At 38.4% G+C, this 144,179-nt stretch overlaps 2 protein-coding genes across 2 annotated transcripts in view; both read left to right on the top strand.

The window, feature by feature from the left end:
• The window catches only part of FJX1 (four-jointed box kinase 1), a 17,989-nt gene extending 9,258 nt beyond the window's left edge, over positions 1-8,731 (top strand). Inside the window, exon 1 of the mRNA XM_088145775.1 lies at positions 1-8,731. This exon is cut by the window's left edge and continues 9,258 nt beyond it. The gene's annotated coding sequence lies outside the window, so the exon portion shown is untranslated.
• Positions 8,732-38,657: 29,926 nt separating this feature from the next.
• On the top strand, positions 38,658-113,604 carry TRIM44 (TRIM family member 44). Its single transcript, XM_088145069.1, is given in 8 exon segments — positions 38,658-41,624; positions 41,627-41,729; positions 50,911-51,008; positions 61,889-61,974; positions 65,373-65,612; positions 82,865-82,975; positions 112,468-112,635; positions 113,104-113,604. Coding segments are annotated over 8 exon segments (1,089 nt in total). The 5' UTR covers positions 38,658-41,362; the 3' UTR covers positions 113,125-113,604.
• Positions 113,605-144,179: the final 30,575 nt, after the last annotated feature.

The following is a 144,179-nucleotide window of genomic DNA, read 5'->3' as shown; positions in this document are numbered from 1 at the left end:
AGTAGTTTTGCCTCTAGTGTGTGGTTGGACAAAATTTATGGCTTAGCATAATGGGGCAGGATATACACATTGTTTAAGACATCATTTGCTTAACTACAGCTTGTTAAATAAACCAGTTTGCTGTATTCACACCTTTGCTTGTGTGAAGATAAAATGTTTAAATAAAAATACTCTCTGATCATTGAAATAATTATATAAAAATGAAGTGTTGTGAAATCATCCACCTACAACTTTTTATTGAAATCATTTTGTAACAATGGCTGAATACATGCACTTGTGCTAAGCTGCAAGTTCTTTAATTCTGGTTTATTAAATTATAGTAGCTTGATTCACATACCACACCAAATCATAACTCATGGTTCACAAACCATAACTCATGGTTTACAAACCACAATAGCCTGGACATACACAAAATGCTACAACAAAACCATGCAAAGCACATTATGGGTTAAGGTGATGTAGAAACCCAGCCAGTGCATCCAGTTATTAACATCCAGGTTATTTTTAACCTGAATTTAAAGATCTTTTTTTCTGTTGGTGCCTAGAAAATTACATGGACCTTTCCATGAAGTAAGCAAAAGTCATTTTTGAATTGGTGACTTTTACTTCTTTTTTTTTAACACACCTTAGAGTGAGAGAGATTTTCTCATTCTCTCCTTGCTGTCATCTAGTGGTTATCTGATTTTTAGCACCCCAATCCAATAATCTTAGTTATGCTTATAGCTTACTTGACTTTTCAGTTGGACAAAAAAAAAGGTTTTTTTAGAATGTAGTCCCTTCCACTGTTATTTTCCAGTTGCATGTTTGGTGGTCCAAGCCCTGCTTGACTTTGAGATCACATTCAGACTTAATTTTTTCCTGTTATATCTGTCTTGTCTTAGAATCATATTATTAAAAATTAACTTCACTTTAGAAGCTATATGTTCTGTAAATATTTCCAGCTACAACAGAGTATAGCATGTTAATCAGCATCTGACATCTCTCTCTTTCTGACTCCCAAAAAGCTATCTTAAATTTGCTAGCATTCATGGCTAAAGATGTATCTGCATTAATAACATGATCTAGTGTATGGTCATTAGAAGCTAGTGGTTACAGGCAGCCAGCTACCATCCTAGACCCCAGATAGACAGCCATAATTGCTATAGGCAGTGCTCCATTCTTTCTTGATTTCAGTTTTCCAAGTCTTCAAAGTAAATCTTTGGATTCTGACTTGGCAGGTCTAGTTGAGGTGCCTAGGGCATAGCTTTGAGCGGTTATCTGTACTGAGTTTGGGCCTGTGACTCCTGATGAAGGGTCTTTCAAACTGAATTTGGCTATCTGTTTTTAGTTCCATGATTCTTCTGGATTGTTACAGCTGAGCAGGCGGTGACATGTAGTTGGGTCCACACAATAGTGTCAGTCTCTCTGAGCGAGAGGGTGGTTTCCCTGCTTTTGAGTAGGTCCTCCTGATCCAGAAACAGGCCCAATTGATGCACAAGTTGACTCTGTGCAAAGGCCCTCCTAACTCTGGCTACCACCTGCTGTTTGAGCAGGAGCCTCAAAGTCTAGGAGGTTTCCATGTGCAGTTGAAGATTCTGGTTGCCACCAACAAAGCCATTCATGGCATAGGACCTGGATATTTGCTGGACTACCTATCTCTGATAATTTCTGCTGGTCCTGTAATATCAGATAGAGAGGGCATGATCCTTTCAATTAAACAATGTTATCTAATGGGACCTAGGAAATGTGCTTTCTCAGTTGTACCCCCTGCCCTCAGCAACAGCATCTCCCCAGATATCTGTATGGCTCCCACCCTGATGATGTTTAGGAAACCTGAAAATCTGGTACCCAAGCCTTGGGGCAGCGATTCCCAAGCCTTGGGGTAGGGTTGGTATCAAATCCTTGTGGGATTTTTTAATCAGATTGTTTTTTTCTGAATATCTATGGTCTTATGTTCTTTTATTATTGTTTCTTGCTTTTAAAGTTTTAAGCCACCCAGAGTCCTATAGAGTTTTCAATTCTAAAAGTTAAATTAAATTAAAATTTTAATTTAACCAAATCAGATTAAATTAAATGATTAAACAATGTACTCATAGAGGTCTGTCCCAGTAAGGAAAAGAAAAGAGATGCAGAAGAGGTGGAAAGAAGTTAATCTTCCTACATTCCTTTTCTTTTGCCATACAAGGAATTGTTTATCTTTTAAAAACCCAATGGAAGGAGGTTCTCTTTCAACATGGAGCACCTGAATAGTCTCTTTCAACTTAAGAGAATCTAGGGGGAGAAGACTGATTAGTTGCATGAAACTAGAGTCTCTCACTCTTCAGTAGCACTACACAAGTTGCTAGAAGTGACAGCTTATAAAAGGAATGTAATGAGCCTCAGCAGATAATTAATTTAGTAATAGAGTGCAAGAGGGAACAGATAATTGAGATTAGTAGTAGATTTACATCTCCTGCACTGATAATGACATCCAAGAGATGCTAAAATTGGGGGAGTGAAATAATATAAAAAGGGCCAGTGCCCCCCAAATCTTGTGAGTCTCTGACATAGATGAGTTAATCCACACCCTTGCTTTGATTCCAACTGAAACATCTATCCCTGACATGAAAAACAAGCATGTTTGTTCTGTTGTTGCTTTTCTGAGGAATAAAATGTTATTCTCTGTGTCCCTAACCAGTGCCTAAAATAGGTGATAAAAGGAACTGGGATGGCTTAATAATGGGAAAAATAAGTGGGTTAAGCCAAGCTTAATGCTCCTGAAACAAAGTTGAATAAGTGCCCCACTGCAATTCCAGTACTACTCTTGCCATGCCTATACAAAAATGGCTGCTTGTCAGTAGCTTTATATAACTTTGTTCTTCAGCCTTGAGACAATGGTGATAGCCTTGTTCCTCAAATCCAAGTGGCTAAGTTTGCATCTTATTAATAAACATAATTTACAGGTTGGGGTTGGCTAATTAGCAGGAAGGCAGCAGGTCAAGGTAATAAAGAACAACTGGTACCCATGCTCAAGGATTTTTTTAGGGTTTTAGTCCAAGAGTCTCAATTACACATATTTTCACCTATATCAATATCATCCCTCCCTTCCTTCCTTCCTTCCTTCCTTCCTTCCTTCCTTCCTTCCTTCCTTCCTTCCTTCCTTCCTTCCTTCCTTCCTTCCTTCCTTCCTTCCTTCCTTCCTTCTCTCAAGTGTGCCCCCATTTGCATTCTCCATCTACCATGTTTTTCCAAAATTAGGAACAGAGCTATCTCTTCCCATAGGATGGATTGTCAGAGTCTTTTATCCTGACTCTGGAGCAAGCAGGAGGTCCATTGTACAATATGCTGTCTTGCTGTAGAGAAAGAACCCTCATACTAAATCCAGTGTACTAACTTGAGGCAGGGCATTCTACAGGGAGATATACAACAGTATTCTGGGAAGTGTGATCTTACATTCAGAGGGTTTCTAATCTTTGCTAGTAACTATTTTCTGCAGCACCATCTTGCCAAAGGAGCCTTCATCTTAGAAGTACATGCATGACCATGTGTCAGGCTTACAGATATCTTCCAAAGTTGTGTTAGAGTTGGAGGAGTTGAGGCGGCTGCACTTCTAATGGAATGGGTCACAATTCCCTATGGGAAGACTTCTTCTCAGTTTCATAAGTTAGTTTGATGCAGACTTTAGTCCACCTGGAGATCATTGTTAGTGAAGCTTTGCAACCCAGGTAGAACAGTCAGATGAAAACATAAGATGCTATCTGAGGCTCTGAATTCCTTTGTTTTATTCAGGGTGGCTCTCTCGGTTCCAGGATTCAGGGTCTTGTGATTGGGCAGAAGGAGAGGAAAATCACTTCCTGGCCTTAGGGGAAGACCACATTCATCTTAATCATGAAGACTGAGTCTAAACCAATCTGCATGTGGCCTTTTGGTTGTTTTCTGCAGCCTGTAATGGTTTTTGAGAAATAGTGACCCAGTGAAGGAAGCCATGCTCATATATGCAACGGAAGGACAACTGACAGTGGAGAGACAGTGCCTTGGGCAAGGCACAGAAGTCTTTCCTTGGGCTGAGAGGATCACTTGATTCTGTACCCAGGTGGGGTAGACCAAGGGTGGCTGTGTTCTTGGCTCTGCATTAGCACGCTGGTATGGCTGGATTTGGAACCTGCTCGTCCTTGCTGCAGCTTTTGGGTAGGAGGTGGCTCAGGTAGTTGTGTTTCAGTGAGACTGGGGCTAAGGACCTGGAGAGGGCCTGGCAGCAAGCTCTGCCTACTCCTACTTCCAGTGCTACAGGAGGAGAGCCTGCACTCTGAAGTCAGAGGGTGGAGATGGTCAGAGGGCGGAGATGGTCAGAGGGCAAACTTTAAAAAATCTAAACTGTCCATCATAAATAAACCAATATAATAGAAAGGTAATAGAAAGGTTTTAGGGAAGCAGGCTGTGTTGATTTATTAATTATAAGATTCGTACACTACTAATTTTCTATGGACTCCTGGCTGCTTACATACAATCCAATGATAAAAACACAACATTCTACAGCATACATTAAAAGTGCAAACACATACGCTTAGGCTTTCACAATGCTAGTGGCTATGCTAAGGGACTGGAAGAAAAAAACTTAGGAAGATGCCTGATGAGTCTTTCATTTTCCAACCAGAAAGCCTTTTCATGCTCAACAAAGTTTTTCCAGTCCTAGGACAGCAGCTGATACCCAGGCACTCACAAAATGCAGAATGAAGAGGCTAATAGCATCAATGCTGCATGTAGTAAAAGAGCTTTGAATTAGTTGCCTTGGTATTTCAGTGTAACAAAAAAGACAGGTAGCTTATTTCTGTGCTTACACAATTCAGTAATAGGAGTCACACTTTTCCCCCCTTTTAATATGTCTGTCATGCTATCTTTCTCTTTATGTTTTGCTGCAGAGAAAAAAATGCATTAATAAACCATATTTTAAAGATGCTGGTGCAACATTTCTTTTTCCTATATGTATGATTCTGTGAAACATCAGCTAGGAACTTTTCAGTGTGCTATTTAAAATGGCTGGATCTTGTTGGGTTTGTTTCGTTTGTAGGCATGTCATCTTTGGAACCTTCAGACTTCTGATTTATTTATTTTTTCTCCTTTGAGCCACTAATGTAGTATTTTTAAAAGTTGCTAGTCTGGCAATATTTTTCTGTTCCTAAATAATCTCTCTCCTGGCATAAATCATCTAAATTATATGTTAGAGATGTATTCAACACCAAGGATACTGACATCATCATCCTACAAATTTGACTTTCATTTCACAACAATGCAGCAATAGGGAGGTTGCTCTGAACTTCTAGCGTTTAAATGATAGGGATGTATATAATTAGAATCCCTACACAGACATTCTGCTCAGAACCTTCAGAAAATGCTGCAAAAGTCTTGCAGATGTGAGATTAAAGTCTCCCTTGAATTGTTCTCTTGGAAAAAAATATGGAAGTGATTTGTCATTGACTTCTTTGAGGATTTTGTTTTATTTCCCAATCTAGACTTTAGGCTGGCATTTCCACTGGAGATTTCCACTAATACTTGCACCGAATCAAGGGTATTATAAGAGCAAAGATCCTCATTCTCCTTACAGCCTCTTAATTATACCTCCAGGCTTGTGAACTGCTGCATCTCATTTTTGTCAGCAGCAATGACATTTTAAAGAAAGAGAAAACCGCTGGGCAACTTTTTTTCTTTCTTTTTAAAAGCTGCAGCATGCACACATACCATCTGGTTTGACCAAGGTAAGCAGGTAGAGTTTTGAAGTATAGTTCATTTGTTATAAACCTTCCTCCCTTTGTCTGACATGCAAGATTATGAGAAGGTGCTCAAGATTGTCCTGCTAGGTGGTTCACTGTGCTAAGCTGCCTCTCTTATTTGAATCCCAATGTCCTGTCCTGATAGTAATATTGAGTATATGGGGATCTACAGAATGGAGTGGGAAATGCAGTTCTATGGCAGTAAAAAGAAAGTGTATAAAAGAACTAGAATATCTGCGAAAAAGCGAAATTACTACATCGAATAAAAGAAGCTTTTAGAAATCTTTAGGTTTCTAAGAAAACACTTCTGTGACCTACTTTTTAAAATATACATAAAGAGCCAATTTATAATATCAATTATAGTGTACCTTTAATCTAAACTTGCCTCCCTTTATTATATTTAGAATATTATTATAAGTCATATGATTTTTCAGTACAAGCAATGATAATGTCAAAATGACTCTCTCTCTCTCTCCCCCTCCCTCCCTCCCTCCCTCTCTCTCTCTCTCTCTCTCTCTATATATATATATATATATATGTTGCAAAATAATCCAGGTACATAAGGATGCTGTGACAACATACACAATATCTTTTGCCCCTTTGCCTCCCTTCATACGGCTACTATAATTCACATCAATTTGTCTTGGGTCTGCAAAGATAATTCTCCTCTGGATCCATGCTGAAAGTGTAATACATAGCCCCTTTCTCTCTTTCTCTCTGTCTCTGCCTGTGTATATATTAATCACATAAATAAAGATAGATGTAGGTGGGTGTGGGTAATAGTTGTCTTATCACACAAGGTATATCAGCAGTTCATTAGTGAGACAGCATTTACGTTGAATATTTCAGAATATATGTCTTATATTCTATCAGAATGTGAGATAACATGGTAGATATGTACAAACCATATTTTAATGTAGACCTCCTTCCTTATCATGCTAATGATGAAAACTCAGATTACAATATGCTGTGTTCTATGAGTGTTATTGAGATTGTATATATAACTTCCAGATATTGGCTCAATTGGATTATTTCAGTCCTCATCTACAACCTTTCCTGGCTGAGAGACCGATTAGTAGTAAATACCTCTACATTGAGAAGAATGTTAGACTCCCTGACTTTAAATTGTATTTTTGCAGCCTGCTGTTTGGTTTGGATGAAAGAATTGCTGTTGCTAAGAAATAAGAGAATGTTAGAATTAGAAGAGAACAACCTGAGGTTTGGGTGGCATGGTTTTCTATGGTATGATAAAATGAATGTAGACTTCAGAAATCATTATGTTAGAAAGACCATATTAAGAATATGGAACAGATATAAACCCAGGCTGTGCCTGTAAATACCTTTGTCGGCCTCAGCATAGGAAGCATTTTATAGAAAAGAAACAGCGGGCAAAGAAAAATGGTTAATATATCAAGATTTGCTAGTACAGGAAAATGGAGAATTTAAGATGAAACCAAGAATACAACTGACTGCAGAGGGATTTATTTTTCAATGGTTTTCATACACACAATTAAGGGAGAGGTTTAATATGGATAAAAAGCTACCAAGTATAGAACAACATGTAATAGAAATTGAAATGGAATTATGTACAAATGATGAATGTGTAATTGTGAAAATGTACAAACTTCTTTTGAGATTCGAAATGGGAAAAGAACAAGTCAAAGAGTGCATGGTAAAATGGGCTAAGAATTTTCGTTATAATATACAGATGGATCAGTGGGAAAAAATTTGGTTAAAAGATCATGGTTATAGGACATTGTCTTATAACTTAATTTATAAAACTATGTACCGTTGGTATATGTCACCAAAGAAATTATCAAATATGTATAAAGGTACTTCTAATTGTTATTGGAAATGTGAAAAGCACAAAGGGATGTTTTATCAATTCATGGTGGATTTGTGCAAAAGCAAAAAAGAAATTGAATTCAAATACACATGATGATGCAGAGAATATTAAAAAATGACATTCAGATGAAACCAGAATTTTTCTTATTAGGACTTATGCATAGTCAATTAAAAAAGACTCATGGGTGATTGGTTTTATATATGGCAACTGCAGTGAGGTTATTATGTGCACAAAGATGGAAAAATACAGAAATACTGTACCTACAACTGAGGAGTGGACCATGAAGATGGTAGAACTTGCAGAAATGGCTAAATTGACTTGTTTGATTAGGGAAGGAACAACAACTACTTTTATAAAAGACTGGAAATCCTTTATGGACTTTTTGCTGAAAATGGATAAAAATAAACTGGTGATTTCTGGATTTACTGATTAAAAAGGGCTGTATTTGGGGAAAAGGGAACTATGTTCTGAAGGGGGAAAATGGTATCAAGTATGTCTATAACTGCTGTAAAGAAGATCGGAAGCTGCTTCTTTAAGTATCTTTTTTTCCCTTTGCTTTCTATTGTTTTCAACACTTTTTTCTTTATCTTTCTTTCCTACTTTCCTCTTATTTATTTATATATATTCATATATATATATGAATGAAGGATGTTGGACTCAAAGTTCTACTAACATCTATGATTCTATGAAATCATGGAATTTGCATTGGAAATGCCCATAATTCATCTACAGAAGTAAATAGTTAATATGGCTGGTACTGATTCTAGTTACCATACAGTGATTAGATTTGAAAAAGCAACAGAAATATTCTTTTGCCGGTGTACATCAGGTAATGCTTTATAAAATAAATCTTCCCATTCACTGTCAAATACAAGAGTTTTGTACAATATAGGATTTGATTCTGTTCTTCACTTGCAATAGTGACTAAGAAATGAAGGAGCAGTCCCAGCCACCAAGCATCAGGGGCATGACAAATATGTTTGTCATTCAGGGACCTAGGACATAGTTGTATATGTGTTTTTATGAACTGCTGTATCATTGGCTTTTATTTTCAGAACGTACAAAAGGGGGTAGTAATCATCCGCAGGCTCATAAAAAACAATTACTTTTCCTGAAATCAATCAAAACTACTAGCAGGAAAAGAAAGTTCAGCCTGGGAAAAAATGCAGCATGTTACTTTCTGGTTTCCAGTATGAGTTACTAAAGATTTTATATAAAACTTTATGTTTGTGATAAAATAAAATAAGTGACCAAATCACATCTTGTTTAGTGGAGTTTCCTCTGAAGGCAGGCTATCCATAAGACAAGCAACTTAACTAGAATTTAGGTATCATTGAAATCCTGAACAGGAAAAGTGTATATTTTTCCATTTTGTTTCTATCATAATATTTCCATTCTAGAACACTGGGTTTGTATACCATGTTGTTTCTGTGGAGAACTACTACATAGCTAAAAAGGTAGTAAGATGTAGCCATCAAGCACTTCTTTCTTTATTGGAAGCAGTTTTAGCCTACTTTTCTATCAAGCCCTGCAAAAATAAGTAATTAGAGTTAAGGCAGACCAAGTGGTGTCTTTGTAGCTCCAGTCATCTGCCATGATACTTTTTGAGTTCTCTGTCCCATTCAACTTTTCAAAAAAGGATTATATTAATTAAGAAAATAAATAAATGGGAAACTGGCATGCTGTAAAGCAAAGCATTAGCCTCTAGCATCGTATTTATTTGCAGCAATGCTTTTGGGTCCCACAATGGCCCCTCTGGATGCTGAGAAGACTAGACTGCTTTCTGGAAAATGTGTTTTTTGTTTTTTTGAATAGCCATACCCACCATAGAGCCATTTTGTGAATCCACCCACTTTATCCTCACAGAATTCCACATGTGCCTGTGCTTCTCCTGCCCACCAAATTGTCTGTTCCTTAATTAGAAAATGCCCCTTCTCTGGTTTACCATCCAAAAGACTCAAGAGATATGATAAGAGATTGGCAGGATGGAAGACAGAATTGTGAGTATTGGTCCTGTTGCCAGATGGATGGAAATATCCTACTGAGGTTTTCATTGCAGTTATTCTCTGCCTATATTGACCTGCTCCTTCTGTCCTCAGCTCCTACCATTTTTCCATTCTTGTTTTGCTTTATATTCATGAATTCAAGCTTCATCTGCTTCTTTGTATCCCAGCAAAATGGTTGTTTGGAGGCACTTCTGATGGTTGAGAAAGAGAAATGTGTAGTCCCAAGTGGCCTCTTCGTGGCAGCTTTCTGGGGTCTCTTCTCTTGCCAGCATTATCATTTTGAGGCAGGAAATGCTTGAAAATGCTACGTAACTCCCAAAATAATGTTGACATAGTCAAAAATGAAAATAAAGACAGTCCCTAAATCTAGAGAAAAATATGAAGCCAAGCCTTCACATTGGAGACCTTACTAGTGCAAAAATATTAGGAACTGTTCCTAGACCTTAAAGGTTTCCCACCTTTGTTGTGTTTCCCCCATTCCTTTCTCCAGGCCAAAGTGGTTCCTCAGAAGGCCTTCTTGGATGCAGGCAGAGGGGAGCCCCAATGATAGTTGGAAATAGGCAGCTGTATCTAACTTGAGAACATTTACCGGATTACAGGTAATCCCTGGGTTAAGAATGCCTGGGTTATAGATGACCCATTGTTAAGAACAGAGCCTATTGTAGCAAAATTTGAGTTAAATATACAATGATTCAAGTTAAACACATAGTTTCAGTTCATTACACAATACTACTTATACAGTATTATTGTATAATAATAATAACAGTATAATTGTATAATACTGTTCTGGCTTACATACAAATTCGACTTAAGGACAGACCTTGGGAATGGAACTCGTTCTTAAACTGGGAACTACCTGTAGTTAAATATAACTAATGTGCATATTATATAAATACCTGCTACGAAATTAGTTTTTACACTTGAAAAAAATCTATTTTATAAATGGCATCACGTCCCCCTTCAGAAATTCCTTTTCTATGGTAAACAGAAAGTTCTAAAATAGAAGTGAGATTCTGTATAGCAGATGGCACAAATTATTGATGTCCTTCCCCAACCGCCCCCACCCCATCATCTGCAGGGAGCCAGAATTGTGTGATTTACTAATCAATGCATAGTTAGTATTACCTCTGGCCTGACTAATTATGCACAAGTGGAGATGAAAGTTCTCATTCAAGGCATGTAAAGAGGTAGTAACATCTCACAATTTACCCCAAAGCAGCCTAGTAACATATGTTCACTGGGAAAAGAGGATTGTTCAATTCTTTTGTGAGAAATTAGGTATCTAAGAAACTAATCTCACAGTCTTAAAATAATCTGAGGATAGGCAGAGTATTATATCCAAGATTTCTGAAATTTACATTTTAATTTTATTTTGGATGAAAAGTACAATCCATCAACAGCAGTTTTAGGGGACACATGAGGTATTACCAGAATACACTTTTCTTTCTAGAATCCTCTCAGGATGAGTTCAAGACAAGATGAATCCTCATTTTTGGCCTGTTTTGTTTCCCTATACTACTGTAATATTTATTGGCTTTTCATAGTTATAATTTTACTATTATTTATTGAGACCAAAAGATTGCCTGTTTCTTAACATCTGGAAAATAATTTTCTTGATCTTATTTTTCTCAGGGCAATTCTTGAGCTGGCAAATTTTTATTCTTTCTTTTCTTTTTTTACATATCACATAGAGTTTCAGGCAAGTTAACTAGAGCTACTCATTGATTTAATGCATGGTTTGTTTTTAAGCAATGATTATTGAATAGTTCCCAGTCAGTGTTAAGCTTTACAGACCTCAGTGCATGGGTTCACACATCATACTAATTTAAAACCACATTTCAATAAAACCTTGATTTAACCATTTTGGGGAGCCACTTGTGGAGACAGGTGTCTCTTATTTTCGTGCATTGGTTAAATTATGGCTTTTACATAATTTACATTATTTGTGTCATGTTTTTGAGATAGATGACATATATTATGTCAATTGTCCAGACAGACTTTGAAAATTATAGACTTGCCTGTAATTTCAGGGGTGAAGTCCAAAAGCAAATTTGGTTTGTTGCATCCAAAGTTCATTAAATGGAGATCTGTTAAATCAAGATTTCATTGTATGATCTACTAGAATGTGTGAACCCAGTTGATAGATCTTTGCTATTGGTGAGCTTTAAGTTTCAGCTAATTCACTGTGTACAGAAAGTCCCCTAGATACGAACTTTCAAGTTGCGAACTTCTGTCTATACAAACAAGATGGACCGGAAGTTGGAAGTTGTGCTGGAAGTTGGGAGAAAGCACACCACAAACTAACCCTTTCCTGCCAACTCCTGATTTCTGGTTCTGACTTCTGGTCCTGACTTCTCACATGGTTGGTTGTGTTTGGGATGTGGTGACTGCAAATTGCAGACTGCACATGTTTGCAATTAAGTGCAAGAGTCCTAAAGGGGAGGGGGGTAGCACAAAGAAGTGGCAACCCATTGTAATGCTCATGAAGATGGAGATATTGAAGAAAATGGAGGGAGAAGATGGTGAATGTGGGACATTCCTACGGCATGAATCATTCCACTATTGGGACGATCATTAAGAACAAAGACAAGGTCACAGAACATGTGAAAAGTTCAGTGCCTATGCAAACCACAATAATAAGCAAGAGGAGAGGAAAAGTAATGGAAGAGATGGAGGTGCTGCTCGGCATGTGGATTGAAGACCAGCATCAGTGACCTGTGCCGCTTAGCCTAATGCTGGTCCAGGAGAAAGCTAACAGCTTATTCCATGACTTACAACAGAAGGCCAATGAAGGTGCTGCTGAAGAGGCATTTGCTGCAAGCCATGGGTGGTTCCACTGCTTTAAGACTCGTATGAATCTTCATAAGGTGAAAGTCAGTGGTGAGGCAGCAAGTGCAGATGAGGCTGCAGCCAAGGAGTTCCTGGAAACCCTCAAGTAGATCATCAAGGAAAATGGTTATTTGCCCCAGCAAATATTCAATGTGGATGAAATGGGGCTTTATTGGAAGAAAATGCCAGACAGAATGTACATCAGCAAGGAGGAGAAGACCATGCCAGGCTTCAAAGCTGCGAAAGATCGACTAACTATGCTGCTAGGTGGCAGTGCTTCTGGTGACCTGAGCCTCAAACCGCTCCTAGTCTACCACTCTGAGAACGCACGAACTCTCAAGAACATCTCAAAAAGCTCACTTCCTGTTGTGTGGAAGGTTGACAAGAAAGCTTGGGCCGTCCTTATCATCTTTGAGGACTGGTTTTTCCACCATTTCATCCTGGAAGTGGAGAGGTAATGTCACGTGAAAAACATCGAGTTCAAGATTCTGCTGATATTGGATAATGCCCTGGGTCATCCACCTTACTTGGACAATTTCCATCTGAACGTGAAGGTTGTGTATCTGCCTCCCAACACCACCTTCCTCCTGCAGCCAGTGGACCAGGGAGTCCCAGGGAGAACTGGGTGTGGAAACGTCTGTGCCCTCAGTTCATTCAAGACTCTCACGGGCTTGAGGTGGCAGAAAGGGAGTTGCAGGCTGTTATCAGCAACTTGGTTGCCCTCAGCAAGGAGCTTCAGCTCAATCTGGTAGGGAGGGGGACTTTCATGAGCTGCTAGCTGCACAGATGGAGGACCTCTCCTATGAAGACCTCATGGAATTGGAGGAGCAGTAAAAACAAGACAGAGGAAGAAATCGAACCACTGAAGTGGTTCCAGACCAAGCTGATGGCAGAGGGGTTCAGCTTAACTGAGAAAGCCCTATCACTGTTTGAGATGCAGGACCCTGATGTGGAGCATTTTACCAAGGTGTCTGCAGCTGTCCATGATGCAATCCAGTACTACAGCATCATTTATGAGGAGAAGAGGAAGACCACCACCCAAAGTTCACTGGACTGGTTCTTTAGGAAGTGGGAAAAAGTGCTATTTCAATTGTAGAGGATGATCATACGTCATTTCTGCAACCGCCTATGCCATCTCCGCAAGTGTCTACGTCAATGCTGCCACTTATGTAAGGTGTGAACTGCACATTTTTTTTTGGCTTGTTGGACTTACAAACAAAACAGACTTACGAACAGCCGTTCTTAATATAGAAGGCCAAGCAGAAACTGCTGTTTTTACCCATAATATAATTGCAAACAACCAAATTCTAGTGAACAAACCAGTTTCATACTTGTACCACATTACAGTTCCAAAATTCAGGAGAGCCTTATCCTTAGCCCGATTTAACGCGCTCCCTACAGCCATTCTAGAAGGAAGATATAGGAAAATCCCTTATGATATTCGATACTGCCCCTGTGGTACGGGTGCCATTGAAACCACAGTCCACGTTCTCTTGTATTGTCAGTTTTATAGGGACATCCGCTTTCAGCTGATTACCCCTCTTTTATTTAAATTCCCCGGGCATTCCGATAATTTTTATTTGCACTATTTGCTAAATAATCAAGATAAATCTATTTCCTTAAAAGTTGCAAAATTTTGCTACATAATGTGTAAGCTTCACCTGCAAATGATTGCTAATAGTTATTGATGAAAGGGGTAATACTGTTGTCTGTTTTATTGTATGTATTTTATTGGTCAATGACTGAAATAAATATGATGACGAAAAGCCATTTGGAACGTAACCCATAGGGGACTGCTGTAGTATAATACTACAAATCCCAGGAAGCATTGCAGCTAGAGAGGCAAGAGGAAGGAGTGGAGTGGGAAAGAAACAAAATTGAGAATTGTGAGTTGTCTGAAACTCACACTTCCTGTGGAATCTGTGTTAGGTACCCCCTAAGAAAGAATAGAACAATTGATGATGAAGATGGGGTCCAGGAACATCATATCAGTATGGCTCACTTTGGTCCTGCTGCTTCCCAGCCTCTGAATATGACTATGACCTGTACACAGCTTAGAGGCTAGGGATGGACACCTTTACATTCTATGAAATTGCTATCAAGCAGGATGAGAAATAAGATGCTACCTGGAGGACTACAGTTTTGCATTGCTTGGTAAGGTAGGTACCAGCCAGGATTTGAACTCCGGTCTCCTGCATCAAAGATGGTGCTCTAACCACTACGCTATCCAGCCACTATTCAAATTTATCAGGAGAAAATGGTACAGTACCTCTTCACGAACTGAATCTGCTTTGGATAAACATTTCACTCCATGCAGAAATGTTGTGATGGAACAGTTTAAATTTATACTTTATATTAGCAGCTAATACATTTATGGAATCAGCTAAATCATGTGGATATGGAGACTCAGAAGCAGGTATTGCTCAAGATTAAATGATTGGAAAATGTATTCCCAAAACATCGTGTGGAAAATATCTGCAGCAGGAAGTTCTGACATTGGACAATGCAGTTACCGTGGCTAAATAATATGGAAGTGCTCAAGAAGAAAGTCACAAATGAGAGGAACGAGTAGCTTTTCTGCAGATTGTGGTCATGAGTGAAAAAGTTCCTGAAGACATAGTGTTCCAGGATTCAGGTTATTCACAGGCAGAAATTCCTTGTAATCATTAGAGAACAATGTAGTGCATTCAACACTACCAGTTCTTACTCCCCAAAAAGTTGGGCATTTATAATCATCATTATATTTATATCCTGACTTTCCTCCAAGGAGCTTGGAGGTTCAATATGTGGATCTCTCTCTTTCCCACAACAATCTTACAGGGTAGGTTAAGCAGAGAAATGGTGACTGGCTCAAAGGAATTTAATGAGCTGCTTGACTGATGGTGAATTTAAACCTGGTTCCAAAACAGATAAATTGTGGAACATGCAAATGTGGAAATCTTGACAGCTACACATACTTACATTTAATCTATCTCTTGACCTTGCATTGCATTATAAGAATTCTTAAATGGCCTTGGCTGTACTAAAAACTACTTTATATGCTCTGTTCTTTCTTGAGGAAGAACAAATCAGAGAGTTGTGCTATGGATGAAGGCCTTCCTTTAATAATGTTAATGTGGCTTTTCAAGTGCCTGTCAGCTACTGAACAAAAGATCTTACCTAGTGATTGACAGCTTTCATGCTAGTTTGTGATGTAAGTGGATCTGCAGAATGTCAAACTTCCTGGGAGAATACAAACGGGTTAAACAGAATGCTGACAGAATGCATTTCCAGTTATTGTAAAAGTGTAACTTTTTTGGTATTGTTTGAAGCATAAGATTGAAAGCTGAAATCCACAACACAATGTGCAGTGTTACCTTTCTTTTTGCACTAAATTCCTCATGTACAAGAAACAAAACTTTCTGCCATCCCTTAGCAGCAGATACAGAGGCAAAGCTATGGGTTTTGTTTCCTTTAGATTCAAATTGAATAAACATCATGATTATTCACAATTTCCAATTATACCAAGGTCTTTCATAATTTACAATACTTGGTTTTATTTGAAGTTCAATATATAAGATATAAATAATTGCAGTGGCCTTCTCTAACCGGCTTTGCTTCAGATGTACTGAATTACAATTCCTATAGTTCATAGGCAGCACAGGCTATGTCACACTGACCGTGACGGCTGTGAGTTATTGGACTTGGAGTGGAACATATCTAGGTTGGGAAGTTGACTCATAAGAAAAACAATGTATATGTTAGTTATCATGCAAGAAGATGGGAGAGAAATTGGTGGTGGTGGCAGAATTTTACTATTCTTTTTTCCAGATGCAGGACTGGGCAATGAAAGTCTGTAAACACTGAGATAGTTCAAAGGAGGTTGGGGCAAACAATTAGCAGAACTGTAAAATGAGCTCAAAATGAAAGGAGACGCACCACACAGACTAGCGGGTGAAAATTCCTCAATTGGTAGCAGCCATCATTCGTTTCAGTCCAGTGAAAGCAGAGCTGAAGTGGAAGCTCCAGGAGCCTTTTGGAAAGGGCACAAACCCCTTCTTTTTGCACACGCACCCCTCCGACTTCCTTCCACCACAGTTGCTGAACATCAACAATTACAATTTCTCATCATTTTGAGGTGGGCAACGAACAAAAACTGTTCGATTTTAAGAAACAGAAGAAATAAAGAAAACAAAGAGCCACAAACTCTCTCCACGAAACCCAGAAAATCTTGGCTTTTCCATGTGTGTCACATCTTCCCATCCATTTTACATCACTGCTATAGCCACTGTGGGTCTTATGCTAAGTGAGGTTCTAAAAGGCTGTTTATTGTTGGGATAAAGATATATTTCAGGGAAGGGGAGAAGACTAACCTGTGTATCCTTACCTGCAATCAGGTCCTGCTGACTTAAGCATCACTCTGGGTAAATATTTATAATTATGTGGCATGCATAACTGAGACCAATGGAGAAAGGCAGTTGTGACTACATTGTATTATTGTTTGAATGGAATTAATCACACTTAATTTTTAAATGTCTTTCCCTACTGTAAACTGGGTCTGCAGACACATGTAACTAAATGCCTGCCTTCGTTGTCTTTGTTCCTTTTTTCTTCCTCTAGCTCCCCCATGCTGAATTTTAGATTGCAAGTTCCTTAGAGCAGGTCCCTGTCATTTTGCTACTGTGTAAAGCTCCATGTAAAATATTAATTAATATAATGTAATACTACAGTAATAATAATACACTATTTTAATATTATTGTTGTTGCCAGATCAAGGTCATAGTATTTTATTTATTTCTTGAGAGCAGCACATACCTTTTTAATATAAAAGTACTATTTTAGAGATGATAGTTTGCAACACAGCTTTACAGTAAAAACCTATGGTTGACAAGGATAAATGAAGACATTAGAACCAAGATTTTCAAGGACACAGTTTTTCTTAGGTACACACAGAATGTATTTCTCCTGATATATCCTTCAAGAATAATTTATACCAATGCAATAAAGGTATAAAATTGTCACATTTGGATACCTGCACTTTGCAAAAATACAAAGGACTTATTAAAATGATACAGCAGGAAAAATAGATATTTCATTATTACTCATTCATTATTATATTCATTATTCATTATTATCTAGGATATTCTCTAATTTAACAGTGGTAATATATATAAAATCTTAAATTGGCTGTTTAAAAATAAAATCTCTTATTGGACATAGATTTAAGGAAATTAAGAAATCATAGGAAAGGAAGGCCTCATTGTTTGAGTTGCAATGATTCTGCTGCTATGGGAGCAGTAAGACTTCTCAGCTGATCTCACCTCTCTGTAGGAGCTCAACACATTATCTAGGCCAGTGTTTCTCAACCTTGGCCACTTGAAGATGCGTGGACTGGGGAATTCTGGGAGGTGAAGTCCATGCATCTTCAAGTGGCCAAGGTTGAGAAACACTGATCTAGGCTATCGTGAAACTGCCATACATGTCAGAGTGGCTTCCATATAGGTTATGTACAAACCCAAGTAAGTCATCATTTGCAAGTTGCTGAGCAGTGAACAGAATTTGGAAGATTGCAAGGCAAGGTATCTCAGATAAATCTGAGACCTTTGAAGTCCTTTGAACTGGGGAACTAGGAAACATTGAACATGGTTGTAGTCAATATGGAGAAATTAGACATAATGGTAGTTGCTGTATTTTATTATATCTTCTTTCAGTAATTTTTACACTATTCATATTGTATGAATGTTTGGGAGATCCTGGTACAGGACTTATTTCAGCCTAACCAGCCACAAAGGATTGTTGGATTATGAATTGTAATTATGAAAGATGTCAATGTTATCCTGATCATAGCTTTGACTGTAGCAGACAGGACTCTGTAGATCTGAAATACGCTGGACAGATTTGAAAAAATGTCAGTGAAGGAGATCCCATAGTTTCATTGAACATTTAAAAAGAATGTTAACATTTCTTACATGAATAAATCTATTTACTATTGAAGCCAGTGGGATTTATTTCTCACCATAACATGCTCATGTGGCCTCAGAAGGCTGCCAAATATTAGTCTATTAATCTAGTCAGTTTAGTATTATCTATATTAGATTTATTTAATCTAAATTCCAAGATGGCTAGAAATGTTGGGAGTTATAGCTGGAGAATATAAGTTTGGTTTCTATTAGGAATGCTGAATCTGGGCCCTCCAACGTTACAGTGTGAACTTTCAGGCATGCAACTGAGTTTTGATCAAGTTCTGATCTACACGTGCTGAAGGAGTCCCTCAATTTTGCTGAGTGTATCCTGGCAGATTTACCTAATATTCATATATACAGCAGCTACTTTTACAGTAAATTGGGTTTTTTTGGGGGGGGGGGACGTTTATCAGTGTCAAACTATATGATCAATGAATGTGGAGAATCTTAGCAAATTCTAACATAAACTTCATAGCAAATGTTTAAATGTGTATGTAATAAAGTGGCTGAGAGCTAATCTAAGGTTACCTTGCTTGAGGTATTTTGAAAATCAAAGTACTAGATTGAAGTCCACACATCTTCAAGTGGCCAAGGCTGAGAAACACTGATCTAGGCTATCGTGAAACTGCCATGCATGTCAATGTGGCTTCCATATAGGTTATGTACAAACCCAAGTAAGTCATCATTTGCAAGTTGCTAAGCAGTGGACAAATTCGGAAGATTGGAAGGCAAGCTTAACTACCTCTTAGTTTAGGCAAACTAGACGGAGTTAAACAGAAGGTTTAAAAATATCATCTTATGTTCTACAGTAATGAACAAGAAGGGAGGTAGCTCCACAAATGAACCAATTTTCAGCCTTTGACTGAGCTTTTGATAAAAGCCAATCAAAGCATTGGTTCCTCTGAACTTGACCACGTAGCATAATTTAGCATGTGTTGGTGCACAGAGGAATAACATTTCAGATTTAAGCCCTATTATATCTCATATGGGAGGGCTGTGGGGAGAAGTGTGAGAAAAAAAGAGACACTGCTCTGTCTTTGGAACATGATCTTAGAATATTTTCCTTGCATTGTCTCATTAAAAATATTACATATTGAAAGGATTTTAAAGCAGAATTGAATTTACTATTGAATATTTGCCCAGTTTTCAGTTGTAACATAAAAAATAGTCTTATGAACTTCATTTTGATTCCTAAAACACATGCTCTTCTTGATTCTTTAGAGCCAAGCTTGAGCTTAGCAGTGAAAAGAATTCACTGGGGACATCTGACCACATTCAGAGTACCTTTTCTAGTACCACCACAACTGAAACACCGGTAATGCTAAACTACAACTCTCAGCAGTTCCAAGTAGCATGGCTTAATGGAGGACTTTGAAGGATCACATCTATTCTATGTAGTTGGCCAGAGGGAGAAGAGGATTGGAAGAAAGAAGACCAGTGTTCTGCCAGCCCAACTAGACTGCCAGCTAACTGTAATTAATGCCTTTGGTCAATTCTAAGGAGTGGGGATCTCAGGAATAGCTACATACATAGCTACAAGTTTAAATTAGGCACACTACAATAGCAGAAGCCTTTCACTTGCATACAAAGAACTGGTTAATCACTGAATGATAGGAGTAATTAATATTGCTCCTATCATTCCAAACTTGACTTTGATGTCAAAAACAAATGGGAGTGAGTGTATTGTGTCTGCTTAACTACATGCTGCTTGCATGGTTGAAAGAGAACCATGCAATCTATGTTATGAATAACCAAAAAAAACAAAAAACTCCACAAGAAGGTTTTTTATGTTGGGAAAACCCAATGGTTCCCTGCCCCAAACACACAGGGTATGATACAAGCCATGTATCAATGTTCAACAGTCTTTCCCACCTGCCATAAGGCAATGAAAATTATTTTTGAGAATAATTACTAAGGATTTGGCTGCTCTCCTTATCCGGTGGTGCAGACTTGTAATTTTGTACTATTAGTTTTTGTTCTTGATCAAAATCCCCAATGTAAGATATTTTGCCAGTCAGATGCCCAGAAGATACAACATATCATATGAATTCTCCAGTCTCAAATTTTGTTCCACTTACTGCCAGTCCTCCCTCCTTATTTAAAGGAGCTTATTTGCCTGTTTTGTAATGCAGAGAGCACTATTGCTAGTGTTAAGCTAATCTTAATGAAAGCCTAAACAGCTGCCAGTATTTTCATGCTTCAGTAGAGCAGTGAATGTGCTCTATATTGATATTGTTTAGGGTTTCATATTAAGAATTCTGTATGCCACCTTTCCACCTCAAAGAAAGTTCTTTTCTTCTTCCTTCCACTTCTCAAATCTGAAGTCATGTCACATCAGGTATTTACTTCTCCTTTCTTCTGAGTAAAATGGCATATAAAATATGTGTATGGATGCACTCTCCCTCCTATGAACTTATTGATCCCCATGCACAGGTAAATTTCAACCAAGTTATCTCAAGCAAACAGAGGACAAGCCAAGTGATGAACAGCACTGTTGTCAGTGCCTGCAGATACGAATGCTTTCATTAATGTAGAATACATTTAACATCGTTTTCTTTTATTTCTCTTTACTAATAAAGTAAGATAAAATAGGACTACAAAGGATTGAAATATAGGATACTTTATTTAATATAATGAACTATTAGTTTAATCTTATTAGTTTTTTTTTTTACAATAAATATGCAGAGGAACCCATATTGGAATATACAAAAATGTTGTGAAGTCAACAGTCAGCTCTGGTTTTTAGCTAAAGTAGTAATGGCAATGATAGACCCAGCCTAATTTCAAATACCCTGTGCAAAAAGTCAGTTCAGATTTCAAGTAAGAGATATCTGTCTCTTCTTTGCAGCCCACTGTTAGGAGTGAAAGAAAGTATCAAAAACTAAGAAGGGGAAAAAGGGTATCAGGAAAAAAAAAATGGAAGTTTCAGTCCACTTCTGGCCATGGTCCTGCCCTGTATGTGCATGCTTCAACTCTGCCCATCATGCAATCATTACCTCTGAGGTAATGTGACCTTCAAGAGAAAAGGATTGCCAATCCCTGAGGCTAAAGGAAAGTAGATTTTCCAGACATGACAACTGAGGAACTAGTGACAAAATAGAAGGTGGATACAAATGCAGCTGCAGAAACAGAGATCCTCCTGAGGTCTAACTATGAGCTAGTAGATAATATCTCCACAGAGCAGGTACAACACATCTAAAATGATCTGTTGGTGAGACAAAGCAATTTTAGGTTTTAGGCTACAAGTCTTATCTTTGAAGGAGCAGATAGACTTTTGGAAGAGACTCTGAAGATGAAGCCATAAAATTCGTCTATCTGTTCCAATGTTGGTGGAAAAAATATTCAGTAAGAATTCTCTTTCACCATTTTGTCCTACAAACTATTTTTGAAGGTCCGGACTAAGTTTGAATTGCTCTGGATGTCTGACACAATTAGACAATTTGATCCAGGTTGATCTGATTTTTTAGAATAAAATCAATTTGAAGAATGGAATTGGAGTCATTTTTAATCCTTGAGGGAGATCTTTTACAACATGTTCGCTTTTGCCATTTAATCTAGTTAAGAACTCCTCAGGCATGTAAATAGGCATAATTCAACACACCAATTCCACAAAAAGATTCAAGCCTTTCCTGCAAGTCTAAATAATGAGGAAAATCTTATACTTTCTCATTTGCAAAATGCTGGCAAAGCAGTGGAGTGAACCCTAAAAGGGCAAACGGTTAACTCTTATTACTGTTCCAGCTGTTTTGCTGTTCTTACAAAGGAATGTCCTAAAAATGGTCATCTGAGCTCTTCCAGAGATACTGATAGACCATATACCATATACATTATGCGTTGGGTGCTGAGCTATTTTAAGCATATACTGCTGTCTCAATAAATAAAGGATTAGTATCACCTTTACAGGCATTTTATCATTAGCTTGATCCTCTAAAGTTCAGCTTGATTGAAAAGTTTTCCTCTGCTCTTTGAATGTATCACAAATGAGTGCTTGAAGGCTTTGAAGGCAGCAAGGACAAGTAATTATTTAAACAAGAATGACAAAAATCTGCACATATTGCAAATGAACAGCAATGATCACTGAGGCAAAATAAAATAAATAAAAACAGTGGCAAAATTAGAATTTATTATAATTATTATTTTGACAAATATTTGGAAAACCTAATGAGCGATTTGCTGAAGTTTTATGGAATCCCTAGATCTGTTGGTGGAGGCTGGCTTCATTCAACCAAATAATAATTACAGAGCTAAAATGGAACATTTAAGTTTACATAGAAACTACTGAAGTACACTTTTTAAAGTCTCATATGTAGAAGTACTACACTAGCAGATTACATTCCACTTGTACTGAACTGATAGACATATGGCTCAGGTACAGAGTAAATAGTTATCCATTGCTATTAATGATGTTTAATAACTTTGCTGGGGGATCAGCTTACTGAGGAATTGATATAAAGATGCTATTCATTTGACATATAGTAAGCAATACACATATAACATACAGTATAGCTGCCATTAACTGATTTCATAAATGTAAGTAGGGACAGACCTGGATAATATTTGGATGGGAGATACCCCCCTCCCAAAAATGTCAGTAAGCTAACTTAGGGAATAAAAAAAGCAAGGTCAAGCAACTTACATATTGTTGCCAAGAAAACTGCATGGCTGTATTAGAAAGGAACTAAACACACTTGGAAATAGTCTATCTACATACCCAGACATACGTATACTGTAGAACTTGTGACCTTCTGCATGTAACACTGGGGCCATTCAGGAAGAGGGTAATCTAATCTCAAAATATAAGGATCCCCACCTATAGATGTATAAAAAGAAAACAGTAAAAATGTCCGTCTCAAGAATCAGAGATTAAATTATTGTTGTTAGCCAAATTGTACCTTGCTGAAGATCAGGTGATGAGGAGTCAGAACAATGGTTATCTTTTCTTGTTGCAGCCTACTGGAGTTTAGCCCAGTTCTTTAATGCATAATTTTGTTTCTTCTTCTTTAGAAGCTTCTTGTAACTCCTATTTAGAGTACAAAAGGTTTCCCAGGAAGAAGGATCATTATATATTTGGGCATTCCTGTAAGTACATATTACCAGTGACTTCATGGCAGCACATTCTCTGCTAAACCAGGATTTTGACTGTTGGTTTGAATGAAGAGGAAAAGGGGGTTGACCAAGTTTTAGCTGTTCTTGAGCAGAAGTGATAATTTAAAGGAATATGGTAATTATTTCACAAGTGTTACTACCCACGCTAATGGACTATTTCAAATGATTGACCACTGGAGCTTCAAAGAATTGTGCCACAGCTGCAGACATCTTTTTGTATCATACTGGTTGGAAATAATTGTTGGTGGCAAAAAAGTCAGGGAGTTGTAAAGGTTGTTCTACTCTGCTAATTTAATAGTGCAGGATCGTACTTGGGGTAAGTGGTCACTCGATGGAAAGCCACGTAGAAATACTTATAATGAAGGGCAAAGTCATTAGATATTAACATATAATCTAAAATGGAGGGCCATGTAGGAGCCCAAAAGGTTAGTTCATCCTCTGGGTCACTGGGCACAGATCCATTAAGGATCTTCAAGTCAAATGTTAATGTCAATTGCCACAACCTTAACCCCCCTATATTAAACCTGGCATCTTTAGATTTTTGTGAAGACAAGCTGGTTAGTGAGGAGTATGGGAATTATAATTCTGAAAAAGAACCTTGACGTTTGGTCATCCTAGCATTAAAATCACTGGCAAGAGTTTGGCAGTAGAGTTTGAAAATTTAGATGTTAAATCTAAGGAGCAGAATTCTAAATGATCCCAACTGTTAATTTAGGAAATATTATTATGAAATGGAAAGTCAACATTTATAAGAAGGAGACTGATTAGGCCAATTTTTAGAGGGAGGGTGACAGCTAGTTGGTCACTGAAAAAGACAGATAAAGTACATGCAAACAGTGTAGTAGAGATTAAGGTACTCCCCCAAGTACCTTTCTGGCTAGGCCTAGCCATGAGAGAGTAAGATGTAAAACCATTATGAATTATGGGCTCTAGATCTCAGGTCTCTTGAAGCAGTAGAAGTTCATGTTGTTGTACATAATCTATATATGTAGATGGATTCTTTATTGTAGCATCCTGCAATGCTCCAGGACATGATTTGTAAATCTGGGGAAAAGTTGGGAGTACGTCTGGTGGGAGTGGGAGTGTTGGCAGGTGTGAGGTTCAAAGGATATGATGAGATGTATGATTGATGGGAAGAAGGGAGCAAAGAGACTTTTTTTATCTGAGATTTTATGCAATGACTTGGGCTGAGCTCCCAGTTTGAAGTAAATGTTACCTTGCTGAGGTGAAGACGGTTGTGCAAATTGGGGTGTGAAATTAAAATCTGAAGGTTTTTGCTGCAGCTGATCAGAAGAGGAGGATCTGCAGGGATCTTTCCTTTGAGAAAAACAAAATAGAGGACTTGTTGCCTGTGGGGTGGATGGGATATATTCAGAAGAGCACCAGAGGCAGCAGCTGTATTGTTCTCATAGTTGCTACAGTAGCTAGATTTTTCTTCGTGCTTTTCAAAAACAAATTTCTCAACTGAAAAATAGCAAAGCTCTTGGCAAAGACATAATTTTATCGGTATTCCTAAAATCCAGTCCCACCTGATGTGCATCTGTGCTAGCCTCTCTCTTCACTGCCATAAATAAATCTTTCCAGATTCTGAAAGAGTGGCATAATTCCATAGTCATCCCATATACAAGAAAGGGGACAAGTTTCCTGCAAACTATCACTCTGTTGGTCTTTTATCTATAATCAGCAAATTATACATCAGATTTTTATATTATAAATTTCTTGACTGGATGCTTTCCAAAAACATCTTGGCCCCAGAGCAGGCAAGGTTCAGACCTGGTCATTCGGCTATGCACCAATGCACAATATTATATCACCTAGCCAAAAAATGCTATAGCTTTCCCAAAGGCAACTTCTATGTTGCTTTCATAGATCTAAAGGTGGCCTTTATCTAAAGATGATTCTATGCTTTGTGAGAGACTCTGGAGAAAGCTAGCCACAAAACTGATTGATCAGTGCCTTCTTAAGTTGGTAATATCACCGTATTCTGATACCACCATGCAAGTTAAGATAAATTGTAAAGGAAATCTAGCTGCACCTATCGTTATCCTAAAAGATGTAAAATAGGCTGCATTCTAGCCTCATTATTGTTTAATTTATATATTAATGATATGATTGGAGTATGTGCTAAACCAGAATTTCACTCCCCATCTCTTGCCTGTCGCCTTGTTCCCATTCTTCTTTACACCAATGATGAGACCATTCTTTCCATAACCCAGGTAGGCCTGCATAGATGCCTTAAAGCATTATCTTTCTATTGCCATAGGGAACACATTGAGATCAATTACTCTAAAACAGAAGTCTTAATATTCTCCAGAAAGTATTTCAAATCCCCAATTAGCTGGAAGATCAACAGTAGACCCATAGAAAAGTCATGACCATTAAATACCTAGAGATTCACTTTCAATCATCTACTCACTTAAATCAGTCAAGCTTCTTCAAAACGCCCAAAAAGAACTCTTTACAATTATTAAATATGCACCTCAACATGGTAACATCTGTGTACCACCTGCTATCAAATTATTCAAGGCTAAAGTACTGGGATCAATGCTAAAAAGTGCCAAGTTATGTATTTATATGGATGCCTCTAGGTTAGAAGCTATCCAATCCAATTTTTAAAAAACTATAATCCAGGATCCTTATTCCACCTTTAACTCCCTTATCCAGCTGGAATTAGGTTGCATCTCCTTAGGGCCTATTTGAGGCTGTGTCTCCAAAACAAATTTGGAGAATATCTTTGGTCTATCTCACCTTACTAGATAGATTTGAATCTTGCCTAAAAAGACAAATCAATCTTGATCTAGCTTACTGCAGCTTTTCTTTTCCAGCATTACCTAGTCTCACCCCTGATAAAGCCATAGTTACCCTTCAGTGGAGGATCTAGGACCTAGATCTCCAAGCTGATAGAGTTTCCCACCTCCATTACACTCAGTGACCACCCTGCCCTGCTCCATTCCCACATACTTTTATAATATTTTCCATACTTCACATACAAGACTCTTCACCTTTACCCAAAACGGTGAATTACCTATAAGGGTGACAATTGGTAGATATATCAGTATCCCCTATGAAAATCACACTTGTATATGTTCCAATATACAAGTTGAATCTGTTTCACATGTACTGTTAGAGTGTCCTCTATACAATAAATGGAGGACAGAACTCCTACACCAATTGTTAGAAAACTTAATTATTCCTCTGAGCAGGACATTATCATTTTTCTTCTAGGCAATAAAATTTCAGCTATTACCAACAAGGTGGCTAAATTTTTAATAATAGCCATGGCTTACAGACATCATCTGGTCCCTCTCTTATAGTATTAATTGCTTCAGGCTTTTCAGGATAAGTTTTATTTTAATACTGCTATTTTATATTTGATGTGTTGTAATACTGTCTTCTTTTAAATATTGGTCTTGGACCATACATAAAATAAGTAAATACTGTACAGTGTGCACATTTTTTCCCAAAGAAATTCTTCTTTTGTGACATGTTTTTCCCCAAATTATAACCTACAATATATTTTGATTGTAGAAATCACACTTATGTTATTTCTGTGTTAACAAGTTTCCTCTATGTAAAAAGCATATTAAAGAGTGTTATAAATAAACCATATTATTCACAGCTCCCCTACCCTCCAAAGCTCCATAAATAGAAATTAACTCTTGTTAATTCATTAGAAGGATGGGAAAAAGGTAGAGAGATGGAAAGATCATAACATCCAGATGCATCTCCATAAAGACATGACTTTCCAAACTTTATGGAAATATTGATTCAGAACTATGATGACAACATTAAGAGTGCAGTCCATGTTGCATGGACAGCATCTTATATCTTCTTGAAGTCCACTGCTCAAAAGAGAACAATGCACAGGCAGCATCTGAGTACCAAAATGCACTGAATATTAATATACTGAGTGCCTTCCCATGAAACTAAAGCTAATATCCCTTTAATAGTCTTCCTATTTAGAGACTCTACTACTTTCTGCTACAGGCCAGCATTTTCTAACTTAACCTTTCAGCGTATTCGGCACAGAAAAACATGGCTTCTCTAAGTACCTTCCAAACTCAACCAAAAAGCCTTGAAGAGCTTAATTCTGCAAGCAAGAGTCTCATCTTGGGATCAATGCTTCTATAATGTTTTCCAGACTTGAGGACAACCTCTTCCCCTGCATATTCCTTTCCCTGCAATTCTCCCAGATGACAAGAAACTATGATATTTTAAATAAGCATTTGGCTGTCAAGCTACCCTTGACTGGGTGCTATCTCCCTCAAAGTGCTAAATACTGTATCATATAGACCCCAAGAATCTGGAACAGCTACAGATTTCTCACAAACTTACATAAAGTCAAGTCAAATAGGCAGAATTTTTCTTCTCGTTTTAATTTGTGATCCTTTTACATTTTTCACTCACAGAATAAGCAGGTGCCTCAAGTGAGGCATGATATTTGGGAATATTGGAAGTAACTAATATTTCTTTACCTAGAGGGAGAGGGGAAGGAGAAAATAAGGAAGGGAATGGTTTAATGGTGGTACACAGCAAGCAATAATTCCTGCGCTAGAGATGACTATTATGTAAACTTATCTCAAAATATCAAGTGATCCACCATTATCCATTTTATTTATTTATATATCGAATTTATATAGCCACCTATCTCACAAGAAGTGACTCTGGGCAGCATACAAAAAAAGATATAAAACAATAAAACATGTAAAAACCCCCCCCAATCATTATTAAAAAGTTTAAAAAGCTTACAGCACACAAGATATTAAATTAGCAAGGGAACCACCTCAAGATCTCACCTGAGGCCCCAAAGCCAAGTCTTGAAAGCAAGTAGGGATGGAGCTGGCTTCACTTTGGGGGGGGAGAATGTTCCATACGGCGGGTAGCACGGCAGAGAAGGCCCGACTCCTCGGGCCTGCCAAGTCTAATTCCCTAACAGGCAGGACTTGCAACGTGCCTTTTCTGCCGGATCTGATGGGATGGGCAGATGTAATCAGGGAGAGGCAGTCTCTCAGATAACCCAGCCCCATACCATGAAGGGCTTTAAAGATCAAAATCAGTACCTGGAATTGGACTGGGAAGCAGACTGACAACCAATGCAGCTTGCAGAGGAGAGGTGTAACATGTGCTGTTCTAGAAGCACCATTGCATTTTGCACCAGCTGAAGCTTCTGGATACTCTTCAAGGGCATCCCCATGTAGAATACATTACAGTAATCCAATTGGGAGATGACTAGGGCATGAGTGACTGTGAGCAGAGTCCTCCAATCCAGGAATGGACACAACTGGCGTGCAACATGAGGCTGTACAAAGGTTCTCCTAGCCATGATTGCCACCTATTCTTCAAGCAAGAGTCATGAGTCCAGGAGGACCCTCAGATTGTGCACCAGGTCTGTCTGGGGCAGTGCATCCCCCAAAAGATGGCATAGTCCAAGAACCAATAGGCCCCAAACCCCAAAGCCACTGAGTCTTGCCAGGGTTCAGCTTAAGCCTGTGTTCCCCATCCAGATACTCACAGCCTCCAGGCACCGGGATAAGACATTCATGGCATTGCTTAATTCACCGGGGCAGAGATATATAGTTGGGTATCATCAGCATACCGATGATACCTCAACCCATGATGACAGATGAGCTCGCCCAGTGGCCTCATGTAGATGTTGAATAGGAGCGGAGAGAGCACTGAACCCTGCGGCACCCCACAGAGGAGGGGCTGAAGGCAGGATCTCTCCTCCCCAATCACCACTGAGTGGAATTGACCCTGGAGAAAGGAGGTGAACCAGCACAACACAGTGTCACCCACCCCCAATCTAGTTGATTCAGAAGGATATCACATTTGATGGTATGAAAAGCCTCAGAGAGGTCAAGTAGGGCAAGGATGGATGCACAACCCCATTCTGCCCTCACCAGAGATCAACCAAAAGCACGACCAATGCTGTTTCTGACCCATACCCAGGTCTGAATCTTGACTGAAAGGGATTGAGATAATCCACTTCATCCAAGGCCCTTTGAAGCTGCTGCGCAACCACCTCCTCAACTACCTTCCCTAGAACAGGGAGGTTAGATACCAGATGAAAAGTGTCCAGTAATAGTGGGGTCCAGCAATGGCTTCTTGAGGAGGGGGTGAACCAAGGCCTCTTGAGGAGGTAAAGGAACAACCTCGTCACTCAAGGACTCAGTGGATACTCCCCAGACCACTTTAACAAGCCAGGAGGGACATGGATCTAAGGAGCAGGTGGCTGAGCTCATAGTCCCAAGGACCCTGTCCACTTCCTCAGGCCCAACAGGTTCAAACCATTTCCAGATATTCTCAGGTCCAGGCAAGACTCCTTCCCAAGCATCTCCTCTGCACCTACAACAAGGCCGGCCTCCAACTCTGAGTGAATTTGAGCAATTTTGTCCAACAGTTGCTGGCCAAATTCTTCTGCATGCCCCTGCAGGAGGTTCTCCAAGCCCCCTCTATTCAAGAAGGCCCCTGAAACAGGGCCCTGGGACAGCTGTCCATGGATGCAGTAAGGGTGGAGAAGCACTAACGCTTCACCACCTTTGCTGCCACAAGATAGGCCTTAATAGCAGCTCTGACCCATGTTCGGTCAGGTTTTTCCTTTGTTGAGTGCCAGTGATGCTCTAGATGTCTCCATTAATTATCCATTCATTTGAATTCCATGGAGGAAGAGTGTGATTCTCTGTTTATATGAGTGTGTGTAGGTCTATCTCTGAGAACATTGTACTGCGGTGGGCAATTAACTGTCGTGTTCTTGTCTGTAATAAAGATTATATACACAGCTGAGCTGTGTCTTTTGCCAAGCCAAACTGAGAAGCTGAACTAAGGGTAAAATGTTTGGACATTGGTGACTTACTATGGAGCCTGGGTATGATGTCTACCTAATCTACTTTTCACAAATGGCCATGTTTGCTGATGAGTTTTGGAGTCCCAACACACTTGTAATCATAACATGCCTGGAGAGAATTAGGTTGGAGAGGTTGACCTAATCATTTCAACCAATCAAAGAAAGAAGATGAGACAGATAAAGGCTGTTACAACAGTAGGGCTGTTTCACCATCTGTCCTTACAATTTTATGTATGAGTGCCACAAGTCTTTTAGCCTAAGATAGTATGATGAAGAGTTCCTTTCCTTTTTGCCAAGCCAGCAGGTAAAGGGTAGAAGGGAATGTATTGTCGAAGGCTTTCACGGCCGGCATACAATGGCTGGTGTGGGTCTTCCGGGCTGTGTGGCCGTGTTCTGGAAGTTTTGTTTCCTAACGTTTCACCAGCACCTGTGACTGGCATCTTCAGAGTGCACCAGGACAACACCAACAGCCACTATACCAGGCTATACCGGGAAGCCACTGAGATTCACAAACACCAGCACAGTTTCAATAAAAAAGAGGAGAGTCTAAAAATCAACAAAACCTGGCTACCAATCCTGAAAATACAGCCTGCAAAAGGTCAACGAACTCAGCTCAACCACCAGGACATGTGAACAGTTCACACAATGAACTTGCTAATCACCCCCAGCAGCCCCTCCTTAACAATCCAATAGAAGAAAAAACCCTTCCTAATCCCCAGGAAGATACACACAGATTCTGACACCAAAACAAGCAGCCACTCAGTAACCTAACCCCCCCACACCTCCAATCCACCCCTCCCCCCAGATCTCTATAAATACCCACAAAAAGGGTCATATCACCCTGGGCACAGAGAGAACTGCTCCTGTCTGTGCTCCTGCACTCTGAAGATGCCAGTCACAGGTGCTGGCGAAACGTTAGGAAACAAAACTTCAAGAACACGGCCACACAGCCCGGAAGACCCACACCAGCCAACAGGAGAAGGGAATCTTAGCCTCCAGTTCTATCATTCAGATTTGTCAAGAATATCATGGCTGGGACAGTCCAGACCCATGGGAACTTGGGTAAGACAGTCGAAGTAAGCAAGCTTAGGAACCACCATTCCTGTTTTAAACCATCCAAAATATTAGGAAACAGAAGGGACTAAAAGGTCCACTCATGTGTTCTGTGCTATAGTCCCTGAAGGGTTCAGCCCCTCTGACCCAGAAAGATTCTGCAAATTATTGAGATGCTACAGGAACTCAGATATCTAACAATTCTAACTGAATTGTTGGAAACAATACATGCCTAACATGCAGCTGTATATTAAGAGCCCCCCCCCCGCACTTCCCATTTGTCAATGTTACATTTAGCAATAGTAACTTTGCATGGAAAAATAATTTTGCTCTCCAAATCACACTGGGGGCCTCTGAAATGGTTCATAAGAAAAAAATACAGGCCCAGCAAGCTTGCACCAGGATAGGTTAATTTCCAATTATAGTTTCCCAATGGTTGCATGCTTGTTTTTGAATATTACTGCTAGAAACGCTAGCTGCATTCCCATTCAAACCACAGGTTAAATGAATTATTGCAGGATGGTGAAAATCTCAACTCAGCACCCTCACAAGAAATCAAAGGAAATAAAATCAATTTGTGGACTTGGTTGGATAAAGTAGAAAGCCAAAGGGGAGCAGAGCAAACCTGAACAAATGACAGTAGCTTTCTCTGCTAAAGAGCAGCACCCCCATTTCTGTGAGAGAGAAAGCCTCAGGATCACAATGGAAGAAAGGCTGTCTATATCAAGGCATTAGCATGTGTTAACTGTTACTTTGCAATGCATAAAGTCATACCAAAATAAAATAGAGGAAAGGATGGCTGGATTGAGCTTACTAGAGTGAAACCAAAGGCCAGTGTGGAACTGGTCCAGGTGCCATTGCTTGGGGAACTGGCTAGGTGAAAGAGACAGGTAAGACCTTTTGAGCCTGTGGTTTTCGACCATTGTCCAGCTTGATTGCTACACCTTGACCGAGGATGCTCTAGAATTCTGCATGGGGTTAGGGTTCTTCCCATGGCAGATAATTATGGGTTCCTCAGAAAATGTTCCTGAAATAATAATAATAATTTAGGGAAATAAATGTTGCACCCCTCCCCAAAAGAACCAAAAAGATTCAAAAGCTCAACCATGCCCAATTCAATGACCTTACCACATTGTAGCTCTCAGAGGCCAAAAACAGAAGATTGAAAAGTGCAGATTTACAGATTTGCAAATGCCTGTCTAACCCAAAACAATGCTCAGAACATTAGCTGAGCATTGTGGACACTGAAAAGCCACTGCTTGGCACTATATTTAATAACTGGAATATCCTGCAAAGAATGAGCAATGAATTTTGTTCTCCTTTGTGGCCTTTTTTTTTTAATTACTCCTTGAGACCATTTTAATTTTTTTTCAACCATTAACTTAATGTTTCTGCCTGGTAACAAGGGCAAATGTATTTTAAAAAGGAAGAGCAGACAATCATTTCTGAGAAATCATCCTGGATAAACTATAGCAGTTTATAAATAATGAATGACTAATTTTTAATGTTCTTCTAAGATTTCATTATTGACAACAAAGCAATTTGCAGCAATAATTAAGGGTGATGATGATGAAAAATAGTTTAATCTCAAACATAAAAACTTATTAGATAGTTTGGTTCTTATTCTTTGCCTATTTGTCCCTGTGCATAACAGGAGCAATAAGGATATGGGACTAATGAATGCTGCTTGCAAAATTAAACATACTAGGATAATTGTCAGATGGCAGAATAAAATGTCTAGAAGTTAAAACATACCTTTTTTTTCCTGAGGGTGAGTTTAATCTGCCGAGTTATTTTATTACACATGTATTTTTTAATGTATATACATTCATTATTTTCCTCCCATTTATTTTATTTTTGTTACGTTTTAGTTTTCTTTTTCTTTTTCTTTTCCTATTTATTAATTCATTATAAATAATTAAAAAACAAAGCCTTATTTTTTTTGCAAATCTGGTAAGTTTGCTATATTCTTCCATGGACATGAAACACTGATGAAACTATTATTCTTTGTACATAACACTTTAAAATGGATTTTTTTCCAGGAAGGGAACATTCCATTTTGTTGCTGTAAATTCTAATAATATAAGCTGTCAGTAATATGGGAACAGCAAGAAATCAGGTTTGATGTGGTTGGGGGCCTTTTCACTACAAAAAGAAGTTAGTTACAAAATCTTACTGTGCAAATCACATGAGAGTTACCTGCATTACAGTCTATATATTAAAAACAAGAGCCCCCTGCTCCTTTTTGAATTTACTCCTTTCATTACCATGGCAGAAAATGAAAATTGTTTTGTGATTCATCCCATGAAATTGTAGCAGGTTTTACTTAAAAGGAATAGCTCACTTAACCTACTAAAATATTTTCTACAGAAGAACCGAAATTAATTTTGCAGAAGCAGGATAATGGCTCGGGGATGTTATGGGCAAAATTGCTGTTCTAGGCAAGTGGGGGGAAAAGTCTATGTGTAAAAGATTCTAGACCAATCATTGTGATTTGTAAAAGATAAACCTGTATTTTTCCATAATGCAACCAGTGAAAGAGACTTTCAGACATCAGGATATTATGCTAAAATGAAACTTGGAGCTTATTTTACCTTTTTCCAAAGTAAGCAAAATACATATAGTAATTAATGGCTGGAAATTTTCTGGAGTAACTGAATCTGTGCAATATGAGGTCTTTTTGCTGAACAGATGGGTATAATTTGTACCAAGTCAGATAATGCAACATCTAGCCAAGAAATGTAGAAGTTCAACAGGACTTCAGGTAGGGATTTTGTTATATCTAGGATTCCTTTTCAAAGCTAACCTATGACTCAGGGGTCATGCAAATGTTTGAACAATCCCTCCAAGATTAGAGGAAGGTATCAGAGGTCCAATTTACTTCCCCATCTTCCCCCTAGCTGGATCTTTACAAATCAGTAATCCCCAACCTTTGATACGGGTGGGAATGATGGGGATCAGCTGAATGGATGAATGGCCTAGTAGTTAAGATGTTGGACTAGTAATGGGAGACCAGGTTCTGGTCCACCTTCAGCCATGTCAGTTCACTGGGTGACTTTGGCCTAGTCACTTTCTCTTACAGAGTGGTTGTTCTGAGGGAAAATAGAAAGGTTGTATGAGCTCCTGAATGAAAGGCAGGATATGAATCTGAGGAATAAACATGTTTGGGATAGGGATTTTTTTTATGGGAGGAAAAGCAGTTTGCAGCTAGCAAGAAGACTTCAGGGTTTGAGAGACTTCGGATTTTTTTGCATGTTAGACATTCTTTCAACCGCCTGCCCCCTTTCTATTTTTCCAGACAGACCAAAGTCAAAGGGCATCTCCAGTTATTACTAAAGTCTCCTATATACAGGAGATAAGAGATTGTCAAGAAGTTGATCCCCTCATTTGATGGCTCTGATTCAAAAAAAGAAAAAAAAAGAAAAGGTACAATCTTATTCATACTTACTTGAGAGTAAGTTACTTTGAACCATAGTATTTACTGTGCTAAATGTTTAGGGATAGATCACTGCATATGATCACTCCATAACATCTTCTTGGAAGATATTATTTATATGGGAATTTTGTTGAAATGTATTTTAATTAATATTTATTCTTTTAACTGTAAACTGTCCAGAGTTGCTCTGCAGTGAGATAGGTGGTGACAAATTTGAAATATAAATATAAAGCAAATGAAAGTTTAGAGACAGTACATAAGCTCTGAAGGTAGAGATCCTTATCATACCAGTTTTCCTGAAGCATATGTAGTGTGTATACACACACAGACATATGTGTACAGCCTATTATTCTATCTAGTTGAACATGAGATAGTGGGAAAGATAGATAGAATTCATCCATCAGCAGACATAATGTTGCTCCGCCTCCCTCACATGTTCCTTGTGTGATATGAAAGTGAAAACAGTTTTCTTATTTTTAAGATGTAAATCTGCAAAACAATTAGATGGATTGGATCAATGAGTTTCAAGACAGAAAACCAAGTCCAAATAGGTTGGTAGCTTCAGTTCAAAAACCGTACACTGTTCATTTCTCACAAACATTTGCAAATGTACCTTCTTTGAAACTATTCTATTTTAGAGTGTCACAGCTCTAGCAAAATATAGTAGTCCTCCTGCTTTTGAGAACATTGTAGTTCCATGAAGAAAATGCTGCCGTCATTTCTGCCTCTTGCATCTGCTTTTTTTAGAATTTTCATCTGGCAACCATATCCCAAGAAATCTGTTTTTCTCTTCAAAATATACAGACAACACTTTTTTTTTTTACATTTAGGCATCACAAAAACATCTGTCAGTCTAAGTTTTTAAGCAGAGGACTCCTTGGGAATTACAGAGACCAGTGTTAATCCCCAAGAGGTGAATTATCTTATAAACCTTTTCTGAAGAATCATGCCCACAATATCTGCAGTGTGTAAGTACAGCATCAGATGTTTCAATGAAGGCAGGCTAAATGAACAAGGTTATAGTGAAAATCTATGGGTTTATTTTATACTTATATTCTTACAGTTCACTAGCACTATGGACAGTCAGTGTGATAGGCTTTATTTATTAAACTTTTATCAAATGGAGCAGGGAAGAAAGACACCCCCACACACAAAAAACCCTCACTGCCAACTTCTCCTCTGAGTTGTTCTTTACAGCTTGATCTTCTCCATTCTAAAGAAATTTCTTAGTGTAGAGTTTCCTGGCAACCAAATAGCCATCCTACTACTTACTTTGGGCTTCCTGCTGGCTTTGCTCATGCCAATAGTGGAATTTAACTTTAACTCAGGCATGCCATGAATATTAAGGCTGTGCAATGCCTTGGATTTGATTCAGAAGTGTTTCAGAACATGAGAATATGAACACAGCCCCTGTCTGTGATTCCTTAAAGCAGAAGGGTGTTTTTCCAGGATTGCAAGCCACAAACTTTAGACAAAAGACTTGACTACTTTAATGAGATACATACTCATTAAGTTCTTCCTGTGCATCCCTGAATTCCAGAATGCTACTAGCACCTTTGTAAAATTTGCATAGGTGATTCTTCTATTGAATATAAGAGAATATATGTAGCTCAGGGTTGAACTGTGGAGTCCTTGGTGCTCTCTGAGCTTGGCTGTTTGCAGATGTTTCATTACCCAACTAGGTAACATCATCAATGCAAGTGAGTGTGGGGTTTGCTCCCTGTTTATATACAGTAGCTTGCCCTGCCAGTATTGGTGGGGGTGTGGTTTCGTTCCTTGATTAGGGTATTGTTTTCTGCCTGATTGTTTGCCTGGTGTTAATCCCTGCTTATCTGGGTGTTGGATGCTGGAGAGGATGTGTTCTGGATTTTTTTTTGTTTCCTTCTTAGCTTTTTTTATTGTCTCTTTTGAAGACACAATAAAATATAAACATAGTGTAAATATAGTGACCACACCCCTACTAAAACTGGCAGGGCAAGCTACTGTATACAAACAAGGAACAAACCCCACACTCACTCGCACTGATGATGTTACCTAGTTAGGTAATGTAATGATATGTGGGAATGACTTTGGGAGATGGGCAAAGAGACACTGCCAAGGGAACAGTCAGATAAGAGATAGCATAGCCTGCAGCTGGATAGTGGGCGGGGCAAGAGGCTCAAAAGAGTTCCTCCCTAGTTTCTCAGGCTGTAAAGGAGATGGGGGAGGGGGAGAATCTTTCAGACTTGCAAGATTCTGTCAATGCAGCTTTACAGTAAAGTAGAATTAGCTCATCTGGTTCCTATCTGGTCTGCCCCGCACGGCCAACAGGTAATGAAACATCTGCAAGCAAATGACCAAGCTCAGAAAGCACCAAGGACTCTTATCTCCAGTCCAAAATGAAGATTTTCACAGAGATGTAATCAGAAACAGAACAGAATTTTACAAATTGCTTGGCTAGTAATAAGTGAACAAAATTTTTCTACTTGCAGTTTAGAGCAGCACCATAGTGCCTTGACAACCTCAGGGTTTCTCTTTGGTCACATGACATTGGCTTTGTTTCATCCCTAGCGCATGATTTAAACAACCTTAAACTTCCACTTCCTACACTATAACAAAGGTAGATTCCTCCCTTAACCTGCAGTGGTTCTACCAAAGCTTCAATCTATATAAAATCTAGAATGCTTCACCACAATTTATCAAGATCACATTATCAGAGCTGTCTTTTGGGAGTCTCAGGTTTCCTCCCCTTTGGTCACAAGTTGGCTTTTACTGGCACTATTTCTATTTCAGTGTTTCCCTCTCAATTTGTCCTGTTTTTTGAGTTCCATTCATATGTGTCACCTACCCCACTTCTATTTTTTAAATCAGTTTCTCTCCAGGTGGTCTGCCTTCCAACCAGTTAAGGAAAAGAGAGCAGAATTATTTTATTCAAGAAGGAAGAGTGGATATATTTCTTCAGTTCCATATTTGCAGAACTCTGAATTAGGATCAGAATACATGCAGTCCCCCCCCTTTTTCGTTTTGCAGCATCCTGAAAACAGTGAAGCGTGTCAAACTGGGTTTTTGTCAATTGTCAGTTTACCCACTGAAGTAAGCAATATGCTTGCCCAGCAGCTGGTCAGTTTCAGATAGCCAACTTTAGGGGACCTAGCTACTTGCACAATTATGGCAGAATCTATCTCCAACCTTTCTGGTGCTGTTTCTCTCTAGTGTCCCCCTGGATGTGTCTAACTATGTATTTCCCTTTTTCTAATTATTTTTTTTTTTATAATCTAGAACAACCTTTCTCACCTGAGAGAGATCTTGACTGAAAAAAAATGTTCTTTGATCCTTGAGTACCATGCAGTGCTAATGCTTACAATGGTGGGAATTTTTATGCACAACTTGGCTGCCAGCCTGCCCTCCTTTGGTGGTGTTGTAAATATTGCAAAACATGGATTGTGTGGGTTAGAAGTGAATTGTATTGTAAAGTTTTTGTATTTGCAATTTTTATGCAGGGGTTCCCCAAGATCTGAGAGTTATTTCAAAGATTCCTCCAGGGTAAATAGATTGACAAAGATTGATCTAGAGATTTGGCTTAACTGACTTTGCAATGAACTTTCTCATTAAAGCCATCTCCACATACTACTGCATGGTTACACAGCTACTGTTTCTGTTTCAGGATTGGCGTAGAGTTTGTTAAAGTTTGTATTTGTGGGCTTTGGAGAGAAAGACCCACAGCACGTTCCTTTTTATTTTCCTAGGGCTGGAGCGAGGGGAGAAGCCCAGGTAGGATGAATATGAATTCAGTTATGGTTGTGTTAGGAGGTTCAGCTTGACTGATCTCTGAGTACCTTAAGTATATTTTTACTGGGGAACCCTCAAAAAGCATAGGAGTTTGTAGGGAACCAGCTTTATTTGATTGATTACATGTGCCTGGCAACATCCTGATGCAAAACCCGCCCTTACTTAGTTCTGTCCTGATGTCTGATGCAAGTAGATAAATTACAGTATTGACATCATGATGTCATGATATGCACGTTCTCCCTCCCCATCTCAGTGGACAGATTTTGTTGTTGTTGTTGTTCAGTCATTAAGTCGTGTCTGACTCTTCGTGACCCCATGAACCATATCATTCCAGGCCTTCCTGTCCTTCACTGCCTCCCTGAGTTTGCTCAGTTTCATGCTCATTGCTTCAGTGATGCTATCTAACCATCTCATCCTCTGCCATCCTCTTCTCCTTTTGCCTTCAATCTTTTCCAGCATCAGGGTCTTTTCCAAAGAGTCCTCTCTTTACATTAGGTGACCAAAGTATCTGAGTTTGAGCTTCTTTATCAATCCTTCCAATGAACAGTCAGGGTTTATTTCCTTTAAGATTGACTGGTTTGACCTCCTAGTACTCCAAGGCTCTTAAGAGTCTTCTCCAGCACCACAGTTCAAAGGCATCAATTCTTCAGTGCTTAACCTTCTTTATGGTCCAGCTCTCACAGCCATATATTACTACTGGAAAAACCATAGCTTTGATTATGTGGATCTTTGTCGGCAAAGTGACGTCTCTGCTTTTTAATATGCTGTCTAGGTTTGCCATAGCTTTCCTCCCAAGGAGCAAGCGTCTTTTAATTTCATGGCTGCAGTCTCCGTCTGAGGTGATCTTGGAGCCCAAATAAATGAAGTCTGTTACTGCTTCCATTTCTACCCCTTCTATTTGCCAGGAATTAATGGGTCCAGATGCCATGATTTTAGTTTTTTTAATGTTGAGTTTCAAGCCAGCTTTTGCACTCTCCTCTTTCACCCTCATCAAGAGGCTCTTTAGTTCTTCACTTTCTGCCATTAGGGTGGTACCATCTACATATCTGAGGTTGTTGATGTTTCTCCCTGCAATCTTAATTCCGGCTTGTGATTCTTCCAGCCTGGCATTTCTCATGATGTACTCTTCATATAGGTTAAATAAGCAGGGTGACAGTATACAGCCTTGTCGTACTCCTTTCCCTATTTTGAACCAATCGGTTGTTCCATGACCAGTTCTAACTGTTGCTTCTTGGCCCGCATACAGATTTCTCAGGAGACAGGTAAGGTGGTCTGGTACCCCCATCTCTTTAAGAATTTGCCAGAGTTTGTTGGGATCCACACAATCAAAGGCTTTTGCATAGTCAATGAAGCAGAAGTAGATATTTTTCTGGAACTCTCGTGGATAGATACCTCTATTTAGAAGAAAGGGCCTGCCAGTGAGGTTCTAACTAACTTATCCCCACTCCCACTTCCAGAGGCTTTGGGAAAGAGAAACTGGGTGAAGCAGAGGTGCAATTCAAGATGCTGGTTACCATCTTTAAAGCCCTACATGGTACAGGACCAGGTTATTTGCAGGACTGCCTCTCCCTGAGGGTATTTGCCCATCTCACCAGATCTGATAGGGTAGGGACACTCCAGCTCCCTTCCCAGAAATCCTTTTAGCCTTTTGGAAGGCCATCAAGACCTGGTTCTTTATCCAGATGCTGGGGTAGAGTGATGTGAGCCTGTGGATGACTGAGGCATCAGGTTTTTAGTTTTATTCTTGTGAGCCAGGAGTTGTGCTGTAAGATGGGTGGCCATGCAAATTTTTTAAATAAATAAGCAAGCAAGCTGCAGGAAGGGCTAATTCACTGCATATTTTCTTCATATCATTGCCTGCCTGCTGGTCTCCTTTTCAAGTGGGTGTTGCATTTCCTAAGAGGGAGTGGAAGCTAGTGCAAGAGAGGCAGGGAAGTGATCTCTGCCTGAGCAGTGAGCTGATGGGCCATTATTAAGTCTGTATTTCCTTTGACCTCCAATTGCTGTCTGCCCAAACTAAGCCCTAAAGAAAAACAAAGATTCTGGGTGTCTGTACTTAGAAAAGAGCTGCAATTTGAGGATGAAAGGCAATCTGCATTAAAAAATGGCAAATCGTTTTCAACATATGCTGTAGCCAAGAAGGAGAAGCAGTCAACGCGGTTTGTTTGTTTTTTTAAATCCCCCCTTTGTACGATGCCGAGAGAAAAGAAAACGTTGTATTGACTTCAAAGAACTTTAGATGATCATTGTCAGCTCTACTCCCAACGAATACATTGAACAAGCTTGGCTTTTAAATGAGGTACTGAAACGCGAACGCATTTTTCCTCTCTCACCACAAGCAGGAAAGTTCTTTCATTTTCTTTTCGTCTTTTTGTTTTTAAGCAATCTTAATGAATCCCACATGAGAGAATCGCTCTTCCCAACCGCCTTTAGTTGGCGGATGTCCTGACCTGCACCGTTGCAGAGCCTGAAAGGGAAGGGGCGGAAGCAAAAAAAGCGCTGCCTCTTTAAATGACACACGAACGCGCGCGCTTAGTAGCTCGGTCTGGGAATGAAGACCATAAAGAAACCAGTTCTTGTAATGGGAAACAACCCCAAGCAAAACGAGGGCAATTTAGTACGGAGGCACAGTCTCGAAAGTTGAAAACATTCCTGGAGTCACACCACCTTCCCAGTTAAGTCTTCCGCAACCGTCGGTTGCGCGCCTGTATCGGGAATCGCAGCACCCCGGTTCTTTTCCAAGAGGACGAAGCTGCACGGATGGGCAAGGGCGGGCCGCTGGGCCTTGTCTGGTACCCGGCTGGCCATGCCTACTGCGGGCAGGGAGGAAGGGAAAGAAGCGCTCCAAGATGGCACCTGCGACGCCTGCGAGCCTGACGGAGCTCAGGACGCCGCGCGGCTCTGCCAGAGTTGCGCCTTCGCCTTTTGCCAGCTTCACGCAGGACGGAGGCAGAAGTTCGGCGCCCAGCGGATGACGGCTCTCGCCCCCAGGCAGAAGGTCGGGGACTCGGCGGAAACTCCCCAAGAAGGGGAGGCGGAAGGGGTTGGCAAGCAGGTGCAGAAGAAGTGCAAAAGCACGGCCAAGACCTCCGCTTGTACTGCGGAGAGCACGAGGAAATCATTTGTGTGCTGGCCGCGGTGACGGGCTCGCACCGGCCGCATGAGGTCATCATGCCAACGACGCCTAGGAAGCCGCCGGGGTAAGGCTCTGGAGCAGGCGCTGGAAGCTGGATTGCTTGCAAACGGCGGGGGCGGGCCACTTGGTTTCTTCTCTCGCTAGATTAAATGCAGCCGGGATCTTATTCCACGCAAGCCTCTGGAAGTCACCTGCTAAATCCTTGTGAGCGAGCATCTCTCGCCACGCATCTTGCTGACCGCCTGTTGGAGCTCATCCCAGTGTTAGCGAGGCTTATCACGTGTTTATCCTGGAGAACTGGCCAATCTGTTGTGAGTTGGCGTTCCGGGTGATACTCCTTTCCCATGGTTTGCTAGCTAGAGGAGTTTCAGCTCGAGGAGTAGATATGGAAATAGATATGGAAACAGAAATTCTGTGGAAGGAGGGTGCCAGAAATACCATTTGGTTGCCCATGTTGTGGGTTAAGGAAGGACCCTCTGTACTGTCTGTACTAATGGTCAATGATGAGTCAAGAAGTAGCAGATGCTTTTAGGCACAGGACTGTATCTGTGAATCAACTAATTCTGTTCTGATGAACCACAGACTGACCAATCATTTGTGCAAACTTGGAAAATTAGGTTGAGTTACATCATGGGTAAGCATGCCTACATGTACAGCTGACTTTAGCAGATGCTGGGCCAAAAGCTGTAAGATGTTGGAATGCATTTTTGCTGTAATGCTAAGGTTAGCCATCATAAATGCCTTCATTAAGAAAATGAGCTTCTCATCACTAAGCAAGCTTTACAACTGCAGTGTTTTTTTTTCCTTTGCAAGACCAGAAAAGAGAGAAGGGAATTATGAGAGTCATCTACTACATCTACTAAAGGATTCAGCTTTAATTACTTTGAATTTTAATTACTGCAAAATAATTCCATGGACTTTGTCAGAATTATGTAGTGCATAGAATTTAAAAGCCATACCATTATGCTAGTACAAGGCATCAGTCTGCTTACTCTAATCTTATCTTCAGACAGTTTCCATTTCTGTTTTGACATTCCTAAAACACAGCAAAGTAAATGTGATAACCTCTGTCTATTAGCTTGCTTACTGGGTCTTTTTTTCGTGAAAGAAAGCTGTCTGAATTTTGCAATATAGGCAGAAAATCATCAGGAAAAGTATACAACCTGGCCTCTATCTCAGAAAATTTTGGATGTTAAAAGTTTGTTTGCCAGGCAGCTAAGGAAAGACCTAGAATGTGGTTTCCTTGTATTTATATATATATATTTTCCCTACCCTTTCTCTAGATAGCTCAGGGAAGCATATATAATTCTCCAATTTATCATTACCAAACTTTGTAAAGTAGAAAAGAAGACTGAAAGACTGAAACTGGCCCAAGGTCAAGCAACGAGCTTAATAGTGGTTCTGAACCATGTTTTTTATAGTCTAACTTTTTCCAACCTGGTACTTTCCAGATGTGATTTGGAATTCCCTCAAACATCAATGGATGGAACTTATAAGCCACATCACATCTGAGACATCGTCTCACACTGTCTAGTGCCATTGGATAGCTGGTCATCAGTTCCACGGTGGTGTTGTATTTGAGAATTTGGTAGTGCCTCATAACCATGGATTGCTAAGTCCTTTTTTGTACTAGATGGATTTTAGGAAGAGAAATGAAGAAGAAAAGAACTTTGCTATGGCCAGTAAATAGAGCCATATTTTTCACTTGTCTATGATAAAGCAGATTAATACATTAATGGAATGAACATTTCTGATTCTGTAGGTTCCATAAATCAGTATGTGACATATGAAATTACACTGGAAGATCCTTGAAAAACTATAGATTGGCAGACCATAGAAAAGTTTCACTTGTATAGGTAAGGGCAATCCTTTTAAGATGGCATATCATTGCTATTTATTGTTGGGCAAAACTTACTTCTACTGATATAGAACTCAGGTTCCCAAGACTTGCAGAATGTATATTCATCAGATTACTGGTTTGCTAGCACTAGAAGGTAATAACACGTTGTATTTAACTATATGATAAGTGGCTTACACAGTCCTTCCATCTTTTTCAAATAGGAGATGAAATGAAAACGATTATGAAGATAATTAAAGGAACAACTAATGTGGATAACAGATAAAGATGGGTTGGCTCTATTAGTCATAGGCATTGGACTGGATTGCATGTTTACCACTCTGCCAGATCACTGCAAATAAATTGTAGTGAGAACTTATTGATGAAATTCTAAAGTTGTGCTTCTTAATGGAAAGAGTTTAAATATGGCAGGCATGAGGATGCCATAGGACTCCCCAGATGATCAATAAACCATCTGAATAGGGTCACTGTGGTTATGTTTATTTGGATCTACATTGATTTTAGTGGAACGTTTAAATAATGAGAATCCTTTGGAAAGAAGAGTTAGAAAGGATGCTGCAAAATGCTTTCCTAAGTAATTGTTTTGTCATTAGATTTTTTTTAATCTTCCAGGCCACAACATGCCTCAAATCACTATCACAAGTACACATGAATAGGTAGACACATAAAAATGTTTGTGGATAAATGACTTTTATAGATTAGTTTGCAATGCTGCAATAATCTTATGTTAAGGTTGGCATCTTTTCAGAGATGGTAATTGAACAATATTCTGTATTGTCAGGAGCCATATAAGCTACTTAGGAGCCAAACATCATCTGACCTAATCACAGTTTGGATTCACAATTACGATAGCATCACATATCAGATTTCACTGGTAAAGAAATATTGTGTTCAATGGTACAAAGCATCAGCTTGAGTTATGCGCATGTCCATATTTATGTGCCTGCTAAGGACACAGCTGAATCTGTACACTTCCGAGAAAGAATAGCATTGTGTTTACCATGCAAATTATGAGTTTTTCTAAAAAGTACATCACAATTGCAGCTGGTGGCCTTGGAGGTTGAGGTATGTATGCATATTGATAAAGAGTTTGCTTCAACCTTGCTACACTTGCAAATATTAATTGAGTACAAGTAGCGTGATATTGACTCCACAGGATTCAATATGTAGTGTTTCAAAACTTTCCAGATCTTCCATTACCTTTTTGGAATTGTCTATATTTTCTTGTCAGCTGGCAGGTTGCATGCAGGGAAGACAAGCCACCCCTGCTTCTTTTTAAATATATCTCCAGTAAATCAAAGTGCAGCTGATAAGTTTAATTTGGGGTCTTTTTCCAAGCATATATAGCTTGTTGGAGGGTGATTCCTAGAAAAACACAGCAGTGTGCACAATTATAGCACGTGTTTCAGCAACAGTATTAATTTTTTAGCTGACAAAATAGGCTGGGGAAATGATAAAAGTCCCACAGGCTTGACATTTTCAGTGAGGAATTTATAGGAGTTGATTTTGTATGAACAGAGAGCTTTTATTAACTTGCAGCATTTTACTGTAGCAGAAGAGTAGTAACTGCTTAAGATTCTTCCCCATCACATGCCCCTTCCTCTCTACATTAAATGGAAGCAAACTCACTTTCTCCTTAAACTCAGGGGATAGGAAGGCTTAAATTTCCCACCTCTCCTGTCCATTGAGATTTCTTTCCCCTGGCAGCTGGTACACGCTGGACATTTTCCCAGTGTGTTTCAGCTAGATGGAAGTGTGTCTTTGTGGAAAAGGGTGCAGTTTAAATGAATTGTGATTGTGCAGAGCATTGACTGTTCCTGTAGGTCTTTTTCCATGTGCTAACTAGGTTCTAGCTGGTCTTGGCAGGAACAGAATTGTCTCTATGAGCTTACCTCTCTGTGCTAGTTATCCATGTGTGCCATTCTTGTCAGCTAAATTGTGCTCTTCCCAGCTTCACAACTGACTGGCAGTCTTGGGTTTGGGTTTGGCATTGGTGGACTGCTACAAAAACCTCTGAAGGCAGTGTTCAAGCCACAAGTTATCCACTCGTATTCCACATTTTTCTTAGGGTGTAGTGAATACAGTAGTTCTGTTGTTATGCTGTTATTTGGTTAATTATGGAAACTCCATGGAACTGGCGTTATCTTATCAGTGATTGATTTATATCTCACTTTCCCATAGGAACTCAAGGTGACTTATATAGCATTACCTCCTCCTGTTTTTCCACACCAGTCCCATGAGGTAGGTTGGGCTTAGAGCGAATTATTGGCTCCAAGTCATCAAGGGAGTTTCTATGCCTGAGGGTAGACTTGGCCCTAAGACTTCCCAGTCTTCTTCTTAACCTAAGGTTAGGTCTATATGTTACTGAAGTATTTGATGGTCTTCATTTTATCCCTGTCAACAGGTTTATAAAAAGTGAGCTGTATGATGTTACTTGTTCAGCAGTTGCAATGCTGTAGCCTTTGTTTCTCCCCATCTTGACCGTCGTGCTAAGTGTAGCCTCCAGCTACCAAAAAAAGCCCATCCTGGACTAAATGAATCAGCTTAGTATATATGGAAGTGATGTATACCAAATGAATTTTAAAATCTATGTTGTGTTTATGTATTTTATGGCAAGCGGGGGGAGGGGCATTTTTGTGCCACAAGCCTCATTTTTTTTTTTTTAGGTTAAGGACTGCAAAGTAGATGAAACCAGATCACACACATAGGAGCCGGGTTTGGCTTTTTTTGAGAAGTTTAGGATTTTTTTTAACTGACCTGCCTGCTTTACAGTTTTTATTAGTTTCCACTTCAGAATGGCAGGAAATTGGGCTGATTTTTCCTGCCATTCGGAAGTGGAAACTAATAAAGTGGTTTTCAGCATTCACAAAGGTGATTCTTAGGACTGCAAAAAAAGGGAAATGTGGTTTTCTTTGCAGTCTTGTATTATCTGGTTGCCAATTCATTTTTTATACAAAGTGATGTTAAAAACATTTACCTGAAGTCTGAAATGATATAGTACAGTCTGTGCTCTATTCTTCATTTTTGCTATCTCTGAAGAGGTATGTTTCATGCAACAATTAGAAGGCACGGGCTACCTTCCACAAGACTTGAAAATAGAATCAGAGCATCTTTCCAAACACCATATGCAACTAGTTACGATTCTCAGAACTGTCAGGCTCTGGCAATGAGACACCAGTTCAAGAAACTGGCTGAGAGCCAGTTGTGCATATTATTTAGACAAAACCTTCTTCTATTTGCAGACACAAGAAGAAGCTGTTGATGTACAATGGTACACAACCTTGACATAGTGGATAATATAGTTACATTGCCAATTACTTTCAGGTAGCAATGGCAAAAGGAAATTTATCTCCTTTCCCATTCCTCCTGCATTTCAAGAGAGCAGTTAACACCTGGCTTTTCCATCTATCTGGGTGAGATTGGGGGGTTGGGGGTTGGAAAAGTGAATGTATCGAAAATGATGTGAGGAGTGAAGCTGGCCGGGTGCTGAGGACTGATCAGAAACACACAGGTACCAGAGTGTGGGGGCTATTCCACTAGATTGTTTTCTTGTGTGAAGGGGCCCTTTTACCTGTGGAAGGGACAGCAAGCGGTGGGGCGATAGGTTCTGTGAGGGAGGAGAGTGCAGGCAGGGACATCATGGTGGTGAGGGGCATGGGAGAGGTGGGCTGTTCTTGGGGAAGGTGGCCTCTGTGTTTAGTGCAGATGCTACATTCCAGCCCCTTGTGCTTATCAGCCCCATGGCCATCATGGCAACCAGAGTAAGGACGGGTTGGGGATCCTTTGTAAGGTTGTAGTGGGGTTTATGCTCAGCATCTGATGGATAAAGTTGCTTGGATTGACTTGAAGCTGGAACCCAGCTGTGCCTGTCCTGTGGCGAAGACTGGGACACAGTCTTGTCTGGGAGGAATTTCTCAGGAAGTGGACTGGGTCCTTGGGATGCTGAGTCATGCCACATGTATGGCTTGTTAAGGCCTCCCTGGAGGTAATACATAACTGCATTCAAGGGCTTGTGGGAGGGGTTTTTCCACTTGCCATGAAAGAGGTGGTGGTATGGCCCCTCCTCAGGGTATTATAGCTGAACCTAGCTGTCCAGTCTCCAACTTTCCCTTTTTTAGGGAAGATTGTTGAGAAGGTGGTAGGCCTGCAGTTTCAAAGGGCTCTAGAGGAAGCAGATGATCTGGACCTGTTGCAGTCAGGATTCATGCTGGAATATACCACTGAGATGGCATTGATTGTAACTGACCTCTGGCAGGTTCAGGATGGGGTAGTGTATTCATCCTGGCCCTTCTTGATCTTTCAGTGGCTTTCAGTAGCATTAATCATAGTATCCTTCTGGGCTGGCTGAGGGGGTGGGACGCACTGTTTTTCAGTGGTTCTCCTTCCTTCCTTGGTGGCAGTTACAACTGGTATTGATAATGAGAAAGGTCCAAACCTAGGCCTCTGTTGTATGGCGTGCCACTGGGCTTGACTCTCTCTCCATTCCTATTTAACATCTACATGAAACCACTGGGTGGGGTTATCTGTCATTACGGGATTAGGTTTCATCAGTATGCTGATGACACTCAGTTGTATATTTCTGCCTTGGGCTGCCCATGTGTTGTTGAAGTGCTTTCCTAATGCCTGGAGACTAGATGGGTAGGAACCAGTTTTGGTTCAACCCCAATAAGACTAAGTGGCTTGGGTTTTAGGGTCACCCATATCTGGTGATTTTCTGTTGTTAACCTGGATGGGGTAACACTCCCCCAAGCAGATTAGATGTGCAATCTGGGAATCCTTCTGGACTTGTGGCTCCCAGGATGGCCTTTGCACAAATACATCTTATGTGCCAGTTGTGCCAATTCCTAGATTGGGAGGCACTGTTCATGGTTGCATAGCATTTGGAAACTTCAGCTGGTTCATAATACAGCGACATGTACAGTATTGGGCACACCACAGTACACCCACATAATATCACTGTTGTGTATGCTGTGCTGGCTGCCATTTAGCTTCTGGATGCAATTCAAAGTGCCATGCATGGAACCAGGTTACAGGTCCCATGAGATCTGTCAATGGGAACCTGCCCCATGTCCTTTCAGTGATGTAGCATCACCTGGTGGATCCTAGGAAGCAGACCTTCTCTGTCATGATGCCTGCCCTGTAGAACAACCTCCCCCCACCCATATGGATGGCTCTGATCTTACTGGCCTTTTGGAACGCTGTGAAGACCCAACTCTTCCCTCAGAGATTGGGCCCAAGCTGTTAGTTCCTGGAGCTCTGGTGTGATTGTATGATATGAGTGTAATTTGAGATTTTTTTTTAATGAGGGTTTGGATTTTGTGTGTGTTTTATGATTGTTGATGTTTTTACTTTTTGTTTACCACCCAGAGTTTTCCTGGATAGATGGGCACTCATATAAATTTCATAAATCAATAAATCTAGCCAAGGAGGAAGGGATGTTATAGGAAGGTATATTTCTAAGTACCTTAACATATGAAATCTTTAGATACCAGTGTTGGAAAAGGACATCTCAACAGGTAGTAATACCTAGACAATCTTGGCTGATCCTGGAAGCTAAACAGAGTCAGCCCTTGCTAATACTTGGGTACAGAACCATCTAGCAATCCCAAGGTTAGATTGGGAAATTTTAAAAAAATCCAGAAGAAGGTAGAAGGTACTCACTTCTGTAACACAGCTGGAAAAATCTGTAGATGCAGTTATCAGAAGTCAAGCTCATCTTGAGGGCATCTTTATCGTTTTATTTGAAAAAATACTTTCAAACTATTTTTACTGGCCATTGGCCTGCAGGACAGTAGTTAAATTCTGCCTCATGAGGAAACCCAGCTATCTTTGAGTATGGAAGTACTGGATTACTATCTCTGATGGTCATTGAAACTTGCAGAAATAGTTGCAGTGAAATATTAGATTTGGGATATATATAGATATAGATATAGATATAGATATAGATATAGATATAGATATATTCATATTCATATTCATTCATTCATTCATTCATTCATTCATTCATTCATTCATTCATTCATTCATTCCGCACTCAGTCGTGACCGTTTCTGCAGCGACTGCCTTGACGAGTCCCTGCAGTTTTCAAGGCAAGGTGTTTCGGAAGTGGTTTGCCATTGCCTCCTTCCTAGGGCAGAGCCCAGCTGGCGAGCACAGGAGGCGGGGTTTCCATTGCTTCGCGCCTTTTTCGGGCGTACGTGGCTTCTGCGTTACCGGCAACTGGTCCCGTCTCCCATGCAAGGCGCTGCCAGCATTTTTCCTTCCACCAGGGTGAGAGTACCCATTTATCTACTCACAGAAGTTTTTGAGCTGCTGGGTTGGCAGAAGCTGGGGAGGAGACAGGACCTTATTCTGCCACGTGGAGCTGGGCTCAAACTGCTGAAGTGTCAAACATTTCTGGCCGGCAACTTTCAGCGTCATTAAGCCGCTGCACCACCGCGTCCCCATTTGAGATATATACCACCCTGTAAATGAAGACTGCTTCAGCAGCTGCCTAGCAATTCACAAAAACGGGCTACTATGCTTCTTATAGTTCATGCAGCCTTTCAGGAGGTATCCTGTGATGTCTTAAATATTGTTTCTTTTGACTGGTAGTGAGTATAAGTGCAGAATTTCTCTTCACTCAGTCAGAAATCGTATTGACAAAGCTGTAGAGCCATAGCAAGGCAGTTAGACAAGTACTTTTTCAAGCATGTGATCTACAGATATTTGTTACCCTGTTGGGTACTCCTCATCCTCCTAAATATAAGCTGCAATTTACCTTTGGAGGGAGGGTATCTCAAGCAAAAGAAGCAAGAGCCAGTGCCTAGCACTCTGTGTCTTTCTTGAAGTGGGAACACTTGATTATTCCCTTAATTAGTTCTTCCTCTTGCACTGTCTTACAAATGAAACCACCAAGTCCGGGATTAAATTATCGGGCAGCTAATACCAATTACAGAAAATAAATGAAGCTTGGAGCCAGGTCACCATTGCCCTCGTGTATTCTCAGCAAAGCCATTATAATGAAGGGGGTTGCATTGCCCCTTGTGAACAGCTGAATTCCTGGCTTCAGCAGGAGGTGGAGAATGTGGAGCATCTCGCAAGAGTTGAGCCTGCTTGAAACTGGGGCATATGACAAAGGCAGTGAATGACTTGGCCAACACAGTTCCATTTAATTTTCATTCCAGTAGTTCTCCCAGTGTTCTTGGCAGATTCTTCTTTTCTTCTTCATTTTGCTCAGTGCTTGCTTAACCCTGGTCCCCAATGAAAGAGTGAATGTATTCAGGGGTTCATAGCAACTTGGCTAATAAAAAGTGCTGAAAGACAGCCTCTTCTTCTTCACTGCCTCCCTCCTTGTAGAAATTGTTGTTAAATTTGGTAGTGTGACTTTCATACTCTTTGTCTTTCAGAACAGAGAATGTGTGGACTTGAAGGAGGCCATGCTGGAAATGGTGAAAGTCCAAGTATACAGACCCCAAAGTGAGTTAATTAAGTAAACATGCCCACTATCTTTTTTTCTTTTCTATCCTTGAGAAAGATGCACTGTTTTGGAAATAATTATCTGCTTATTATGATCTAATTAAGTCTGCCAGATGAAAAAAAAACTACTGCATATATGTCTACAGATAAGTTATCCCCTCCTCTTACTATATGGCTTGAAACAACATAATACATTTTTTTTCTGGAAAGCACAACACTGTGTTTTTAATTTTTACACCATGGATTTATCCCATTTATATCTAGCAGTGAAGTTCTGAATGTCTTAAATAGGGCTACTCATGAACAGGTAATTCTGCCTTTTCAGATGCAGAACCCATCTTTAATCCAGATGTGTATTACAAACTCTTTTTATCAAGCTTCAGTCTAGTAGAGGAATCATCCTACCAGTTCTAAGCTAACTGGTCTTAGATATGATTGGACCAAGCTCACCCCATTCAGTGAGGTGAAACTTTGAGCCGATATCATCTTAGTTCATTGTTTGACGTGGTACTGGGCCCTCCTCTTAGAAAATGCACTTGTTTTGATAAATCTGATCTCATGATGAATAAATAGAGCATCGATGCACAACATGAAGCATCAGTGCTCTGTGTGGCCTTTAGAAATTATTACTGAATTGTAATATTTAATATGATGAAAGGTGAAAGTTGTTAAAAATGTGGGAGTAATTGTAATGACTGCAATGCATAATTTTATCTTGAATTTATTTTTAATTTAAATTGAAGCTAATTTTTTATCAAGATTCCACCCATTTTTAAAAATCTCGAATCTTTTTTTTTAATGCAACCTCCAACTTGTCACTTAAGCACTACAGTACATATGGCTCTAGATCTGAAAACTATTGCTCCCTCTTGATGTTAAGAAATGGAATATATGAGCTTTGTACTTGAGCACTAGAAATGTACATCAGTGCATTATTTTTCTTGTTTACGGACCAATTGGATATCATCTGTACTGCATGTTCATATAAGTATATTACATGTATGTTTGCTTTTCATTAAAAATTCCCTGTAGTGCTAAGTATCAGGGAGAAGAAAACAGTTATCAAAATAGTTACAGGTAGTCCTCACTTAATGACCACAAAAGGAACTGGAAAATTGGTCATTAAGCTGGGCAGTCATTAAGTGAGTCATGTGACCAGACCCGATTTTATGACCATTTGGTAAGCGAATCATCACATATGATTGACTCATCAATCATATGACCATTGCAAACCATCACACCAACCCCCATGGTCACATGATTGCGATTTGCAACCTTTTTTACAACAGTCGGTAAGTGAATCACCTCATGCATTAAGCAGATCACTGCAGTCGTTAAGTGAATCATGTGGTTGTTAAACGAACCCAGCTTCTCCAGTGGACATTTTTTGCTGGAATTTGCTTAACTACCATGCGATTCACTTAATGACTGCAGTGATTCACTTAATGACTGCGGTGATTTGCTTACTGATTAGCATAAAAAAGGTTGTAAATCGCTGTCATGCAGGTATTGGTGCGATGGTTTGCAATGGTTGTAAGTGCGAATATGGGTTGTAAAGCACTTTTTCTGAGGCTGTCGTAACTTTGAACCATCGTTAAATGAACGGTCATTAAGTGAGGACTACCTTTATTGAGCAAAAATAGTTCAGTAAAAGGAAGGAATTTTCTAGAATTACTAGTGAAACTAATTTATGATATCTGGATTCACAGCATGAGTTGACTTTTATGAATTAGGATGTTGATTTTAATATATATTGACAAAACTACATTAGAGATGCAATTTACTGATTAGAAATAATTGTAAAGATTGAAAATATCAGGAATTGTTTATTAGTCTTTAACTTTTTTTTATTGAAGTGCCTAAAATTTCAAATGTATTTCATATAAGTTGAAAATCAAATTATATGGTCCTTTTTTAAGGAGAATTTTAGAATTGTAAACTCTAAAATATGTAAACTCATATTTTGTAGAAGAAGGCTATAGAATTGGATGCTTATGTATAAGCCTGATAGATGCTAATTTAAAGCCCCCCCCCCATGTTATATTTTTAGGTTAGAAGTATTCTGTCCCATATACTTGTGGCTTACAAGTATGTCTGCTGAACTTCATCTCCTACTTCATTATTGTCCAGCCATATGGTTGGCTGTCTTTGGCATTTGCCTGAACAAACATTTCTCAAGCACAGTTTCCATAGAGTCTGTTGAGTAAGATTTACTGAGAAGAATAGCATGATGTAATAAGAATTCTGCCTACTGAACTATTTCCCACTTGAAAATCAGTATACAGTATTCTAATGTACATTAGGGCAGACACTTGTTTACCTTCTTTTGAATTGCCTTTCTGTGAATCGGTGAAGAGGCAAGTCTCTTCACCAATAACCCAGGGCCTTGAAGATGGTTGTTTACCCAATGGTCTCCTGCATCTTTATCAGTCTGAGAACTAACCTGTTCATTGCCTAGATTTCTTTTTGAGAGTTATATATCTGAAACATAGAAAACAAGAAGAGAGAGAGTCAAAAGTGAATGGGTGCTGAATGAATGTGGATTGAATTACAAAACTGAGTGACCATTATGAAAAAGTGCTTTGAGGTGGTTTGGTTACATGAGAAAATGAATGAGGATCAAGCTGCAGAACTAATATTTGATGGAAGAGTGAATGGATTGAGAGGAAGGGGAAGACTGAGGAAGTAATAGTTGGATAGAATTGATTAGATTTCAAAAAAGAGAGGTGAGAAGTTTAAATACCAGTATACAATGTACAGATTGATGTATGGGTATGATGGAAACAAGGATAGTTTACAAGGATAGAAAGACACGGAGAGGTATAATGAATGAACCTGGTGTAAGCTCATATAATTAGATTTTCTTTTATCTCTTGCCTTTAATTACTTTTGCTCACTACAACTTATTGTTTCTTTTTCAGTTCCATTCCCCAGAATGGAATTGTATAAAGTGTATGCATGTATGTTTGTAAACCCCAATATTCTTCAGAAAAGATTCAGAAGAATCTCCAGTCTGTGGTATTTTGTGTAGTTCTGTCATGCCTTTTTTTTTTAGTTGCAATTCTGCATCAATATTTTGTGGACTTATAATATGTATCAAAGAATGACTTCATTTTCAACATAAATGTATATTTTTCCATTCACAAAAACATCCCATTGAATTCTGCAGGAATTGTGTATGGAGAAAATTTAAGCCTTAAGTATTATTTCCTTAATCTCCTGGACCAAAATGTGTATTTTCAAGCTATTTTGTAGCATTTGTTCTATAATCAGAGTGTTCTTGAAAAGAAGCTGTTCTTGTTTTATGAGTGCCAGAACAGGAGCTGAGTTGTGCAATTTCTGTAGTCTGCCTTCTTTCAGTATTATGAAATGGACTTTTGGCTCAGTAAAGTCAACTTGAGAAATGCTGTCATTGAGGTCAAGAGAATGGTAATTGTGTAATACAATATCATGGACTGTGGTAAAAGATTTATGAGTCATACAATTGAATTACGTTGAGCATCTGTATAGAATTAATAAATACAACTTACTGTATGTGCTGCTGGTATTAGGCCTGCCAACTGATTAAAAGTTTTTTTTTCATCAGTAAAAAGCAAGGCAGTTAATCTCTGACATCCATACTTCTGTTAATGAATTCATTATATTAAGGTAGGAGATATTTATGGAATATTAACTAACAAGATAGTACAATTGTTACAGTTGGTGGAAACTGCACAAATTTATTGGCTTTTAACATATCTATCACCAAGCCTTTTACTAAAAAGGATATATCAGAAATAATGAATCGTATTTCAAGAACATAGTTTACTGCGAGAAATCAATAAAAAACCCCATTACTTATTTTTATAAATAACATAAAGTAGAAATGCCTTGAGAGAGAAATCACATAACCCTTCAGGTTCTAGACAGCCTTCAGTTTCAAAATGACAGATTCTCCCTTCTTTGAATCTTGTCTGGTGAACAAATTTCACTGCCAGTCCAATGTTCTATGTTCTCATTCTTCTTCTGCAGTAGACACAGTTTTGGTTTTCTCTTCAGAAATGCTTTCAAATATTGCAGTAATCAATACATAGGTCATAACTCCTGAATTACATCTTTAATGAAGTCCAATAAAACAACCAAATGCATGGGATATTGCTGTACTATTTCTTTCAGGTGTATTTTGGAAATGCACACATTAAAAGCAATGGCTTCTTTACCAAATATAGAAAATAATATGATTTGAAAATAATTTCAACCGTTACCATTTTACATTAAGTATGTCCATCTTAGGAGATGCCTTGACCAATCTTAATAAAGTCCAGTATTAATGAATATATATTTTAATTTTAATTGATAAGAAAATATATAGCACATTGCATTAAAATGTACTCTTACATACTCTCAGTAATATTCATTTTGGGTCTTTCCCCACTCGATTAGTTTCTGCCCAGTGTTGTCATATTGAGCACAGTATTACATCAGTATGTTGCTACTGTTCCCCCCCCCCCCAACTTTTCATTCTTCTTCCTTTGTAAAATCTTGGGAATCTTTTTCCATTTTACTTAAAGTAGGAAATCATCCATTACTATTGTTGGTCGCATAGTCAGCCAGATGTTTACGCTGAATTTGGCATTTTTATCCACCTATCGAGTCCTTCCCAAGGACCTGGGATAGGCAGATGTTGTTTGATGGTGTTAAAGGTATGATTACAGGATGTAAGCTGTTCTAAGTAAAGCTGCCTTTTGCAATTGACTGATGGGGATTTTGTCAATGCTGATGGTCTTCAAGTGGTGCTCCAGATGTTGTTGTTTTTATTCCCACCTTTTTTATATATGTAACTCAAGACGGTGAATATACCTAATAGTCCTGCCTCCTATTTTCCCCACTACAACAACTCTGTGAGGTGGGATGGGCTAAGAGAGAGCAACTGGCCCAAAGTCACTGAGCTGGCTTTCATGCCGAAAGCAGGCCCAGAACTCCCAGTCTCCTGGTTGCTAGACCAGTACCTGAAACACTACACCATACTGGCTCTCCATATACTATGTACTCCATGTACTATGATAAAGCCATACTGTTAAATGAGCCAAGGTGCTTCATACTTAGGAACATTTATTTATTATACTATAAATTATTTTTATATTTGCTCATATAACATATATTGTTGCCTTTCTTCCATGGATCTCAGCATTTCATACATGGTTTTCCTCTTCCCTGTACTTTATTCTTCAGTCATACTAATTTCTACCAGCCAAATTCATTGCGATGATTAGTACCTTGATCTCCCTATTTCTAGTCTCGTATTCTTAGCAATGTTGTTGTATTGTTGGTTGGATATATGTATATGACCTAAGTTTGATCTCAGTCTATTCCGTCACTATTTTAAGAGTGTTCTAGGCACCAACTGGGGTAGAGGAAGGCACTTTCCTATTGGAATCTGGTCTTGGTATCCAGATTTCTCTGGCAGCAAAATGAACATATCTACGCTCTTACTGCCTACCACACACTTCCTCATTTTGAACTTGTAGGTTCCTAATACAGTTTTGGTATTTAGAAGAGGAGGGGAAATGTGTAAATAATTCATGGTCACTTATTGATACATGCTAGGACAAACAAACAAACAAAACAACCAATAGAGCCGAATATGTGTAGCTCAGGGTTGAACTGTGGAGTCCTTGGGGTTCTCTGAGCTTGGTTGTTTTCTTGCAAACATTTCATTACCTGGCTAGGTAACGTCTTCAGTGCTAAAATGGGTTGTGTAAGAACATTATTCAAGCGAGCACAAATGCATTGCAGCAACCCAGAACAGCAGAAAAGGAAAAAGACCACCTATACAACATCTTCCAACAAAATGGATATCCACGCAACTTTATCAAAAAGTGCCTGACCACTCAACATACTATAACACAACCTACACAAGCTATGAAAAGGATCACACTGCCATACATCAGAAACATCTCAGAAACCACCAGCAGACTATTACAACCACATGACATCTCTGTAGCACACAAACCAACAAAATCACTCCAAAGTATCTTAAGTAAACCAAAAGACCCAGTATCGCAAGAAGAAAGAACAGGAGTCATCTACAACATACAGTGTAAGGACTGTAACAAATACTACGTAGGACAGACAGGCAGAAGACTAACAGAGCGCATCCACGAGCACCAACTAGCAGTCAGAAGACATGATGAAAACTCCTTAATCTCACAACACATGGACAGACTGAACCATAGTTTTAACTAGGAAACTGTCAGAGACTAAGCTAAATCCAAAAATGCAAGAGAATTTTTGGAAGCTTGGTATTCAGACAAGGCAGCAATTAACAGACACATAGAGATAAACAGCATTTACGTACTATTCAAACGAGACAAAAAACCAGAACATCTCCTCACCAGCAATCATCACCCAGATAAACAAAGGTCACCACCAGGCACACAATTAAGCAGTAGACATATGCTAATCAAGGAACTACCAGAGGAGCAAAACAAAACCCCCACCAGCACTGGCAAGGCAGGCCACAGCACATAAATAGAGAGCAAACCCCATCCCATTTTAGCACTGAAGATGTTACCTAGCTGGATATTGAAACGTTTGCAAGAAAAGAACCAAGCTCAGAGAACCCCAAGGACTCCACAAACAAAACAACCCCTAATACCCTGGGCAATAGTAATGGTAGGTAAATATAATTTTTTTAAAAATCGTTGCCTGGGTCTGCACTAGCATGTCAAATTGGGAAAACTTGATGGAAGGCTTAAAGAATAGGTATCTGCTACCAGAAAGAGGTTTGTACAGAAGACAACCACAACAAAGCAGAATGTTCACATGCACATCCCATAAATTTAAAAAGTGCAAGACCACCAAACTGTCCCTTGTGAATTTCTCCAAAATTCTCTTCTGCTTTGAAGGAATGCCTAAATCAAATTCTCTTTCATCAAATTGCGTGAGAACTGGTAGGAAAAATGTGGCAGAATTTCTCTGCTTCACGTTACGTTGGATACAATCTGACCGCTTGTCAAAGACACTCTGATTATGTTTTAAAGCTTCTGTCTTGTATAAATAGCTTTGGTGTTCACTTTAAAAAAAAAAAACATAGTTTATGTAAATATAATTATAACCCTAAGACCTCAGCTTTGATAGATTTTAGCAATCTGCCACCTCTTGTTGCACTCTGGTACAGTTACAATGTTCTTTTTGTAATTCGCTGTTACAGGCTTGAAGGATTCTTTTCTGGCAAGTGTTAATTGTCTTGGAAGAGCAGTTTAGACAGAAACAAACTGTTTCAGTGTCTGCTGTTCTATCTTTGACTTTTATAATCTGGCTCTGAAAATCCTCCAGTGCTTTTGTTCCTGTTGCAGTTTCCCCATTTGCGTTATAAGATTTGATTAATCCAAATGCTGAAGTCCCACAAGCCTTGTAGCTATTTTTAGCATTATAATTGTGCAAAGGGTTGGTGAAGATTTATGGTTTCTTCTAATAAAATGCTAGCCGCCTTTTTGTATATTGGACTTGGATGGAATCCAGCAACTGCATCTGAAATGCCTCATCTTTAATAGATGCCATGTCTGAAATAGACTTTTGGTTCTTTAATTAAAACTTCTGTGGTTTGGAGGATCTTGAATGAAAATACATACTAGCTGGTCTTGATCAAGGGAACAGCTGCTCCCAAACTTACCCTGAATAGTCCTTCAAACCTGTGGAACAGATTTGGAATACGATAGAGGGAACAGGAGGGATCTGCTGTACTGATGGATGCTATTCAACTGACGGCACAATGACATTGAGTACGACCCTGTATTAATGCACAAGGCACAGAACATGTCCAACTTAAATTGAGGATTAATTGATGCACCTTTTAAAATAACATCTGTATTTATTGCTTGCGGATTGAAGTGTTACATTAAATCATCTTCCCAAGTCTCAAATAATGCAGTATAACATATTGTGTTAGGAATGGGGAACCTTGGGCTGCTTTTAAATGAAATGTATCTCTGGTGCTCCAGATGTCTTCTCTGCTTTGCCTACCTTATATCTTTTGTTTTTAAGAGAGATGAGGGGTGATTGAAGCCAGCGTTGGCTTTGTGAAGACTAGTATGGGCTTTTGAACCTGAGCTAATGATTACACTGCTCCTAGCTGGTTGCTCCTGCCAACGGATCTTTAAACGGATAATGAGGCAAGGTGACTTAGCTCTTCACAGTACTAACAAAAATGTGGCATTCTATGGATTAAGAAGATAGAGTCTTTCCTCTTGGCACATGGAATCTGGGAGCCTGGAGGAGAAGATGAGGGAAGAGAAAAGCAGGCAGGGGATTCGGTGCAGGCAGAACCCTGATCCCGATCAGTCTACTGGTGGGAATGAATCTGGTGAATGAATTGGATTTAGTTCCTCATCCTATACGGCATAGAAAAAGGTTTTGGGGTGTGTGAAAGACGGGCTGTAATTGTCAGATTAAGTTGCCAATCTTGGAAGTGTCTTACTTCACTTCAGAAGTGAGAGAGAAACATGCTTAAACATGTTTATGTTCTTAATGTTTTGATCTCTCCACATACAGGACATCTTCATGAATATTTGAATACAAATATAAAAAGGACAATTTTTCACAGTCTCTATCTTCTTAATCCATAGAATGCCACATTTTTGTTAGTACTGTGAAGAGCTAAGTCACCTTGCCTCATTATCCGTTTAAAGATGTGGCCATATTGTTATCTTCATGTTTCTTTACAAAGGAAGGCAAGCCCTCAAAACTACTTGTCAGCTTCACTTTGCACTGTTTTAAGTCTCCAGCAATATCCTTGGCCAATGGTGATTCATTTATGCAAACAGATAATTATGAGGAAAATGCCACTTTTGACAAGCTGAATAAGACTGTCAGGAACTGCTTTCCCTAGGGCAGCCCCACTTTATGTTTCCAGTGCTAGATTGCATTTGACATTTAATTTAAAAGTCCTTGGTATCCACTCTTAAGACTTTACAATGATAATAGAGATAAAGCAACCGAGAGATGCTTATGACAGAGCCTTTATTCTTCTAGGTATCCCTGTACTTCAAAATGTGCCAAAGTGCTTTATTTGCATTTAAAAAAAAAACCCTTCTTAACCTTGAAATGAGGAGTTCAGGAACAAACCCAGAATGATTTAATAATAGAACTCATTATTTGTATCTCTGAAATAACACTCCGATCCACCTGCCTCAAATCCTGGAGTGGGGTGCTTATGCACACATATATACAGTAAATGGAAAAGCAAGAGTATCTCAGCAAAAGAGGCTGTGTTCTGAATATTCAAGTCATTAAATCAGGAGTCTTCCCAGCACCATTAGTTTCCATGTGCATGCATATTCTTTTGATCTGTGGTTGAGCTGCCATAGAAAAAAGCTGCCATAGAAAACATTGGTATGGACTTTGTTTCCTGTGAGTAGCCCAGCTGTTTCTGTTTCTCTGCCCTGCAGGTCTTCATAGATGGCACTCCCTATGATCTTGTCAAATAATGAAAGGTAAAATAGGTCATATGGGAGAATTCCTAGGACATCTCATGCTATGAAAGCAAACTTGGTTGTGGCTGTATTCTCAACATGCAGAAAACATTACTCCTGATTTCATGGAACTTTTTCAGAATTTCCCAAATAATAGTTTCCTATAAATTCAATAATCAGAATCAGTAATTCAGAAAAAAGAAAGAGCTTGATTCATTAACTCTTGAAGTCAAGCACTCTTTTTGTCACAGTCATTGGAAAATGCTAAAAAAATATGTAAAAGGGCGTTTTGCATCCCTATGTCAATCTTAGCTGCCCCATTCTTCAGTGATTCTTTTTAAAGCAAAGCTGACTTCCCTGACTGACCTCTGCAGTTGTGGCTATTGTCTCTGAAGAAAGCTATTACTGGTAGAGGGGCACAGTTTATGAAGCTGACCTGGTTGTATCTTCCACACAGTGTACTGGATTTATCTGGAAACATCCCTCATGCACTGGAGGAATATATCTATTAAATAAAATGATTTCTTTTTGACCTTGTAGCTTGGGAAGAAAGCCTACTTTGAAGCCTAACTGGAAAGCTCTAACATCTATTTCTGTCTTAAGACCAAATTGACAGTTCTAGAAATGTTGGCTGACTACTGGAGGTAGACCATCTCTTTTTTTAAAAAAAAAATTGATTAATCTCTTGTTGCATGTTACTCATAATTATATCTCTGTAAGTTAGCCTGATATTTCTGTTGAAGTACCATCAAACAGTAAATGGACAACACAGTAATGAGCTACAGAGCAGTTGTCAAAAGCTTCATTCATAATGGAACAAAATTGCTCAATTAAACAGACGGGCTGGTGAATGAATAATCTGGAATTCTTTGAACTGATTCATGAGTAGCAAGCCTAGTTTTAACTGGAACAGTGGCTTGGTTGTATCTTAAGGGATTGGTTTGTGGTAGATTCCCGTTTCCCTTAATGATGTTTGCTTTTCTAGCGATAAACAAAATGTGGGTGACTGTGTTGCATGTCAGTGGTTGCACTAAGAAAACTCTGCATTCAAAACTAATAATGCAAAACAGCCTTGCAAATCATTATTCAGCCCTGGAAAGTTTTATTGAGGTTTTTTTTTTTTCCCAATAAAAGAAAGCTCAATAATATATATTTTTTAGGTTGGAAGATGCATGGAAAGTAAGGGCAGCTTTCTTGGTCACTGAAAGATGCAAAGTATGCAGAGAATAAGGAGCAAGCAGTTCATAGGTTCCTGTGTGGACAAGCAGCAAATTACATGCGGGACAAATTGACATCATACATTTTATTCAGAGAGCTCCCACACGGACAGTTCACAGGGCATTGGAAGGCTATTCTCTCCCCTTCCCCCCTTGACCTATTTTTTTAATTGCTTTGTATCTCTTCAGCTTTGTTTTGTTTTTTTGGTAGAACTAAGAAAGAGTAAAGAAGCCATAGGAGAATTTCTGCACTCTTCACTCCCATACCTCTCAGAAAAAGCTGTGGATTTGGCATTGGTATTGTACAATAAAAACATGGAAATATTTTAGGAATTCGGGTATCAGAGTCACAAGATTTTCCAGAAAAAAACGTCATTTCAAAACTATTTTCCTTCCAGGGAATGCCTCATGAGCAATTTGAACATTTCAAAGATCATAATGGAGCCAAGAGGAGAATTATGAGAAAGTCAGTACTATTTTGATTAACTGTATTTAAAGATTGTCTACAATAAAGGTCCCAGGGCAACTCACTGTGGTAGGTTTCAGTGAGTTGACAGACCTGTGCTGCATAATGTTTCCTTTGATTACTTGCATAATTCTGTTTATAGGACAAAAATAAGATTCAAGATGTTACAAAAGGCTGATTCGAGTTATTGCTAGAAACTCTTCCTTTTGCTCCCAGTCTTGAAACACAGGTTGTCTCCCTTGGATAAGGTGGACTTCTATAATGAATCATTGCCCCGAAGACGACTGTAGAACAAAGCTTTGTATCTGTTACTGCTATCAGTAGGCATTCATACATAGATCTTGTTCAGTACCAGTTACCAGTCTGCTTCTAGGCATAATTCAGTGTGTTTTCAAAAGCCCTTTGTGGTCTGCAGCCCTCCATACCTTAAGGACTAGCTTTTATTATATGGTATATCTACAGCTGAGGCCAGTCCTTATGGCATGGTACCAGTGATTAGAAGAGGACTGTTGTAACAGGCTTTAGAACCTGAACTTCTTGAAAGTTTGTCTATGTAATGGGGTTTGTATCAGGAGCAGGAAAGCTGTGGCCTTTCAAATGCCTGTTCAACTGCAGCACCCACCCTCTCTCACTCTTGGCCATGCTGGCCGGGTCTATTGGAAGTTATAGTTGAACAGCTTTGGTAGAAGCAGAAGCTCCTCGCTGCAAAACTGTATTACAAGGATAGTTTTTCTTGTCTTCTTTATAACTAGTGGATTTTTAAAAGATGTTGTGTTATTTTCATTTGCTAAATTGCTTTAAACAGTTTTGAGAAAAGCAGTAATTAACCAGCTCAAATAAATACATAAAGACCCTTTCATATTAATATTGAAAATATGCTTTTGCCTTGGTTTATCTTATTAAATTTGCCATTGAAATTGCACCAGCACTTCCTTCTAAAGATTAAATAATGTCTGTGTTGCTTTACACCTTGCAGGGTATCTGGCTAATAGGATGAATGCCTCTGAAGCAAGCAGGCTGTTTCAGCATTCTGTATTTGCAGCTTCCTGTTCTTGATCCATGCAAATTATTTTCCTTCCAGGGAATGCCTCATGAGCAATTTGCCAGAGAACTTCAGAATAATATCATTCCTTTAAAAACAAAACACTTTTTTGTCTCCATCCAGCAGTGCTAATTGAGGAGAGCAGGCAGCTTGTGCTTCTTTCTGACAATAACCTTACTAATAAAAATCCAGTGATTATCTGTAGGCATTTTTCAAACTAGAATGCTTCTTTCGTCAGTGCTTCTAGCTTTTGGGTTTGTGTGTGTATACAACTTTGCCTCCAGTTAAACTGATCCATTCAAAATCTGCTTGGTTGTGTTGCAAGCTGTCCCCCTTTCTTGATGTTTTTTCAATGCTGAAAATTGTGTCCATCTGTGATTTGCAACATCAGTCTTTATAGATGACACACTGCCAGTTCACATTCTCATGCCATGCTGCCGAATTCATAGAGCCACATAAAACAGAAATGGAGAGGCTGTTTTGCCGATCCTGAGGAAGAAGCATAATTACTAACACAGTATTAAGGTACGCCTTGCGAATTGCCCACAGACTTTCCTGGTACAAAATACTTAAACAAATACTTAACTTCTGTGTCACGGTCCCAAAAAATCAGCATCCTTCAGAATATATGTTGCAGCCTTTTCTGCCTAGCAAAAGCAGCTAACGTGCGCTCTATCCCAGGTGGTACTCTCTTACTTGGGAGTCAATCCCATTGAACTCAGGAATTAATTTCTGATTAGACTGCTTAGTGTAAACTTTCTTATGTGTCATGCATATATGCTGTATGCTTTTCATATCTATAACAAGGCCAAAATGTTAGAAGGTAGAATGGGGGGTGGGGAGAGAAACAAAAAAACTCCTGTGTGAATATGAAATTGCAAAAAAGTTGTCCTTTTCTGAGACCTCTAAAAAAGCTGGCTTCTGAATCTGTGCTTTGGTTAATGTTGATATTGTTTGTTTATTTATTACTGGTATTTTTAAGCCATTCTACTCCAAAGCTTTTCTGAGCAGCCTTAATAATTGTTGCCATAATAAATGCATGGCTGCTGTTTTCTAGTGTGGAACTCATTCTGTCTTCTCAAGATACCTTGATTTTTAAGAGTTACATGTATAAATTACCTTTATTCAGTTTCAGTAATGGACTGAATTCTTTATGCAGCAGTAATAAGCTAATTTATGATTTTATTCAAAATAAATTGAACAAGAGTTCTTGTCATTTAGTCCTCTCTGATCCTCATCCATTTCGGAGACTGGCTCATCAAAACTGCTATTATCCGACTTCTGACTTAAGCCAATCCTCCACATATATTGGGACTGCATGTCTCAGTTCCCAGCCAACATAATCTGATTTATAGAATCATTGTGGTGGGTTCTTAAATTAGGCAGTATAGATACTTCTCCCCTTACGCCTGGCCTGTGGCTTTGCAGGAGATAGCCTCATTGTGTGCAAACTTGAATTCCCCTTTGGCAATCTTGCAAAGTTTCAGAGAAGTGAATAACCCTTTCTGGTTGCATTTAATTGCAAGCCATATCATTGAGTCTCTAGTGCTTGGTGCTATGTCAGTTTCTAATACTTGTGCTAGCACGTAATACATGTATTAACACCTTCCTTCCCCCCCCCCCATTATACTACGTTCTTTAGGTTAGTTTGTACGTTCTTTAGGTTAGTTTAGGATCAGACTCTGAGTTGATAGTTTCTACTTCACATCTTATATGGGCTATGAGTTTACTGGGTGGCCTAGGGCCACTTTCTTTTACCTTCATATTCTCTACTTCCTCCTATTAATGCCTTGGTGGCCTACTTTGAGTAATTCAGCATTTCTGAAATGTGAGTTACTGGAATCTCTTACAATATAGTGATAAATATGAACTATTATTAATAAGATAAAGATAAGGTAAACTCTCCCTCAAGTAGAACTCAGTCCTCAGTGATTTTACAGAAAGGCGCATATTTTCTTTACAAGGGAACAGAATGTTTATTTTGCAACACATTTAGCTTGCTGCCCTAGAATTTCCTAGTGGTTTCCAGTCTGAATGATAGTCAGATCTGATCCTCCTTACCTTTTGTGAGATCAGCCAAGGCCTTCCACCTGCCAAGGAACAATTATTATTATTTTTTTAGATATTAGCTCTCAAATATAATTTGACAGCAATTCCTTGAAATTGCTCTATTCTTTTATACCTCAGGTGACTCAGGGTAATATGAAGCTGAGCACCCAGCAAGAGTTCAACAAAGTTTAGCACCTGGTTTCTGAAGAAGAACAGTGGACCCTCCATTTGCTGGATCTGCAAGAAGCATTGACATCTACTCACACAACAGAAGTGCTTACTGAAATTGATGCCTGCATAGAAAAATTGATGACTAAGATAGCAAGGCTCACAAGACAGCTGAACACCTTTAATGAGCTAATTCTGCTCAAGCCTGAGGTAAATAAATAACCAAAAAAAAAAAAATCATGCAAAGCAGTTAACAGCAGATGGCTATAAAACTTTATGATGAATGCTGAAGTTTAGCCTCTTTATTGCTTGTCAGCATTTAAAAGTGGCCACAAATCCATTAAACTTCCAAGGGGATATGTGGAGTTTTAAGTCATAACCCATTATGAATTGTATGTGGTTATGCTGATATCCAGTAGATTTAGGTGGTTAGAAAGGGCACAGAGCCAGCTGCTTCCATTCTGGCTTAACAAGAGATTGTAATGCTTTATGGTAACTCTGGACTTACGAAGAAAATATGACATTCTTGTACCCTGCAAATAAGGACCTTTTAAGAGTAATACCTGTTTTTAAAAAGGCCATTAAAGATGTAGCTTGCTCCTTTGCTCTAGAATGAGTCTATGTCAACCTCCCCAGTTTAGGTGACCTCCATATATGTGAACTTCAAGTCTCAGAATTCTCCAGCCAGCATGGCACTTTCTGAGAATTTGGAAGTTGCTGTCTTGCAGAGATGTCCAAGTTGAGGAAAGCTGATCTTGGTTGTTGTTACTTCTGGATTGCTACAAATTTTATCCTCTTTAGAACTGCCATAGGGAAGACAGAAGGAATACATAGGCATGACTTGAAAATTCCAGGGAATACAACTGGAACTGAAATTGTAAGATTGCATTTACTATAGAGGCAACTAGAGTTTACATGGTATTTAAAGATAAAAAGAAGACAATGTCTGCAAAAGCATAAGAAGTAGAAATGATATTTTACTGGGCTCATATTCCCCATAAAACAAATGTTGTTCTAAGAATCCTTCATCCTATGCCATTTCAAAAAGGAGTCTTTAATAGGCAATAGGGCCTCATGGATAGGAGTATATGTTCTTCCCAGAATGGCATCAGGAAATTAAAGGGGATAATTTCTTTCTGTAGAACACTTGTCTATAAAACATTGCTTTAGAATTATACAGTTGATCAATTTATGTGATCAAAGTTAAAAAGTCCAGCTCTTTGATTTTCTAGGTTACTTTCAAAATACGTTTGATAGCATTCATGCATTTATGAAGTACTTGGTATAGTACAGAAAGAGGTAGGGCAATCAGTGCACAGTTGGCTATGGTGGAGCTGAATGTAAAACCTCTATTGGATGAGAACAGAGTCCAAAAAATTCTGCCTCTGATGTCCAGCCTGATACTCCTGGCAAGCATACAGGTAGGATATGAAAGCAAGACCGTTACCAAAGGTTTGGTCCATAGTATGAAATGTCATGGCTAGGAGCAGTTAATGGACCAGCTGTCAGTATCTGAGCTATTTATCCCTTTTCATCTCTGAGCTGCTGGCCATCACCTTGTCAAAAGATAAAACAACAAAGCCCAGCCATGATTATATCCTTTTCTTTTATCTATCCTATGCTGATTCATCATTTAAATCAGGTTTTGAGACAGGTAAAAACATTATGTATTTCCTTCATATCAATGATCTTGTCAGTCTTCACTGTGTTCCCTGTTTCCTTTCCTTTCTCCTAAGTGAAAATGTTTGAATATTTTGTAGAAGTTTTTTTTTCCAGACAGTTAATTGTAATACTTCCCCTTTTCCACGCTTTCTAGCTCTGTTTTGAGATGAGGCGATCAGAATTATATATGGCATTCACAGCATGGTTCCACAATTGATTTAAACAGACTTACTGTCTTACTTTCCTTCCTTGCCCAGTAATGCTGTTAACAGAATTTCCTTTTTTCACTGTCTCCCCACACACAGTGGGCACTTTAAGCTATGTCTTCTTTTCTGAATAGTCTTGATCGAACGGAATATGTAAAGTAAGGATTTCATTCCCCTTTATTCTCTTTGCATTTACACTGATTCTCATTTAATATGGTATGGAATACCCTTTTTTTTTCTAAATAACCATGAAGTTTTGAAAATGAGTAGGCGTATGCGGATCAGATAGAATGCTTCCTTGGTATTTAGTTTTCTACCTACAGTTTGCACAAAATATTTAATTTGACAGTATTGTACTCAAAGTGCCTGAGGGATTTAACAAAACATGCATGTTATGTTATATCCTGGGGACTGCTATCAAGTTGAGGACAGGTTCCATGTATTTTAAAGAACTGGTGTTTATCCTGTCTAGAAGATGTTTTCTTGTTATTGCTGATTTGTATAACAGTCTCTCTTTAAGTAGACAAGTTTGCATATAACTTTAACCTTTTTTTTGCCTCGCTGATGTCTCTGGGTATTGCAAGGATATCTCAGGTTTCCAGTTAAAATAAACAAATATATTCCCAGTGCAGCGCTACTTTGGGTTGATATTTTTACCCCGTTGATTTAGTGGATGAACTTGTTCTTCGGTTTTGTAATTAACTGGACTTAGCCTTTTTTATATGTATATGACTCCCCCAAATAACTTCCCTGGTTTTTATTATAATAGCCTATACAGCAATACATGTATCCTACTGATTCTCACAATTCAACTAGTTTTTTTAAAATAATCTTCTACATTTATAACCCCATTCTGTGCCAAGCCATGTAATCTCTCACCTTGGTAGCTCTTAGTATTAGTGTCTAGGTATTTATACATAGCACTGGGTATACTTTTCATTTCTTCCCAGGTGTCAGTAGCATATACATATGGCATATGTAGAGTTTCTCCAATGATTCCCTTTAATTAGCTTTAATCTAGTTTTCATTGCACAGTTTAATTGCAAAGTTATAAGTTGCTTATACATTGCTTTAATGTGCATGATGTTCTACAGAGGAACAACAGAGAGCAAGTCTATGGATTTAATTGCTTGCACCTCAGTTGTTGCCTTTAGTCTGGTATGCTCTTAATGTCTATACTATAACTCCCATCATGTACAACCACTGACCATGTTGGATGGGATTAATAAGAATTACAGTCAAACACCCTGGGAGAGGCAGCATGGTAAAGTGATTAAGATTCTGGTCTAGTAACAGGAAAATCTAGGTTCTATTCTTCCCTAAGGATACCAGCTGGATGACCTTGGGCCAGCCATTTTCTCTCAGCTTTGCAACAAGCCAGCTGAAAAACAAAACCTCTTATTGCAATATGCATTCATAGGTAAGAATGAGTGGGCTCTGCAACCAAGTGGAACAAATGCTAAGAACAACAACAACAACTGATGAAAACCCCTGGAAGTTCAGTCTGTCTCTCCCTTTGTTGAAGGTCTGGTTGGTTTACAGAATTATCTTTTGAGAATCAATAGACTGACATAAGGTGCTGTCCAGCTTATGCTGCCTTTCCCCTACTTCATTGTTTCTCTACTTTGGCAACTTTAAGATGTGTGGACTTCAATTCCCAGAATTCCTCAGCCAGCATGCTGGGTGGGGAATTCTGGGAATTGAAGTCCACACATCTTAAAGTTGCCAAAGTAGAGAAACACTGCCCTAGATAAAAAAAAAAAAAAAAAAAAACTGCATTTTTTTGCAATGTGAATGTTTTATAAGTTGCTTTCTTCTCTGCCCCCTCTCAGGTTTTGCAGAAGAGGCAAAGGGCTTATCCCCCATGAAGTGATCACTATTCTTTGTATAGATGACAATAAAAAGACTACATTGATTCTTCCTTGTCTCACATTTTGATGTTATCAAAATATGGGACCAGCCCAGGCTTTTCTACCTGTTAGTAATGTGTCCAATTTCAGTCCCTTTTCCCCACAAAAATTAACAACTCTTAGGTATAGTTTAGACTACTGAATGATGATGTTGTGGTAGACATGGCTATCTTACTTCCAGGTAAAATTGCTAATGATTACTAATCAATTTATTTAAATTAACTCCAGCCAGTGACAGCAAAGATGGAACCGTATCTGTTGTTTTATTGGGTAATACATTTCCAAGATGCCATAGCTCCAAAGATGTAGAAGAAGCTAATGCTGTGAACACTTTAAATAAGGTCTAAAAATGTCCTGTTATGTTTCCAGGTTGAGGCAAAACTATGGAACACAGAACACTTTGATGCCAGCTCCAGACAGACAGCCCTACCAAGCTCAGAATGTTTTGATATCAGTTTGCCTGTTTGGGAGACTGGGCTACTGCCGGATTCATAGGAATGTGCTTGTGCTGTTGTATGGTTCATTTCTTCTGCTTTACATTCTTAATGTGGTGTTAATTTACCAACTCTTGACTGCACCTTTCTTGATACAGAGGCCTGCCTATACATAATTCTTCCTGTAGTTAACTCCTTTGCTTTCCACAATGCTTACCTGCCGTTTTCCTGATATATTTATTTTAAGATGTTATACAAAGTGACATAATTTGCTCTCTTATTGCTATCTACAGAATAATATTAGGTAAAGGTACCCATTATGCTAGCTACAAAGAATAAAAAAAAAAATCTTGCTCTGAGAATCTTTTGTATTACTTTTTGTTTCATTTCGATATCTGCCTTGTATGCCTTCAGTAAAGATAAGATGAAAGCTTGACAAAACATAGTTGCTTTTTGGAACTTGTACCAATGATATAAAAAATAGAATAAAACAGTCTTGCATTGAAATCATAACTATTTTGCTTGTTTGTTCAAATCAAATTCTTTACTACAGTTCAGCGACCCAGTGAACAGGCTTGTTAGTTTCCAGCACAGGTTGAGTCTTTTTGATTTTAGTTTTGGAAACTGACTGTTTAGGAGGCTTTGTTATGTGGATGGTCACAAAAAATCTCTCCATAGTCCTTTGGTATCCTTGATCCACTTTCTGTTGTGTGACTTCTTTCCTTGTTTAGAAGGAACATGGTCATTTGTCACTAATGTTTTCTTCTTAGTTCCTTTCATTTAAATCTTAAATATACGTTTCCTGCTTGTTCTGACCAATATCCTGACACCATTATCTCCCACACTAATAAAGCCATGTGGATCAATAGTGTTCAAACAAAGATAGGGCCCCAATCTGAAAATATATTGACCATGTAGTGCCTACACTAACACATTGAACCAAGCTATTCTGTTCAGAGAATTATAAATATAGAAGACTTAAAAAAAAAAGATTAATCTTAGAGATTAAGAGCATAATATCGGGGAGATAATATTTATTCTTGCGTTCTTACTAGTTTCTAGAGGCAAACAGCAATGTTGTTGCTTTGATACCTGGCTAGAAAGGTTTCCTGAGTCACTGAGCTAAATAACTTACTCAAACGTCCAATACTGGAAACAGAGAACTGCAGTGGGTGGAGAGAAATGACTTGTGCAGTGCCACATATTGAATATAGTTCTTCTGATCTGCATTTGCGGTTGCAACATGTGAGCTATTTTACTGAAAGCAAATCAGTTAATTTCCCATAGAGATCCAGGACTAATTAATTATCACCAATTAATTGCCTGTCCAATTCTTGCTAAATCCTTACTCTTACGATTTACAATTTAATTAATTATCCACATTCTTTCCCTTGTTAATGTTGTTCTTTTGCTGTCCCCCAAATCTAAAAAGGAGAAAAACAGTCAATTTTTCTGCCCCAGAGTATGCTTGTATTATGGAATAGAAAATCTCATTCTCACTTTTCCTACCCATATTATGGCAATTACTGAGAGCATAGTCTAGATCAAAAGTAGATTTCAGAGGGCAGACTATTCCTGGAGGGTTATTTTTTTTAACTATAGCTCCCATAATCACCTCTCCATGGATGTGCTGGCTGAGGTTTGTGGGACTTGATCCAAAACATCAGGAGGGCAGCAGTAAATGGGGTCATTTACTGATGAAGAAATAGTGTACTGTAAGTGCTATATGATAGAAGTGAGCAATCTAAAGCTATGAAAACTTTGAATATTCTGTATATCAGTTCATAGCAACATAGGAACTTTGCTGGATCAGATCAATCCTCTCTAGTTAAGGTTTCATTATTTTTTTTAAAGCTGCGTAATCACAAAAACAAGGCATTGAACTGATGGACTTCCTTTTTTATTTACAGCACCTAGCATTCGGATGTTTCCTTTGCATTCATTGAATACTCTTTTAAGTCTGTCTGAATTAGAAATAATCACAGTGTCTCTCTTCTAAATCCCATAAGCTAATTATTTATTTTGTGAAGCAACATTGTTTTGGATTTTTTCAAAAAGAAATCTATAAAACAATAGTGAGCCTGGTAGTTCTATAAGTGCAGAACTTAAAAGTAGAATCATTCTTAATAAAAGTGAGGGTCTCTGATGTTAATATCCTTCCAAAATTATAATAGAGTAAAATGCTTGAATCTTACCTATGTGCCCCATTTCTGTTTGAATAATAAGTTTTCCTGAAAGGGAACAGTGAAAGAAATACAGGTAGTCCTCAGCTTACAATGGCAGTTGGGACTGGAATTGCCATTACTAAGCAATGTGGTTGTAAAGCGTGATGTCACATGACCACATTGCTTAGTGATGGCAGTCCCAGCAGCCCCAGTTGCTGTTGTAAGCGAGGACCATGAGGGTCATTAAGTGAGGACCTCATGTGACTGTGACCTCCTGCCAACTTCCCCATTGACTTTGCTTGTAGAAAGCCAGCAGGGAACATCAAAAATTGCAATCATGTGACCACGGCACGCTGCAACAGCTGGAACTAAGAGGACCTCTTGTAAGTACCATTAGTTCAAGTGCCATCATAACTTTGAACAGTCGCTGAATGAATGGTCATAACCTGAGGACTACCTGTAGAACTGTTTGGGCTTGACATTTTAAAGCAAGGATATAACCTGAGGCCCCCATGGCTACAAAGCTGTAAATGTTCATGTGACAAATGAGAGAAACAGTGGAATATACAAGGAGTAAAAATATTAATTTTAATGTATTAATTATCCTGGCCCCACCTACTTTTGAGTGGCCTCACCTACTTGAGTGGTGTGTTGTGGTTTCATTACATCCCCCGTACACCACTCAAAAACCAAGGAAAGCTCTAGGCTTACAAAACCTTAAAAAATGTTGCCAAATTGTATGAAAAAAGTATTGTTGGAAGGGGGAGTTGAGAAATGTTGACCTATTGTTTTCAAATATAATCTTACAAATGTACAAAGCTGACATATACTAGGCCACATCACTGAGTTATCTAGGCCAGTATTATCTCTTCTGATTTGAAGGATGTCTTCAGGATCTTTGCCAGAAAAAAACTTCTTCCCGTGTTGCCATATAGAGCTGTTCTTTTTTTTTTAAAAAAAAGAGAGATGTAGTGGATTGAACTTGGGATGTTCTGTACACAAAATGTGTCTTCTGCTAGCTACAGAGCTTTAGCCTTGACTTCTGGGTTGTCCATTTAGGATTTGTCCAAGCTTGTCTTTTAAAGCCCCAGTCGTTTACCCTAGACAAATAATTTAGAAAAGCATTGAGGAGTTAATGCATGCACTTGTTTAATAATGTCATAGATGATGCTTTCTTGACTAGTCAAATAAATCCAATTAAATTTCATTATTGACTTAAACTTGTGCTGTGCATCTTCTTATCAGACATTCAAAGGGAAGTTGATACTGAAGCTTGTTTAATTTGCCCTTTTCTCTGCAGAAGAGAAAATGTTAGTTGTATTACTCCACAGTGCTATTTGCTTGGAATTTATTATTGTAGTGCCCTTTCCTCTGTCTCAGACTGTGATCAAGGATGTCCCTAATGCTCTGCTCAAAGTGTGGAGCTTTAAAGAATGCTTGGTTTGCATCCTTCTTTACTGCTTTATTTTAACGTGTGTTGCCTGCAGCTCCTGAGCTGACATGAAAGCAGCGAAGAACCAGTCCAGTGTGTTTGGGATTGCAGGACTTATCATTTGAGCGGCATAGCATATCGACAAATGCATAATACAAAGTGCTAGGTACTATCTGGGCCGATGTGCAATTATATACCATCTGCTCTCCTCTGTGTTTTATCAATCTGTTGGTGTAGTTGGGTGGTGGGGTGGATTGAAAGGATGAGAAAACGTTACTTCAGCAAATGGCATCCTGGACTATGCCTGACCTGAGAACGTGGTGCGAAGAGTTAAAGGGTGCTTAACTTATGAGAGTTGGGATATCGTTTCTCAAGATACTGTTATTACTGCTGCAAGCTCAGTGTAATAAATGAGCTGATCTTTGTGCTCTCCTGGTCAAGTGCAGCCTGAAGCTTGAAATGTAATGATAATGACCTCGGTTAACAGAACCTCTCTTTGATCGTTAGACAGAAGGCCCTGTATGCGCTTGTCATATATTACTTATTCATACTAGTCTAAACAAGAAAATCAATGTTTACAGTGCTGATCCCAATACTGTTTGTTCTCTCTCTCTCTCTCTCTCTGTGTGTGTGTGTGTGTGTTTGTGTGTATGTTTTTCTGCAGATGAAGAAACCACATGAGATCATTTCCTTTTCATTCTGCCTCTTAACTTATTTTAAGCATGTAAAATTCTTTTGTGGGGGATGTGGGGTTGTGGATGGATCTCAAGCCCTTAGACATGACTGTTCTGCACAGGATGTGTGAGTGATTCCTGAAAATCAAGGCAATGTATCAAGACAGTGGTTGACTGTATGATGGCTGGCCCAAGTTTTGAATTATTGTCAGGGAAAAGAAGGAAGTTCCCTTTTCTGATGAAATGTTCTAAGAAGGCATTCATTTCCAGAAGCTTAACATTGGAGCAAACAATTGGACGGTTTTGAGGGAGGAGAAAAGAGGTGCATATTTACTACTCTTTGCTTATCAGCTTCCCGGAACCTGTCTTCTGTTAATTGCACACAGAGGATGCAAAAGCACTTGTCAATTTAAAAGCACTTGTCCACTTTTTTAGGAAGGATCTATTTTAATAAGCAACATGTAATGATTTCAATTATTTTTGTGGCAATAATAAGAACTGCAAATTGCACTGGGCATAAAAGGCTTTTCTTTAACCAACTATGTTAGTCTGTTTTCTTTCTATTGCACATTTTAGTTAATGAAACACTACCTAATACCAAATCAGCTCATATTACCCAGTAGCTTGTTTAGTCTGATCACTGTCTTGCTGGATTCTAAAACAATTTACAATACTGGACCCAGTCACTGATCCTGAGAGTCTAAATATCCTCTTTTGATGTGTCTGCTGCCTAGCCATAAGAAATGAATTCAAGCTAAATTTGTCATATTTCATCCAAAAGTGGATTTTTCTCCCATAAATTCCTTTATATATATATATATATATATATATATAGCGTATCATGATGTGTTTTTATCCTCTACCTATTCAGTTCTTAAATTGTATGTACTGTATGTTGGCTTTATTTCCCCCCTTCTTTTCTTCTATGAACCCTTCCCTCCTTTTTTGTAGGAAGTTATCCAAGATATTTATTTTCTGGTAGAATTCTTTTTGCCCATCTGCTTACAGTACTACAGTAGGGAAATTGGAATCCATTTGGACAATGCCCAATGCAGCTCTTATGAAGTCTATCAGTGAGACTACCAGTATTTTGACACTGAGTTTGGGGCAGGCTGACAGGCTGAATGGATTGTTCTGCTACTTCCCCTCTTCCCTGTGAGTTGTATTTTTCATAACCTAATTTTCTCTGTAGGAAGAGAACATGTTCTAATAATGTAAGGCAAAGTTGGTTTCCCTAATGCTTATAATTTTCAGGTTGCCAATCAAGGGAATGCTCAGTTGGAGTCCGTATATGCCTATCATTTTGAATAAGCTAAGCTTTTTCTTCACCATTCTTGGTAATTTTGACTTTGTGGGAGGATTGCACTGAGAAGTATCCATGGACTTGGGAGGAAAATCCCTTTCTCACCCCAATTAAAGAAAGAAATGTAGGTTACACACAGATACTGAATACTAGTCATGGTGTTTTTGTTCTCTTTATAAGATATTTCATGTGTTTTTGACACTGAGTTAATAGTATTCAAAGCAAGTTTTGGTCATTTATTAGTATCTAGTAGCTTGCTTTATGTTGCTTTTCGATCTCACTGGACTTCTTGCAAACTTAATTTATTTACTTTGGCTCATGATTTCTAGAAGTGGCAAATCCAAAAGAGGTATTAGTAACAGTTTCAGAAGTTTCTCTTAAAAATGATTACAGGGAAAATGTCAGAATGTGCCAGAGTTGACTACTAGATTGGGCACAAGGTTTTCAGTGAACCTTTTTAACTAGCAAAAAGTAGGTCTGAGTTGAATGAAGAGCATTTCCACAGTCCTCTCTTTGTTACAGGGTCTAGTTTCCTACAGATGACCTGGTCCTCATATTGCACATTTGGAAATTTAAACAGTCTCCTGTTTCTGTATAGCAGCTGGGAAAAATTTTGGACCTTAGACCTTGCCTAATTTTTGACCTTCCTGTATTTGCAAAGTAAATTAAATCATGGCCAGTCTAGAACCTACTTGTGGCGATGTGTAAGGAGCATGGATCCTTCCAGATGGTTTATAAGGTAATGTACTTTGGTTTAGAAGATAGAATGCTCATCTATCCAGCTGTGTCCAGACAAACCAGCATAATGCATGGGATCTTAACAGAATTTTTGTTTTGGGTTACAGAAATTCTGTATGAGTAAGAATGATGTCATGTAATTGGTGAGATGATGAAATAATGCTTTGAAAAGAATACTGTGGGATTTTCCCCCCATATTACTGAATTTCTGTATGAAACACACTGATACATTGACATTGAAACAAGCTTCTTGTATATAAATAATTCATACATTTTGATCACATTTAAGGATGGCATTACATTAGTGAAGGGATTCATGCTTAGTATAGATACATTGGAAAAGTGATGATAATCACAAATGGCTGTCCTCCTCCCATATATGTGCTAATTCCTACATTTCACCTATATGTTTCTGCTGTACATTTTCTTTTCCAAATGCACATCTAATCTTAAATGAGGCAGGAGGAATTCAGAGTGACAATGTAAAACAAAACATTGTTCCTGCTCATTTCTTTAGATGAATGTCACTGACTCAGATTCTCTACTAACTTATGCATGAGTCTGATTGAAGTCAGTGAGATTTAGGTATACATAACTAGTGACAAGACTTCTCCCCTTATGTTTTATAACATTTACACAGGGAGTTGTTGCCATATGTCCCACATTATGTTGTCTCTAGTAAGCTCCTTGAGGATCTGTGTTTTTTTCTGGCTAATTACCTTTTGTCACCATTCAAAGGAAGACTTCCAGATTCTAACTGATAGAACAAGTGATGAAGTAAGATACATTGCACAGTATGCAAGGTCTAGGAACAAAGGAAGGAGCTATATACTGTATCAAAGCAGTTCTCAATCTAAAACTGAATGTTCTAGGCTAACTAATAGCAGGATTTCTAAGGTTTCATTCTACTTCCCTACTAATTAATGAAGAATAATCATGGGTTAGACACTACAGCATAGCAACATGGTGTTACTGCATTACATTTTAAGCTGCCTGGAATCTTTAATGACCCAATTAAAATATAGGAAATAACATCCTGCCCTCCACTTTCAGTATTAGTTGATACAGTTGAGAACTGAAGTGATTGCATTTTAGTCTAATTCAGACTTCTTTAATGCAGGTAAAACTCTTGCAGATTTAGCTTCAGAGATCACAGGATCATTTTGGTTATTTGTTGACTTTTTATTTCATTTTTCCATGTGAAATGGCTAAAGCACTTGGTAATTAAATATTCATCATTAAAATAACAACCATGGGGACTTTAAAAAGGCAAATTAATGGCCACATTTATTAACGTTTAGGTGAAAATGCACACTGAAATAGAGAGCAGAAACAATCATACAATTAAATCCGAGAGACTATTCAGAGAAAAGTTCTTATCGCTGATGAAAATACAAGAGAGTCAGACCAACTAAAAGTGTTGGCAGAGTTTGTTTAATAATAGGCTGAACATATTCCTTATAGATCAGTTTGACACTGATATAAACAATACCTCAGATCCATCTGTATTATATATACCAGACTTGGATATGGCCCATATTTAGCCTATTACTAAATTAAGCCATAATTGACCCTTTGAGAGAGGCTTGCCATAAGTGAAGCAAACTGCCTATCCCTCTGAGGCAATTCTCCAGGTTGCCCTTTCTTGAGAATGAAATATCTCTTTCATTAGGATTATCCTGGTCCCAAGATTTTCTATGGACACTCTCCCAGCTTCCCATGAAACAATCTATTATGCGTATATGTTGGTACCCCAAAAGAAGACTTTTTCATTGAGTGGAACACTTGGGCTCTGGAACTCCTTTCTGACAGAAACTTGTTTAATTTCATAATTGTATTTGCTTAGGCTGAATCTAGCACATTGTTACGTATGTTATTGGAGAAGTGAGAAGCACCCCGATTTTTGACAGAATGAGTGGTAAGATTTCAGATACAAAGCACCAAGAAACACTTGGTGTTTCTGAGGCATACCCTAGTTTATGACTGCACTAACCTAGCCAGTTGTTCCTCATTTTATACTTATATCCTGTATTTCTTCTAGGAACAAAAGGTAATGAAACAACAAAGTTCTTTCTTTCCCACAACAATGCCCTTATGAGATAGGATGAACTGAGATATAGCATCTGCACCCAAATAACTCACGAGCTTCCATGGCTAAGAATGGACTTGAACCTGAGTCTCCATGGTCTAGTTCAATTCTTAGTGTTGCCCATCTAACCATCTTAATATACATCCAATGTTTTCTTCCAAGTATATGCCACAGAGGAAGATCAACAAAGGGGGATATTGGTAGTAGTGCCTTTCAGCAGGCCTTCTCACTTATAGATTCCTAGAACACTAGTTGTCTAGGAACATCCCCCTGCCCCCAATATTAGGCTCATATTCAGATCATGTAAAACCCATGGAACACCCATGTTGTTATGTGTAAAAACCAAGAATGCTCTAGAACTTTATTCCCATCAATTCTGAGTGTTGTAGCACTTGTGGCAGTTCCAGTTGCCATCATTAGGCAGATCCTGTGCAGTCACAGCGTCCTGTGGTCATATGATTGCCATTTCTGACCTTCTGCCAGTTTTCCCATTGACTTTGCTTGTCAGGAGCCAGCAGTGAAGGTCAAAAGTGGTGATTACATGACCATGGGATGCTGCAACTATCGTAATTGCGAGCCAGTTACCAAATGCCCAAATTGCAATCACATGATTCAAGGATGCAGGGGTGCAGGCCATTGCAGGCCACAACTACAAGGAAAAGTAGTTGTGGCCGGTACAGCATACGTCCCTTGTTCAATGCCATCATAACTTTGAACGGTCACCGAACGAGTGGTCACTGAATGAGGACTGCCTGTATTTGGATCTATGCTGTCAGTCTGAAGCTTTCTTTATTCTTAATTTTTTCAAAGAGGAAGGCCTGTTTTGGTGCAATTGAATCACCAGAAAGGCTGAAGTAAGTGAGGTAGGCTCAATAAGGACAAAGCTTGTGAGTGAGTAATGAATTTGCTTTTACAAGACTATATGTTTGGTGCATTGCAGTAATGAATGATTTCTTACTCATGGAAATATTTTTATTGTTATCCTTCTGCTTTGTCCCCACCCTTTGGGGTAATGAAAGTGATGTTACTAAAAACCTTCTGCCAAAGAGACTTCAGGCACCCATTAAATGTTGTAGCCTTAGGGAGTTTTAGGTTCACTACATTTTTCTTTGACAGTCATACATTGTGAACAGGATCCCAGCAGAACTTGAAATTACAAATGGGACCAATCTACTCATCTTACATAAATTGGCTTTGAGTTAATAACCTGGCTCTCCCATGAGAGACTAATTGTCCATTGTCTCTCCATCTGTCTCCTTCTATCTCAATTTGATTAGAATAGGCTAGGTTAGAGCCAGTTGATGTGCAAGAATATTGAGATTTAACCAGTACTTAGTCACTCCAATTTAAAGTCTTTTTTGCCCCACCAGGAAATTTTTAAACAAGAAAGCTAATTATTCTAGGCAGCATTTTTTTTCCCGTCTTTCCTGTCCTATTCCCAAATTGTTTTTTTTTCCCTGTTCCATTTGTTTCCATTCTCTTTTATGTTTGCTTTTTAAAATGGAGATTGTGAAGAGTTCATAGAACATTACCAACTTTCAAAAAAAACCTCTTTTTTCTCATAGACCAGAGTTCTTGTCTGTACAAACTCTGTGTCTTTTCTCAGAGGTACATGTTTTTGTCTATACAAACTCTGTGTCAGATTGTTTCAAATATTATGTGAATGCCCACAGTGCTGAGAATGGGTTTGTATGTTATCATTGTCTCATACCTATGTCAGGATGGAGGTTAGGTTACCCTTAATCTCTGTTAGAATCTACCTTGCATTGCTAAAGTAGTATAGAAAGCCTTCAAGAACCCCACTTAATTAAATTATGTTACTTGCATTATATGGATAGGAATCATATCTCATATCCTACTATAGTACTCCTTGCCCCCTGTGGTCGAATTTAGTTCTTTAGTCTAACAGAGAGAACACAGAGATTGCTCCTTGAATGGGATACTGGATGCTATTGTGATGCAATTGACTGAGTTTTCATTCTGGTACCATCATTATAAGAACCATAGAAGCCTCTCCCAATACCTGGTTAATATTACCAGTGTTTCATTAAGGAAGGCTTTTACTTCACTTACAGACTATGCCTTCAGCAGACCTCAAAGGGAGATTTTGCAAATGGCCAATGGAACAGCGCCTCTTCCCCATGGGACAGGCCAAGTGGAGGACATTGTTCACTATGTCCTCTGTTGTCCTGTCTATAATAAGATGAAGGGAAAGGGGGCCAGATGCAGAACGATTGAATTACCTTCTGTGGACATGGTTCAGTTTTTTAGCAGGCAGGTTGTTACTGTGACTCTGCTCTCTTTTAAACTCCAAAAAAAACTTTTTATGTTCTAAATGGTAACATTAGTTTTAGTTCCACTTAATTTCTTTATATGGCTTTTTATTCATGCTGCATTTCTTTGTATTACTATTAATTTTCCCTTCTTTTTATGTTATACTATACTATTACCTGTGGTAACAATAATAAGCTTACTACTTAAATACATTTTAGCATTCCACCTTCAGGAAATGAGATTTTTCCCCATCTAAAACATTGTACAGGAGTTGAAATATATGGTTATATTATAATTTAAAAAAAAACCTATACAGAATATAATTTTGGAAGAGTTTTGAACTCAAAAGAGAGCTGCTTCTAGCTTGAAACACTTTAACAATGACTAAAGGCAACTGTTGTGAATGAGAATTGGGCCATTTCAACCATTCATATTAGAAATTTTGCACATAAATAGGTATTTTCAAAGACATTTGTCCACAGAATACATATTTAATAATATATTGATCAAAATGTATTATATCTGAACTAATTACATCTTAAATCATTATAGTATCTTTTTAAACTGAGTATTTTCCTATAAAATTCAGAGAAGTATACAATTTTGATGAATGATCATATCTGATGCATGCAGTGATCCAGGTGCTACCAGTTGAGTCATTTGACATCAGAATTCACCCCAAGCACTTCCAGAAGAGATTACTCATCTGAATTCACCTCAAGCCCTCATAGGAAGACATCAAGATGTGGCAGAATTTTGACGATAGATTATTTCTATAAAAATATTCAGAGTATGCTCCACTACTGCTAGAAATCTGCTGCAGGGCCCTGGCAGCATTATAGTGTGCTCAGCTCCAGTAAGTAAATAAATAAAATAAAGCTAAGCAAAGCTTTGGTAACTAGGACTGTGCAAAATCTTTAAATAGGGCACTTTGCAAAGCCTGTTACTATGAATAAAGCACCGCTCCCTGAAGCACTGAAGGACCCATGTCCTCCAGAAGAGTCACTATACTTGCCTAACCGTAATCCTGTTCCTAACTCTGGTCCTATGCATGTGTATGCGTGCACAGCCTTTTGCTTTAAATTCTTTATGTGTACGCTTTACTAATTCAAGGAGAAATACTTTGCCCATGCCAACAAAAATAAAACCATGTCCCCTCCCCTCCCCTCCCCTCCCCACAAGGTGAGGGTAGCTCTTTATCTCATAGCCTTCTGGAGACTTGTCAGGGCCTGGCTTTTCTGGAAGGCATTAAAAGATTGAACAGTTTGTGAGAAGCCAGTGCCAGAATGTGACGATGTTACCAACTGATTATTGTATTATTATTGTTGTTGTTGTATACATCTTAGAGCCTGTTGGACTAAAGTGTTATACTGTATAAATGAATGAAAGCAAGCAAGGAAGGAAAAAGCTTAGCATTACAACCATTTCAAATGCTTTGCATGACCCTGAAAATAACTTCTGTTTAGTGCTGCCATTCATGGTTTTTATAATACACATAATACAAAACTAAAATAAATAATTAAAAAAAAAACCCTCAGTGACTACTCTACCAGCTACCTGGATGGAGGTGAGTTTGTCTTAGACTTCCTCAACATTGGTTTCTTAATATTAAATTGATTTTTAATAACTTCTAAGCATTTGCTCTTCATCAGGTATTTCAACTTTTTGCTTTTAATTTCAGCCAGACGTCCTGAGATCTCATTGTCAGTCATCTTCGAGCTAATTTCTCAGAAAATCCGAGCCAGCCTATGACTATTTAAGGATGCTGACTTATCGCAGAATAGCACAATATCAGGAATTTTTGACCTGTTCAATTGTTGGAGGAGCACAAGAAACATCAAGTTCTGGGACAGTATTGAATTCAGAGAGCTGGCTTAGCACTAGAAAAGAGGGAAAGAATTTAAAGAAAAGAGTCAGAAGAAGTTAACTGTTTCTTTGATGAGTAAAAGCAAAGAAAATGAAAAGTTGATAGCCCATCATCCTCATAGCCTCCAGAAATGGCCATTTCAAAGACCCAAAGAAATTGGGGGCATTTCTCACTTCTGATGCCTCTAGGCAGAATAAAAATACAAATTGATGCATGAAAATGAAACAGGGCCTCAAAATGAAAGAAAAGTATTTGAATCTCTTTATGGAAAATTTGCAAATGTCTAAATGTGAACCCTACTTTGAGCTTGAGTCTCAGGCCAAAAGGTCTACCCCATTTATGAATGGCCCTGATCTAGATTTCAGCAAAATAACTTGACATCATTGTAAGCCCATGAGAAACTCCCACAGATAGGCTATGCAGAGCCAGCATCAATAATCCATGCAGTTTTCTATGGCTGCTGTGATGTTACATCTCAGTACTACTTAAATCCATTAGGTTTGCTTTTTGTTTGAGAATAGAAATAAATTGTTCAACATAAAAGTTAAACAGTTTAAGGTTTTTACTGCTTGCTGAGAGACAATGTAAGTTTAGCCCTGATTGAGCAGGTGAAAGCATCTTAGTCCAGCATCTAAGCAAGATGGGTGGTGACTGAATTTCATACATTAAATAAATAAATAAAAATAAATAAATGTTTTTTTCTTACAGTGCCTAACCAGATACATCAGATGCCTACCAGCAGGAGATGGAGACTTATCCCTCTCCTTTTGTTATTCCTCTGCTGCTGTAACCTGGAGGCATGCTGTCCCTGATCCAGAGGTAACAATGAGTCTTCACAATGAACAGCTCTTGATATATCTGTCCTCCATGAATTTGTCAAATCTCCTTTTAAAGTCATCCAAGTTAGTAGCCATCACCCTCTGCTGTGGTAATGAATTCCACAGGTTAATTATGTGCTGTGTGAAGAAATGCTTTCTTCTATCAGTTCTACAGTAAATCTCCTTCCACTTAGTGTAAGAGATTGTGGGGAGGCTGGGAAAATAACAGAAGGGAGAATAGACATAAATAATGGAGCGGTTAGAGAGTCCCTTGGTAGCTTATCTTATAATTGGGAACTCAGCCTAGGTCAAGAAATCTGAAAAGAAACATTTTGAATAATTCAAAATGGTTCATGAATTGAAAAAAATTCATATATACTATAGATGATTGATAGATAGATAGATAGATAGATAGATAGATAGATAGAATATTTATATGTACTATACAGATAGTCCTTGCTTAACGATGGTTCAAAGTTATGATGGCCTCAGAAAGGATGCTTTATATCTCATAAAACACTTCTGGCTGTCGTAAAATGTTGGGCTGCCACCCCCGCGGTCACATGGTCACATTTTGGGCATTTATGACTGGTTGCCAAGTGCCTTGCAATCATATGATCGCCATTTGCAATCTTCTCTGCTGTCAATGGGGAAGTCAGCAGGGAAGGTTGAGATGGAGGGAACAGAGGGGAGCTGAAGTTTTGTGGCCTGCAGGAATGGAGCTCAAATCCTGAAGATTTGGGCTTTGTTCCTGCAGCTCCATGAAGGATTTCCCCTCCGTGCAGGAACAGTTGAGAATGAAAGGGCTGCCTGCTGGAGGATTTCAGCTCCTTCTGCTTAACGACCCAGGAGATCACTTAATGACTGCAACTGGGAGTGCCCAGATTGTGGTCGTTAAGTGAAGCAGTGATATGGGCATGTCGCTTAATGACTGTTTTGCCCAATAATTGAGATTCTGGTCCCAGTTGTGGTCATTAAGCAAGGACTACCTGTAAATTATAGTATATTTGTATATACTATAATTTGAAAATTCCTGTTGTAATTTCCAAGATTCTGCATTTACCTCAAGACTAGCATTAAAGATACTTTACTAAAGTTGGTCTAATCCTTGCTTCCTTGTGTTGTGGCCAAAACCTGGCTCACCCAAAGCAACCAAATCACTTTGAAGATACAACATATTTTTATTTGCATGCCACCAATAATATAGTATATATACTGGGCTCCTAGCAAAGCTTTGCACTTTGCTAAACAGCAATGAGCAACAGCAGATCCAGGGTTTATATATGTTTGGTCCAGTACATTGCAAGGCAAAGAAAGGCAAAGGCAGAACGAAAAAAAAAAAAAAAGGGCAGACACAGTGGAAATTAAAGTGTGACATTGGAATGTTTTAGATAAACCCTTCTGGGTGACCTTATTACTATTTATCCCTTCCTACTAGGTCAGCATGCTTAGCCACACTATCTTTGAGATATGGTTGGTGAATAGAAGCAGTTTGGTTGATCAGGCCACAGGTGTCTGACTGATTCTTCTCCCTGTTGCCACTCAGGGTCAATTCAGCTTGCCGTGAATGTTTTCTTACAAGGGCACTTTAAGAAGTTCGTATGTTTGGGGGGCATCTCAGAGGTTTGGTAGTAAATGAAGCTTACAGATGTAAGGGCAGGGGGACCTTTTACCACCACACTTGATTTTGCCCAGCTGTGTGGGATTTGACAGTTAGCCTCATGGGATGATCCCTGTTTCTATAAGGAAGTTGTTAAAAGTCCCCTAACAATTTTGGTTGGCCTGATCTGTACTTTTTCTAGGACTTTTATATTATTTTCCAAATGTGGTGATGAGAACTGTGTAAAATATTCTAGGTACAAATACATTTTAGATATTTGTACAAGAGCATTATAATGTTGGCAATTGTATTTTCAGCTCTTTCCTAATACCTTCTAGCATGGAATTTCCCTTTCTCATAGATGACGCACACTAAAACATCTCAATTGATCTGTCTGCTGTGATCTTAGTGTCTTTTTCTTGGTTTGTTAGAGACAACTTAGACTCCATCAACACTGAAGTATGTGAAGTTATTCTCCCCCCCCATGCCCATCACTTTACACTTATGTAAATTAGACCTCATTTACCATTTGGTTGACCATTTACCTTATCTAAAGGGATCCTTCTTCAGCTCTTCACAGTCGCTTGTGGTTTTTGCCATCCTTGAATGGCATCATCCACAATATGGCCAGTTTACTGTTTATCTTTACTATCAGTCAAGATAATTTATGAACAAGTTAAAAAGCATTGGTCCCAAAAGAGATCCTTGACTCCACCTTTTACTTCTCCACTGAAAAAACTGCCCATTTATTCCTACTCTGTTTTTTGTTTTGATAATCAGTTGTTAAATCACAAAAAGATGGATCCTCTTGTCCCATGGCTGCTAAGTATGCTTATGAGCCTTTGATGAGGAACTTTGTGTACTAGCTTATAACTATGTCCACAGGGTCACCTCATTGACAGGCCTGTTGATACTCAAAAAACACTAGAAAGTTAGTAAAGTTAACTTGGCACCCACTTCATCTTGATGCAATCTTATATTTTAGTGTATCGGTTTTGCTAATTGGAGGGGAATACATTTCCTTCAAAATAATGGAACTTGTCTGCAAGTAAGTAAAGCACATAATGTCTTTAGTTGCCACTATATCGCGGTGTTGGAAGTCAATGTCCATTTGTCATCTGTGCAAGGAACTTAAGTCTCAGCAATATGCAGGTTAATTCATGTTAATAATAAGTGCTTCCATTATGTGTTTTGCTTCTGCTTTGTACTTGGTTTCAAAGTTGAACATAGGATATTGGCTAGGTAATAATATTGCAAGTATTAACTGTCCAGGTCATAAATTATTCTATTCATCTTTTGTATTTAATTATTTGCTTCATGCTCATGAAGGGCAGAGGTTAAAAGGAATCATGTTATCTGTTTCTTTAAGATAATTTTTAAAATACCTTGGCATGTGAAAAAAATGAAAGGTATGTTTCATAGCAGGGCAGTCTTGCTTTCTTTATGCCATTGTAAGTGGAACTATCTTTTAGAATATAAGCATCAGTCACCTCAAGCAATGTCAGTGCCTCATTATTCTCCATCTAATGACTTGGATCTCAAAAAAAGGTTTTGTAAGTTCCAGCATGCTGCCAAGAAAATCCTCTCTGACTAGGAAACAGTTACTGTGTGATTACTTGTATTATCCCTTATATGTGCAAACTCATTTTGGATTATTTTAAGACTTGGGGGAGCACTATGGCTCATATGTCCTCTTGGCTTTGATTTTCCAGTTAAAGATTTCAAAAAGTGTTAACATAATGAATAATTAGAGTCAAAGATTGGAGAAAATACATTTACTGAAACGGTATTATTTTCTGATTTACAGAAATATATTATTCTCTTTTGTAGTTTGCAGGCGGGAAAGACAGGAAGCTACAATATGTTTCCATTTAAAAAGGAAAGAACATGGTATATTCTAACAGTATACAAATTTTTGCTAATCTTATTATGCAAAAATAAACTTTAGCCATTCTACCGTACATATGCCAGATGGGATGAGTCAGTAGACTGCCTGATTGAAGTAAATTCATTTTCCCCTTAGTTATAGGAAACAGAGGAGGGGATAGAACATAATTAACATTTACTCAGACGTTTTTTCATACATGTAATGCCTTAGTTTAGCTAAACTTAAGAAATAATCTTTGTAGCAACCGTTCTGATTGTACGGCATTCGACAAAATAGCTGCTTTTTACTTTGGTGAAGGAAAAATTTTATGCAAAGCTTTCAATTCAGAAAGGTGTCAGAGTGACTGTTATTGAACCCTCCTCAAAAGTATTGCAGTGTCATTTGAAAAATCCGTGCATCTAAAGTGGAGTGCTGCTGGTGCTATTTAATAAGCCATGCTTGATATTTGTAAAATCATTTGAAGAGAATGGTGAAAAATTTCCTAGTTTTGCATAATGAACCTGCGTGATTGAAACAGCCATCATTGTATGATACCTTAATATTAAGGAGAAAAAGGTACCAAAACAGCATCTAAAATTGTTTGCACTTCATTTTTCTTAGGTTAGCAACATTTACGCTTTGTAACCCAGAGATACGTTAGCCTGCAGTTTTCTGCTCAACCTTGGAAATACTCAGCATTGCCAAATTCCTTCTTCTAATTGAATGCATGCTGTCTTCTGCAGCAGTTTCCCAATTCTGCTATGGGAGCAATGCAGAAATATTGTATTCAGGGAGAGGCATAATGTTATATAAGCCCATTGGAGAAGTATTTTCCAATTATTTTGGTAAACGCCCTTTGGCCGATAATCCATTGATCACCTTCCCTTTTTGTTGCATTGGCTCTAGCATCTATATTGGGAAGAGAAGTGCTGATCTACTCATATTTGCTGGACTTGGCTACCATCTTTGACACCACCAATATTTATACTGGAAACCTTTAGAAAAGAGGAGCAAAAAGTGTATCCTGTGGGTTCTACGTGGCCTGCCATTTCTCCCCCATTTTGGGAGAGGTTGGGAGATTGTAAGAGGTAAAATAGAAGTCTTAATCACAGAAGCTAATGATTCTCATTTCTTAAGGTAAAGTCTTTGGAGTCAACATTGACTCCTAATGTCTTTTTGTAGTTTTCTTGGCAACAATATAGAAGAAATTTGTTATTGCCATCCCCCTCTTCTCCCTCTTCCTCCTCTTTCTCCTCACTCTTTTTCTAGCTCTGGCATTTCCTGGTGGTTTCCCATTAAGGTACTAACCAAGTTCAATAAAGTCAATTAAAGTCAACTGGAATCTATCACTTAGCTGGACATTTCATCCCTTAGAATTCCCCATAGTCTCACTTCTGGGGGAGGTATGGTGAACTGAAGATGACTGCAGCAAAGTCATACCTGGTGAGTAGACCAGGCCCTTGGAACCTCTCTGTATAAGGAGTGAACAGGAGATTGTCTACATGTGCTCCAGACAACTACTCCTTGCAAGGAGATCACAGGAGAGTGGTTTTCCACAGATCTGAGCCCCAGGAGATGATGAGATTAACCATCTTGCTCACAACCATGGCAGAGATTTTTAAAGGGCACTACATTTTCAAACCTCACTTTCTGATCACTTTCAGAAATTGTTCATTAACTACTTCTAAGCTATTAGAGTGGAATGACATGTTTTGAAAACGCCAGGTGAGTCTGCCTTCAATCTTGAACAAAAGAAAATTTTAATCATAAGTTTAAGAATTTAAAGAATCTGAAATAAACAGCAAAAAGCTAAATAAGATTTTGATCTTAAAAAGTTATAAACGGACTAAGGGTCCAGATAAAATTTGAATATTGAAACTTACAATAAGATTTTGGAATTAATTATAAAGAATAAACAGCTCATGGGAAATAGATTCTGTTTTGTTTTTTACAAGACACAACAAAGATAAGCAATTTCATGATTTCAAAACTGGACACTAGAGGGGACTAAAGTTTTTAGGTAGAGGAAAGATTTACAAGCCTGTAAAATGTTGCAAAATGCTATAACAAGAAAAATACTGAAGGAGACTTTTGAAGAATGGGATCAGGAAATAGTAGCCACAATATCAACAGTGTCAGTAATGAGGTCTGCTTCTATGGATAGACTATGTCCAAAAGATGTTATTGAAGAAATGACAGATGTAGAACAAATTTTATCTGACAAGATAGAGATAGTATCGAAAGTGGAATTATAATTGACAAGCCAAGAGAATGACTTAGAAAAGAATGTTTCACTGGATCTACAAAAGAAACTGGCTGAGGTTTTAAAAATTTTAAAGGGAAATACAAATGACAAACTAAGAGAGTGACCTAGATAATTTTTTCCTATTGGATTTACAATGAGGCTTGTTAAAGCTTTGAAGAACTCTTAGTGATGGGATAAAAAAGAAATGAAGAGAAATCAAATTCTACAACAATATTTGAATGAACTTGTTAAAAGTAAAAGGAAGGAATGTAAAGTTGGTTTATTTGATCAAGGTTAAAATGATATATGTTGTTACTTCTGGCAAGCCTTTATAGACTTTCTGCTGACACCAGGACAGGAAAGATGATGTTTTATGGATTTGTTTATAGATAAGAGATGGGATATGAGATGAAGAGTAAACGTTTGTAACCTTAAAGGGGGTGAAGAGTCACTAAATTAGTTTATACTTGTGATGAAGGTTGGAAGCCACTTCTTTATATATTTTTCTCTGTCTTCATTATATTCTTACTTTTCTCTTTGTTTTTTCTTTTTCTTGCACTTTTTCTTTCTATTCTCTTTTCTTTAAGTTTGTTTGTATTAGATTTTACTATTATAATCAAAATTCTTAATAAAAATATATTAAAAAGAATAAAAAAGAATTCCCCATGCTCCCCTAGCCCCAAATCATAGCATTTGGTGAGCTGGATTCAACCCTAGTGCAGCCTTAGACATGTTAAATGAAGCCTGGTGTGACCCTAGAACCAATGGAGATGTAGACATGTTTTTTAAGATAGACTGAGGGTAGAGTGGAGATGAAAAACATGTTGCTTTGTTTGCCTAAATAGTTCTCTGGGTATCTTTTCCCTAGTCAGCAAGATATCCAGCCAGGTTTGAGAAGGGCATGGTCCAACTTAATATTCTTACAGCACATTTGAAATGTTTGACCACTTCATTCACACTATCTCTGTAATCCTTTCCAGAGCCATCTGAGGCAGACATTATTATCCTCCAATTGTAGATGAAGCAAATACAGATTTATTGTAATTGAGGTGGGATGAAGGTTTTCAGCACAATATGCAAATAACTATAAGTAAGAGCTAAAGAAGAAAAGTCCCTTTTTGTCTAAGGATGGAGGATTAAGTGAGCTCTTTTATCCGACCTTATTTTGGTTTCTGAGATGTTTCATTCTAGTAGTGATTTATATTGTGTTGCAAGGAGGGCTTCACTGTCTCAGACTAAATTGATGCTATTCTGGAGATACTTCATAATAGCAAAGAAAAGAATCAGTCAAGTTTATTGTCATCTCATGGGACACTATGTCTGAGTGCATTTGGAATCTAGGAGTTGACAGCATCTACTTGCCACAAAGCCAACAAGGTCCTGATTTTCTCCCTTAAGTTGAGGATATAGTGGTGATATGAATGACTTTTTCTGATTGCCATAAAACACGTTAGTCCTACAGAATACAAAATGTAAAGCAAATGTGCTATCTTATTAAATGAACAAATTTCCAACTAAAATTCTAAAACATTAAGATTACCTAGCAGAAGACAGTCTCCACTATCATTGCCCTTTCTCCTAACAAGTAACTCCCCAGTGTTTCCTACCATCTGCCCATCATCTCTGTTTTCTAAGAATGCCTCTGCTCTCTATGTAAGGATTAGAAGCATTCTTTGAAATAATAATGCTAAAAGTTAGTGATTTGCTTAACAGTATGCCCAGTTTCCTTCCTTCCTTCCTTCCTTCCTTCCTTCCTTCCTTCCTTCCTTCCTTCCTTCCTTCCTTCCTTCCTTCCTTCCTTCCTTACATACATACATACATACATACATACATACATACATACTAGCTATCTTTAATTAAAGTAACATAAGAAAATAAGTATATGGGAGGAGCCTGGCAGATACCAAGGGAGGTGTCTGCAGGCATATTGGTGCTCATAGGCACCACAGTGTTGCTCTTGAATTGCAAGCAATTTTGTTCCCTCTACACCTACATTTGTATTGCATCAAACATTGCTATACAGCAGCGTTTCTCAACCTTGGCAGCTTTAAGATGTGCAGAGTTCAACTCCCAGAATTCCCCAGCCAAGGTTGAGAAATACTGCTATAAAGTATTAGGACTAATGTTATGGTAATACCAAGAAGGAAGGTATCCCTTTTGTTTGGAAATGAGGGTTTGCAGTGCTTAAATGACAGCAAGGAGAGAGAGAGGGACCTTCTTTGGTGATTACCCCTCGGCTTTGGAATTCCTTTCTGAGGGTGGCCCAGCTCACTTCCCTACCAACAACTTTCTGGAAGTTGGTGGAGATGTTCCGTATGGTGGGCCATAATTCTGTTGCTGTTTCTATCAAACTATGATTTAAATAACTTATAGAGCACTGCCATCGTGATTCTCTGTTTTGTTGTTTTTATCCTTTGTGCTGGAATTATGTAGAAGAGAAGTGGGATATAAATGTTTTAAGACCGAAAACTTGCCCCAGTGCTGCAGTGTGACAATTTGATATGATCAGACCATTTTTTGTTAACTTTTGTGTGTTACTCTTTCAAAACTCCAGTTTCCATGAAGTCATGTAAGTTCAGGGTGTGTTCCTTGGAAATTGCATGGCCATCTGTGGATTAAAAGGAAAGGAGAATTTATGTTCCTCCAAGTGCTGCATAAACTTCCTTTGTGCATTTTCAGTTAGTATTCCATCCCTTCTCTTTGTGAGGATCTTTCCCCCCCCCCCAGTTGCTTTGCAACTTTACTGTACCCCCTTTAGTTATAGGAAGAAACCATAAACTGTTCCCATTGTGGTTATTTTTTTCCCCCTCCAAAAGTGCCACTGTTCATCCAGTGGCAGGTGCAGGCCAGTTGTCATGGCAACAAGGGAAGAGTGAGAAAATCGGCTTAATTCCACAGCTGATCATTAAGGGATGGGGGAGAAGAGATAATTGCAGCAAAAAGGGGGAAGTCAGTAATTATAGGAGAACAGCACAGATGAAAAGGCAGGGCACAGATGCAGTTGGTATGTCATACCCTGCTGTAGCCAGTTAAGTCCCTGCTGCCTGCAAAGTGGTGAGAAATGACAGGCGATGCCATTTTCAAGCAAGCTGTATCAGCTTCTGGGGGGGGTTCATCTTTGGATGGGCAGATGTGAGGATGAATTAGAAAAGAACTAGAAGCCAAGTGCTGATGATAAAGTAAATCATTTACTTTAAGTAAGAACATGGGCCACAGTTAAGGTCCATCTCTCTTTCCAGCTTTGTTTCCCAGAGTTAGATAGACCTGTCTCCTACAGTGAGAATGGTTCTCCAGAGTATGTTTGCTTGTGCAGAGCTATGATCTCAGCAACTGTACATAAAGGACTGTTCTCTGGATTTATCAAACAGGAATAGTGCACTGTTTGATATGTAGCCTAAAGGAAAGTTGATCTTTAACTCATTAATAGCTGATAAGTGAATGTCTGATTGTGGAAGTAAAGTTTAGCACCACAGGATTAATGCACCTGATTGCTGAAATGGTCATAGATCTCATGACACAAAACAGTCTCCTCCAGTTTGATGCTCTCTTGATAGAGGGGATTTCAGCTACAACATTGATCACGCTGTCTAATGTGCGGCACATTAAGAGAATGCACCAGACTGGAGAAACATTTCATAAAAGAACGTATGTTGGTGGGAGAAATAGTTGCTGTAATGGTTGGTTCCCAGACTGATAAAAGATTCAGGAGACTGTTGTGCAAACAATCAGGTGCAAGCTCCCTCCTTATCAGTGAAGTTTGCAGGGAGGTAGTCAGAAAGAAAGTAAAGAAGCCTCTCCCCTATAGTGCTTCAGGGATATATTGGTTGTAGAAGGGAAATAATTCAGTTGTCAGAATGCCTGCTACACCATCCCATTCTTTTCAAGAAACCTCAGTAAAGAGACTCTGTGTGAATTGTGCTTCAGAAATAGTCATTTTTGGGACTTCCGGGGGAGGAATGATGAACTGAATACGTCTCCATGAAAGTGGAGCCAATGACTGCGGCAAAGACCAAGGAACTGGTGAGTAGACCAGTTCCTTGGAATCTCTCCAGATAAGGAGAGGATGGGAGATTGCTCACATATGCTCTGGATGGTACTCCTTGCAAAGAGACTGCAGGACAGCAGTTTTCCATGGGTTTGAGCACTGGGAGACAATGGGATCAGCCATCTTGCTCACAACTGCAGCAGAGCCTTTTAAGGACACTAAGTTCGCAAGCTTCACTTTCTTATCACTTTCAGAAATTGCCTATTAACTATCTTAAAGCTATTAGAGACCTTCGGAATGACAAATTTGAAAAGTCTTCATTGGGTGAGCTTATCTTCAACTTTGAAAAAAAGAAAAAATAATTATAAGCTTAAGAACTTAAAGAACTTGAAATAACAGTAAAAATCTAAATAAGATTTTGATCGAAGAAAGTTACAAACAGATTAATGGTCCAGATAAATTTGGAATATTGAGTTTTACTATAAGATTTTGGAATTAACTATAAAAAATAATAGCTTCTTGTGGGAAACAGACTTATTTTTGATATCCTGGCTATTGTAAGCCATAGCAAAGTTAAGTGATGATTTTAGAAACTGGACATTATAGAGGATTAAAGATTCTAAGCAGAAGAAAAAAAATATAAGCCTGTTCTTGATGTCCTTTAATACCGGGACTTACAAAATGACACCAAATGTTGTAACATCAGAAATATTAAAGGAGATCTTTGAAGAATGGAGCTAGAAATTAGTAACTACAATATCAACATTGTCAATGATATCTGGTTCTATGCATAGACTACCTCTAAAAGATGTTAATGAAGGAATGACAGATGTGGAATAAATTTTATCTGACAAGACAGAGAAAGTACTGAAAGTACTTTCAGATGACCACAGATGACAGGCCAAGGGAATGATTTGGAAAAGGACACTTTACTGGATATACAAAAGAAACGGGCTGAAGTTTTAAGAATTAAAAGGGAAATACGAATGATAAACCACGAGAATGATCTGGAAAATGTTTTATTATTGGATCTACAAAAGAGGCTTCTTAAAGCCTAGAAGAAATCTGTGTGATGGGATAAGAAGAATTGAAGAGAAATCAAATCCTATGACAATACAGTGGTACCTCGGGATACGAACTTAATCCGTTCCGTGACTCTGGACGTATCCCGAGTTGATTGTAACCCGAAGCAAATTTTCCCATAGGGTTCAGTGTAAATCCGGTTAATCTGTTCCGCCCTCCGAATTTGGTCGCAACCCGAGGCAAATTTCCCCATAGGGTTCAGTGTAAATCCGGTTAATCCGTTCCGCCCTCCGCCCGAATTTGGTCGCAACCCGAGGCAATTTTCTCTTCAGAGCCTGACTCCCGCCAAGCCTGCTCTGCATTTTCTTTGGAGCCATGCTAACACGCACACCAAAAACCTTCGCAAAACACCGCAAAACACACCACAAGTCTTACCGAACGTCTCCTTGCTACTGCGACCTCGCCCACAGGAAGCCGCGACCGTGTGGCAGCAGGGAAAATGGCCGCGGATCCGGTTCGTAAGTCGAGGCAAGTTCGTAACCTGAGGTAATTTTTTCCTGACGAAGCTGGTCGTAACCCGAAATGTTCCTTAGTAGAGGCGTTCGTATCCTGAGGTACCACTGTATTTGATTGAATTAAAGATTAAGACTGTTAGAAGCTGAAAGAAGGAATATAAAGTTGGTTTATTTGATCAAGGTTAAAATAAGACATTTGTTTGCAAAATTCTGGCAAACCTTTATGGACTTTTTGCTGACACCAAGATTGAAAAGTTGATGGATTTGCTTGTAGATGAAGGCTGGGATATGGGACGAAGAGATATCTGTTTGTAACCTTATAGGAGGTGAAGATTTATTAAATTGGTTTATATTTGTGATGAACGTTGGAAGTCACTTTATATATTTCTTTTCTTTTTCTTCTTTCTTTTTCTTTTTTCCTGTACTTTTTATTCTTTTTTTTCTAATGTCTTTAAGCTTAGTTTGTATTAGTTTTTACTATTGTAATTAAAAGTCTTAATAAAAATTATATTTAAAAAATAGTCATTTTTGGTTTTAGGCAGTTGTGAAAGAGCCTGATAGTGTGTGTATCCAGAATTATTTTTCATGATTTGTTGGAAGCATCTTTTGTAACTTTGTTTATGTTCACTTCTGGATGTTTCTCACTGACAATTTGCTTCTTATAAGTCAAGAATCCCCTTTTCTTTTTGTAGTGAAGGCTGTATTTGCAGTTTGAGAACATGTGGGCAAAATGACTCCCAGGGAGGCTTACTCTCAAAATGGCAGCTATGTGGATGTGTCTGGTCACAAAGCATCAATTAAAGGTAATGTTATCTGCCCTCATCCTAATCTTTCCTATGGGTCTTGCTTATGTTTGTCCTTCCTGTGCTCATCATTTTTATTTCCTAAGAAACTTGAAGGCCTACTTGAAGGCTGCTTGCATTCTTGGGAATAAATGTAGTGCTGGAGACTAATACTTTGATTTGGAGCATGCCAGTTTCCCACCTTTTAATCAAACTTTTTTTTGTTGTAAAGATGTAGAAATGAGGTGGACAGTGAGCCAAGTAGTCACCAAGTGTCAGGCCCAGTCCAAGAATGACAGAGAAACAGTTCAGCCAACTTCAGTTCTTTTATTGCTTACATTGTGTAGACAGAATCTTGCCAAACTAAATCTGTATTACTCTAACCTAGTGGATAAACCCTGGGAGCTTCTAGGGAGTGGCTATCCTAAATCTCTTCCTCTTCCCATGATCCAGCTCTGGACTGTTTGGTCTCTTGTTTCGCCCCCCTTCCTGGAATGTGCTCCATCCTTCCTGAGAACCTGCTGCATTACTGTATTCCATCACACCAAGGGAGGTTTCAAAAGCAAATTGGCATCCCCAGTCTCCAAGTTTGGGGTTCCAGCTGCCATTTTCATGTGTAAAGATTATTCTGATATGGACTGTTGTTCATTCCTAATAGAATAATGGCAAACCTGTCCCCAAAACATTCAGATTCAAATTCCTATTCAGGAGACTTGGAGGAGGCAGATGTTTCTGTGAGCAAGCAAGAAACAAGGAGACAAGTTGGATTGCTGAGCAACAGTCAGTTTCATAAAGCAAAATTATTCTATAAGAGTACACTATCTCTTTGTATCATCTCATTGCCCCTTGTCTGAGAAGTACAGAACTCTTGACATATTTAGGGATTGCAGTGAAATAGAAATCAGCTTCATAATCTCTGTTTGCTAATAAGTTTGGAATAAAACTTTGCTGCCAAAATCTGGAATTCAAGTTTGTAATCCATTACACAGGCTAACCTTTGGCCAATCTTTAACCTGTTACTTGGATTCTTCCTACATGTTATCATCCATAAGTTCCTGGAGAAAAGGTGAGTTTCTATGTAGACTCTGTATGTTTCAACAACAAAGAATGTCCATTGTTAGTAGGGTTTATCTCTTTGACAGATGAACTGACTGCCTTTTTCTGTAGATAAGAGTCTTCTACTAGATTCAGATGTTTAGATTATGCAGAAGGCTGCATAATGGGCCATTTTGTAAGATGAACTTTGTAGACACTTTCTCAAAACAGTATTAAAGGTTGGAGGATATTTAATCATGGAAGGTACTGATGAGATCCCTAAGAAAGGGCTTTGTGCTGGTGAATATATTTTTTATGACAATCGTGATTTGCCTCTGCCAATCTGTTGGTCTTTTTCTAGTCCCTTTCCAAACAAAAGGATCTGTGTGAGACTAATGACAATAAGGGTCTGTAGAATTTTATTTTAAAGCATAATTAATTTTATCCAAGTACCTTGATTGTATCCTTTAAAAAAAAAAAATGGCCTCACTCTGTTAAGAGGTCTCATTCTGGAGCTTCCCCCCCCCCCCCCCGTCTGACAATCTATTATTGAAATTTGGAAAAAAAAATAAGCAATTAATATTGAAGTTGAGGTGTTTGAGTGACATAATAATCATGTTGCAAAATGTAATTTTCTCTCTGTTTTGGAGATAGGATTATTTCAAAGAGAGCTTATTAACATATCATATACCAACAAAGAATTTCATAACGTGTCTCCTAATAGGATTAGCTCGGGGGCTGAAATAAAATCTTTGTGATGGATGTATTTGTCCTTTTTATTACTTTGTGAGTTAAAATCTCATTACTTGGCATACCTTATATTAACAATGGGCATCTTGTGGTCCACGGACTGCTTGAAGACCCTAAACCTCTTTTTGTGATACCCATAGCCCTGGCTGTATAGCCAAATTCAGCAGTACTGTTGGTAAAATTGAGCAACAGTGTTCTCCTGCCATTTACATGTGTGAAGCACCTGAAAGAATATAGTGTAAGCCTGGCATAGTGAGTTTTTTTTTTTAATTAAAAGGAAGAAAAAAACCCTGTCTCCCTCATTGGGATAAACAAAACAGAAAACGTTGGTCTTGTCCGTGTGTATGATATAGCATCATTTTTCTTCCCCTATCTACTGCAGTCCTTGTTTCTTCAGAAAACATTAAGTGTGACCCACAGGCATAAAAATGTTCCTCTGAATTTTAAAAGGAATTCATAGTTTGCAGTAATGTTCTACCCATTGATTAGCAATAAGTCCTTCTGGATATTTCCAAAACCTAGTCCCTGATCTGCAGAATGACGTTAGACAGAATGACCCTTCTGTTAGTATATAAAATAGAAATATTATTATTCTTCAGATCAGATTTATCCTTTTCGTTATAAAGTCACATCTACACAAAGCAATTCTCAGTTATTTTTGTAGGTCGTCATCTCTGAAGTTACCTTGCTGAGTTCTAAGTATTGAAAGGACACAGTAAGTGAACACAAAGAGGTTTTGTAATGATGTTTTCAGCAAATAAGTGAGGAAAATTAATTGGCTATTCTACAAGATAGCCAGGAATACTTAGGTCTGTATTTTCTATCTCTAGCTACTGTTGGAAAACATATTGTTGTTGTCTCAGGCAAAGGATATCCATAAATTTCTTCTGGCATTCCTAATTCTGAAATAGACCTGTGTACGAACAGCAGTGTCAGAATTTAATGTAAGCAATCTGCTATGAAACGCATAACAAAGATGTTGGAAGTTGTCACCTTTTAAAATTGCATCATTCATATTGGAGATTGTAAGTACTTTGAATAGGACATAGCCTCTTCAAGTAGAAATACATTCTCCCTCTAATGTCCAAAACAATTTCTTATAACATGTGTAGGAATAGCTGTGTTGACATAAATAAAGCCACATATCTCAGTGTCAACATATAACTCAGTGCACTAGATTTGCACAGAACAGATGTTCATGAAGGTTTTCAGAAGGTTGCCATTAGAAGAGTGATGAATATTTCCAGAAATGATTTATCCGTGGTGTTCATATCCATGATTGCTTATATTCAACTGAATGTAAGCATTTCCATTTATAAATTCTCCAAATGCTCTTCTAATTGGAATCTTTTACAGTCTTATCCAAGTAAATTGATATGAAATACTTTAGCCAAAAGGCCTGTTGCTTACTCTGATTTTATTTTGAGCTGGCAAGTCGATGGGTATTGGGGGAAGAGGGGAAAATTGTATTATATGCTGATACTTCCTATCCCCCTGAAATTCAAAATATATTTTTAGGCCACCTAGTTAGAAAGAGAGAGATGAAGGTAATGCTTTGCAGTACAATCTTATGTAAGTTTTCTCAAAACTGAAGTCTATTACCTTTAATAGAACTTACTTTCAGGTAAATGTGAATAGGATTGTAAGCTTAGTAGTTTATCAGAATACTGCATGTAAGTCCTATTCCATAACTTTTGAAGCTTTCTGTGTCCCAAAAACACATTCTCTAAGTATTTATGTAACTTTCATGAATTGCTTTGGTAAAAAAAAAAAAAAAGTTACACCCTGAAATGAAGTACTATATAGGTTGTTTGGCAAATACTAAGTTCTCAAGCAAAGGGCTCATTTTTGACCTGGATTCCTGGATGTCACTGTTGTCAGAAATAGAACACTTTTGCTTTGACTTGGTTTTTTAAAGCTTATAAGCATGTGTATTGGCATTCAGTATAGCAGATATAAAAGTTGTCATATGGTAGGGTTATGTTATTTGTTCTGTTTTAAAACCAATGAAATGCTATGATATCCTAGTTCAAGGTGGATAAGTGAATGAAGTTTATCCAACATTACCAAAACAGACTTTAATCAAGGTACAATAAAATTTCTGGCAATATATCCTTTTGGCTCCATGAAACATCTATATCTTAAAGGTACAGTACAGTGCTTTAATTGTAAACTGTACTGTATTGAGATTCTTTTAACAGGAATCAGTATAGACATACTTTAAATAAATACATAAGGTTAAACTCTAAGCAAACAGATTTCGGACATACATAAGCATTTTCTTCTGTTTGCTATTTGCTGCTGATTTATAATATTTGATCTTGTATTTATTGTGTCTACTGCTTTAAATAAATTGCTTCTACCTAGAGCCCTCCAGGTAATCCATGGCATAGCCTGGACTGTCTGTGCTGTTCCAGTCTTGTGGAAAAAGTCCTTTTTGCTTTACAGTTAGTGCAGTTCATTTACCCTGACTAATGGGGCTGATGAGAGAAGAACAATTTCTCTCCTTCAAAAGATGTGTTTGCTTTCAGCACAGTAACCTGTTAGAATTCTGGGTCTTCCTCTAAGACAGGTCATGGCAGAGATGAGCAGTGCTTTTTAACTTGAATTTTGCTCTCCTGCTTAAGTAGGAACACTCAGATACTCTTATTTATTAAGATGCTAGTGGTGGCAGGAGGGTTGTGCTGAGGTTGACCTGAGAGTCATTTTGTTCCAGATTTCGTGGCAAAAAGGCAAAGCAAACAATCTGATTTCTGTGAAAGAAGTTTACTCTTAAACCTATTAAGAATTTTGGATGCCCGTCATTGGTGTGGGACAGATGTTCATGTTTTCTCTTCATTTGCATTAGTTTTCATCTTTCACACATCCCAACACACATTACCTCCTAGGTAGCACTTTGTTGAGAGGGGACGTGGTGGTGCAGCGGCTTAATGACGCTGAAAGTTGCCGGCCAGAAATGGTCGATGCTTCAGCGGTTCGAGTCCAGCCTTTGCGTTAACAGGGTGAGCTCCTGTTTCCTCCCCAGTTCCTGTCAACCCAACAGTTCGAAAACTCACGTGAGTAGATAAATGGGTACTCTCACTCCGGTGGGAGGAAAAATGCTGGCGGCGCCTTGCAAAAAGGAGTCGGGAGCAGTTGCTGGTAAGCGCGAAAAACCGAAAAGGGCGCGAAGCAACGGAAGCCCCGCCTCCTGCGCTCGCCAGCTGGGCTCTGCTCTAGGAAGGAGGCTCTGGAAAAACCACTTCCGAAACACCTTGCCTTGAAAACTGCAAGGACTCATCCAAGCAGTCACTGCAGAGTCGGTAACAACTGAGCGCAGATTAAAAAAAAAAAAATCACTTTGTTGAAGTGCTAATATGGGTTAATCTTTCATGCATAAACTACTCTAGGCAATAATCTCCATGCAGCCCTGTGGCTTTCTTGCTGCCTATAGAGCTCCTTCTGACTCACAGTGATCAGTAACATTGATAGCCAACAAAAAACACTGCTTTCCTACGGTTTGAGCTGAAAAACTCAAAATCAGTGGTATAAGACCTAGAATAGGATAAACTTAGATTAAAGACAATAGTTGGGGAAAAAAGATTAAAACTTAGACCAACCCATGTGAGGGACATGACTCAGCTCACTTTGTGTTCTTCCTTGTCTAAAAATAAAAGAAAGAATTAAGTTATGGCCTCTAGTTAGCAGCGTAGGTTATCCATATGTGGTCTAATGAGTAGTGCTTAATTAGATGTTGGAAACCTTGCTTGTCATTTGAACACGGCACCAAATGTTTGCAAAATTTGTATGCTTCCAGCCTCAGTTCCCATTTATAAAATGTGTCATAACATATTTCATTGTGTGGTCTTGAGGGTGAAGAAGGGGAAAAAAAAAACATCCTGGATACCTCTGGCTTTGAGCTGTGAAAATAATTAGGACATAATTATAGGACACTGGAATCTGGGATCATCATACTATGCACATAGTTTCTGATTGCTACTTTTTCTTGCCAGTTAAAAGGTTTTCAATCAATAATTTTGCTACAGTGCTAGAAGAGTTTGGGTGGCTTGGTTTTGCTTAACAGTATCTGTACCAGTTAGACAGTCTGGATTGTCTTGAAGGACAGATAGTAGGACAGACAGATATTTCCAGTTCATTCATACAGCTGCCTGCTGTTTTGTAAAAATTATTCATAAAATGCTTTAAAAATATACCAGATATATTTTGACATATCCAAGTAATCAGAAATAAATATTCAACTGGAGTCATTTATAGATTAAGATTATCTTACTTCCTGTTCTTGGAAAGGGAAGGGGAGAAAAGTCCACACAATCAATCCATGAGAAGGATCTATATGAAAGACAGTGACTGTCAAGAGCAGAAAAATCAGAAAGCATTCTGAATAATTAGAAGAAAGGAATCCTTTTTCAGTATCTTGGAAGACAGTTACTGCAATCTTTGCTAAATAGGAGCAGACTCTCAGCTATGGGTCTGCATGAACGCAAAAAAGTGTTTCATTTAGAACCCAAATCAACACAGTTCATTCCAGAAGTTCTGTCAAGCCATTCCTGGCCAGTTGTGATTCTGTTGAAACAAAATCCTGAATGGTTATGTTGGCTGAAACAAATCCCTCAGGGATCCTGGATTGATTTTACAGGATGAGAAGAACAAGTCTGGTGTATGTTGTCCCATCTTCTCAGCAGCACCCAGCATGACATATCCCACCAGCCTACCAGTCTCCTGCCCCTTGACCCTCCCAGTAGCTTAAACTCCTGTCCCACAGCTGCTGCCACTGCTGTCTTGCTAACCTGCCTCTCCCAATCTCTGCAGGACCCTTCCCTTTGTGTCCTGCTTCTTCTGCCTCCCCTTAGGATCCCAGCACAGCATACCCACTGGCCTGCCCACCTGATCTTTCCAGCACCTTCCTCTCCCTCTCCCCTTGTCCTTGGCTTTTCCCCATTTTTCTTTCCAAAACACTTTAGCTCCTAACAACTATGGTTTGGTCTGTATTTGGAGCAAAACATTTTCATTTTTGTTCCATACTTGTAGCAAACATGTTTGGGTTTCAACTAGCTTCTTTTGAACTCTTAGATGTATGGCTTAACCAATATTTCCATCTGCAGAAAGAGGAAATTGTTGTAGTTATGCAGACTGTACTAAGATATTGCTTCTCCAGTGCATGGATCTTGGAATTGATAACAAATTTGAATCCCACTCACCATTATCCCCTTTAATCACCCATATGGAAAGGAATAATACAAACATGTATGTGTCAAATGTGGCTGTCCCTTCCTCCTATGGAAAACATAAGAATATAAAGAAGAATAGTTTAAAAAAATAGATGGCATAGCCTCAGAATTTTCAATTGTTTTTGAGAAAAATGTTGCCATATGTCCTCAAATTGCAGGAAAAGAAGATCCTGGAAATTTCACAGCAGTCATTCTAATTTTAATATTGTCAGATCATGAAGGATTTGAAAACAAGATTAATAAATCTTCACAAAAATAAATCCTGCTAGACTCATTCTCTCTCTGTTTTGAACAGATTACTCCTTTGGTTGATTATATGAATGCTGTGCCCAGAATGTGTCTTGATTTCAGCAAGGTATTTGACAAGATATATTTGATACTTTGGTCAACAAAATAATAAAATGAAGGCTAGATGTCAGTTGGATTCATGGGTAACTGGAAAACTTATTGCTCTTCAATGGTTCCTCATTTAAGTGGAGAAAAATTTGAGCAGAGTACTGCAAGAATTTTCCTTTTGGGGGTAAACTGGAGGGTGTTGTTGGTAATCTACAATGATATATTGGACAATATATCAGACAACACACTGAAAGGCAGGAATAAAATTCCAGGTGCCTTTTCTAGAATAGTTACAATTAATAAAATTAAATTGAGATCAGGCAGTAAATAAAATTCAACAGGTGCAGAATGGGAAACACATGAGTTAGAGACAAATACTTGGGAAGAAACTCAGGACTGTAACTGGACACAAGCTGGACATGACTCAGGAATGTGATACAATTAGAAGCAAAAAAGATAATTATTAGAATTATGACCTTTTCCAATACTGGTACTACATTTTAAACCAACTTGAATTAGACAGTGAAGCTGGTCAACAGTATGGAAACAAATTATATGATAAAATGTTGAATAAAATTGAGTATGTTCAGTCTGGGGAAATGATAGCTCTGGAAGATTGCCACATAAAAGAGCAAACACCTGAAGTTTGGTGCCACAAAGTACAGAGCACATTTTAATGGGCTTCAGTCACACAAATGTAAATTTCAGCGAAATATCTTGAGAAAATATAGCACTTTCCCTTGTGTTCCCCCCTTAGGGGGGACCAATTACTGAAGGAATTAGGGCACTCTCACATTGGAACAAAGAGTAAACAGCTTTTTGTAGTGTTCCTCTAGCTCTGAATTTGCTGCCTCCAACAGAGTATTGGATTTTATGGCCCTCAAAAATTCCTTCTATGAATTGTATGGTATTTTCTGGTGCATATAATGAAAGGTTTTGAGCTTAGAACAAAACAATGCCACTTGAAACATTCCACCAGAATGTTTGAAGTTCACTGCATTCAGCAGAACAAAAACTTGAAAAGATATTAAAGTTCCAGCCATAAGAAACAGTAGAAACATGGTATGACTTTCCGGGTTTTCATCCCAGTGCCACAGATATAAAAGGGGATGGCAGTCCATGATGATTTCTATAGCCAGCCAACTTGCAGAAAAATTGGCCAAATATATTATTTTAAAAACACATTTAACATTTAAAATCACCCTAGAATGGAATTGAAGCAGATAATCTTGCACTCTTAACGCCCAAACAGCAGCTACAACCAGCAGGCAAAACATTCAGTTACAACTAGCTTTTCACATTCTGAAAAGCTCACAAGGGGAAAAGACACGCACGACAAGGGCAATCCGTGCAGAGCAAGAGGACAAAAGCAGCAGCACAGAAAGATGAGCAAAATTCACTAACAGTTCCAAAGCGACCTAGAGTCTTTAGCTGTGGCATTTTAAAACGTACTCTGAAAGCTCAACAGCAGCGAGGCACAAGAGCATGTAGAGAACGCTGATGTGTAACAAAGCTCAAGCTCTCTAAATTGGTGTTCCGCTAGAAGTCTTTGTGTTTGCACAGTCTGAAAAGCATTAGCAGTATTTGTGTGTAAAACATCATACAGCGGGCATACATGCACCTTTGCAGAATCTGCCTGCCGAGTGAAGCCTATCACAACCCCCTTGCAAATTACTAACCTTCCGAGAGCAGAGTGTTTAAAAAAACAAAAAATAGTAACTCGCCAGGTAGGCAAGCAGGCATGCAGTTGTCTTTTTCTGCCTCACCATGTATTTAATTGCTGCTTCCCCCTCAATACTCCACTCCCACCTCATCTCATCCAGTTTAAGCCAATGGAAGCAGGGCATCATTCATTCCTGCTGCTGTACTGGCTAGATTGGAAACAGCCCGAAGACAGCACAAGCCACAGAAGCACAGCCCCAGCAGTGTTTTATTTTAAGCTCAGGACTTTCAACATACCTGTATTTGAAATAAGTCATTTTACCTGACTGTAAGCTTACAGATTCATGTTTCAAGCCACTTCTGCATGGTAATTGCAATATTTTTTTATTCCATTTCTAAGGCCACCAACTCACCAAGCAATTCTGGGCATCTTACAGAAAGTTAAAAACAACAGATGCAAAATAGGTAATGTAACACTTTAAAGAACCTTTCATAATCAAGAAAAAAAGTTGCTATTTTTTAAAAAAATTACCTTTCATATTTTATTCGAACGGTTTATTTTGTAAGTTTTTGTAGCATGGAAAGACTATAGCTCTGTAAGATGGCCCTTGCTATCATCTTTCCTTTGAAAGTCAGTTGATTTGTACCTCTAGGATCAACTGAAACGTGCACAAATTAGGCTGGGAAATGTTGCATATGAGCAGACATTGCCTCCTGCAATATTGTCTGTGTTTAGGTCTGTGTTCTAGAAGCCATTCATCTTCCTATGCCTTAACAGGGATATGTGCCAGATTTTGAGCCTTCCTCTAATTTATGTGATACATCAATTTCCTCATCACTTTTATGGACAAGAAACTTGAAAACCCATTACTTTAAAATGTCTTGCTGTTGTGGGAACATTTGCTATTTCTTGTAATGGTGCCAATGATAGCAAATTTATTTTTGCATTCATGGAGGCGTCACTGGTATTGTTGGATTGTTTTACTGTCATTTACGTCAGCGGATGAACACTTAAAAGTATCACCTATGATTTTGTTGATCCAGCAAGAGAACAGAGGTCAGTTGTGATATTTGCTTAGTTAGAAGATATTGTTCCATCTTGGGAGAGTAGTCAGCAATAAATCTTTCTGATCTGATGGACTGTTTCCTCCAGATACTGTAATTAAATCAGGACATAGCTGACAAAAGCGCCCATATTCTCTGTAGGCATTCTCCTGAGACTTCAGCATGATTGAAAAGGCTTCTTACCCGAATGCCTGTCTTGAATTGTTCAGGATAGGTTCGGTGGAAGGTTTCCTAATATGTTATCTGTACCGCAGACATTGTATTTTGTAGCTCACCACAGGTGTTTACTGTCACGTACCCACACCACTCAGGCAGAGAAGGCTGGCTGTCCAGTGATAAAGGCTGTTGTCTGCAGATAAACCCTCTTAGGCTCACTGTTGCAGAATCTCAGTTAAATGAATCACATGAGAAAAATATTTTGATGCCAGATGTTTGGATACAAATAAAAGAGAGCCACTTAAGATTGTATGTCCTTTGTAAAGTGTGCTTAGGAGACCAAATGGAGAAACAGTTGGCCTAAGAAAAATGAGGTGTCCAAGCCTTATACTGCCAATCCCTCCCCAAGTATTCATCACCTTTCATAGTGGTTTTACCCCGTCTCACAAAAGAAGATATATGCAACTATACTGTTTATTCTCCTAAGTCCTCACTATTTTACTTGAGAAAAGGAGGATATTGCTAGGAGTAGAATTGTCTTTCCATCCCAAACCCATGGAGGACTCTAGTGGAGAGCAGATATCAGGGTAGATACCTTCTCCCCTGTACATCTGCATCATATCCTCAACTGTAGTTCACTCCACATATATTTGTATAACCATACAATTATGATCTAAATGGGAATAATGGTAAGCACTGTTTTACTGATCTTTTGGAGCTGTTTCAGGGACTCAACATGCATATGGATGCCATTATTTATTAAACACTGTGTGCTTGGTGTTTCCAAAAAGGTTTGATGAAGTCACTAAATATTTCTGATTAAATTTAACATTCATGGGGAAAGAGGATGGGTCCTTATTGTTAGTTGGTTAAAGAAGAGGAAAAATACAGCAGGAATACATAGAGTTCTTATTATGGATTGCTGTAATTTGCTCTACATAGGGTTGCCTTCAAGGACCATCTGGCAACTTCAGCTGGTGCAAAATATAGCTGCCTGTGTGCCTACTGGACAATCTCAGTATTGCCATATGACACTGCTGTTGGAAATATCTTGGCTACTGGTTTGTTTCTGAGTGAAATTCAAGATGCTGGCGATTGTCTACAAAGCCCTATGTGGCTCAAGGCCAGGGTATCTGCTAAACCACCTATCCCAGATTCTTGGCAAACCAATCTAGGCAAACAGAGAATACTGTTGAAGGATCCCACCAATTAAGTGGTATAATGGCAGAGGATGCAGAGGTGAACCTTTATGATAGAGGCTGTTCTTTTCTTGGGTAACCTCTCCCTGAACAAGAGTGATTCCTATTCTCATGTCATTCTGGAGACTGGTCAAGACTTGTCTGGAAGGCCTCTGGAGACTGAGTTGTTTTTTGCAGCTGGTGCTAGGATGTGAGAAACATGGAGTTGGAAAGGATTTTACAAATGATCTAGTCCAAACCCTTGCTCAGTGCAGAATCTACCAAAACATCCCTGACAGATTACCATTTAGTCTCTATTTAAACAATTTCAGTGAAGAATTCACTGCTTTATGCAGCAGCCTGTTCCACTGGCTGACAGCCTGTGCAGTCAGGAAGTTCTTCCTGACTTCCATCCTTAAGCTTTACTTTTTTTCAGTTTTGATACATTTGTTTTGGGCCTGCCGTCTGAGACAGTAAGTGGAGATTAAGTCTCTTTTATGGGCCAACTCTTCATGAGCCTATTTGAGGACTGCTGTCTTTTCTCCTCTGTCTCTTCTGTAGGCTAAACATACCCAGAACTTTTAACTATTCCAATACAGTCTGATTTCCAGATATCCCACCATCTTGTAGCCCTCCTCTGAACTCACTCCAGGCTGTTACTATTCTTTTTCAATTGTAGTGTCCAGAATTGGATACAGTATTCCAACTGGGGTTTGATCAGGGCAGAATACAGTGGAATAATTAGTTCCTGTGATCTGGGCTTCCTGTTAATGTGCCCCAAGGTAGCAACTGCTGTTTTGGCAGTTGCATCACACTGGTAAATCATGTGGTCAACAGAGACATCCGGATCTCTTTCACATGTATCTTCCTGATTAGACTCGCAAGGCATCTCCCAAACATTTCCTTTTTAGTCTTTGTAAGATGTATGTATGTATGTATGTTAGGTATGTATCAGTTATACAGATTTATATGGCCACCCATCTTAATAATTCTGAGCAGCTAACAAAGCATACAAATAGAAACAGACATAAAAACAATAAAAAATACAGTAAAAGACACCAAGTAAAAATAATCAATTCCTCAATTAGCACAGGGCAAAAACATAAACCAGGTTCTACTAACATCCTGGTCCTAAAGCGTGAGGGAAGAGCCAGATTTTTTTTTTAATATATTTAATTTTTATTGAAAATTTTCACAGAAATAAAAGATAAACATGAAATAATATAGAATAAGAGTAAAGAAAAGAAAAAAAATACAAATGTGAAGTAAGAAAATAAAGACAGTATAGAAAGAAATACCAATAGAAAAAAAAAAAGATATGTAAAAAAGTGACTTCTGATCTTTTTTACAGCAGTTACAATCTTATCCACATTCCTCCCTCATTAAAATTACATCCAAATTCTCTTCTTCCCGTATTCAACCCTTTTCAGTCAGCAAATCCGTAAATCACCAGTTCATTTTTTCCCCATTTTCAGCAAAAAGTCCATAAGAGGTTTCCAGTCTCTGATAAAAGTATTTGTCTTATCCCTGTTCAAATGGGTCAATTTTGCCATTTCTGCCAATTCCACAATCTTTACAATCCACTTCTCCATTGTGGGTATTTCAGAATTTTTCCATTTTTGTGCATATAATAATTTTGCTGCAGTTACCATATACAAAATCAGTGTTCCAGAAGTCTCTTCTAATTGGCTATCCATAAGTCCCAATAAATGAAGAACCAGGTTTTTAAGTCCTTCTGAAAGGGGTCAGCATTCCAAACAGCTTGTGGAAATAGCTTGTCTCTTCTGGGGAATCTTTTCTGAAGAAAGCATAGGCTAATTGATTATTGTTCTATTATATCAATATTGTGCAGTGCAATTATTGCTTATTGCTTATTACTGTATACTGCTTAGTGCCCTGTTCGACTGAAGCAGTATATAAATCAGATAGATTGATTGATTGATAGATTGATTGGTCGATCAATCTTGGAAAAGTCTTTAAAGCTGGGAAAAGTGGAAGGAAAGAAAAGAGGACAAACAGCGACAAGGTGGATGGACTCAGTTACAGGGGTGATGAATGCACTTTTGGAAAACCTAAGAGACCAGGTTACAGACAGATCATCATGGAGAAAATCTATGTGGTCACAAATTGAAAAAAACTTGATGGCACATAATCAATTATTAACAATATACATGTACAGTATACACATCTGTAGGAGAATGCTAAAAGCAAGGCCCTCAATGTTGTGTTTAATGATTTTTATCATATTATGTCAGGCTCAGCCCAAGAACAATGATGGAACAGTCCAGTACAGTTCCATTATTTGCTTAGACCCTCTAGACAGAATCTCTCCAGACTAACTCTACACTATAGCAACTAGTGGATATACCCCGTGTTACTCTAGGGAGGGGCTAGTCTAAACCTCTTCTTCTTACAGTCTTGCTGCGGACTGAGAAAGCGCTTGCCTTGTCCCCCTTTCTGGAATTCACTGCCTCCCTCCTGATAGCCTTGATCTCCCATACCAGTCTCCTCCTCGCAGATACCTTCCATTACATATTATTAGGTAATCTAGAGAAGAAGGATGAGCAGTGAAGTGGCCAACTAATTTTGATGATGCTGATTCATTCAGAAAATCAAAATTAGTGAGCTCCAAGATGATTTCTCCAAAGTGGATTGCTAAGGTACAAAATGACAAATGTGATTTTGTAAAAGTAAACAATAATGCCAAAATCCTAACTTCATATGGACACTGACTGGATTTGTGATGGTAGTGGCTGACAGTGAAAAGGAACTTAGGTCATCATGGAGATATTAATTCAGTGTTCGGCAGCTATGAACAATGCAACCTGTATGTGTAGCTCCATTAAAAAAGGAATTCCAGATACATTTTTCTTTAGTGAAGCTATCTTCATTTATGTTTCAACCATAAATACCCAATTCACAGTACATAGTTAAGCTACTTAAGAATTCACCACAACAGAATAATTGAAATTGCCATCTATTTAGACAGGTTTAATAAGGAATAAGATATTCATGGAGAAAGAGGATCAATGGCTACACTAACCAAATTAGGTCTATATTTCACCATATGATTCACTAGGTAGTTAAGAGTTATACCAGTAATGATATTTGGGAATGCCTACAACATACCACTCTCAAAAGGAGGTTTTCCTTTGGTATGAAAATAATATTTGCAGAACCATCCACTCATAAAACAGAAGACCTTGATGAACATAACACTCATGGACTTGTTTTTTCAGATTTTTGTATCAGTTCCTCACTTGAGATTTTGTTTGGCTTGGCTTGGTTTATTCTTTAATGGGAACCCTACTTGACATAATTCCTTGGAGTATCGAAGAGCTAAGGAGGAAAGCTAAGAGATCCCCTTTTTCATAATTGAAAGTTTGGTGTTCAGCATTCTTTTACACTGTACTTATTGCAGGTATATTTGTGGTATAATTTATAATTTAGTTGTTGAAGGTCAATCCTAAAGTGTTTGGGACTATGATCATCAATAATTCTGTTATTCTGGATACAACCAATTAATGTTCTTGGTGATGGAAGGAACACCTTTTGTCTTATCTGCTAGCACTGCATTGTTTTTTAATATGATTGTAATTTTCTCTGGTCACCTTCCCTCTTACGAGTTGCTGAAAACAGCTGAAGCAGCTTAAAGAGATCTATTTTTGAGTGAACAGAGGGTGGGAAAAGCTTTATTCTCTCGGCAGGCTAGACCATGAGTGATGTGCAAGCAATTTAATTGAGGATCACTGCACCTCCACAATGCAAAGATCATCTTAGATAATAAAAATATGAATAATAAAATAAAATGTGCCTTTGGGTTTGAAGTAATGTCCACTCTTTTAAGAATACAGGCCAATAATTAAGGAGCTTTTCCATATATTGCATGATTGAGTTAAGGAAAAATATTTTAATTTCTAAATGACATACCTCTAGGCACCCGTTGAATAAGAAGCTGAAATTTGATTCCAATTCCCAGGAACAAATACCAAATTTCTAAGCAGTTGCTTGGAGTGGTTCCAGTCTTCTCATTCCAGCATGATTATTTTCACATGTTAAGTTGAATGATAATCAATGGAAGAATAAGTCACAAATTCTAGCATATTGATTTTGTTCCTTATCTAAATTGAGTTTGAGAGAATATGCATTATTCCTGATAGAATCTGATTACTGGTGGTTTTGTTGCATTGAGACAAGAATCTGCAAGAAAAAAAACCAGATGTACTCAAAGCAAAAAATAAATAACTTTCTTCCAATTCTTCTATATTTATTACCAAATCCTAATTTATTGGCATTGTCTGTTAGATAAGGAGATTATCAGATTCAGGAGATCTTCTATTCAGGATGCTAAAATGCAGTTGAGACAGGTATTTTATAGGTTGTTTGTGAGATGTAGTTATTCTGCTTATAAACACTGTGAAGACAGTGTCTCATCTTGAGAAAAGTGTAGCTTGAAGCCTTTAAAGAATTAAAAAGGTAGGCCTTTGTATGGAGAGTAACAGAAGCATAAATGTAACATTCCTAATTCTGTAGTGATATCAAGAAGAAAGCTCTTTGTGTGTGTGTGCGTGTGTGTGCACGCACGCATGCCTTTTCTGCCTGATTAAATATGGTAGGTTTTATCCGTCAGGACTGTGTATTGGAGACCTCTTTTATTTGCCATCTTGCTCTATTAAAAATGCATGTATGCCCATTCTTGAATGCATAGTTGGATTTTATAACAAGAAGTAGTGGATTGTAGTTCAGCTGGTAAATTATTAGCTCTTGTTCTGACAAGGTAGGCACATTCCACTGCTTATTTTTGCATGTACTAGCTTTTGCCTCCTACAGTAAAACAAAGGAGGATGCTGCCCCTGGTTGGAGAATGAGAACTAAACAGTGATTACATGGTATTTTGTAAAGCAAAACTGAGCAGTTGAGTTTAGAATAGAACAGAACAGAACAGAACAATAACTTTATTGTCATTCCACTATACACTATACACCAAGTGCATAATAAAATGAAATTCCGTTGCAGTTGGCTCACAATTACAATCAGACACTAGAAGTACCATCAAGATACCATAATTACTATAAAATATACATTCTATACACATTCATTCAAGAATCTGATAGCCTGGGGAACAAAGCTATTTCCCAATCTGGCTGTTCTACAGCAGATACAGCGGAATCTCTTCCCAGAAGGTAACAAAGAAAACAGGCCATGATGAGGATGGGAGATGTCACTAACGATCTTTCAAGCTCTAGACAAACAGTGCGCATATCCTAGATCTTGGATGAGAGGCAGAGGGATCCCAATTATCTTCTCTGCTGCCCTTACTATCCTTTGTACCAACTTTCTGTCTGAGGCACTACAGCCTCCAAACCAGATGGAAATACAGTTGGTAAGTACACTCTCTATAGTGCCTCTATAGAAAGTAAGGAGAATGGGGGGATGGGAGATGTACTTTCCTCATCCAGCGTAAAAAATGTAAATGTTGCTGTGCTTGTTTTACCAAAAATGCAGCATTAAGGCACCAGGTCAGACTATTCATTAACTGCATCCCTAGGAATCTAATGCTACTGACTGACTCCACGGCTATGTTATTAATAAAAAGTGGAGTGAGACTACACCGATTCTTCCTGAAATCTATAATAATGTCCTTTGTTTTTTCCACATTTAGGACCAAGCTGTTTTTCTTGTACCACTCCACCAAGCCCTTCACCTCCTCCCTATAAGCCCACTCATTGTCATCCCTAATAAGACCCACCACCGTTGTATCATCCATATATTTCACAATGAAATTGGTGGTGAACCTGGCACAACAGTCATGGGTCATCAGGGTGAACAACAATGGGCTCAGGACACAGCCCTGTGGGGAGCTGATGTTCAGATAGAGCTAGAGATATTATTTCCGACTCGCACCAACTGAGACCTCTCAGTAAGGAAGTCAAGTAGCCAATTACACAAGGGAGTACTGAAACCCAGAGAACCCAGTTTGTCCACCAAATGCTGGGGAACAATCATATTGAATGCTGAGCCAAAATCTACAAACAGCACTCGCACATAACTTTTCTTCTCCTCCAGATGTACCAGACTCGAATGAAGAACAGAAGAGATTACATCCTCTACAGAGCGATTCCGTCAATAAGCAAACTGAAGTGGATCAAACAAAGGAGGGAGTCTGGAAACAATGTAATCCTTCATCAACCTCTCAAAACATTTCATCACAATGGGAGTGAGTGCTATCGGGAGGTAATCATTGAGGCACGTGATCGTAGATTTTCTAGGCACAGGTATAATAGTCACAGTCTTAAAGCCTACCGGGACCACAGCCTGGTGCAAGGAAATATTAAATATGTCTGTGAGGACACTGGCCAGCTGTTCAGCACAGTCCCTCAGTACCTGCCCTGGAATATTATCTGGGCCCGCTGCTTTCTGAATATTAATTTTTCTCAGGGTCCTCCAAACATCAACTATATTAAGGGTAGGTGCCTGGTCGTCAGGATGAGATACAACCTTCCTCGCAGGAGTACTGTTAAATGCTTCAAACCTACCAAAAAAACTATTAAATTCATTAAGAAAATCTATATTCTCCTCACATGATGACCGAGTAATCTTATAATCTGTAATGGTCTGAATGCCATATTCACCTGGTATTTGTAGAATCGTGAAAAAAATTCTGAACTTTCTGACCATAAGCCTGCTTTGCTGTTCTTATAGCCTGGTTCAGATCAGCTCTAGCTGTTCTAAAAGCCCCCGTATCACCAGATTTAAAAGCAGAGTTCCTCGTTTTCAACTTCACATATACTTCAGGAGTCATCCAAGCTTTCTGATTCGCCCGTAAGTTGATGTTCTTAGTAACACTGACATCCTCCATACACTTCTGGATATACACAGTTACAGATGAAACGTATTCCTCTACATTTGTATGTTGGTTATTCGTTGCAGCTTCCCTAAACATAGCCCAGTCTGTACACTCAAAACAGCCTCATAACGCTTCCATTGCTCCCTCAGGCCAAACTCTCACCCGCTTCACAATTGGTTTTTCTCTAGTTAACAAAGGCCTATATGCTGGAATCAGCATTACAGGGAGATGGTCTGAGGAACTGAGATTGGGGTGGGGAAAAGCTTTAAATGCACTCTTTAGAATAGGCTAAATCCAGTGTGTTCCTACTCCTGGTTGCAAAATCCACATATTGATGGAAATGAGGGAGGACTGTTTTCAAATTAGCCTGATTAAAGTCTCCAAGTACAATAAACACACCCTCTAGGTGGGTAGTTTGCAAGTCACTGATAGTGTGATAAAGGACTTTCAGGATCTCCTTCGTATTGCAGAGGGGGGTATATACACAACTGTAATAATAATCATAATAACAACAGTGAATTCCCTAGGCAAATAGAAAGGACCGCATCTGATAGTCAACAACTCCCCATCAAGTGAACAATAAGTTGAAACCACCTTTGAGTTGGGGGACCGTCTGTTATTGATATAGATGCATACTCCACCACCTCGAATTTTACCACTCAGAGCAGGGCTCCCATCCGGTTGAAACATTGTTAACCCCTCCATGCCGATAGCTTTCTCAGGAACAGATGACTTTAACCACGTCTCCATCAGCACTATAACACCGTCAGCATCCGCAGAAGGAATTCAATTTAATTTCCTTCTGCGGATGCTACTTATTTAAGAAAATGCCACAGAACTTAGTAGGTACTTCCTGTGTCGTGGCATTGAAGTGCTTGAAGTTTCCTCAGAGGAAATTTGTTTTATGTTTTGATTTGAATATTTTTGGCAAATTTGCATTGTAGATTGCCATGAATACTGTTTACTTCTGACAACCTGGGTAAGCCGCCTACTAATAATAATTGATGGCTTCTGAATCAGGTATTTGGAATCACTGATTTGCATCTATATTAATAAGGGATGTTTTGGATGAATGTGTCCTAGAATAACTAACAGTACTATGAAGAGCTAAAAAACCCTTCATACATGGGAACCTCCCATAGATTTAAATAGAGTATGTTTGCTTTTGAACATGCTGAAAATCATTTGCAATGTCAGTTTTATTTCCATTCAGATTTCAAGAACCGGGCAACTCTTCCTGAAACTGATACATTATGTCTGTTGTCCAAGGCATGTAATTGGCAGTTTTTATATGATTTCTTATTTAGTTATATTAATATATAATTATGTATGCTGTATTTTTAACTAAAATAATATTAAGTAGAAATGGGATTGTTATTGATCTGTTGCAGCAAAACAGTCACAGGTATTGTGGGCAACTTGAAGTACAGGGCCTCATCTTCAGCTGCTGCTGATTTTCAGTAAGTTAAAATAAATAATGGGGAAGGATGAGTTATAAGATGTGGATTATGGTTTTTACTCTGTGCAGTCTGCCTTGGGCAGCTGCATTCACTTCTCATCCACATGTGTCCTTTTCACATTCCAGCAAACACACATGCTATCCTTAATCCAAATGGAATTGTGCTTAACACAGCTGTTCTATATACCTTTTATAGCATGTCAAATACTAAATCATACAAATGCCAAATAGATGAGACACAGTGTTTTCCTGCTGGTCCCTGTATCTGTAAAGTCCAAAGAAAAGAATTTTAAATTATTTAGTCTGTAATTTACATGAAAACTTAAATCTTGTGCCTTGTTCCAGCCCTGCTTTTTTGATAAAAGATTCTATCAAAAAAAGCAAAAGATTTAGTTCACATTGTGAACTAAATTTGTAAACATTGGTATTTTCTTTAATGCTTGTTTTTAGCTATGACCTTTAAAAGGAAAAGGAAAAGATTGCTTGCACAAAAACACACAGTGGCTTTTACCAGACTCCCCCTCACATTTTTACAGCAATTCAGCTCTAGACAGTTATAAAAAGAAACTCAACAGCAGTGACTGTCAGATGAGCATACCAGCACATAAATGTTGGTTCAATCTCTTCATTTGACTATCCCTTCTGACTGATTGAAGAATGTTAACAAAGTGTCCTGAGATATTCTTAGCTTCCTTTCCTGAAAAAAGGGGCCCATGTGAACAAGTAGAGACACCGATCATGGCAAATAAGCTTGCCTACCGTGTTTTCTTGCAGGCTAACTGCACACGAGTCAAACCTCCCTTATATTACTTTCCAGTCCTAGGAAAGAACACACATCTGTCAACTAGAAGATTAATTAATTAAATAAAAATATTATTACAAGAACAAAAAATGACAATTTATTTCTAGACTGTAACCAAGAAGAGTTCAGAACAGAATGCAGAAGATCAAGGCAAGATATGTGCAGAAAGTGAGCTGAAATTATTTTTCCTGAATGTAGAACAAATTATAGCTTGATACAATTAGAAAAATGCATGTACAACCCTTAGATTGTGTTAAGATTCAAGCAAGGACAGTCTGACTCATAAAAGTAGGTTACTAGACGTATGCATGTCTCAAAATGGAGCCATGAGACAATGGATGGAGCATTGCCAGAGAGCACCTTCCTCACACTCCTTTTCAAGTAGGCCTTCCAGTTCGATGCCAAAGTATGCTGAATGCAAAGAAGTAGCACACATCCAGAGTTCTTGATGAGCCCCCAGTCCCTCCCTCCCTCCCTCCCTCCTCCTAATGCCCTGTATTTGCTTTTCAAAGAAGGAATAATCCTGACTGGAGGGGGATGAAGCTTCTATACAAAGTTCTGGTCATTTGACCTGAGAGAAAAAATTCTGACAGAGAAGGAGGGAGGAGGACTGTGAGGTAGCAACAAGGATGAAATTGCAAGAGTGATGGGAGGTATTTATAAGCATCAGGCTGGAAAGGAAAGAGAAGAGGCTACGGCTGTAATTTCAGTATGTCTGTGTTGGGCAAGAGAAAGCACCAAAATCAGTCTGCCAGTGTTTTGCAAGCAGCAGCATTTTAAGAGCAGTTTAAAAGAAGTTGATTTAAAGCAAGAAAACACCCTTTTCCCTGTTTTTCTTGAGTGGTGAATGAAAGTGGCTGTCTTTAAAATGAAATCCACATTTCAAGAATTATGCAAAAGTAAACAAGTTCATCCTTCCCATTAAAAATATGGCATTACATTTTTTTTGGTTTTTTCCCTTTTTTCCAATGGAACTGTTTTGTTTTATAAACTTGGATGTTCTTATCACTGTTTTCTTTCAGATATAGATTGAAATGAAATTATTAAAAGTAAGTGATACGTTTATTTTTCCCTACCCCAATGAAATAATTTATTTTATTTATTGTGGGGGAATTGCCCTGATTTACTTTATCATTTTAGGGAGTCACTGCATCGTAACATTTGAGAAGCCTTGCCATGCAAGTTCTCAGCCTCATTCATAAAGTAGATTAGTCTCTAACATTTCTTGTTTTCAAATAAGCACTTAAAGTCATACCCTTGTCCTCTTCAGGGATTTCAGGCTTCTGCTTAAGTGCCTGGACCTACTAGATTGTTTCTTTTAGATACATTTTATATATTTCCAGCAATCACTGAAATTCCTGTTCTCCCCGCCCCCCCATCCTTTAAAGTTAATGTCATCTGATTGGTATGAGTGAGGATGCAGTTTTAATTGGTCCCAGGTGCATTTGGTAAAAGTTGATATGCATGATGCTTGATAAAACCTTTAGCTATGATAGGCTACCCTATCGGAACTGAAATACTGAGATTTATTTATTCAAACATCTTTGTCCTAACTATACAAATACCTGTATTTGGTTACAGATTTCCTGGGCCAAAGTATCCGTCATTCGTGGATAAGAAATCACAACAGCATACTGAGTTTGTTCACTAGCCAGTTTCTTTCCATTCCATATATTAAAAGAGTGAAAGATAGATATGCCCACTGTTTGCATCTGAAGCAGGAAAGGGTACTTCTAATCTGGTATATGCACCCTCAGGATAGTTCTGGCTGGTTGTTAACAGAATTGCATTTGGACTCTGGAAAATACATGTTTGAATGAAAGAGATGGTAACGTGCTCCTTAATGCCTCCTTAACCTGAACATGTATTTTCTGAGCTTCTGTGGCTACTGTGCAAGCTCAGAAAAGGTGTAGTTTAAGGAACAGCCAACAGGTACAGTGGGGGCACCTGTGCCAGATCCAGATCCTTGTCTCTTTTAGATCTGAATATTGTAGTGGAAAAAACCAGCTAAAGTTAAGACTTTTAACAGCTTTTTTTTTTTTTTTTGCAAAAAGCAGAAGGTAGAAAATAAACATACACAAAGGTTGATTTTTTCTGATATGGCTTTATTCTGAAATAATGGAGTAAGCCTGGTGTTTTGTGTAGACTTGTATGAATAACTGCCCTTGAGAAATTAAATTGGATTATTGATTGTAGAGACCTCTGCCTTTGTCTCATGGATCACACATTTCCCTGTGTTCATTAAGGTACAACAGTAGTACATCTTACTGTCTTTTGAGACTTTGTTTCATTCTAAGAAGCTCTGCCAAATTTTTACATTGCTTTGAGGAAAGAATGCCCTAATGTTTAAAACTGAGATAAAAAGGAGATTTTCTCAGACCATTCTTCTAATCCCTTCTCCACTCAGCTAGATTTTTGGACATAGAAATCACCTCCTTGCCAAGGCCGCATGGCAATTGTCCACACACTCCCAAGCTAGTGCCCTCCAACTGTGCTTGTCTTTAGCTCCCCTTGTCCATCAGACAGCATGGCCAGGAGCCGTGCAGGTAGAGGTGATGAAATTTGTAGACCAACATATCTGGGGAGCCCCTGTTCAAAAAAGTGTGCTTTTGAACCATTTTTAAGATGAAGCAAACAATTGTGAGTAAAATTCATTCCATAGAAAGACCTGTAAGAAGGCATCCTTTAAAATATGCTCTTTGGGATTTGTTGCATTGATTGCGATTTTAATTTTATTCTTGGAAGAATGTAAGCTGCTCAGAGTCCTTTTTGGATTAGAATGACATATAAGTTGCAATCAGTCAATCAATCAGTCAGTGGAGGAAGCCTCTGAGGAACTAAGAAAGGGTCATTTAGTCCTACATGTTTCAGAATCAATCCCTCAGGAACATTTTTGAGCAACAGTTTTCACTACTTTTAGATATAACAACTATGTGTAATGACTTCAAAGATGGTTTTGGTTATAAGGAAAAAAAACTTCACAGTAAAAGAAATTCTAGACTATTTTTTTACTATATGGTCAATGATGTCTTGAATTAAACATGTTTCTGAAAATAACATTTACAATAAAGTGGTTTCGTATTTGATTTTCATCAAGTCCAATAAGAGCTGACCTTGCCTGCAAATGTGTGGTCAAAACTGTCATTCAGATTTCATGTTTTCTGAATTTTTCTGTGTAGTTCTAGGCTGCATTTAGTAGCATGCATTTTAAGAAAAAAAAAATCAAAAGTATGGATTGAATCAACTTTTATTGCTACTTGAAAGTACATTCCCTGACAGAAATTCTACTCAGAAACTTTCTCCAGCAGAAAGCAGGGGTTGTATGGACACAATCTGTCTTCTTCCGTTCCTTTGCTTTTCCTCTGCAATTTTCTCACACACTTCTATAGCAGACTGGAGTTGGAAGATAGTGTACCCAGCTAAGAAAATAGACAAAAATAGTTCTGTCCTCTCTACAACCAGTAGGATTCCACTTTTGAATCTGAAATCTCCTGTGAACAGATGGAGCTCTTCCATCAATGGGATTCAGATTCTGAATATTTTTAAGAACACATTTTATGCATTTTAAAAAAAAATTACAGATTAATACAGAAATAGAATGGAGTAGACTTATGAATGAATACACGAGGAAGGGATATGGATTTGCAGTAGATTACTCCATCACCATAATTACCAGTGATTCTACAGAGCAGAGTAGGTGTCTTTGCAGTATCTCAGAGACCTATCATCTTGGTAATTTATGTATTTTTGGAATTTCTGAGAGTTACTGCAGTGCCAACCAAATGAATGAATGGGTCCCTACCTTGAACTGTCTCTGACAATGTGCAAAGATGCTCTTGCTGTTAATAATTATCTTCTTTGTTTCTCTTCTGTCACCTGTATCTTTCCCCATACAGCCCTGGAATTCCAATTTGGAGCAGGGTACACTTGAGCTTGTGAAATATCTGTTGGGAACATTAGCGCAGCATAGAGCCATCTTTCACAAAACCCATGAAATGACTACAGTCTATTGCTGTTTACCAGTCAATTTTGTCACACAGCAAGGCTGAATTCAAGTAGCTTGACATTCAGGGCACAGGGGGAAAAAAGTTACACCGTGCTGAAAGGTGGCTAGTGCTGAAAAACATGTTGCAAGGGGATGTAGTTAGCAGTCTACTGAATACTAGATGAGTTAGTGATTTAATTTTTTGGTGAAGTTATTGGGGAAGATCATTTATCATGCAGCTTGATCTCTTCTATAATATTCAGCTGAGGCTAACTTAAGAACTGTAAAACTGCTGACATTCTGAAAAGTGCTATGAACAAACAATACAGTGAAAGTAGAATGAAACAATGGGTCATACTCAGTGGGGTAGTACATAGTTCCCAAATTCAGGCATTAGTGTCTCCAGTTTTTAAAAAAACAAGCAATCCTCCAATTTTTACCTTAAATTTTAGAGAACTAGTGATGATAATAGTGTGCCATATGAACCATTGATGGAACAAAAAATAAAGCACCTTCAGGTGTCTATACATTCCCTTAAAATCATAGCTTCAGAGGGAGACAAATGTGTCTTGGAAGTTGCAGTTTGCAGTTGCTTGAGGAAAACTACAGGACACAGCATCCCTTCCTCCCAACATGTTGATAATGTGGACCTTTAGATCCATGCTAGCTGAACAGCAGTACTCAGTGCTTGTAAGTTGTCACTGCAAGTACAATTGAACGGAGGGCCAATTTAACGATTCAAGAAAAATGCTTGCCCAAGATGTATTTATAACTAATGAGTTCAAATATTGAATAACTCTCCATATATAAATGAGGTTACTTAAGTTTGGCATTCATGAACTTAAGTATTGGAGCTAATTATCAAGCAAATTTTGAACAGGTTCCAAATCACTCAAGAGGCTCATTTGCCTGGTAGGATAAGTTTGTATGTACTTTTTACAGCATAAGCTCTTTGATTAGAACAAGAGCTGCAAACCTGGAATTACCTTAGTTCAGATCTCACCTCTTCCATGAGCTCATTAGACGAGGTACTATTACTCAGCCTTAGCTTCACTGCTCTAAGGATTTTTAAAAATTTTTTATCCTTTCAATCATGTCTGATTTTTGGCGACTGCCTGGACAAGTCCCTGCAGTTTTCTTGGCAAGGTTTTTCAGACATGGTTTGCCCTTGTCTTCTTCTTCCTAGGAATGACAGAGTGACTGGCCCAAGGTCACCCAGCTGGCTTTGTGCCTAGGCGGAACTAGAACTCACAGTCTCCTGCTTTCTAGCCTGATTCCTTAACCACCACACCAAATTATGGAATGCTTTCTGTGTTTATATAAATGTCAGTCACTGCAATATTTTATTGGATGACCATCTTTAACGTAACCTTTTGAGCTATGCAAACTTTCTAGCAAGTATAGAGATTTTTAAAACAACAACAACATTGTGTGCTCTATTTGGCATTTTCTTAGCCATGTAAACAGCTTTTCAGAATGTATAAAGGAAGGAAGGAGCAAACTCTGCCCTCAGTGCAAAGATCCTCAGCCTTTGACAATCTGCTATTACTTGTCAGAATTGTTTTGCCCCTTTCCCCCCAGTCTGCCAAGTCTCCAGATCAAAAATCGACACTGTTAGAAATGTAAGCACCAGTCATCTGCTCAGTGATTCTGCAGGATTAATTGAACAGGCACTCTAAGTTGTTCAATATGTGGGACTCTTCACTGAAGGTATAGCTGAATGCAGAAAAGAGCAATCTCTGAATAAATTTATATGCACAAATGGCCTGTGCAAGTTGGTGGTAACTCAGTTAATGATACATGCCAGCACAATGCCTAGTAAATGTAACAAATTTGCACCAATTCTTCCTTATCATAAATCCTTTATTCTTTTCAGTTGCCTGTTTAAAAAAGAATTCACACTTGTCTCTCTCTGATTGCATATTCAGCATGCTTGGCTTTATCATTATAATGTATTTAAAATGGCAAGAACTGGCTAAAAATAGATTTACCTCCATAGGTTGTTTTTGAGCAGACACTCTTAAGATGCTGGACTGGTCTTTTCCCAAGCCAGCATGCCTTTCCTATTCAGAATAAAATAATATGATCCCTCTATTAGCAGCTGATTGGTGCCCAGGCATTTATATCACTGAGCAAACTCCAGCCTTTGTTTTTCACTGTGATAAATATAATTAGAATAGAGTTTGATCAGAATATTAGTTGGACAGAAACCAATATATTAAAGAACTGTATCTACTGAATACCACTGAAACACAATCCATTCCATCCCCAACAGTCCACTTGAGCTTGCAATAACTCAATTTTTTCCTGTTGTAATTGGAAACTGCAAAAAGATTTCCTTGCAGATAGATTCTTTTTAAATTGCTGCAACAATGGAATAGTTTGCTGCTTCTCAAATTTATTCTCAATTGTACAGAAATGTGAGCCTCTTTGTGAACAGTTGAGGCTGTTCTTTGTGGACATGACTGCTTGGGTATGTGCTGGAACTGATGCTATTTTGTGAAGTACCATACCTGTGGTGTCTACTGCACTGTCTAATCACATGTATCTGAATCAGGCTTTTGCTTATCTCCTGAGAAAATGGAGAGGGTTGCTAGATCAATACAACTGTCATGTGTATCAATCATGGGCCTATTCTTTGTGGAACATAGAGAGGGAATTCTTTCTGATCTTAGAGAAACAGGAAAGTTAGTATGATGTATACATTTTTTTAATCCGTTCAATTGTGTCTGATTCTCAGAGACTGCCTGGACAAGTCCCTGCAGTTTTCTTGGCAAGGTTTTTCAGAAGTGGTTTGCCATTGCCTCCTTCCTAGGGCTGGGAGAGAGTGACTGGCCCAAGGTCACCCAGCTGTCTTCATTCCTAAGGTGGGACTAGAACTCATAGTATCCCAGCTTCTAGCCTGATGCCTGAGAAAAACCGGAATTATATGAAGATGGCTAAATTTAAACAGGAATTCACTTTTTTTGTCATCTCCATGTGGTACATGTTCTTATTTAGATTATTTTGTAATGTCTCCATCCCTGGTTAATTTTATCAGGAAGTTTTAGATAGATTCAGTCCTGATCACTGTAATTGAGTTTTCATATGAAAGTCCAAGTTGGTATAAGGTGATATTTTAATATATCATTGCTAGAGGATCTTTAATTTGTTGATTAAAAAATGGATGATTGGCAAAAGTGAGGATTGTTTGGGATGAATCTAAAGCTTTTATAAATGGTAAGACTATAGCCTAGACCTCTTAGCTGAAGAGAATGACAATAACTTCATTGTAATGATTTAGAAAAGAATATAAAAGAAGCTTTGAACGTTTATGCTAAAAAAAATCACACTTTGGAATTGTATCATGCTTTTAGGCCTTTTAAATTGGAGCTTGATTAATGACATGCTTTGTACTGTGTATGGAATATTAATTAACATGTATTAAACAAAAGAGAGACTGGCACTCCAGAATAGTACATTTCAGATATATCCCTGCCAGCAGTATAGGAGAATGCCATGGTCAGTGGTATCAAGTACTGCCAAAATCTCCAGCAGAACCATAAGGCACTCTAGTTCCTGGCATAGAGGAGACCAAAGCTGTTTCAGTTCCAGAAATATGCCTGAAGCTAAACTGAAATGGATCTAGATAAGTATACATGTGTTTAAACAGTAATATTTACATTGCTTTTCTGTTTCCCTTTTGAGCAGCCTAAGAAATGTACCTTGGCTTCTTAACATAAAGAGAGACAAACAGAAATCTGTCCAGCACATCTGAAAATAGTAAGCTAGATATCTAATCACAAATTAAGAGAGATGCGTTGATGATTTCTAGAGGTTCTGTAAGTAATCCAAAACCAGTAATTTGCTCCTTACATATGTTTTGCAATTGCATTTCCCATTTTCCCATTTTGGTAGAAAGCTTTCTTGTGAATCAATAAATAGCAACACATTTAAAATCAAATAATTATTATAGAAAATAAAAATACTGTTTTCCAGTCTTGTTGGTTCAATCTGGAAAATTAAGATGTGCCAGATTCAGTTGAAATCAGTAACTAGCATGTTTCACATAAGAATGAAGACAAGTTAGAGTTTAATAGCTAGGTTTTATATTTTCAAAGAATGGTTGATCAGTTCTTACATGCATATTTCATCTCCTTGGCAGCACTGGAGAATGTCCTCATGCAGCCTGAAACTGACCACCTCATAGGATGCAATTTACATATCTGTGCTTTCCCATATTCCATCTAAAACTGTTAACTAAACAGAGATGGCTTGAACATCTGTCAATTTCAGGTTTTTACTTTTTGCTTTATTTACCATCTTGCTTGATAGAGAGTTCTTAGCAATTCAGAAGCTTCCATACTACTTCATCATCTTGAGTAGCTCTAATAAAGATATTTAGGCAATATGGATTTTGCCATTTAATTGTGCTTTTATTGTACTTGTGGGAATTTAGGATACTGCAAAGGAAACAGGATTCTGATAATGGAAGCAAAGATCTTACTAAATAATGTACAAATATATATGTATATAAATGATGGGATCTAGCTGTTTTTTTTTTCCCCCACCGGTAAGGTAGAGGGAAATGATAAAGGAAAGGAACTGGTAAAAATGGCTTCTGACTATTAATAGGTTCCTTCCACTGGAAACTTGTTCCACTGGAATTTGCTAAAAGCTTCAACCAAGTTATTCCAGCATTTTAACAGTGGCTGCCCAAATACTTCTCAAAGGTCATGAGTTAGACATGGAGTCAAAGAATAGAACACTTCCATGCTGGTGAATTGACCAGAAAAGTATTATGGAATAGACCAAATGTAGAAGAGCTGCATGCAAAAATGTAGGGACTTCAAATAGAATTGTATATTTCAGTGAATCCCTAGGTGTACAGAAATTAACACACCCTGTACATAGTACAAAATTAAACATGATACCTTCTGCAATTAAGAATGCGTGCTTACTATTTATATACAATTTACTTATGCATGCAACTGTAGATTGTTACTATATTTCTGCTTCCATATATTTTATGACATGTAGGAAAATTGAATGTAGTGCTAAGAACTGGGATAGTTCAACTCAAGTAGATCAAGAGACATATTTGTAGGATCTGTTTTGTTTTATTTTTGATCTACCTACTACCTTCCAGTCAAACTGAGAACAGAATGGGATCACTGATATTAGCATTAATGTCATAGCATTTAAATTTACCTGGGGTTACCAACTATCTTCAGAAAATCTCTGAAAACACAAATACATATGCAACTAAGTTTCTGATGATTTATGGTAAAAGATATCAAGTACTGAACAAGACAACATTGTCTCTAACAATCTTCTGCCACATTTCTCCTGATAGTCAGGAGAAAAACTTCAGCTAAGTTCAGTGTCTTCCTTGCTTCTGGCCTTTAATTGGCACACTGAAGAATGAAGCCTGGCACCCAGGCCTTTTTTTCCATTCACTGAAAGAATGCAGGACAGAGGAGAATAGCAATGTATTTATAAACCAAACATATGCCATATTCTCATGTCAGCTACAAGACCTTAAGTGAACAGGCAGTGTAGTTGGCAGGACATCTATACATCTCTTTCCTTAATTTCTAAATAATTCCTAAAGGTCTAGCAAAAGACTTACGTTTTGCATAGACTTTACGTTCCCTTCCCTATTTTTTAATTATATTTCATTGCAGAGAGAATACAGTAAAAAGTAAGTTTGAGGGTGAATTTGACTGGTCATTTGTCATTGCTGCCAAACAAGTTTTATTTTCATTAGGGGTAAATTATTTTTATTCAGACAGCCTATTCCACTATAAAAAAAAAGTGAGAGATTTTCTTTCTGGATTAGGGAAAATAATATTTACTAGCATTGACCTCAATACAAGGCATAAATAACTTTATGAGAAATTACCTGAGTGAAAAGGATGGAATGCAATGCCGCATCTGACAGTCGCCTGTAAAATTGTGAAAGATGCACAGTTAAAGAAATGGCCGAAACAGCTGGATGTTGGGAAAGAGTATAGGCTGATAGCTAACTGTGGAACTCCATGGTGGGTTGCTGTTGCTAAGGGATGAGCAGTGATACATTAACAGATACAGGAGCAAGGGCCAAGCAACAGAGCAGCAGTCTCCATCTTGCTTTATTTACTTCTCACAGAACATTTGGCCCCATTCAGACATGATAGAAAACATGGTTTCATACTATATAAACAAGTCTGCTCCTTTGCTGTCCTCTTTAACACTGAAGAAGGGGGCACTGGGAGATAAGATATGGGAAGAAGAGTTCATTTGTTGTATTTTAAGAGAAAGCGGTAAGTTATTAAAATTGCTTATACTTGTGATGAAGGGGGAAGTCATTTCTTTATTTCTTTTTTTTTAATCTTATTTTTTCTTTCTTTTCTATTCTTTTCTGTTTTTCTTCTCTGCGCCTTCTGTTTTTTCTTTTTCTTTTAATTTGTATTCATTTCTTATCGTTGTAGCTGTAATTTTTAATAAAATTACTATGAAGGAAAGGGGTACTGGAAGCATCTGCTACCTCTTTCAAATATGCCTCAATTTAATATCTAACTTGGAGAACTGTAGCTCATTTGCATTAGGCTTATAATAGCCCAGTATCAAGCCATGATTTCAAATGCTGCCTTATTTAGACTGATCATACAATAAAAGAATCACAGCTCATAGAATTTGGACATAAAGTAATTGGTTTATTGAAAATGAAGCTGATTTACCGATATATACACATATGCTTGCTAGGAACAAAAGGAAAGGATCTGAACATTAGACTGCTTGATTATCTGACCTCTGGAATTGCTCCAGATAATCCGTCTGCATCTATTTCTTGGGTCATTAGCAGTGATATGGTAAAGAAGAAATACTGTCACTTGGCCCTTGTAAAATTCATAGCAAAATAAATTCCATCAACTATTTGCAGTAGATCATGCTTTTATATTCCCCCTGCCCCATCTTCAAAATTCAAAACCAGTAGATTTCCTTAAGTTCAGTATAGCAAATTCACCATTAAAAATATGTATTCTATTGATTTTTAGGATTTTTTATCTTTAAATTTTTATAGCTGAAATGGGGATGTACATGACCACCCACAGTGGGAGAAGGATAATACCCCCAAGTACAGAGCTTCAAATTGATTAAGCATTTTAGAAACTAAAGAATAGTATTTGAACACCTACATTTGAGTAGTCTATTTGTTATAATACAACAGTGGAGACTTGTGCAATGCTGTCTATGGATGTTTATTATCGGCTAGTGATTTGTAGTATTTTAGAGACTGGTGATGTGCATGTAAACTTATCCTTGAAGCTTGTTGTCTTTCCACAGGCACCCCATCCTGACATATTTTCCAGAAAGTGGACTATAGCTAGTCAAATGTACACTGTCACTGCCCTCATTCAGGTTCACTAGTCCTAAAATGGAAATTAAAATTGTTCAATTTCACTACAGCTCTTCAGAAAAATAATATAATATTCATCACTTGATGCTTGCAGTCACAAGGAGTAGCCTATGGAAAAAAAGAATAATTGACTGATCTAACTGCAAATCTGACATTTTTACTTAAGCTGTCTTATTTTGAAAACACTGTTGATCTTTTGCAGCACAATCTATCGTGATTCCCATCACCTCTTCATCAAATTAGGTTGCAACAATTACTAAGATCTTAAAACTGGAACTTCAATTGGGGACCTGTGACATGTTTGATGACCTCAAGCTGTTCTGTGTGTGTGTGTGTGTATGCGCACACACTCACACACACATGCACTGGTAATAGTTGTGGACTTACAATCCATGCCCTTACAGATTTGCATAAGCACAACTCAGCATATACAACGTCATCGGTTGGATTGGGGTATGAGACTTGGGGCCTTTTAGATGTTGATACTACAACCCCTGGCAATGCTTGCTGCTAAAACCAACAGTGAGAAGTGCTGGGAATTGTAGCTGAACAATATCTTGAGGCTATAGTTCAGCAACATCCTCAACTCTGAGCTAGAGGAAGAAGTTTTGGCAACAAGCAAACTCATCTTTGCCCTCATGGGAATAATGTGTGTAAGTAGTAGTTCAGGATGGATTACTTTAGCGGTATTTTGTAAGGATGCCTAAATATCAACTTTATTAGTCCAGTTTGGGATTAAGAATTAAGACCATATTAAGAAAATATGACTTTGTTATTCTTTTATTTTCCTTAAATATGTTGATTTATATATAAATATTATAAAACATGGAGGGGGGGGGAGAAATAAGATTGAGTCTAATGACTGAAACCTACCACTTCTTTCAAGAAGCAAATATTTTACACTGCTCTCTTCAATTTTTCATTGATATTCATAGAACTCTAAATTAATAAAGAGCATCAGGGAGTTTTGGAAGCAGTTCTGTTAATACTGTCATATTCCCTGATCCCAGAATTTGATATCCTCAGGAACTGTGACAGTTTTCTGCTGAAGGAGTTGAAGAAAGCGAGAAAAGCCAGGGGGGTTGGACTAGAACTAATAATAATTCTGGCTCATCACTGCAGATGTTGCTCTTGGTGACATACTGATGATTGGCTCACACACTGTCTTTCCAAAGGCATTCACTGTTGCATATAATCTGTAAAGATGATTTTGAGAGCTTTTGAGGTGTGAATGCGCCATTCCCAGCAGAGTCTATAAGTTGTTTGGGGAACAGCTGCATTTTTGCTGCTTCCAACTGGTTGTTATGAATGTATTTCTCAGATCTGTGTTTCAAGCTTGTGTTTCTAAACAAAGAGCTGGGGAGCTGCTGCATCTCCTCCATGAACATGTGGAGGGAATAGTTCTGTACATCATCACACCTGCAGCCAAAAATTTTGGCTGATGATTTCTTTATATCATGATCTGTAATCCAGCGTCTCAGCTTCCCATTCTCCAGCCCATTTTTTTGCATGTGGGAACCTCTACAGTGAATTTACTCCATTGATATCAATGAGGTTCTTCTACCAAGAATGGCATGCCATGTTTTTGCCCGTTTTATCATCTCTTCCAATCTGCATGAACCCATTGCCCTCCTTCTCTTTAGTACATAAGTTCCATGTTTCCATTGGATTTACGGAACATGCTGAGTTGAAATGTGATTGGTACTTTGAGGCTCAGTATGGTATGCTAACTTCAGGTAATAGGACACATTTAATAAATCGCAATGAAATAAACCATATGTTATATTAAATGCATCTTTTGTATGTACAGACCTATCCACCTAGAGGAGTGGTTTATGGATTTGTTTTCAGTACTTGACTCTGTACTTATGTGTGTGAGAAAAAGTGACTCAGAGTTTGTACAGACTGTACTTTCTTCATTGCATAAATGCATACATAACCAGTGCCTCTATGTATTAGACTTAGAATTAAAGTATACAGATTTATGATATGATAGTTGCACAGACTTGAGTTTCAACATCTCTGCTCAGAAGCTCTATGTTGCCTTGAGATTCTTAGCCTTATGTGTGCTTTGAGAACATAATTTAGTCCTAGTCTTCATCTAGCTTCCTAGCAGATCTTCCTCTTCTTTGTCCATGATTTTATATAAATACTTTCAACGTTCTCTGGTTGTATCAAGAGTCACTTTACACTCCGGCAACTTTTCTTTCTCTGTATTGGGAAACTCAACAATTTCCGTGCTCCTCAAAAAGCATACTCCAAGTTTTCCTCAGTTCTTATCATTTTACCCATAGTAGCTGAGAACTTTCCAAAGTAAGATAAACTTCTGAGAAAGGTCAAGGCAGGCTTAGTAGGCACTTTGCCTGAGGGAAGCTGGAGGCAACTCTGCTGAGGTTAGCTGGCTTGAAATTGTTCCGGTGCATGTGCACACATATCTTTTCCCCCATTCTCCACTTAGCTTAATAATCAGAGGTTGGCAGGTCGTCCCATTTCTCCTCTTCTGCTTTTTCTTCATTATTCTCATGTTGTTTGTGGCCAGATGCAATGTAAAATGTGTGTCTACTTTATCACAAAGGAAATACCAATAGTAGTACATAGAGTGAAATTGAGACACAGACCCATCGTACTTATTGGCACATAGAAGCAGAATCTCTTACTTGTATGTATTGCCCATATAAAAAACCTTTCATGATTAAAGGTGATTATAGTAGAGTTTTAACCTATAAAGCTAGCTAGAGCTTATATTTTGCTGTTTCATTTCATTTTAAGAGATCGTGCTGTCTTTGATGATTGTGGAGTTCTGATGCACAACTAGGACTTCATCTTATACTTTCATTTGAACAGAGTGTTAAGAGTGCAACCCTTTGCTTCCACAAAATATCCCCTCTACTGAAATAAACCTTTTGACATTATGGTTTGTTCTGCATTGCACCACACACAAAGGTCTTTTTGTTACCAGTCCATCTGGCAATTATGTGCAGTGGAAATCTAGGCTTTGAGCAGTTTTGCATCATTTCCTGATTTTCTAGATAACTTATTTTTCTTTTAAAGCTGCATGTTGAGAATCAAGGAGTGTATTATTGGGCTGAATGTATTATGGAATTAGAAGCTATATAACAGCCATCAACTGCACGTGTCATCTTCTTTATTCAACAAACTTGTAAAGGCTATAAAAGAACAATTATTCACCTCTGAATTTGTACATTTATTTCCTGCTTTTGTTTTATTCCTGCTGTGAATAGTTTCCAACTGTCTAGCTGCTTAGTGCTTTTAAATATCTCATTTGTTGTTTTTATTGTTACATTCAAGAGCAGATTTTTTTCATAGCAGTTCTATAGCTATGTGTTCTAGAATGATATCTTGCATAAACTTATTCTCAATGCACTTTTTCCCCTTTTTTTCCTGTGTTGGTTGATGGATAGGCCATAAAATAGGCTGTGTGGAAGATGAATACACTGGGGAGACTTCCGCCATGTGTTACAAAACGCTGATGACTTCCCTGAGACTTTCATTCATTAGCTAGTGTTCATCTGTTGCTCTGCAGAACTGATGATGACAGAATGAAAGTGATACTTTTGCCATCCTGCCATCCCTTTTTTCCATGTTGATTGTGCTGAACCTTTACATTTATATGTATGGACATGGACAAAAGTAAAAATACCATATAAGCTTGTTGATCTGAAAAGGACAATGCAGTCATATTCTAGATGGGAGGAAAAGGTGGGGGCAGCTGTGATTTCTCTTTGAAAAAAGGATACTGTTTGGTTGTGTTGTCAAAATTTATTTCAATGATTATTAATTTATCATATGTGTAATTCAGTACACTTAGTACTGAACTAGAATGTAATTAGAGATCTCTGGACTGATTACAATAGAGTTTAAAAACAAAACAGAAAAAAAATAGTGAAAAAAGTTGAGTACCCAGTTCCTCTAAAGCTTTTAAGTTGGACCTTTCATTCCTTCCATTGACCATTAGTCTTATGGCTGTGCTATTAATGTATGAAACTGTGTACATCCATATGTGCTGTTTTTCTTACCTCAAGAAAACCTTGTGTCTGGGGCTTTAGGGATGGCATCTGTCTGAACCAGAAGCAAAACAGAAAATTGAGGGCTTCCAAAATAGTAGATCATTGGATAATAACCATCCCCAGAGTTTTAATAATTTGCTTGATTGGTTTACACAAAGAAAGATCCCTGGTTCCCTGTGAACATGACATGCCAGTTGTCAGTGGAAAACACAATGCTTTCTTATTTTAAATCATTTTCTCTGCTGCTTTTGTTGTACATTTTGGTCACTGTTCTGCTTATTTTGGGAAATATAAATGCAAGTGTATTTAAAATTGTCCACAGCTGCATCTGTAGAATATGTTCTACTGTTGATTGCCATGTTCATGCATCAGTTATGAGAAAGGTTTTGTGCAGGTCTTCATGATATAGCCAGGAGTTTATGATAATTTTTACTGATTCCTCAGATCTATTCTAATTATGCCTCCTTCATTCTTTCATGTTGTTGTTGTTGTTATCTCCATATTTTCTTTATTGTTGATGACTATAAAGGGAGTGCTTGGGCCCAATTCATGATTACCTTTAAAAAATTGTTCTTAATTTATACAGGCTTTGCCTTCCCTCAGCCCTCCCCCCCAAAAAATAAAAAATGGAAGTATCATGAGCCGTGTAGATTTTCCCACAGAGTTTACGGCATTTGAGTCATCAGTTTGTGCTTGAGGTGGACTGCCCTGTGCTTTCAATTCATTGCATAGTGTGAAAAATAAACCCCAAAAATCATTAGTTGGAGTTCAGGTTTATTCCATACTACAAACTGATAAATACATGCACACAAACACATACCCCACTTAGAAGTAATGTGATGATTCTAGTGTGTTATAGTCATTCCTGGAAAGAGAGACAACTATTGCCCAAGTTTTTTACAACTGCAGAAGTAGCACAGTATGCGCCAGGAATGGATTGTATTCTGGTAGTATTTAATAGATGCAATTCATTAATAAGCTTGTCTCTAATATTCAGATCAAACTCTATTCTAGTTCTGTTTATTACAGTGAAAAACCACAGGGTAGAGTTCACTTAGAGTTGTAAATGCCTGGGCATCAATCAGCTGCTAATGGAAGGGCAACACTGTTTTAATGTACAGTGCCTTCGGTGTGTAGCAAGCTAGGTTCAGCCGCTGACGTCCTTATTAAAAGGATATGCTAGTGGGTGAATAGCAGGAATGCCATTCCTATACAGGTGCATCCCTATCTGAAAAGTCAACTGTATTTCTTTTTATCTAGGACTGACCAGGTCCTTCTCCCATCTCCAAGTCTTTCTCAAAGAGACAAGCAATGCAACGAAGATGATCAGCCACCAGCCAATGGACGCTGCTGAGCAAGATGTTTAGCTTCTGAAGAGATGTTGCAGGTGTTTTTTGTTTCTGTTTTCTACTCAGCAGCTGTAACTGTGATCTCAAATATATTCATAAAGATGTGCCTGTCATCCCATGGCTGCATACATCCCTCCTAACCTTGGGTGTAGCCTCAGAGCCCACCAAATGTTGCTGCTCAACTCTAATGTATAAAATGATAGAAGAGAAAATATAAAATGCCAAATGTAATTATTTTAGGTTTCACAGTATTTTCATTCATTCATTCATTCATTCATTCATTCATTCATTCGTTCGTTCGTTCATTCATTCATTTATTCAGCTTTTTTCAGGCCCTGCCCACTTTTTGGAGTGCATTTTCCAGGATGTTCCAAAAAGTTAATCCATCACTGGAATAACATGGGACAAGGAAAGACATCTTTCCAAGATTCAAAATGAAAATTCAAAGGATGTACTGAACACCCGACATTTTGCTACAGAGGTTATCTAGGTTTGCACATTGTGCTAAGCCAAATTATGGTTTGTTTAGTTTTGGTTAAATACCACTCATTGTTTGGTATTTATTTTATTTTATTTTATTTTGTTTTGTTTTGTTTATTTTATTTATAACATTTATATTGGCTCACATCTTGAACCACAATGCTTAACATGCATGAAGACAGCTAATCATGGTTTTAACAAATCATTATTAAGCAAATCAGAGCTTCAGATATTATGTGAAGCAAATCATTCTGTTCCACCAACTGCAGAAGGACTGAGCAGTTCATAGGCAAGCGTAGAAGGGCAAATTACAAAGATGGAAAAATGCTGTATGCTGTTGAAGATAAGAATTGCAGAGTGTTTCATCATCAGAAAACCTTTCAGGATCAAATCAGGAACACTGGATTCACATAATTGAATGTAATTCTACTCAATTTCATTAGGATGAATGAATCTCCACTTCTTTTAGTTTACAAAGATTAAAGAAATATGGAGTCACTAGAAGAGGTTTACATTTCAAAGGACATTTTTGAAATTAAACCAACCTTTTGGTGTGGGTGTGAACCAAAATACCATGTGTTGCTCAAATTACCTAACTAGTAAAAAGGTTTAAAAGTCTTTGAGGTTTGAGTATGAATTGTAGCCTATTGAATTGGGGCTGGGAGTTGGAAAACCTGTGTCCTTCCAGACATTGCTGAACTCTCCCTACCAGCACCCTCGCCATCAGTTATGATCACTTAGGTCACTGAAAGTTAAACTTTAGCAGACCGAGGTCACACACTATCCATCCTGCCTTAAAAGAAAATAACAGTTTCTAGCAATCTGTAACTGATATTTAGAAGAAGAGGGGAGGGAGAGATTTTGTTTTTGTTCGTTGTTCTGTCTATCTTTATTTTTGTTTTTTCTTCTAGCCCCCTCTGGAAGATCTTCAGTGGGAGAAATTGCTCTGTATTATGGCTCCTAGGAATTTGACAAGATCCAATCTATCAAGGAAAAAGTATCACATAAAAAGGCTCTTCTGTCCAAATCTCTTTCTTCCCTAGTAATCTGAGATTCCAAATATTTAGGTTGTATCTTTAGTATTTTTCACTTGTTGGCATTCCATAGTGAGTCTAAGAAACTACTATAGTTTTTGCTCTGCTATGTATGGGCAAATTTTTAGAAATCCAGCCAGTTTTCCAACAGCAAAACATATCATCATACTACTGAAAGTATTTGTATACCCTTTCACCCTGCTTAGATTTGCTGATACTGCCTGTGTCTCAATAACCCCAATAGTTCTTTGTTCACTGCAATAAAGTTGATTCATGTCCTGAGAAAAAAGCAGCCAAGCCTGGCAGATCAGTAATTTTTTGAAACCTCTGGGGATTTTCATCCCTGCATGCGGTAGTTGGAGTGAACAGGAACAATGAAGTCTTGCTTTGGGGATAATTCCAGAGGAGGCCATGGATACAGCTCAAGCCCTGGAAGGCCTACTGGAGAGGAACTTTCACAAAGGACACTTTGTTCCCTTTTGGGACAGATGCCACCAAATAGTAGACTTCATTTCTTAATTATTTTTCCAGGGTTGTGCTGTTTCCAGCTTGCTTCTAAGCACTTTTGTGTAAATATGCTTGGAATGGCACAAAGGGCGGTGTCAGTTGGGAGGATTTACTTTTTATGCAGGACATGGCTCCTCTTGTCTCATTTCCCTATCTTGTTTCTAGGATACTCTTGGCTTTTCTTAATTTATGGAGCTTGCTTTCTTAATTTGTTTTATCCCTCTCCCTCCTATCATCCATGATCTGCTTTGATTTTCCCTCTAAGCTTCTCTCTACTTGGGGCCAAGACTGTCAATTCAACATTAACTTTACATAAACATTAAAATGAAAGTTCCTTTTTACCAGACTAGGTACTAAGGTGCTGAACATCTGCGGTGTAAAGAATGCTGGGAGGCGTTCAGTGAAGGGACCAGTGATATTGAGACAGAACACGTTGGAACTAAATGGATTGCAGCTGAGGGTCCTCACCTCAAGATAAATAAGAGAGAAGAAAGGAAAAGGAAAATCCACTTCACACAGATTTCCTGTGGCCTATTTTAATCCAATAATGTAACATCTCTACTTCCATCATGTAATAAATGATTACATACAGTACTTATAAAAGCAGATGTATTCATTTTAAAAATGAATACAATGTATAAAGGCCAATTTAATAGTAGATCTTAGTCATTGATAAATAAAATGAAACCCAACTGTTTATTGCATCAGCACCTCAAAATGAGAGGAGATTATTTTCCTAATTTGGAGACAACAAAACAAGCAACTTGAAGCTAAATCTTGTGAATTGAAGAACCTGCCAATTTGAATGGAGGTTCACCACCTTTATTGAATGAGATTGCACTCCCACTGGTGAAACTAATATTCAGTTTGGTAATGTTTAAATTTACCTGTTGAAACAAGAAGGCTTGCTGTACCATTTTGACTGGCTCAGCAATTGTAGCCCAGTTTGGAAAAAGCAAACTTTGTCTGAATTTCTTATGTTCTGGCTACTTCTAAACACTTTACAAATGTCTGCTTTTAAAGATAATTTAGAAATTCCAGTTGGTATGGAATACAACAGAAAATGGTAGCTGGGCAAATAAAGCATGTTCCATGTAGTCTATAAAAACACAAGTGGCTGCCCATTTACTTCTGGGCCCAATTTAAACTCCTGGTGTTAATTTTTAAAGAATGCAATGCATTACCATCCTTGGAGGACCACTTGAACTCATATTAGCTAGCCTGACTATTAGCAGTGTTTGAACCTTGCTCTTGGATTCACAATTAAGAAGTGCTAGGTTGGAGGATTATTTCAATCCACATTTTATGAACTGGTGTCTTGGGGATTGTTAGAGATGTGTTTTAAGAACAATGATTTTATGTTGTATTATTATGTTCTAGTTATTATTTGACACTACTTAGTGGGGGCATTAAGTCCTGATGGGTGGTATAAGGCCAGTGTTGGAGTATCGTGGGAAGCTAAAGTGTTCCCAGGTGGGCATCCTTGAACAAAAGAATTAGAAAGACTGCTTCTGTCATGAAACAAGTGAACTGGAATTTATTAGGAGGTTTAATATTCTTTCCCATGTATTAAACAAAAACCGTACTATATCTTTGGGCTTAATAGTATTAAAAGTTATGGTCTTCAAGCAAATGGGAGTGCAGTCTTCCAGTTGGGAGTGGCTGGCCATTATTCTCCTCCTCAGCCCCAGGCAGGCAGGTAGTCCTCTGCTCCTGGGTGAGAAGAAAGAGTGCTATCCTGCTAGTGGTTGCCTCGGAAGAAAGGGAAAAACCAGCCACCTGGAGAAGTGCATGCCCCTGGGCTTGAGGGAGGGAGGCAAGAATCTCTTTCCCTGGGGTAAAGCTGCAACCCAGGGCAGCCAGTTCCTTAACATTTGGGGGGAGCACAGATGGAAAAACCAACTTTGTGGAACATCTTCCACAAGGTTGATATTCCCCTGACAGAAAAAAAGAAGAGGCTCTGTTTTCTCTGGCAGCCAAAGCCGAAATTACCATAGAGGCATAGAGCCCATGACGGGCTGTCCTACAGTGGGCCAGTTGGAGTCCTGCAGGTCATGGTCCTCAAGCTTCTCTTCCACATGAGAGGTTTGATTGAATTTCTGATGGAAATTACCACTTTCTGGTGGATTCACCGTGATCCAGCTTCAGCCTGCCTCAGTGGCAGGTTGTCATCAACACTGTGAGGAGGTGGCCTCAACAAATGATAAGCAGACCATGCGACACTGGAGCAAGGAGGACATGCACATGAACTTTTAGTGTGATATGTGAATCCAACCAATATATGTGGTAAGGAACTCATCAGTACAGAAATGCCTGGATCACTGTCTACAACTGTTTTATGAATAGCTAACTTCTACAAATAGTTGGGTTTGCACATTCAACATTTCATTTCCATCCCTTTGTTTGTTTGTTTTTTAGTGCCTTCAAGTCAGTGTTAACTCCTGGCAATTGCCTGGACTAGTCCCTGCAATTTTCTTGGCAAGATTTTTTGGCCTTCTTGCCTTCTTCCTATGTTGGAAAGAGAGTGACTTGCCCAAGGTCACCCAGCTGGCTTTGTACCTAAGGCAGGACTAGAACTCACAGTCTCCCAGTTTCTAGCCTGGTGTCTTAACCACTATACCAAACTGGCTCTATTTCCATCCAACCTCTCCTTTTATTATTTTCCTTCTTTACAACTGTGGAAGTACACGCCATGCATTTAATAAACTAGATTGTTTTCCTCAAAAGCTTATGACACAATAAATGTGTTAATCTTGCTATAGATCATTTTGTTGATTTTACTTCAACAAACTAATGTGATTCCTCATTCAAAAACAAAGCTGCTAATTCAGAAAAATGTTGAAAGAACCAATATACACCTGAGTCTAAATCAAAGCCACAACAGGAGAGACACATTCAGAGCAAGCAGGATTATTTTTAGGAAGTATGTGCAAATTCCCAGATGGAAAGTCCATGAAGGTATACTACTGCAGTGTTACGGATGCTGTTATCCTTCTGTGACTAGACTGACCAACTCTCTGTCTAAAGCTGACTATCTAAAGCTATCTAAAGTCTTGCCCTTGCAGGCCACAGTAGGCCAGCTAAAAATTTAACAAGCTCTTTGTGCCAATCTAGAGGTGTATTACCTGTATTTTTGGGGGGGGGGGGTTGCCCTAAGTCATTGCTAGGCCTGAGATTGCAATGGCCTATTGGATTTGGAAAAATATGAAGAGACAATGATGAGAAGCAGCATTCTAGTGTTAATGTGTTAGAGGACTCTTAGAGAAGCAGAATTTAATCAGCGGTAGAACAAATGGCACATGGATGGATTTAAAACATAGTCAAATTCCATGTTTCAGTAGTATAGTTTTCTGAGTACGTGTAGCACGGCTTTCCTTTCATGTTCTTCTTAGGCCCTCCAGACACATAAAACAACTGCCATTATTTCTAGCCAGCATGGCCAATAGCCCTAGATTGGAGAAGCCAATGTAGTGAATATACACTATGCCTTTGTTAGGCCTCCTCAGCACTCTTCAAATGACCTGGAAATGCAGAAAAGACCATGAGGCGATCATGCATTATTTAGCCGATCAATTAAAGGGTCCAAAAAAACAGCATCCATTCAGTGCTGCGCCCACCATCTGCATCCACAGTTTGTTCTGTTTGGCATTTAAAACATTTGAACATTTGCAGTCGAGGTTATCAGCAAAGTCACCAAGGTAATCTTTTCCTGCTCAGTTTATTAATACAGAAGGGAAATTAAGTTACAATGGCTTAATCTCGGCAGGGAGGAGGATGAATCTAAGAGCCAGGAAACAAGTATTCTCACCAGCTGGAAAATTACTTTTATACTCCTATTGGAAAATCAGATTCAGTGTTTCCTGCTGAACCACAGCTGAGCTGGAAATAAATATTTTGCTCAAATACTGAACACAGATACCTTTGGGATATCTCATGGGTGTGGAGCTGATCTGAGAATCATTCAAACACCATGTAGATATGCCCATAGTTTAAATAGCTACTTCTGTACAGTTTCTACTATAAAAATAGTAAAACAGTTTTACAATCACTTGTTAAAGTAATGAAAAGTAACTCTTTTTTTAACCCAGCAAAAGAGCAGTAGCCACAAAGTCACATCTAAACATCACATACAGGTTCACAGAATGATGATTTACCTTCTGTAGTAAATTCCCCAAAACATGTTACCAAACAAGCATTTTCTCTAATTTTTCATTACCTTTGTGTGTACACATACCTCCAGATCAGTCTTGACTCCTGGCAACTGCCTTGGCAAAGATTTTCAGAAGTGGGTTGCCATTGCCTCCTTCTGAGGGCTGAGTGAGAGTGACTGGCCCAAGGTCCCCCAGCTGGCTTTGTGGCTAAGGCGGGACCTGAACTCATGGTCTCCTGGTTTCTAGTCTGGTGCCTTCCCCACTGCACCAGACTGGCTCTCATAATAAATATATGACCCCCAATTACAATTTCAATGTCCTGATAAGACAGCAAATGATCTCCAGCCTTGGCCAAATTGGTGCCTCCATCTCTCTGCACTTCCAAAGATGGGCTTCCTTTCTATTCCCCAAACATCAACAACACAAGAGATAAATATTCCTGAGTCAGCTGTACTTTATTATGGCAATGAGAGGAACTTCTTCACATTTAACTTAGGAAATGCCAGCCTGTATTCCGTTATATGTCTCTTCATACTCCCTTCAGGGACATACCTTTTTGGAGCCCCAAAGCACCTTTCCCTTCAGGCTTGCCAGATCCCTCTAGAAACTCATTACTTTGTACTACTAGAGAAATATAGGAAATAAAAAGTGTGCATATGAACAATACAGTTTCCCCAAGCAAACTACAGGTTAGGGTTCGTACTTCCACACACTCATGACCTAGTCATCTCCTGACTGGATTACTGCAATGCACTCTACATGGAACTGCCCTTGAAAAGCACTTGGAAGCTCCAACTGGTCCAGAATGGAGCAGCATGGACAGTTTTGGACACCCCAAGGTTTGTCTGGCTTACATCATGGTTGTGCTAACTGTCTATTCCCAATATGCTACTAAGTACAATTTAAAGTGCTGATTATCACCTTTAAAGCCTTGCAGGTTGCTTTTGGGACCACCTGTCTCTGAGGGTTTCTGCCCATCCCATCAGAACCAACAGGGTGGGTGCCCTCCAGGTCCCTTCTATTAAGCAATGTCATCATGAGGGACCAAGGAGCTGGGTCTTTTCTATCATGGCACCTGTCCTATGGGACAGCCTCCCCTAATATCTGGAGCCCCCTAACTCTCTTGGCCTTCCATTAGGCTTTGAAAACCTGTCTCTTTCCCCAGGCAGTAGGCTAGAATGTGGGATGACTACAAAGCACAAAAATATAGATCTACTTCAAGCCTGTTATGATAGTGGTGTTTGACTGTGGCTGGAGTAATTTCTCTGACAGGCTCTTTCCCTAAAATGAATAAATGTTTGCCTGTATAGCAGCCAATAATATTAACATTGGAAAGGGTTCTGATAAATGCTGTGAGGGTGAAAAACTTGTCTAGAGGGGGGAGCCCACATATGGAAAGGCTGCAATAGCTAATACGTGCTATCTACTACATATGAGACACTTGAAGTACCAAATTTATTTTAGAGTAATAAAAGCAATGTTAGGCAACATAATGTTGCTGAACTACAGCTCCCAGCATCTCATTATTGACCATATTGTTCACTCCTAACTGAAATAGACAGTTTCTGGGTGTTTTTTTTTTTTTTATGACAAATATAGCTGTGAAGTTGAGTTGTAAACTTTAGGATATGCACATTTCCAATTATCCAAATGTGTGGAAATCTCTTGATAAGATGCCAGTGGATTTCAAATTTATCCATCTCTTGCTCAAAACAGTTATATTTTTCTTTTATCCTTGCAACCTACCTTCTCCTTCGAAGTGATAACCTCTGCAGGTTTAGACTCTAATCTTTTAAGGACTAATGTTGGGGAGTCTAACATAGGAAATTTATTCAAGTAACTTGACCATGGTAGTTTTGCAAACATTGGCTGAACTCAGGTTAGGTCCTTCAGTTAGTTGAAATCTCTAGAAGCTGATTGGGGAGCCAGCACCTCTTCTTTCCTACAATGTTTTGGAAAAAAAGAAGAGGTTATTTTCCTACAGTTGTTAGAACAAACTTGTATCTGAAAAATTGCTTTAATCTGATTGCTATAATATCTAATTTGGGGTATTGGCCATGCTTGTGCCATAACATGTACATATGCTTATCTACAGAAATTACATAGCTTCTGTTTCTGTTTTCTACAATTGGCTGAGTTCTTGGAAGACTTCTCTGCATTATCCTCTCCTCTCTGTCTCTCTCTTTTTCTCATCTGCCTATCTGATGATTCCACAGATGTCTGAGAAGAAGAGCATCTTGAACTTTCACCCATTACCATTCTCAATACATTTTAGTTTCTACCCTGACAAAATGAACAAGAAATGCTGGTTCCATAGTTGTCATTGTTCTTCAGTGTCAGCTGGACAGTTCCACTCTCTTCCCTTGTCATCTACTTTTTGGCCTCAGTGGTTTTTTTGTGGCTGTGCATAAAGAACTTAATGAAAAGTGGGTCATACCTTGTGTTCACAACACAAGGTCTTTCTCCAAGAGAAATGTCAGGAAATGGATCTTTTCTTAGAAGATGCTGGAGATTCCATTGGGTAGGTGTATAATACCATAATTGGAAAGATTATCACTTGAGAAATAAAGGCTGCAGGTAAAAAAATAGGTTATATTTTTTTATAACCTAATAGGTTATAACTCATCCAGTTATTGGTATTTTGCTTTAGAAACTGAACACTCAGCTGTTGTACCATGAAAGTACAGGTGAATTTAAAGCCCTCTACACATGTAGTGGCAAATTCTAAAGACAATTTAGAACTGAGAGGGTCACACAGGATTTAATCTAATAACCATAAAATGTTAGATTAAAATATTATTAAGATGTCCACAGAAGAATTTAATTAGCCAACTGTTAGGCTTAGAATTGGTCTAGTTTTATGGTTTAAAAATCAATAGTACAGAGAGATGTACATATTGGATAGGTCATGAACCAATCTTTCCAGATTTTTCAAATGCAGCCTCTGTTCTCTACACCTGCTCTTCAGGTTCCACTTCAGTCTCCACACCTCTCAATTTACAGAAAATACTGCCAAGTTATACCAACTCACTAAACTGTTAGCACAAAACTCCTCTATCTTCTCATTTCATTGTAGGATAAAAGGCCAAATCTTTTTACCTGACTCCTTGTTCATAGAAAAAGCACCCTGATCTTTCCCATCCCCTACGATCTAAAATCTTTAATCCTCTTGAAATTCTACCAGCCAATTTTTTTCTCATGTGGGCACAGAGTTTTCCTTAAAGGAATGCCTATATGCACATTGCCCAACTTTGGCTGATCTCAGAAGTTAAGCAGGGTTGGCCCTGGTGATTACATGGATAAGTGTGTTGAAGGCCATCCTGGATGAAAGCAATGGCAAACTACCAAGAAAACTGAATGAATGCCCTCATCAAGTGTTGAACTATGACTCAAGGGCGTGTTATAGTATAGAATTTTCTAACACAGTGGACCTGTGAATATGTTCTGAAAGACATAATAAATGTTTATTGTAGATCAGAGACTACTGACTACACAAGAACTTTTCAGAACAAATTCTCCCCACCTTAAAGCCCCCAAGCTCATGATTATACTCAGTAATACGTCTGTGTTTGGTCTTGTTGACATGGCAAACCTTTACAGTTTTAATGCATCAGTTTCATTTCATGTCTGGGCTGAATGATGCTTCTTCTTCAGCATTCAGTACATCATTCAATTCCATGACTTTGAGGTCTTCAAACAAAGGGCAGCTCCAAATTATCTGCCAAGAATCTAAAGCCATTGCAAAACACAATCAGCAGTCTTTCTCCTTTAAAAATGACAGATGAAGTAGTCCAACTGTAATGTTACCTGGATATAAAATACTGAACTCCCCAAAAGACAGAAGAATCTCTACAAGTACAAAGAAGAAGAAAGGAAAAAATAAAAAATGGAAACCAAGGAGTCTGTTCAGAAAACTTACTCATATTGAGTCTATTTAGTTGTTAAAACTGTTCCCCAGATGCAAAGGTACCATTGCTAAATTACAATATAAATATGCAAATATTGCAAAGTAACTAATATAAAGGAATTATATAAAAACTAGATTTTTAAGGAACGTATTTCCTTTATTTTTATTACAGGTGGTCCTTGTTTAATGACCACTCGTTCAGCAACTGTTTGAACTTACGATGGCGTTGAACGAGTGGTAGTTACAACCAGACCTCATACTTATGGCCATCACAGTGTCCCTGCAGTCATGTGATTGAGATCTGGGCACTCAGCACCCTGATTGTGATTGCAACGTTGCAGGGTCCCACAGTCATGTGATCACCATTTGCAACCTTCCCTGCTGGCTTCCCACAAGCAAAGTCAATGGGGAAACTGGCAGGGAACTGGAAGTCGTGGTCATGTGAGGTCCTTGCTTAATGGCCCACAGGGTCCTTGCTTAACAACAGCAATCAGGACTGCCAGACCTGCTGTTGCTAAGCGGCATGGTCATGTGCTTTTTTGACTTACAACCATGTTGCTTAACGATGGGGTTGCTGGTCCCAGTTAGCTGGTTAAATGAGAACTACCTGTATATAGCTTGATGCATGCTACTATGAAATAGTTCTTCCACTGGTTTATAGTCTTGGAATCTAAATGAAAATTGCATTTCCCTGGCTTTTGTATAAGACTTTGGTTAGTGCTCAGATGTTGCCCAAACAACATAAAATAGGTTTTCACTGGTTTCTAACGAACAGGAAAGTTTTGTCTAGCTGTAGAGATATTCTTTATTTAAGTATTCAACTACAGTGTGTGTAGCTCTTTTGTCTCTGTGTGTGTGCACCTTCAGGTCAGTGACTAAGCCAGTCACCCTGCTGTCTTTGTGCCTAAGGCAGGACTAGAACTCACAGTCTCTCAGTTCCTAGCCTGGTGCCTTAACCACTTTACCATAGTGGCTCTCTATGGGTAGCTCTAGGGCTATGATATACCCCGTGACTTATTATTTTCAAAGGTGCTTTTTGTTTTTTATTTATTTATTTATTGTTTGGCAGTAGGAGAATATCAGCAGGCAATTGTTAATAGTGTAATGTGTGATCCGTTATTCTTTTCAGACAATGGGGGTTTCTTCTCTTCCGCAGGTCCCCTTCCCTTTGCTTAGGAACATATTTTGAGGGTACATCAGGGTACCTGTTAACAAAAGCAGTCCTGATCATTGGATTATTTAACTGGAACATCTTTTAGTGTTTACTACAGTTTCACTCAATGGCTCAGTTACTTTAATTTCACACACTTATATAAGGCATTCCTCCTGCATGATCTGAATCATCCTTACAAGTAGCTTTTTAAGGTAGATTGTTAGGATCCCCAATTCCAGGTAGAAAAAACAAAAGTAATAACTTCTTTTCAAGACCACCAAGTGAGTACATTGTTGAGATAAAATTTAAATTGGAGACCTCACAGTTTATACTTAATCTATAAATGCCCATATCCAACTTTTCTCTAGGATAATTCCAGACCAAATGTCAGACTATCAACATTCTACTACATGAGATTTAGGGAGAGGTTACTCATTTTGAAGTGGAGGGAAGAAGATATATACACACACTTATTTTTAAAAATAAATTCAAGATTGCTTTCATTGCCTAGCCTTAGCATACAAAAATAAATCCTAAGCCTTTTTAAAATTCATATTATATATAAATATGTAGTTCTTCAGCCATGAGTCCAACTAATAACAGCAAGTGGAGCAACAGTGAAATTGGTATTTACAAAGGATGCATATATACACACATTTTTCCCGTTAATTGAAGCTTGAAATCACTCTCCTTTG

The sequence above is a fragment of the Python bivittatus genome, unplaced genomic scaffold (genome assembly GCF_059951505.1).
Source record: "Python bivittatus isolate LINGU-HERP-01145 unplaced genomic scaffold, Pbiv_v1 ctg000480_np1212, whole genome shotgun sequence".
NCBI lineage: Eukaryota > Metazoa > Chordata > Lepidosauria > Squamata > Pythonidae > Python > Python bivittatus.
This window is presented reverse-complemented; position numbering and strand designations above follow the sequence as displayed.